The following is a 144,179-nucleotide window of genomic DNA, read 5'->3' as shown; positions in this document are numbered from 1 at the left end:
AACACATTACCCATCTTTTGGGAGGCCTTACCTGGCGCACCATTTTGTTAATCGTAAAATTTGTGTCTATTTTCATTAACAAACATAATCCCATAGGTATATTCGAGGACGGGGACAATTTTTCCTTTGGAGGTCTTTTAACCTCCCAATAGGCCCTTCCCCATGAGTCTATGTGTTAAATTTTTATGTTTAGTTTGATTTAAATATATGATTGTAAGTACAATCAAACAAACTATTGAGATGTATTAAGTAAGAGAAGATGTTATTGAAAGGAAAAAGTAATATTGAAATAAGAAGGGGATGGGAAGAAGATGTGCAATAAAGGTATAAATGAAACCAAATAAAATTACTGCATGAAAAAAGTAAAAATGATAGTCGAAAATATTGTCTTAACCTGTCAATCTGTGAGTGTTGCGTGAACTTATGAACATCGTGTAAATTTAAGATGATATGAGAGTGTTACATGTTATAACCCTTATTACAATGGTATAAATTAGTAGTTATTGACAATAATTTATAATTACTCATAAGTTTCCAAATAACTTTTAGTCATCATCAATAACTTTTGTCTTTGATCTTCATCCTTGTTGACTTGTATCTTCAATCTTCACTATTGATGTCTTCTACCATCTTAATGCTTTTCAAATCTTCATTTCTTTGATCATCGTACAATTAGACAAAGACTATATTTTGACACTTAGTCAAAATAGTAAATTAAAATATTATTTTTCAATACTTTATCAAAGACCATTTTTCCACAATTGAAAAATGATGATGTTAACAACTTTACAATAAATGATATGAATTAAGAAGATAAATTAATTCTCTCTTATAAGGATTGGAGAACAAGACTAACACACATTTATTGATTAGGTAGAAAGATATTAAATGGAAAGAAAAAGACGATGAGTCACAATAATTTGAAGGATAATTTTTGAAAAATAATACAAATTAGTAAAAAATTTAATATTATTAACTAAATTATGTATTTTCTTAAAGGGTCTAAATCAGGTAAAAGAGTCTTTATATTTAGGAAGAAAGATAGTAATTAAAATTTATTTTTTCTGAACATGTAGTATATTTTAAATTTATGAATTAAGTAGGTTTTAAATTCGGGTGACCAAATACATACAATATCATTAAATATTAGATAATTATCACTTTATAAATTCATAATTCTGAAGATAATTTAATATGTAGGGTCACATGGGGCAATTTTATATGTAAGATTAGTATAGAAAAATAAAATTTAAAATTTTGTAGAAGCTTACGCATATTTACATATTGGAGTAGATTTATTTAATTTAGATGAGTAATTCTGATTGACTAATATTAACACAATTACAAAAAATGTTTGCAAGCCATACTACAATATACGTACTTGTAAAAAAAGTTATTACCTCATAGGCCAAGAAATTTCAAGCATAAAATTCATATTTGAAGTAAAAAAATTATGTATTGTTGTTCTCATTTAATTTTTCGCTTGATATATATTTGTTTATGTTATTATTATTCTATTGTAATTCTTTTCTTATAAAAGACATTTCTTATATGTTGGGGAAGATTTATTCAATAAAATTATAACATCCTTATGAATTTTGATAAAATCATTCATCCTCGTGAATTTTAATAATCCTAGTAAAATAATGTAGCATACACCAAGTGAAGTTGCACCAACAACTTACAATTATGCATGATTCATGTTAAAAACATATCATATTCTAGAATGAAGCCCAATTTAGACATGATAAATGGCCCGATATCCATTAGCCCACGGAATAATCTAGATACATATGACATTCTAATTAAAAAAATGCTATATAGGTTTGTTGTAGGCATTAAGAAATTTTTGTAAAGAATGATTTAAAAAAACAATGACCTTATATGATAAAAGTAATTTGGATTCTAACTCTTTTGAAGGATTATGAGGGTTGTATTTGAAGGTGTTAACTCGTTCGCAAGTGTATCAAATTTGTCACAAGTAGTAAAGTACTCGGAAGTTCGAATGTCAAATCCACAGGGACTTTGATAAAGAAAGATAAATTCAGAATGTGATAATGTTGGGACCTAACCTGCCTTATTTGCCTAAAATGTATTATTTTAGATTTTTCTCTATCAATTTGATGAATTTTTTCCTATCCACATCTGTTAGAATATTTGTCCCTGATATCTCACGATGACAAGCCTATTTTATCTATCTATCTCCCAAATGCCTTTGCAAAAACTCAATAGATAAAATGCATGAAGTTCTAATTCTAGATGTTTGCTTTGATGCATGGGCATAATGCAATCGCTCTATGTCTAGCAATGATTTTATTAAAATACTCCTTCCTTTTAGTTCTATTAGAAATTATCCTCTATCGAGCGACTAATCTCTAAAATTGATGCATGTAAGACCTTCCTTGTATTTCTATTAGAAATTACCCTCTATCGAACACCTAACCCCTAAAGATTATGCAAGGATGAATGATACATGAAATTAAAATAAGAAATGATAATAGGAAAGAAAATACATGTTTGCATTGATAAATATGAAGTGTACAATACATCTTTTGACTTTTTAGGTCTGCCAGACCCTAACTAAAGGTTTAACATCTCATAGCCATAAAGGGTCTTACACTTGAAAAGGGGTTTAGAAACTGATGGAAGAGAAGGGATGGAAAAATGACATATAAAGAAAGATTTCCCTTACTAGAAATACTCAGGCTTAAGATATATTCGTTAGAGAGCTTTGAGTCTCCGGGGTGGTGTCTTTTTTTCTTGGCTTGACTCCATTTTTATAGTTGTTGGAGTAGACTAGGGCCTACTGCCAAAAATCTTCCTTATTCATATTTTTTATATTTTCTGGATCTTTTTCGCTTTCAATCCCTCCTTTTCATATCTGCAAGCCATAAATAAAAAAATATCAATTCCTAATTTAAGTAAAAAATAACTGCTAAATAAATATTTTTAAAGACATTTTCAATATATTTTATTATAAAAAATAGCTCATATTTAACAGTTATCAAAATCTCCCAAATTAAAAACTTTGCTTGTCCTCAAGCAAAAACAAAAATGAGAGCAGGCTCCAAATGCTCCAACACTTTCAATAGCTACAATTTTTCAAATTCCCTTAGATGGACCTTCTTGCATTTGCCATGATCTTGCGCACAAACAAACATTGAGATAGAATTGGTTAGTATCATAAATCAATCAAGTTGGCTTGCCTCACTTTTCCTCACAAGGCTTTAGTGTTTCTCTCTGCGCACAAGTATCTTGGGTGAGTGTTTAAAATTCTATGACTTGCAATTAATGTTCCCAATTTTGCAGTTCATCTCAGTTAAAGTTATCCTGCTTACACTTGGTACTAAGGACTTTTATTGGTTTGTAATGTGGCCTGACTAATCAAAGAAATTATGTTTTTTTTTTGGGATTTCAAAAATTAGGGTTATAAGAGAGTATTTATCCTAGAAAAACTTCCACTTATTCCGCCTAGGCTTATTTATTTTTCAGCCTCAATTTATTGTTTTTTTAAGAACACTTATGACACCTATTTATTTTCTGCCTTTTAAACAATACTTATGGCACCTATTTATTTTTTGCCCTTTTTTTAAACTTTGGACTTACAAGCTTTTTGAGGGTGCCTTATTGGGTGCTGTTTTACCTTCCTGAGACAATTTTTACCTTAACCCTCCCTCAAATTAGGGGTGTATCATGACTAAAAAAGACATGATTATCATTTTTGGCTTAGGGGTTTTACAAAAGACATGATTATCATTTTTGGCTCAAATAAGGTGCAAGGGATAAATTTTTATCAAATGTTGGATTTTTGGCTGAGTGGCTAAAAATAAGAAGAAACAGAAATAAGGTCTTGATCACTTCCACCTCATGTAATTAATCTAACAGTCTAAGAATAATGCAAAATCAGGAAAATAAATATAGACGTTTTCTCACAAGTAGGTTTCACACAACTCACCAGGACAAGACAAAGTTGTTGGCTTACCGTACCATGATTTCTTCCTGATAGGCTAACCTTTTCTTTCTTTGTTGTGATTCATACTCTAGTACTTGAATTGACGCTTGCCTTCATGGAACCAACATTTTCACAAAAATGATATGCACCATTTCAAGTGTTTGAGTCCTTCAAAAAAAGCTTTGGCAATTACTTCATAAATATCATGCAATTTTTATTTAATGACTAAATTTAAACTACTGGAATTAAATTGGTAAAATTAAAATGCACAAAATCATAAATAAAGAAAAGAAATAACAAAACTATCCTAAAAAAACACAATGTAATTAACTAAAAGAGAGATAAGGTAAGAAATCCTGAGTTGCCTCCTAGTAAGCGCTTCTTTAACGTCATTAGCTTGATGGGTCAAATGCCTTCAAGGTGGCATGAAAGTCACATAAAACACATCTTCCTTGCATTTTTGCCTCTTAGCTAGAGACTCCATGAAACTCATGTATTCCGGAAACACCTTCCATATCATTGCAATAGAAGTGCTAATGATTAAGGAAGGAATGACACTTAAGGTTTTCTCATGTTCTCCATGCCTTTCTTCCTTGACAATCAGTTGGTGAGGAGGGGTATTGACTTAGACAATACTTTCTTGTTGAATTTCTACTTGTGAGCACTTCTCCCATTGTTGTGTTTTCTCCTCACTTTTTTCTTCATCCTTTTCTCTTGAATCATGCTCTTCTATAAAACTTTCCTCATGAGCTTCAACCTCTACAAAGTCTTCTTCCCTTGTGGCCACAAATTTAGCCACTTCTTTTGCTAGCTTACCAACTTGAATTTCTAGACTTTTAAATGCTTGTTGAGTAGATTCAGCTGATTCTTTGAATTGCATCAACAAATTATCCAAATTAGAAATTCTTTCTTCTTCATATTGATTGTAGGGTTGTAACTCTTGCTCCCATTGATAATTTTCTATGGAGTAGCTCTTGCCAACCTGAATTTCTTGGTTTTGCATTGAGTTTTGATTGGCTTTAGAGCTAGCATGGTATGTCATGAATTTCATAAACACACTCTCAAGATTAGGAGTTCTTTCTTCTTCATATTGATTGTAAGGGTGTAACTCATGTCCCCACCAAGAGTTTTTCATGGAGTAGAAATGACAGTTGTTATTGAAATGCTCTCCTCCACAAAAATCACAATTTATCGGTGGTGGGTGATTGGCCCTTGATCATGTGTTGTCAAGATGCTTAGTCCACCTCTTACAAAGATCTTCCATCTTTAAAATGTCTTCCATGGATCAAGTTCTTTTGAGGTTCCACCCTGCAAGCATAGACTCACAAGAAAAAAATATTTTTTTTTGAAAAAATAAAAAATAAAAAGTGAAAAGATTAAAACTGATTGCTTTAAACTAGGAATATGCAACAATCAAGTACGAAAAGATTAAAACCCTTAGAAATTACCCTCTGTTGAGCACCTAACCCCTAAAGATGATGCAAGGATGAATTATACATGAAATTAAAATAAGAAATGATAATAGGAAAGAAACACATGTTTGCATTGATAAATATGAAGTGTACAATACATGTTTTGGCTTTTTAGGCCTGTCAGGCCCTAACTAAGGGTTTAGCATCTCATAGCCATAAGGGGTCTAATGGAAGAGAAGGGATGGAAAAAGGACATGTAAAGAAAGATTTCCCCTACTAGAGATACTCAGACTTAGGATATATTCATAAGAGAACTCTGAGTCTCCGGGGTGTTGTCTTTTCTCCTTGACTTGACTCCCTTTTATAGTTGTTTGAGTGGACTTGGGCCTGATGCCAAAAATCTTCCTTATTCATGTTTTTGATATTTTCTGGATCTTTTTTTCTTTTAATCCCTCATTTTCATATCTGCAAGCCATAAATAAGAAAAATATCAATTCCTAACAATTAAGCCAAAAATAATTGCTAAATAAATTTTTTAAAGATATTTTCAATATATTTTTATTATAAAAAATAGCTCATATTTAGCAGTTATCAAAAGGATTGAGGATGGTGAAGCGAAGGTCTTCGAAAATTATTCTTGAAATATGTCCATAGATATTATTTTGAACAATGTTCAGAAATGACTAACTGCCAAAAGACTTCTAAAGACATTGAGGATCTTTTCAATTTGAAGGATGAACACATTCAAATGATACTAATTTAGGCAAAAAGATCTGAGATGTGGTCAAAATCAGCCCTAGCAGTTACTTGTTGCAAAAGGCAATCGAAATCATTGTCTGAAAACAATTATAGGAAGTTATCAATGTGAAGACCTCCAAAGACATGGGTTAAAATTGTAGATTTAGAGTTAGGAATCATCGCTAACGTATCAAAATTATATAATTCAATTGTTAGAATAGGAAATATATAAATATAGCATCATGTAGCCATTTTCATTTGGTCAAAAACACTTGCACATCTCATTATACCATCAAGCCTCACACGAAATGGCCACTAGTTCCCTGATAAAAGTGTATGTTTTTACCCCACTTTCATAATAATGCAATTGTTTTTTCATCTTTGATTCTACTTTCGATAACTCTTGTTTTTGTCTATGTATTTCTTCTATCTATAACTTGTTCATCTTTCCTTGACTTATTCTTCTTTCGACAACTCTTTCTTTAATTTACTATTTTACTAAATGTATTTCTGAATGTGCTTAATTTAACATGCTTTTGAAAATTATATGTTTTGCATGTGTTGCCTTCTTTTCATTTCTCTTAGCTTTTGTTCCATGGGTTTGGTTTGGTCCCCCCTTATGTTCTTTATTTTATTTATTTGGAATAATATAGTGGTGTAATGTATAGGATTGATAGGTGGAGGGGTGCCAACATAGTTGGGATGTCTCTATTTTGTCATGATGAGACCTTATCACCACAATTCATAAAAAAATCTCATATTTATCAAAAGAAGCAAGGTTATTATCAAAGTGAATATAATAACACAGAAAAGAGGTCTAATTGCGTTTTCAAAAACTTAAGCTCCATTGAAATAGATTTGGTTATTCTGAAATAGTTTAGAAAAAGTTTGCTCAAAATGAATATTTGTTCTAACCTTAGAATGAAAACTTATCAATTTCTATTTGCTCAGAATAAAACTTCAAGCCTTTTGTTCAGTTAAAGTAATTTACTTTAAGTCTCTGTGTTTAGGTTCCTTAATATTGTTTTGTCAAAGTTTCTCTTATTAAAACAAGTTGTAAGTTTAGGAAACACAAACAATTAAGAGGAAGGAAAGAAAAAGAATGAACACAACAAATTTATATTCTAGTTCCACCCAATACCTAGGGCTACATCTAGTTCTCACTCTTTTAGTGAGATTTTCACTAAACAAAACCACTAACAACACCATTGGTTTAAAAACAACCATCTCCATAGGTTTACCACTACACAAGCTTCACCCAAGCTCTTATAGCAACACAATAGTTCCTTAACCAGTGTACTCACATTCACCCAAAAATCAGGGCTATGTCTAGTCCTCACTCTTTCAATGAGATTTTCACTAAACACAACCACAACCACCACCACTAGTTTACAAACAATAATCTCAACAGGTTTATCATTACACAAAGCTTCACCCAAGCTCTTGTAGTAACACAATGGATCCTTAATCAATGTACACTACCTTAAGGTCACAACACACTTGCTCCCTCACAACAACACCACATCTTGGTCTTGGCTTGGAGACTTAACAATACAACAAAGATTTTTTGTGAATCACTGCACAAAACACAGATTCTCCCTAACAAAGGTTTCCACTCAGGAAATACAACTTCACACTTCTCACTTTTTACAATAATGAATAGCCTAAATGAGTATTACAAAAGTGGGTCACTCTCAATAGAGAGACTCGAAGTTGAAAGGTGAATCCTCAACATAGGTGATATGCTCGTGTTTTTTTCTCTCATTAGCTTGCTTCAAGATGTCCTTCAAAAGCTTCCTTCTAGCTCCTTTAAACTTCCCTAAGAAACTAATCGTTGGAAACGAAGTCCTTAGTTTTGCAAAAGACTTCACAAAGAATTTTAAAATATACCAGTTGTAAATGCCTTGACACATTTGAAATTGTTCTAAGGAAACCATTCCATTGTTAAAATATGAGCAGCGTCTGAAGGTACATGAGAAAAATATCTTCATGTTTGCTGAAGAGGAACTTATTCTAATGTAAGTTCCTTATGATGAAGACTTCAAAATATGACTTTTTAGATAGATCCTCATCCACTTCATCATGCTTGACAAAAGGTCATTCTAAAGTAGTTTTCTTACGTATGTGACGATGTCTAAGGTGCGAAAGTGAAACTACTTTCGCACCCTACGAAAGTTTGACATAAAACAAATTAAGCAATGCAAACCGTCTGATTAGTGAAAACCAAATCTAACGGTCCTTATTTTTTCCTTGCTACCGGTAGTAAATGGATGCCTCGACTTGTGTGTCTGCTACCCCCCTCGCGCAATTGAAGTTGCAAAGCATCCCTTGACTACTGTTCTGCTTTCCCCGACATACACTACCATAGCTATGTGTCTGTGAAAGGATTTTTCAAAAGCAAAGGAAACAATCTTTTGAAAAACCACAGCCGGCGATTTAGCGATTAATGCAATACCGTAGCAGAAATCGCGATTCGAGCAGAGCGTTGTCTTCATCATGGTAAAAAAATCAAAGCAAGCGTTTTGTTCATTGAGGACGACTAAAACAGAGGACGAAAGAAAGCCCAGGTTGGTGGAGCTTTGGGGGCAGATCCGCAACCTCCCTTTCCTCCTACGTGAATAACCTGAAGAAGGGTATGCCTTAGTCGATTGTAGTTTTCCTTTTGCATGTGTTTTTTCGGACTAGGTTCGCGATGGTATCGTTGCTGACCTCGGTCGGTATTCATTATTATGGTTTTAGTTCGGTTGAGTTGTCCTTTATATTGAACTGGTTGTTATTATGGTTTTGTGAATGATGTCCGTTTTGCAAATTGAGTTGGCCGAATGTTGTAATGTGTTGTGTGTTGTTAAGTGTTGTAGTTTTTCACATGCATGTTGTGTGGTTTGCGAAATATATTTTAGTTTGAACATGCATGGTGTCTTGTATGACCAGTAGTTTTGCAAATTGCAAAATGTGTTAGTTAGTTTTGCAAATGTGAAATTTGGATGGAGAGTAGACAGTATTTAGTGAAAGTAGAATCATGTTTAGAATGACGACGATGTCTAGAAGGCTTAAGTGGTGAAGTACAATTGTCACTGAATAGCAGGCCTAATAAGAAAGACAATCGTTCGTTTGTTGTGGAAATAAGAAAGTTCACCCTTTGAAGGTGATGAAGAAAGAAAAATAGCAGTGGTTTGGTATTTTGTTTTTGTGTTTGTGATGCAAAAAAATTGATCTGCAAATATTAGACAAATAAAGATAAAGGTCATAACAGAAGATGTATGTGATTATAGCAACGGTTTTAGTTTGGTTGAGTAGTCCGTTTTGTTGTTTGGTTGTTATTGTGGTCTTTTGATTCATGTTTCTTTTGCAGTTTGGGTTGCTTGAATGTTGTACCATGTTGATTTTTGTTGTTATATTATGTGTTGTAGTTTTGAAGATGCATGTTGTTTGTTTTGGACAATTTAGAAGGAAAAATTGGTTAAAGTTGTTAGATGTGAATATTTTCATGGGATGAAGAGTTATCTGTCAATTTAGTGTAGTTGTCAGCGTGTCTGCGTAGTGGTGCCATGGAAAGGAGTTCGTCATCGTACACCTCTGAGGCTCGAAGTCGTGTGTTTTGTATGTGTAACATAGAGGCTCCACTAGTGACATCGTGGATTGAGGAAAATTCAGGGAGGCGTTTTTATGGTTGTGGTCTATACAAGGTAAGGAATATTAATTTGGTGCATATGAAAAAAAAATGAATTTGGTAGGGATTGATTTATGTGTTAATTGTTGATTGTTATTGGTTATATTGGGCATGTAGGATACAGGTAGGAAAAGGGTGTAATTTTTTTCAGTGGCATGATCCAGTTGGCAACAATCGTCAAAAGAAGATCATTGTAGCCTTGATGAAGGAGGTTGATGAATTGAAGTTGAGGGAAAAGGGTTTGCAAAGCAGGATCAGTGACATGAAGATGAAGGAAAAATGTATATGGATTGTATTTTTTATTTGTTGGGTCTGTATTTGCTTCTTATTGTGTTTATTATGTAGCAGAGGAGTGTAATTTGATAATGTAGGAGGGGGGAATGTAATTAGGCAAATGATTTTTTGGTTTTTTGTAATGTGCACTGTAATTGTGGAATTGTTGAATTGGTTTGTTAATGGGTGTTAAAATTTGTTAATGTTGTGAATGGAATATTTATTGGGCAGATTGTCATAGTAATGATGGTATATTGGTTAATGATGTTATATTCAATTGTGATGGTATGGGTGAGGGTCATTTCATGAAACATAGGCATTTTTTGTTTCGGTTGATAAAAAGTTAGGGGGAGGAGAGGAGGCTGGCCTATTCGAAGGAGAAGGCATGTGTAGCTTAAGCATTTTATGAAAACCACTTGAGGCATGTACAACTGAAGTTGTCCATTTGGCATAATACAGACCAAGTAACTAATATTTGTACATAGTAATGAATAAAATTTAGTTTTTAATAAAAACATATTTTCTTAAATTAGAATTTTTATACATAGTAAAATTGTTTACTTATACCATGAATGAATAAGAAATCATGATAATTGTGACATTTTTGTATATAATTATTATAAAAAGCTTATATGGTATTTAGATAGTGAGGTAGCATTAAAAAATTTATGGGTTGTTAATTTGTAGAATTGCGAAAGTTGGTAAGAATGGGAAGTTCAAAAAAGTTTAATAAGATGGCTGATATAACAAAATTCGAACTGCTGAGTAGGGCTCAAGAATGCAAAGAAAGGCAATGGGCCCAATGAATGAAAAGAAACCCAATGTGCAAATAGCAAAGTGCTGACTACGGCCCAACGAATGCAAAGAAAGCCAATGGGCCCAATACGTGAAAAGAAACCGAAGTTGCAAATAGAAATATTCATAATATATGTAGTGTTCAACATCAAATATGGAAATTGTTCAGCAAATTAAAAAAGATAGACAAGTTAAAAGTACATAAAAAGAATTTAATGATCCCAATTTATTTTGTGGCAGATCACAATTTCCCATATTTTGTCGTAGATCCTGCAATAGAAAGAGACCTCATCACTGTGTGAGAAATCAGTATCCCCGAGGAATTGATACCATGGTTGTATAACATATATGTTCATTCCATGAAGGACCTCAACATTCCACTGTAATGGAGGTTCAACTCTTCTGAGGATGGTCATGTGTTGACTGCATGCATTTACATGTGGCATGGCACAATTTGGAAGTCTCTGCATGGCAGAAAAAACACTGTCATATATAAGCAGCAATTTGTATAAGGAACTTGGAAGAGGTTCTTATGGTTACCAGTGGTCCCGGTGCACCAAGCATTGACTGTGTAATTTGAATTGTCCAAACATACTCTCTTGAGAACAAGAGTGGCCTCCCGCAGCTCTGGTGCTATAGATCGGGGGTGAAATAAATGTCAAAAGTGGATTTGTTTTCCAATGCCAGGAATGTAGTGGTCACAAATTCATAAATTGCCAAATCTTTTTTGAAGTGGTTTAGTCCATCGGCAAAGTAGACTTTGTTGTGATGCTATCTTAGTCTGATATAAAACGTTGTTCCATGATATCTCAAGTAGACAAAGTGAGGGTATAGTTGCCATTGTTGGTGGTAAAAAGAAGGCACTTCTATGGTGTCCTACAAAAACCATCGTCAGAAAAACAAAATCAGAATATGGCAATGAAAATGAAAGAAAAAAAAAAGCCAAAAAAATGGGTAAATAAGATAACTGTATCATTGTGGAATGATGCTGTGAACTGCAAGATTAAGGGTTGTGAGTTAACTGGATATTGAATCTGCAGTGACATACAGTGCAATAATTAAATCAAAATATGTGGACAATGAAAATAAAAGAATAAAATTAATGAGCCTATCATGCAATGAGTAAAAGCAAATACGTGTTCAGTTAATAAATTTAGATTTTGATGGACACACGATACTGCGACAATGACATTCGAGTGGAATTCAGACTGAAGAATAAGAACAGAAAAGTGCAGGTAAATGAAAGTCATATTTCGTGTATATTCAAATAAAGTTTAGTTAATTTACATATAACCTATATGAGTCGTTCAATCTGGGTCAACCAAAAATTATAAAAAAATAGAATGCTATCTGAATTTCATGATAGGGATCCTAGCAGGAGTGCGTTACATTTAATCAACATGCATGAGTGGAATATTGTGATTTTAATATCAACGAACACAACAAACACCGCAAAAACAACAATTTTATTGTGGTGTGTGGCAGTGAAAGGATAAGAAATCGAAGAAAATAGTTGACACTCATAGTTTTCGTGGTTCATAGACAGAACAAATCAGTAGAAGATGAAGAAAACGTAAGCATGTACCGAAAAAAGCCACAAGGTAACTCAGTTACTCATTTTACACTTGCCTTGGTTGTAACAGATGAGTCTGAAGTCGTGGTTGTGTCGGTTAAGTGGGATGGTGAGTCTGAACTCATGGTTGTCTCGGTCTCGGTTAAGTAGGACGATGAGTGTCAACTGTTGTTGGTTAGCGGTTCAGTGTTTTTTCCCGTAAAGAATGGGTAACGAATGGGGCGTGGATGTAAAAGAATAAATATGGTCAAGAGAAGTGCGGGAGTCACATACGAATTTCGCGAAAAGATGTATTGTATGATGAATCGGGGAATGCGAAAGAACTGGGAATTATGGAGGTGGTAGTAGTAGTAGTAGTAGTAATAATAATAATAATAATAATAATAATAATAATAATAATAATAATAATAATAATAATAATAATAATAATGACCATGCATTTATTTTGTACGTCAGTAAAAAATTAATAAATTATAATATGAATTGTTTTTGCATGTACATGTTTTAAATAGTTGTAAATATTATTTGGGTTGTGCTTGAAATAACTAGAGGTTGGTAAAAAATAAAATTTATTTTTATACATTTAATATGGAGTGAAGCAATTAATTGTAAACGAATTGAAAAGATGTACTTTATGAGTATTACGGGAAAATAGCAGCGAACCATCCAAAAAAACCACTTAAAAGCCTTTGACATGGAATATTAAAGTAACATATATTAAATGATTGGTCATGGTGTTCAGCACGAAAAAATTGTAAAAAAAATATACCGCTCGTGACGCAAAAGTATTACGAAAAATATATGTATTGTGACTGTGTAAGCAATTGATTTATGCACTACCAGTCGAAAATAGAAGCAATTGTTCGTACGACACGATGGTTACGGTCGCAGGTGCAGTCAACATTTCTGACGTTGATTGTCAAAAAAACATACCCATGGTGAACAAATAATGAAAAAAAAAACAAAAGTGAACGGATCCTCAGTGTTTTGCATGGATACAGTCATGCCAATTGCGCTTTGTATTTCTAATCAAGTCTCCCTTGTACTGGTTGTGTGTCCCTAACAGCAGGATCATTGCCACCTTCATTCTGACGGCCCTTTCTTCTAGCTGCAGTTATATGTCATAAAGTAGGACATTTACATTATGGACTACATCAAAAGAAATATGGACATGCCGCATATGAAATAAAATTAAAATTAAGAAATTCGAATAATATTTGCAATATTCTTACCACTCCATACAAGAGACTGACAAATGACTTCTCCATTTGCATCCATTCTAGGACCCATAATGCTGATTTCTCACTACAATTAACGAATAAACATTTTTTGTGTTTCATTATTTGTCAAAAATAACACTAATTTGTAGTCAATGTCTTATGTATTTAAAAGTCACCTGGATCCACAATTTGGGATTCCTCTGGCTTCCACAATATCCCAAGAATCCATTCCATCAAAGCCAATAACAAATTCTTGTGTTGGAAACACAATTTCTAGAACACTGAGCATGACATTGGCCTGTTTATATAATTATTGTTACTCAATGATTATATAACAATATGTGATGGATCTGACACAAAAAAAATTTAAAAATATATAAACAAATCATGATTTTAATGGTATCTTTGCATTCATATGCGGTTTGACTTGTGAGATCACAATCCAGATGATAAATTTTTCTGTCATGAATGTCTATGACCATGAGATACCAATGATCTGAATTTTGAACAATAGGAATGTAAATCTGAAAAATTAAATCAAAACATAAATTGAAATAAATTAAATGTTGACCCTGTAACTATTTGTAGCCAATTATTTAAATTTTGTGTAGGTTAATCATGATATTTGTTTTTCGTTGCAAACATTACTTACCAGGTTCAAGTTGGAAAATGGAGGCATACAATCCTTTCCATAATGTTGAATCAGAGTTTCCACTGGACTTCCATTAATGACATCCACCTGTAATGATATTCAAATGGCAATTTTTGGAATGAATTACAAGAATTATAAAAGGTTAATTCATTTTTGTATTCTATTCAATAACCATATAAAGTATGGTATACCGCAAAGGCTGGTGGCATACACCAAACACTCCTTGTGCGGTAGAGTTGGCTGTAAGCAACCTTCAAAGCCATGAATAGTATTATCTGCAATGCATTGAATAACAAATTTAACAAGTTTGAATGTTGTCACTATTTTGTAGCATGTATACAATAACATAGTTTTGGATGATCCATATACCTCCTCCCTTACTAGCTTATTGGGACACAACGACTGAAAGGTTTGTCGTGTGCCCAAGTTGTTTCCTACCCTATATAAAATTTCGTTCCCACTATTACAAGAATTAAAATAAAAAAAACAAACATTTCGATGTCAGTCGAATTCCAAGTAAAGAGTACCCATCAATATATATGAACGAAAACTTATCTATAAGTATACTATACTGCCAGCTATGTACCTCGGGTCCACATTAGGGTTGAACACATATGCACAAACCTGTGTCTCCTCAAATGTAAGATTCATGTCCACAGTTGGCTTGAAGCAGCAGGGCATGTCCTGTACATGTAAAACATATTAATATTATGCAAGAGTATAGTTAAACAAATAGAAATGGTATGAATTGCAACACCTTAGGAATTGTATGTGTGTATCCCCTACTGGAATTGGTCCGAGGCCTATGAAAGATCCGGCTTGGCTTGTTGTTGCTGATGTTTCCAGACGAACTGGCCCTACTTTGTTGCATTTTTTTAGCATTCGAAGGTTGTGAATGTTGCTCAATTTTTGGCTTCTTTGAATTCCAATAACTGTCTTGGGGGAAACTCAACTTCCTAGCGCCATTAAGGTTTCTTTCTTGTTCTTGCCCTGGATTACATGCACGTCAGAAAATGATCCGAACCAAATTTTAGTATGTAAGTTTTTCTCAATACGGATTAATAAATATGTTTGACCTTTGCTGTCAGTCCAGTAACGTAGTTGCTCATGAATGGTTTGGGTGGGAACGAGTCATCTGTCGTGTTCACCTTGTTCGGTCCTGAAAGGTTTACTGTTTTCGGAGATGAGTAGGTCGTTTTAGTTTCCCGAGTCACAAATTTTCCCTTCATTCCCATTGGCAACAGCTTGATAAATTCATCATCGTCGTCCCCTGGTATGAATATGGTTTCAATATTGTTCAAAGTTGCCTTCGATTTGGAATATGCTTCGTTTTTCATCGACCTTAGTGTCGGGGTGGACACCGGCTTGTTAGGGTTTTGACACCAAAGTGTTTCATCATTCAAACAAGTATTTTGAGTTCCACTCATTGCTACATCGTCCATAGCATCTTTGGTTGACTAATTCTGGTCTTGGTTCACGAAGTTGCAGATGGCCTTCAACATTGTGTAGTTAGTGTTTTCGATTGCATCCAGTCTTATTCTGTTATGCTTGTCCATGTTTTCCATCCTTTGACTCAAATGTTTCATGCGAACGTGAAATATGTGTAAATCCTCGTAATGTAACATTCATTTACGATTTAGTACATATTTGGTTTTATTTTTTTGTCATGAAATTAAGTTCATATTAAAACATAAAACAAGTGTTAAAGTGAAGGACAATGTTGCACCTTTATTGCACCGACAACATCATCCAAGGTTGCAGCAGCAGAGGTATGACGAAGGACCCCTTTATCCTTTTCCACAGCCGATGTAGCCATATTGGTTGCGAATGGTTCCTAAGGGAAGTTGAAAGCAACAACGGGTCATAATGAAAAGTGGCGGCATATGATGAATGTTGTGCACCTGCAAATACAAAACACCCGTTGAAAGCAACATGATGTATCTGCAAAGAATGTTGTGTCCCAACTTCGTCCTCCGTCCGAACCAATGTTTGCGCCTCTTTGTGTGCATTCCTTGTAGACATGGAGCAACGTTGACTAATATCAGACAAACAACCAACAAAGGTAGTAGAAGGACCTGAGTATTTGTGATATTTAACGACGACACTCACTGGGTATCATGTCTCCCCAGCCTATCGTAGTCCATGAATATGAAGTTCAGAAGGTTGATGAGGGTTGCGAAAGAGAGTTTGTCGGGTTGTGGTTGTCGTAGAACGATATTGTAACTGACGGTGGTGGGTTCAATGATTTTGCAAAGGCACGATATTGCTAAAGTATTGTGAAATAATAATAAGTATATATATGTATGTATATATATATATATATATATATATATATATATATATATATATATATATATATATAATATTTTCAGTGAAAGCTTAAGGAAGTGGTTAGTAAAACATTGTGTCTATGTGAGGGTAACAATTGAAGGAGCAAAAGCCAATTTGAAGGCAGCCAAAATCCAATTACGAAGCAACCAATGGTAGGAGATGGACACTGATATCAGCCTTTAGGTTTTCGAAGAAAGCAAATATTTTTGTAAATTTTGTTTCATATTATTTGTTATTATCATTATTTGGTAATTGGCTAATACAGAAAAATTGCATTTCTGTTAATTTTTTTTTGTAAATATAATTAAAGTTAAATATTAAATTAAAAAATAAATTTAATACATTTTGAAGATATTTATTTGATATTTAAAATAAATTCATTACATTTTTTCTACATATATTATTTTCATATTTAAAATTGTTACTAATTCACATTCTAGTAGTCAATATTATTAAGATATTTATGGCATAAAAAAATGAGTTTGTCATAAATATTTTATTTTATTAGTCTATTTATTTTCAATTACAATTGACAACATTAAATTTTAAAGCAATTATGAGATAATAAGTAATTAAAAAATTAATCATCATTCAAAATTTTAAGCAAAAACAACATTTGAAGATATAACCTCTTAGTATAAGATAATACAAATACTAAAAATAAAAAAAAATATAAATGAAATATATAAATAATAACAAATAAGTAAAACAATATAATGATGCAAATATAAATAATAACATAAAAATAAGAAAACATAAATACCATCATATAAATAATAAAAAATATAATGATTTGAATATAAATAATAAAATGTAATTAATGAAATGTTATTTATGTTGTAAATGTAATTTTTAAAATTATTTACTAGTGATGAATACAAATCTCTATCAATGGGTAGAATGTTCATTATGTTGAGATTTGAGATAAGTAGTTAAATATACTTATTATATGCAAAAAAGTTAAAATAATAAAATATTTCAATTACATATTGGTTATCACATAATTTATTCAAACTTCATCCATTTCGATTTTGTACGTAATAATTAATTATTACTAACTGTTGAACTTTTAAATTTTTGCTATAAAATTGCTTTAAATAATTTATTATGTTTGAAATTATTTATTTGAGTTTTAAAACACATGTATATTAATTTTTTTTACCTTAAAATATTATTAGAATAAAATATTATATATTCATTGTAATGACAGTTCTATATTATATTAGGATGTCAGGAGATGACTAACAACAAATTTTGTATGGTTAACTTTAAAAATATACACCACTAAAATATAAGTAGAGTAGAATCATAACCACCTAATTTTTTTCTTTTTTTTCTTTACTAAGCACCTTGTAGTGGTGGATTTGAGGGTACTTAAAATATTAACTACCTTTTAATATTAGTATATTAAATAAAAAATTTCATCTATTATTTTTATGAAACTAAAAATATAAATTAAAATTTTAAATTCAATTGTATTATTTAGAGTAAATGACAAGAAAGGGTTGTGTATAATCCTCATCATAACAATTATTATAGCAAACAACAAACGTAATATATGACTAAAAAAATATTAAAAGTCAGTAATAATAAATTTCGGTGTACAAAAATTAAAATAAATACATAAAATAGTAGTTTTTATCTTTCCTAATTTTTGTCATATCTTTTATCTTTATCTCTTTTGCTTTATTAATAACTATTATTTTATCATTTGTATATATTTGTTTTCATTTTATATTAATTATTATTACTCATTATTTAATTGGTTGAATGTCGATGATATATACCTACTCATTTTTATATACATACTTTTTCCACACTATACATGAAGCTTTGGAAAATGTGGGTGATATATACCTACTAACTCAACTGCTCATGTTAGTAATACGAATTCCTTTATTGAATATTTTGTTTTAGACTTATTATGTGGTCATTTTTCTAAAACCAAAATTTTAATTTTTAATGTTTTATATTTTATCTGATTTATTTTTTAATATTTATTTGAAGGATTGAAACGTACCAAGATACTACCTAATGTAGTTTTGGGATTGAAACTTATGAACACACTATTTTTTATTGTGATGTCGAGACTTTAATATTATAGGTTTTGTACTTGTCTTCATTACTTTTATGACAATGTAAATATTGTATTAATGTATTTGATTTACGTATTTTTTGATACTATTGTTTTAGTTTATCATTCAATATGTAATGACTTTGTTGTTATGTTTTAATGTAAACTTTGATTTATTTCATTTATTTACTTTTATTTCAATGATAATTATTTTAGCATTTAAAAATAATTTTCAATGCATAGTTGATATATTTAAAAAATATATCAATATAAGAAATTAACATTTTATTTTTAATTAGTAATAAAAATCATACTAATTATAATTAGTAACTAGTTGTGACGAAAAATTGACACTAACAATAACATTTTATAATTAATCACTTTTGTCATTATAAACTGTTATATACATTTGTGACGATTATATCAAAATATTAGTGATGATATTTGTTTTCATAATAAAATAGTATTTTTGTGACAACAAAAAATATCGTCACGGTTACAACAGCGACTCACATATTAGTGACGACGGGTGACAAATCAAAATATTGTCAGCAAATATTTCTAGTGACGAATATTTAAGTCTTTAGTCACAACTTTTTTCTTCACAAAAGATATATTTTCTTGTAGTTACTATTGTTAACAATCGATTTTCAACCAAACATTTGTTTGCAATCTATTTTCAATTGCTTACCCTAAAGTTCAATTGAAAGTCATTTTGAGTGTATGTTAATTTCTTAGTTGAGATGTACTAAAATAAAATCATTTTAGCATTATTTTATATCAATAAATATATCACTACTTTAATAAACGGTTGGTTTACTTGTTTACCATTATGAATAAATTTACTTACAAAATTGACTTAAAAACTTAATTAATAACTTTCTTTAGTTCGTTGCCTTATTAGAATGCATGCTGACACAAACATAAAATATGATACATAACCTACATTAGAAATTTTATGGTTATTTACCAACATGTTAATACTATAAAAAAGCACTCTGAAACCTAACTTTAAGAAGTTGTGAAAGTATTATACATAGTATTATACTTTATTTTAAGTACTTTGCAAGTGTTCCTGCATTGCTATTGGGATTCATTTCACTTATGAAAGGGTAATTTAGTTTGATCTTGAATTGTATGTTACATTAAATGAATACATTCAGCATTAAACACATTTATAAAAGGAAATAATATTAAGGTGATTAAAGGAGTTAGAGGTTTTTTGGTCATACTAGACAAGTCAAACTTATGTACTTGAAAATATATTCTATTATGCATGAAAAGTCTCATAAGGAAATTTCACATGAATGAACTTGTGGATGAGTTGCTTCATAGATATAACATGGTGAAAATATAGTAGTAATGTAACTATATGTTAAGCTGTGAATTTGATATGAAATTGAAATCTTGAATTTTATAATATAACAAATAATAACAATTAAAAAATTGTTATTCCATTAAATAACATGACCTATATACATCACATCATATTAATTGGCTCAGTTGAAAACCAATTATTATTTTATAAATAAATTATAATATTGATAATTATAATTAATTACACAATAAAAGCTAAGATTGTGTAACTAAAATTTGGTTCTTTTAATTTTACAATTGTTGGAATTATAATTAATTATATGATAAAACATAACTGTAACCAAAACTATTCATTTTAGTGATAACATAATATAAATATTAAAAATATCAATTTTAAACATATATGGAGACAAGTGTAATTACAATGATATTAAATTTCAAATAGCAGTAACTGTTATATTGAAAAAATATTGAAAATATTTTTAAAAATATTAATTGAAAAAAGGTTTAAATTAAAATATATTGAAAATTTCTTTAGAAAATATATAAGTAGGAGTTTTTTTTTGGTTAAGTGATAAGGACATGGTGGAGGGGTAAAAAATTGATGAATGTAAAAGTTATCAAATAATTTAAAAATATTCTTAAGTGCAATTATGGTAGGCTAATTATTTACTCATAATATAACATTAATTATTATTATTTTTTAAAATTGTCACACATAAATGAGTAAATATCAACGAAATTAAATGTATTTGTAATGTTAAAAAAAATACACACAATATATTTTCCCCTACAAATAAATCTAATGTATTCGTAAGTCTGAAACAGTAATACATAAGTAACCAATACATTAACGAAATTAATTGACAATATTATAAGCGTCACAAAAACATTCAAAATGTTTGTTGTACGTCTGTTTTTCATTTTTGGATGAGGATAAGAAGCTTCCGATCGTCGATGTTAATCTTGTTACATCTGAAAGTATGGACCGTTGATGTTAATGTTGTCAGCTGTCAAACGAGGGTCCATTACGGTTGACACTACAAATGTTTCGGATTTTATATTTTGAAACCAAGTAATGTGTAAAAATGGAATCGATGGCTATTATATCATGTCCGACAGATTTGGCTAAATCTTTTCGTCATGTTTCGTCCCGTTGCATTAATTGCAAAATGCATTGAAAACCCTAGGAGCACGCGTCTGTAATTAATACTCGTCCACTTGAAGATGGGCGAAATCAAACAACATGGCTTTTCAGATTCCAAAACATCAAATCCTTAGTTCGAAATGGTGCCTCTTCAGTTCCGTCACTGTTGGTTGATTTGAAAGTGCAAATGCAGTCACGTTAATGTTACACGTAGGCACGCTATTTCAAAACGCCATTAATGCTTAATAATCATCACTTCTCATTCAGTCACTGAAACAACCACATGTAAACGACACGCATTCCAAATGGAAGGCATGAATATCAGTTTTTGATCGCCCTTTTTCGTTTTGCCACGGCAGAATACCTCAACGGAACATATGACACTTGTAAGTAATTAACATCGATGTCCTAAAGGGAACCTTAGCATCCACCATCGTTACCCTTGACCGTCGTTACCGTCCACCTTGGCGTCCACCGTCGTAAACATATCATTTACAAATTTCCTTACACATTTTTTGCAACACATCAAAGCTCCACTTCTAACCCACTACGTTTTTATATAAAATGTTGATCAAATACAATCAACGTAACAATTTTTTTATTCACACTTAAACAATGTTACAAATTTAAAACACTACCATATACAAACAATGTGCCTCACATTCTGCGTCTCTATTTTCCTCTATGTTACATTATGTGACCAATTGTAATTATAAGATATATGAAAATATTGAAAAAAAAATATAACGCATATTATAGCAAAAATGAAAAAAAAATTACGCCTAAAAGCCTTATTATGAATTGAAAATACGAAAAACTAAAAACAGTGACCAAGAACCTAAAACACACAATTGCTGAATGAATACACTTTTCCTTCATGTGTGTGTACAAAGACCAAAATAGCCCTCGTCCTAACGTCGTACTGATGCAAGTTGTTGATGGGTCATTCATTCATTTTTGTATGCTGGTCACGTGACCCTACGGTGACCCCTACGTTTAGCTTACTAAGGGCATTTATTGTGACGTTCAAGTCAATAATCGATTTTCGAATTTTCCTTCTTTGTGCATTTTGCCTTTTCAACTTCCCCCCTTCCATGTGCATCCAGTGCCGAACTTCAAGTCTCAGCCATTTCATCTTCCTCCCCATCGCAAATTCCATAACATCATTACAGCTTCCTGTTCGTCACAAGGTTTTGAGGACCTTCATATCGGGTCAATAAAACATAATTATCTTTTGTCTTTATCTCATATGTTGCTTATTTGTTGGTTCGTCATGATTTTATGCACGTTGTTTTGCCTGGTCATAGTGGTTTGCGTTTTGACCTTACTTTCTCCGACCATGAAATGTATGCTTGCATGTGTTTGTCGGTTCCAATACCGTTGCAGTTCTGCATTATTGTTTACAAATGTGTATTATTCGAAATTAGGGTTCACTTGTTGCTTCCTGTTTCTGTTCTGCACCTTTTGCCACGTCAGCTTTGCAACCCTTAATGAAACATTTGTTTTGTGTTTATGTTGTAATTTTTATTGTCGTTTTCTTCTTTGTGTTTTGACATTACTTTGTCGACGCATAATATGTATAGTTGGATGTTTTTGTGCCACACACAACCTTTAACCTTTGTTTTCTTTTAACTACTGTTGCCTAGAACCAGACGCCACCCTTAACATATCATGAGGAGCGACGCCTCCACCGCGTCCTGTCCCATAAGTCCTTCCATCATTTGAAACACACCATTTGGGGCAGTTACTAATTAGGCCAACTTTTGGATTTCAGTCCCCTCCCAGTTTCTCGCCATGCACAGTCGTATACTCCTTTGAGGCAGTATTCCATGTTGATAGGGTAACTATGTCAAACATTTTCTAAAAACAACAGAGCAAATTTTATCCATCTTACTAAATGATCCAACTTACAATTGTGAAATGAAATGTAACATTGCAGAACTACATTGAGGTCCCCAGAGCTTATCATAAGCAATGAGCTCCATATTACCCTGCTTATGTGTAGATAGAATACAATGGAGCGTCGCACTTCATAAAGCTTAGGAAAAATGGTCAACAATACTACCTGGCTGATGGACTGAAAGACTTCAGAAGAAACTTCAACATACATGAAGGTGTATTGGTCCATTTTGTTTCACCCGACAATTATTTCACTTTTTATTTGGATTTTATGCCACCGCTGCATAGGCAATCATGTGGAAGGCCTCCCACAACCACTAGGAAATATGTGTTTACTGTCAATAAAATCGACAGTATTATCTCCAAACCTACAACATTGGTCAAACCTTATGCATATGATGAAGTAGTCGTAGTTTGTTGTTAACAATAGTATGACATGTGACTTCCTTTGTTGTCCTGTAGTTGTTGCCTACCGAGGCTGTCGATTTTGTTGATGCTTCAAGGCCATGTATAACCGTGCAACATAGGAGTGGCGTTTGTCACATATGGACCATCTCCATGCATAATGGTGTACAATATGTGGATGACCCTTGGCACAGATTCTTAACGGACAATGACTTGATGGGTGGAGATGAGGTCGTCTTCTATTACCGGCCTAACGAACATGTATGGGAGATCATCTTCAGGAAGGAACCCATATGGGATGAACATGACGAGTCCACTTGAATGTTGCAGTCCACAGTCAATAGTCGAATATGTTTTGCTTATTTTATTTTGTGAAGCTTTCAATCATGTTGCTTTAATTTTGTGGGTAGTCATGGTACTCACTTACCTTCGGGTAGAAGACAATGTTGGAGGACTTATTTGCTTTAATTTTGTCATCATTAACGGAAAGATGTGTATGGTTTATGCTTAATTTATAATTTTATATGTTCATTGGTTGTATTGTTATAATGACTTGCAGGTTCAAAGCTGCCAACATCGCAACAATGCCCATGTCGTAATGCCGGTAAATATAAAAATTAACTTGAACACATATCATTGAAATTCTTGCGGATTAAGCAACAATGCCCATCCATTTAATGAGTAGACTGTCAAAGGTTACCTTCAATGGACAACTACTTCATTGTAGCCGTAGTTTTTCGAGGTAATCATCAGTATTGAGTAGCAGACTGACGTTGACGAAACTCTTCATTGCTGCACACATTGAAAATAACATAATGTGGGTATAGTATAATAAATATTATTATTAATATTATTACAAAACACAATTTATTTTAATTGAACACAACATTTTGCTATAAATAAACAATTTATTATACATACTAAAATTAATATGACATTCCCATGTAATTACAAATGTGAAATTAATGACTATTAACTAACACATAATTATTTAAAATTATTCGTGATCGGAAGTGTAGCAGCCATTAGTTTATTATTTAATTTTCGATTACTATTGGAATACGAACCGTTTTGAATACCGGTGCCGCATAAGTCCACGGAAGTTACATGTGCACGGGTTATAAAAAGGAATTTCGATTTACAAAATTGTGTTTTTTTGCTGTCACCCTCTGGAAACAAAAATGAACGACAACATTCCTTCCACGAATCAGAATGGCTTCCGCTTCATCGTCATCCTCCTTTTTTTGTAAGTTTTCACTACCTTTCCATTATCCATGCTTTGGTTATATGTGTATCTTCGTTATTATTTCCTGAGTGTTATTTAAACGTCTGATGTTGTGTTGTTCGTCTGACTAACACTATTCATCATCCTCTTCCCATTTTATGACTTGTGTTATGTAAACCCTGCTTTCCGTAGTGTTTCTGTTAAGTATGTGTTCTTTTCTTTTCTACTTTCGACATTCATCTCCTTTGAAATACATAACTTTGTTTCTGTTTTCTTAACATTTTGTCGGTTGCGTTATGTCAACCGTCGTTTCTGTAGTGGTTGTGTGAACGATGCAATTTTTTTCTACTATCCACATTCATATACATAGCGTTACATAATTTTGTTTCATTTTTTCTTCCGATATTCTCACTTGCGTTATGTAAACCCTGCTTTCTGTAGTGGTTCTGTAAACTGTGTTATATTCCTCTACTTTGCACATTCATGTCGTTTCAATTACATAACTTTGTCTCACTTTGTCTTCCAATTTTCTGACGTGCGATATGTAAACCATCGTTTATGTAGTGTTTTCGTTAAGTGTGTGTTCTGTTCTACTTTCAACATTCATGGCCTTTCAATTTCGTAGGCATGTTTTTTTCTTTTAAACTTTCCAGTTTGTCTTCCATTCAATGTTATAAGTTGCTTTGTGTTTTCCTTATTTGTATGTCTTGCACAAACATTTTCGACTTTTGACAAGTTCCATATTTATGTTAAATTGTTATAACTTTGCTGCCATTCAATACATCAATTATTGTCATATAGGGGCACAACAATTTTATGGGATGTACCAAAGTCGATCGATTTGAGGCAACATTGGATGTTGACAAAGTTAGTATTCTCGTACCCTAACATTTTTGTGTTTATGTTGGTTCAAAAATGTCTTATTTTATTAACTTGTTTTGTTGCAGAATTACATTGACATTCCATTAAATTACCACATCAATTGGTATCCCAAATACCCAACTTATGTGGTGTTTGATGTTAACGGAGAGAACACTTTTTTATCAAAGTTCGAAGATATGAAAACAAAATATATTATGTCGATGACATCAAAGAATTCAGTATGAAAACGTGGTCATCAGGTTTGTTGCCCCCAACAAAAATACTACTTTCCATGTCTTCTTGAGAACTCCTCGCTATAGACAACCATCCACAAGGTCAACCGCAACAACCAGACGGCATGTTTTTACCGTCGATGTTAATGAAGATATGATGCAACACAAAAATCCATTGGTAAGTGCTGCCAGTCGAGGCTTAATATAATAATACACCTTTCTTTTATTTTCATTTCACTTTCACAACATTAACCACTGTCTTCGTTGTAATCTAGGTGCTGCCACCGGAGGCTTTCAAATATTTAATTGCAAAAAATAAATATAAACGATACATGAATGTGCAACACAGTTGTCGCAGGCGTTGCCTATGGAAGATTAACGTGCAAAATGGTGTCCTTTTTGTTGCTGACCCATGGTACCACAACTTATCGGACAATGATTTAATGTCCGGAGATGAGGTGGTCTTCTACTACACAAACATGGATGGGACGTCCTGTTCAGGAAGCAGTTGATATGGGATGACGTGCAGTTCGACTGAAGTTCATTATAATACTTTACTTTATCTTAATTTAGTTATTATATGACTATTCTAATTTAATAGCCTTCGGCTAACAAACAATTTCTCTTCTCGTTTTTTTTTTGTTACTATTATTATATTAATTGTGGATTTATTCCTGCATTATGTTGGGTTATTTAAGTACCCTCTTATAATATTACTCTTCTTGTTGGTACTTTTTTTATTCTTCAATTGATAATCATTATCTTACTTAATATTACAGTTATTTAAAAATTCAGCAAATATTGGCTTTACTCTTAAAATGTAAGATCTTATTATGTTCCTAAAAAAACATTTTACTGTTTTATTTGTAAACACATAAACTATATTTAATTATCAACTTCGACATTTATCAATTTTCCAGTGTCCGAAGTTTATAATTTATTACACGTACATCTACCGACGTCTTCAATTGGTAATATATGTGTTGTGGCCTTAAGTTCAGGTCAGCAATAATAATAGAAAATAAATGCTGGTATTGTATGTCTTGTACCCTGAAATTTACGTCAGCAAAAATATTCCTAAAATTACTTGTAATATATGTGTTGTATCCTTCAAATGACTTCCTCAATAATAAACTTCAGACTTTGGTATACAAAGCAAAAACTATAAACGAAATATATCATAAACATAATTTGGTATACGCTCATTTAATAAATGAAATTATAATCCACACTTCGTTCACCAAATTTGGTGTATAATAAACACCAACCACCAACTATAACGTGGTCTTTCACTAAAAAATGGATTACATATAGCGTCATGCGGTATCAACATTAAGGGGGGTGTATTGGATTGGGATTTTGAGAGAATATTTTGACAAAAACAATCTTGAAGATTTTAAAAGATTATGTGGGATTGTATTGATTTTGTGGGATTTTAAAAGATTTTTTTTAAAAGACTTTTTACAATCAGGATTCTTAACCCAAGATTTTAATGGATTTCTAACACAGATTTTTAAGATTTCAAAGTACTTTATGGATTTTTAAGATTTTGAAAGATTAATACATTTTAAACAAAAAAATAACGGAAGTTACAAAAGTGAATGAAAAAGATGATAAATAAATTATAATGTTTGAATAAAGAATATAAAAACGATAGAAATTTTAAACCTTTTAATAACAAAGTCATTATTGCCTAGAAAAATAATAACAAAGTGATTCTCACTTCATGTTCGCCTAATTATTAGCATTTCTCCACATATCTGAACCTATATTAGTCCTCCATATATTAGCATCTTCTCGTTCCTGCTCTTGTGTTTGAACAATGGGTTCATGATCATTGTCTTCGTAATTTTGCATTGAGTTGAGGAAGTATTATTCGTTCTACATTTTGTTTGCCAAGTGACCCATTGGCATCACGCAATCCCCTATTCATAGCATCCACCAAGAGGTGCAACAACTCATTGGTATCCTCCATAGTCCAAGATACATAATTATCTTTGTCTCTACTCTTTCCTTTGTTATTTTCTTGTGAATCCCCCATTTGATCGCTAATATATATATAAGAAACTAGTTATTTGACAAAAATAGTTATTGTTTCCTAATTGTCAAAAGTATAGTGACTATATCCCGAATAATATACAATTCAATAGAAAAACCAATAAAAAACTACCTAATAATAAAATAAGGGTCATGCTAACATGCGCACTTAGGGCACATGTTAAGGATACTTCCAATAGTAACTATGTCTTAAAAACAACAATTTTTAACTTTTAAAAAAGTAAATTGCACAACTTTCAATACAAAATTTCTATACATAATACACTAACAAGTGTCTTAAGGGCACATGTTAGCATTTTCCATAAAAATAATACTCATATATCATAAAATCATTTAAAAAAAAACTATTAACAAAATAACAATAATAATAACACAATAACAATTAAAAAATTATTAACACAATAATAATAATAATAACACGCTGTCAAAAAAATAATAATAACACATTAATAATTAACATTTTAATAATAACACAAGAAAATAATAATAATAATAATAATGGACGTTGTAAAAAAACAAGTTGAAGAAACAGAAAAAAAAAGAGTTTTTTATTTTGATTTGCATATACAGTACTAAAAAAAAAGCAATATGAAATCTTGATGCATATCAATTGCCATTCTTTTGATGCATATTCATTGCCTGGACGTTGAAAACAATATGAATACGAAATCTTGAAGCATATACAACACCCTTTTCTTTTGATTTGCGTAATATACATATAGTATGAACAATATTGACTATCGATTGCCATTAAAAAAATAGGTAAAATTGATTGAAAAGTTGTAAGAGAATGAACCTGGTAGTGGTTTGTGTCTTGTTCGGCAGGAGAAGAAAAAGTCTTTGGAAGATTATGAAAAGTCTTAAGGGTTTGGGTGAGATTGTTGGAGGAGTATTTTATGTGTATTTCTAACTAAAAAGTCTCTCAAAATCCATTCCACAAAAGAATCCATCAAAATCTATTTACTTTTGAATACCAAAAGACATTTTAAAAGTGGCAAGAAATCTCAATTGAATACCAACAGATTTTGTTGCCCTGAAAAAAAAATCTTTATTGTCTTAATTGAATACCACAAGATTTGTTTATATTTTATAAAAGTCTTGATTGAATACCACAAGACTTTTTAATCATAAAAAAGTCTTTTAAAATCCTTTGAAATCTTAATCCAATACACCCCCCTTATATAATTGCTTAATGGTTGCAGAAGTTACAATCTTTGTCAATAATCCTGCAAAACAAAATTCACAGCCATGTATTACAACAACAATGTTAGACCATTTTTATGACAATACTACATACAATATACAATTATGAACTCATGCAAACATCAACTCATTACCGATCCACTTCTGCAACACAACAAAAATATAATTACGGACCAACACGACTACTACCAACAACAAATGTCTGTGTCTACGGCTGCAGCATTTTGTCAAACATTAAGAAAAAATAAATTGTAATCATTAACTGCATAACATCAAAATTAACCAAATTGTGGCAAACAACAACTTCATTACCACTTCAGAGTTATTTTCATGTGTAGCTTGCAACATACTGTTACTTTGTTCGTGGATGAAATACAACCATTTCCATTTCGAGGACGGTTGGTGCAAGAACGCTTGTTGTGGCCAATTCCACTACATTGGCCACACTTTTGGATTCTCCTTTGTCTGTCACATTCATCCATTCCGACCTGTCCGCATCCTTTACTTCGAACCACAACAGGGTCTAAAATACCATCAAAATCATCACCATCTTGTTGTTGCGACTAATTATCATCAACACAATGTTCGGTGTTTTGCTTCGACTTCAACCTTCTAGCCTCATTGGATAGGAAATGCAACATTTTGTCATACTCCTCTTCATCACGGTATGCGGCTACACAAACTTGTCTAGAAACTTCAACCAAAGTGGCATACCTGGCCATCAATTGGGAATCCCAATACATTGCAAAATTCGGATATTTGTCTTTCATTTGTTTTGTGGCAAGTTTGGACCACCTATTCAAAATCAAACTACTTGGCAACTCCATAAAATTTAAAGAAACCAACACAACCAATATGTGATCGCATGGAAGACCAATGGATTGCATTCTCATACAAGTACATGTAAAGTCAACCGTTGATGGGCAATACGACACACGCCAAACACTTCCACTACAATACTTCACAACCGTGTAAACTGAAAACGTCACCATCTCTTTGCAATCAACGACTCTTAGCTTAATAGTCCTACATAGATACGACTAAAAAAGTTTAAACATCTCCTTTGTAAACAAATCATCACCAGACCGCTCAAGAGATCGAAGATTTGTTTGCAAAACTTCATTCCCGTATGTTGACGAATAATTTGCCACAACCACTCTATATCGAAAATATGTCAGACACCTTTGAAATTATTCTACAAAATCGGTTAAATTAGTGCGTGAATGAACATATTTTGCAACATGTGCATGGAAGGCTTCACAACGAGATGTTGTCCGTATGCCCGCAAAAAAACAACCCCTCAAATGGGCAGTAGACCACTTCATCCATTTTTCATACAGTTCAGCAATCCAAGTATTGTCTTCCAATTCAAACGTAGCAACCATCTCTTTCCATTTTTCTTTGAATTTGACCACTTCAAAATCACCAAGCATTAGCTTCTTCAACCATTTCAAAACATGTTTGTCTCGAACATGGCTCAATGCATTACGCAATAAGTGCCACGCACACAATTTGTGAAAAACACTTGACATGACTCTTGTTATAGCATTCCTCATAGCCAGACCGCCATCAGTTATTATTGAACAGGGAGCTTTTCCTTTCATTGCTACCAACAACTGTTCTAACAACCAAACATATGTTTCTTCCGTCTCATTAGTGACAATAGCAGCAGCAAAAACTATTGTCTGATTATGGTGGTTCACACCAGAGAAAATAACAAAAGGGCACAAATACTTATTTTTCTTGTAAGTGGCATCAAATGCCAGAACGTCAGCAAATACCTCATAAAGCAATTGGCTCTCAGTATCGCACCAAAACAACCATTGTAGTCTTGACTCTCCATCTGCGGTGTACGAAACATACATCATTGGATCTTTCTTGCGTAAATCATATAAATACTTCAATGCACCCCTTGCATCTGAACTATGTTGCTTCCTCATGCGCCCTTCTTCATTGTAAATATCTTTCCTGATAAACCTGACCTTGTCATATCCACCACATTGATTGGCAAATGTTGTGTACATGTGCGGAGGTCTAATGCCAACTTTTCTATAATTTTCAACTTGCATAATATCAGATGCGGACATTTTCCTTATGTCCTGACAATAAGCATGACAATTTTAGGTCCAATAATAAATGGTTGTGGTCAAAATTCCAACATGTCACATACCATCGACCCGTCCAAAAATGCACATGAACACGAAACATTGCTTCACAACCACACATGTTTCTTTTTTTTTCTCATCGTATCCTTGTATCGGATGTTGAAAATCTCCTATAACCAGCACATGAACAAACAAATGTTTGTTGCAGTGTTTCCATACATGTGTTTCTAACAATATGACTATTCCTTACAGAAAAACCACTGATTTTAGCATACCAACAATAGAACTGATACGCTAACTCCAAATCACCAAAATCCAACCTGCCGACAACTTCATCGCTAATTTCTTTCATGTCAAACTGTCTAATATCTACCATGCTATCAATACTGATACATTCCTCTTTCGACAAACCTGGAATCCAAAAATCATCATAATCTCCATCATCGTCATTTTGTAACTCTGAATCCACCTCCTCCTCATCTTCTACTCGGACATCATGTTGGTCATCATCATCATTTTCATACACTTCAGTAACATCATTGTCACCATCACCATTCACGAAGCTACGAAAATTATCAGTACTTTCCAACTCTGACATTATATCGTCCAAATCCTACACCCCAACACATTTTAAAATATATCAAATACATACATCACCTACTTCATGCATTTCAAACACTGTAATTTGTCCATCATTAACACGTCTTCATTCAACTACACTACATAATGCACTTAACATCACATTGACTGGACTACCAACCTGGAACACAAATTTACAGTAACCAAACATGTATTTTCTTATTCTATGCCTATAATCACATAGATCCTCTGTTATGACCTTTATCTTTAATATTTTCCACATCATTTTTAGGAATACAAAACACCAAAAATAACATTGTCGAACCTTACAAATCTTCTACCAAACATAATATCAAAGCAATGCTATTTTTCTTTCTTCATTACCTTTAAAGGGGCCAACTTTCTTATTAGACAACCAACGAAAGATTCTTTTTCTTATTACGCATGCTATTCGACTACTCTATATAAATTTCTCACAGTCAATTTAATATTTCAATTTTCTTATGGTTGTACTTATACTTCACCACTTTAGCCTTCTTCTTTGGATGTCATCCTAAACATAATTCTACTTTCAGCAAATACCTAATTTACTCTTTTAACGTCTCATTTACTGTCACTATACTCTCCATCCAAATCTCACATTTACCACAATCCGGACCTTGCAAACTACCACATATACTGCAATACTACTGGTCATACAAAAACAATGCATGTTCAAAAGTACAACACTTAACAACAACACACAACACATCACAACATTCAGGCAACACAATTTGCAAAACAAACATCAATCAAAAAACCATAATAACAACCAGTTCAATATAAGGGACAACTCAACCGAATAAAAACCGTAATAACAAAAATCGACTGACGTCTGCAACGATACCATCGTCAACCAAGTCCGAACAAACAAAAACTAACATACCCTTATCGAGATTATTCACCTACGACGATAGGGACAACGTTCATTGCGGATTTGCCCCGGAAGCTCCACAAACCTCGCCTTTCTTTAGTCCTCTGTTCCAATCGTGCTCAACGCTCTGCTTCGATGGTTTTACCACGACGAAGACAATGCTCTACTGCTCTACTCAATATTACTGAATGAAAACAACATCTGCTTCAATCCCCACCTCTGCCAGGGTATGCTAGGCTAACCTTCAATGGTGAAACAGGGAAACCTCACACACAACTCCGCGCCTCCTGAGCTTGAATCGCTAAATCGCGAGCTATGGTACTGTATGCTGGAAAAACCAGACACATAGCTATGGTAGTGTATGTCGGGGAAAGCAGAACAGTAGTCGAGGGATGCTTTGCAACTTCAATCGCGAGTGGGGGGATAGCAGACACACAAGTTGAGGCATCCATTTACTACCGGTAGCAAGGAAAAAATAAGGACCGTTATATTTGGTTTTCACTAATCGGACGGTTCACATTGCTTAATTTTTTTTATGTCAAACTTTTCATAGGGTGTGAAAGTGAAACAATTATTATATGTCCTTTTTGTGGTGAGTTATATGTCCTTGGTGCATTTGAAAAGTTTTTAAAACAATTATTATAAATAATAACAATTTTTTTTATTTATATGACCATTTATATTTTTATAATTGTAAAAAAAATATATTTTTTTTATAATATAATTGGAGAAAAAAATAAAAAAAATAAAATAAATTGAAACTATTTTATTCAAATAATGAATTCAAAATATAAGTAATTCAAGTTATTTTATCCAAACAAAAAATTTGAAATTCAAGTGACTTTAAAAATCCAAGAATTTTAATTTTTCTGAATTGGAAGTTTCCTAAAATTTTAAAATGTCCCATCCTAACAGTCTCTCTGAATTTCAGGTTTATATATAACTCGTATAAAGTAGGGGTAGACTAGAGAAGCAAAGCCCTGCAGTGCCGCCAAAGCAAGCCTGCCCTAAAAATTGAACAGGGCAGAGAGCAAGGGCAAGCGAGTGAACATGGGAACCTCTGCGAACGCTGTCGCAGGTGGTCGTGGCGGCGCCCCTGTCCCCAAAGACGTCGACTACGCTAATTACTTCTGCACCTATGCTTTCCTCTACCACCAGAAGGAGATGCTCTCCGACCGCGTTCGCATGGACGCTTACTTCGACGCCATTTTTCAAAACAAACGCCACTTCGCTGGCAAGGTACTCACCCCTCTTCTTCTATTTTATTACCGTTTTACCCCTCTAACCTTCTACTAACATGTAAGTTCCATTAAGTATGTGCCATCTTCTATGAACCTTTAGTACTATTTTCCTGTAAAAACTGGAAATTAAATCAACCTTGGATCATGGAGGTTTGAAAATACCCAATTTTTTAGCAGAGATTGGTGCTGCATCTATGCTTTGTTTTATAAAATTAATAAAAAAGGGTTTCATGATATGATTTTTTTTTTGTGAAAAAAAACTAATGTACCCTAGTGCCCGGAGGCTGCTTGCTATGCAAAGGTATGGGGAGGTAAAATATCTTGAAATTAGATTGCTGAGCCCAACTTCGATGCTAAAATGGAAATTATAGAGTTGTAGAAATGGATTTAACTTGACTGAGTTGGTTAGGGTTGTTTGTTACTTGTGGTTATCTTGTTTTGTGTGTGGAAGAGATGATTTTGAGCTGACTTGTGAGTTGATTTTGGGAGAAGACTGTTTTGGATGTGGGGACTGGAAGTGGCATTCTTGCTATATGGTCGGCACAAGCGGGTGCGAGGAAGGTGTATGCAGTGGAAGCAACCAAGATGTCAGAACATGCGCGTGCACTTGTCAAAGCGAATAATCTCCAGGATGTAGTTGAGGTCATTGAGGGATCGATGGAGGAAATTACCTTGCCAGAGAAAGGTTAGAACTATTAGGACCTGTTAAGTTTGTTTGATAGAACATTTTTTTGTCTCCGGTTCTTGTGTCCATTAATGATTTCAAAAATGACATTTGTTTTACATTGTTGTTTTTTAAGGATTTGTTGGGGAAGAAACAACAGTTTTGGTGTTTTCATGATTTTCTTTACAAATCTTTGAAAACAATAAAGTAAAAAAGAAGATGATTTTTTTTTTGTAACTATTGGTTAAAATAGGAAACGGAAAATGATTTCTTAAACTAAACAAGCACCTTGCTTTCTGTGTTTTGTGACTAATTTAAAATTGTTTGATTTTTTCCCTCTCTATCTAAATTATGCTTTGTCAAATATCATTGTGATTGATTGGCTTAAATGTTGTTGACTTGTTGTATAACTTTTGCAGTTGATGTGATCATCTCTGAATGGATGGGTTATTTTCTTCTGCGTGAATCTATGTTTGATTCAGTTATAAATGCTCGTGACCGCTGGCTCAAACCAACAGGAGTGATGTATGTTTTGGTGTAACAAAGCAGAGAAAAAAATAGTATTATGATGTATCTACCTGATTTGATGTTTTGTGGCTTCTTGATACGCACATTACTCCTTACCTATTCTTCCATTTGTGGTCTTATCTTGTGTTAAATAGATATTATGTAGTTCATTCCTCATGTAGCAGCATTTCCTTCTTTCTTTGGGATTTTGTTGAGATCTACTAGAGTAATTTTGGTCACTAAATATTTGATTTTTTTTTCTATATTGTATTGCATATGCAAAATGTTACCAGCAGCAGTTAATTTTTGAAGTTTAATCATTAATAAAAAAAATGTTAAACACCTCAATTTTTGTTTCCATGTTTATAACCAGAGCTACACACAAGACACAGTTTTGTTCTGTGCAGCATATTCTATAGTTTTCAACAGAATTGGGCTAGTTTCAAAATCTAGTCATTAGCCAATGAATGTAGTGCCAAACCTAAGAAAGTGACTTAAATATAAAACTTTTCTATAACTTGAGGCAAAGGAGTCAGGAATGCATTTGCTCTGGTCCTATACTTGTATCTATTTTTAAGTTGACTCATTGTCTTGGCATGTTGTGCTTAACATGCTCTTTTCATTACATTACCAATGGTGAATTGGTGATAACTTAAATATATAAATGATTTGGTTATTGCCTCTGAAGGTAACTGTTTGTCACGAAAGTGGTATGGTTATGATTATGAATTGCAATTGTTATGAAAATCTTTAGTGCATATGAGTATTTCTTTGGTTGCTTTAGGTGTTACCTATTGGTTATTTAAGCGGCTCTATTTTGGCAGGTATCCTAGTCATGCTCGCATGTGGATGGCACCTATCCGGACTGGGATAGTAGATCACAAATTGGGCGATTACGAGTCGACTATGGATGATTGGCACCACTTTGTTGATGAAACAAAAACCTACTATGGTGTTGATATGAGCACTTTAACGAGGCCTTTTTCGGAGGAGCAGAGAAAATACTATCTACAGGTAAGTTGTATACTTTGGTGCACCTTAAGTGTAATGATATTTATTTTGTGAAATAAAATTTTGATCATGGTTGGGATGTCTGTCAGTTCTTATAATTAAGTTGGCATTGGTCTCTCTTTATCTGTTTTAAATTAGTGAATCAGTTGTAACTTGTGAAAGTTATATTTGGTATTGCTGTCATGATTGTTGAAGTTGGATGATGGTTTGTACAAACACAATTCTATGTGTTTTACTAGATTGAATGATCCTAATCACTACTTGGAACTCATTTTTGCTGGGATTGTGAGAGGATTGCATGCTGGAGTGTAAAAGGGGAGTGGAGGGATTGTGTGTTTCTAGGATCCTTCATGAACATGAACAATGAATAGTGGGCTAAGCCTCTTGCAGAAAATCCTTGATCCAAAAATTACTTTACCCACCAAAACGTAAACCGAATTCTAGAAATCCTATTGAGGCCTTTTCATTGTCTGAAAATGAACCCTCTTTGATTCAGAAGTCCTTGCTGCCATGAAGTTGTGGGCACCATGTTTGCTGTGTCAGTTTGCAAGTGTGTGAGTGATAGGGATTTAGGTCCACAACAAGACTAGGTGCTGGATTTGGACGTAAAGAGGCCCTATATTTGGAAGGTTTATGTCCATGAGCAAGTGTGCGTTGGGCTTCTGTGCAAGTAAGTGGCTGGATGCTGTGTCTCTGTGCTTGTGTTTGTGCACTGCATCATTGTGTGGGAGCTAGGCTTGTGTTTCTGTGCTACTTCTGTGACTGTTTGCCTCTGAAGTGTTCTGCTTCTATGTGATTGTGTGATTTGTTCATGAGCCCCTTTGATTTTTTAGGGTTGACTGAGACAATGAGACTGCTATTTTGATGGTCTGCCATTCATTCCCTTGTTTTTGTCTAGATTTCTTATGTTGAAAATGCCATCTGCTACTGGTCAAGCCTTTGAGTTTTATTGTTTTAGTTGTAACTCTATAACATTTGTTTATTAATAAGTCTTTTATCTTGGTATGAGTTCACAAATCACATCCATTATGCTTTGAACCATAATTTACTGTTTTGTGTTACTTTATGTGTGCATGCATGTATGGTTGGTGGGTATTCTTGAATATAACATTATATGTTAGGAGGCATCTTACATTTTACGTTACAATCCCATGTTTATGTGTCTACTTCCTTTGTCAGATCCTTGGTTGGATCTACAAATTTGACAACATTGGTGGTTATTTCACCTTATGCAATTGCATAATATTGAAATATATGGTGATAAAATTAACTTGAACCGTTTCTTTTTTATTTTTGTGGGGTATTCTTAGATGTATAAATGTAGCACGTTGAAACTCGCTTCTATTGGGCTAAGTCGATGGAAGAATATAAGGTTTTTTTTATTTTTTCGTAAATACACTTTCTCTTAATTTCCAATATACACTACTTGAGACTTTCTCTCTCCTCTTTGTTTTTTTTTAATTTAAAATATTATAAAATATAAATATTATAAAATATAAATATTATATTATATGATTTTTTTAATTGGTTTTAAAATTACTTATTTATTAAATTAAATTTTATAATTTTGTTTTTTTATTTTTTTTAAAAATATGCAGATAAAGAAAAATAAAAAAAATTGAATAAAATTAGAGTACAATTTTTAGTTACTTTATATGTACTGTTGTAGTTAAATTTATGTGCTGTTGATATTTTGTTTGTTATGTTCGTTAATTAAAAAAATAAAAAAATTAGTTAGTAGTATTAAAATAAACTAAAAAGCACAGTAAAAAAATAATTGATACATCTATCTTATACAATAGACATAAAATTTCAAAGAGTAGTAACTGCTATATTGAAAATATCTTTAAAAATATTTATTGAAAATATCTTTAAATAAAAATATATTAAAAATATCTTTAAAAATATTTATTTAGTAGTTATTTTTTGCTTAAGTAACGAGAATTGATATTTTTATTATTTATGGCTTGCAGATATGAAAAGAAAAAAAAAATTAAAATATGATACTGATAACGGCTAAAATGAGTTATTTTTTATAATAAAAAATATATTGAAAATATCTTTAAAAATACTTAATTAGCAATTATTTTTTGCTGCCACCCGAGCAAGAATATGAACGTGATGATCATTACAGAAATAATTGTCCTATCATATGTCCATAAGTTTTTCCTTAGTCAAGTGCAATTGTTTAAGTATTTTATTGACAATGCAATATAATGTTCTTCTATAAATAAGTTGTTAAACAAAAAGTCTTCTCATAGTTAAATCTAATGACATAAACAAACTAATTATATTTAGTAATATAATTATATTAAAAATAATTATATTAGAAAATTCAGATTTTAAATAAAAATATTCACTTAAAAAATATGTTAAGTAAATTAAATAATAGAATAAAAATAATTATATTTAATAATATCATTTTCTTTAAAAAAATTAAAAAACAAAATTATAAAATTTAATTTAATAAATAAGTAATTTTAAAACCAATTAAAAAAATTATATAATATAATATCTATATTTTATAATATTTTAAATTAAAAAAAACAAAAAGAAGAGAGAAAGGCTCAAGTAGTGTACATTGAAAATTAAATTGCAAAACAGTGTAGATTGAAAAAAAGCAGGAGAGAGAAGGTGTATTTACGGAAAAAACCAAGAATATAATATATAGAAAGATAAATCATTTGATGACATTGAAAATTTTATTACACATGAAACTAATTTATGCTTGCTGTGATTTCCTTAGACATCATTGTGGAACAACCTTCATCCACATCAAGTCGTAGGAACTGCTGGTATAATAAAGGAAATTGATTGTTTAACTGCCACGGTGGCTGACATAGAGAAAGTCAGATCAGATTTTTCAATGTCAATAACCGTGGATAACACAAAGTTATGTGGATTTGGAGGGTGGTTTGATGTACATTTTCGGGTAAGTTACTCTGACCTTTTTAACAGAATTGTATATATCAATATCATAAATCCCAATGTTCCCTGTTTTTATCCACCAGGGAAGAAGTGAGGATCCAGCTGAACAAGAGATTGAGTTAACCACAGCTCCCAGTGTAAATTATGGTACACACTGGGGCCAACAGGTTTGTGCTGCATCACAACTTCTTGGTGGTTGATTTATCCATGAAATAATTTGTCATTATCATTTTCTCTAATATAGGTTCATTGCTTTTGATAACAATTGAACACTGTTGAAGGAATAGATGGTTCCTTGTTTTAACTTCCTTAGGGTTATGCTTGGTTTGCTAAAGTATTAAGGGCTGGACAACACAAACACGTTCCATATTTGACTTCATAAATTGTCATAGGACAGGATAAAACAAAGAGAAAGCACAGGACAGAAGTTTTAAATACTTGATGCTTTCTTCTTCTCCTCAGTAGTTTTCTTGTGACTTCTCTTCCTCAACCCTCCTCCTCCTTTCTTTCTTCTCCTTCTCTCTCATAACTACTTGTACCATGCATGAATCTCCCAACAGCTAACAGATCAAAACGTCGTGTTTAGTTATGGCACAACTACTTGTAGTGTGCTGTTCTGCTTGTGTAGTTCTTCAATTTGCTTCAAACACACCCTTAAAGTGCTTGTTCTATTGTTGAAATACAATTTTGTAGAGAAAGGGAGATAGGCAAAGGCTTAACTTTCAAACGTTATGATTGATGGGGCATTTCCTCTCTGTAGCATTTATTTGTTTGAGCCATAACCTATGGCTTGACTTTTATCCTGCTTTATGATAATGTTTGTTTCATAATATGTTTAATCATTTGACAGGTTTTCCTCTTGCATCCTCCCATGCATCTGAGTGAAGGTGATGATTTAAGGGTTTCTTTTCTAATGAGTCGCTCAAAGGAAAACCATCGTTTGATGGAGGTTGAACTTGGATGTGAGATTCATCAGCATTCTGGCAAGCTACTTGCACCTTTCAAAAATAAGTACTACATTGAATAACAATCGGGATTTCAAATTCTGGGGGCTGCAAGATACAAGGTATATATAATTACATAATGATATTATATAATTACATCATATACCTGTTGCCTTGGTTGATCGTTTCCTTTTGGTGGAATCTACTTTAACAGTCTTCTTTTCCACCCAGAACTATTAATATTTTGAAGGGAAATCATTCTTATTACTGAAGATAATTAAGGACCTTAACTATAAAACTTATGAATCAAGCTCTTGGACTTCACTTTGATAACCAATTGAATACATCAACTTCAATAGATATTTTGATTATATTATCAAATGAAAAGGATGGTCACATCTTTTTCCAATGTTATAAATCATTTACACATGTCGAATTGGGTAATTTTGTTTTTTCCACATTATTTATTTATTAATTAAAAAATCAATAAAGATGAGGTCCTTAATAAATAATTGTCTAATACCTTAATTAGTTTGTTATAGAAAGGTCTTCAAATAATTAAATAGCTACTTTTAAATAATGAAGCAGTTGGTTTAGGTTATTTTTGCGAAATAATCAAAATTGTTTTTATGTTTGACTAGCTTTTGAAGCAAAAAAAAGGAAATATTTCTCCAAAATTAATTGTTACCATTTTTTCTTTCATCAGGAACGGCTCACATGGTTTGTGATCATATGGAATTGTATGGTTCTTAATTACGTAGTAATAGGAAAAAAGTAGTTGCCGCCACTTGCAACATTCAGGTTCTTCCAATCATTTTGGTTGTTTATGATTTGCAACTCAAGTACGTTTAGCATGTCTCAGTTATGATGGTTGGGTAACCGTCGTGCTGGTTATCTATACCTGAGTTTTAGGGGAAGCTTGTGGCCCTTTTTGTTTTAGAATATGTTATGCTGAAGTTTGTAATAGTTGGTTGATTATAAGATTCCTGATATTTTTATTTTATTTTATTTTGGCGTTCCATTTTACAAGACTTTTCTTTTTCAATTGGCGTTTATAATTATACGACGAGACAATAGAGATGTTGTGATCTGTTGGATATATTTGGAAAACAAGGAGTGTTTATTCATAAACAACTTACCTAAATCAATCAAGAAAAATTGAGTCGGATTCGAATTAAGGTTTGATGAGATCAAAACTGAACCATAGACTCGATATATTAACCGATGAACACGATCTTCCTTTTATGTTGATAATGTGTTGTAACATCCATGAGGTATACAATGCCTCTGAATTTTGTACCGTTTGACACCCTATAAGTAATATAAAATCTATATGGTTTATTACTTGGTATTTGATTAATATAAAATCAAGAATTTGGCTTAATGTAGACGTGTAGTAATTTTTTTCAAGGTTCAAGATAGATATTAGTCCCTTCAAAGAAAAATGATAAAGATAAGTAATGCATACGCGTAGAGTACAATGCTACTGACCATATAATTCAATATAGTCCTCTCCTAATATAGTACTTTAGATAGATGTCATAGTAGGGTAGTCAGACTAGGCTTAATGTGCCGGTTAGTTTATTAATTTATTTTAAAAGTGATTCTAAAATAAGTATTTTTTTTTAAAGTGATATTTCAAAGCAGACAAATTGGCTTCTTAAAAAAAGCAAAATATTATTTTAAAAAAATTAGATAAACACATAAAAAGTAGAAAACTATTTGTTTTACTAAAATAAGTGTTTTTTTTAAAGTTTAAATATACAAATCTGATATCTACCTATTACATCCACTTTGAAATTTTCAACTTTTTTTTTAACAACATAAATGGCACATAATTAGTTAGACCTTTATTACAACACATTCATGCATCCATAGTCATGCTAAAATGAGAATCAAATATAATTTTCTTCCTTTCCCATTTTCTTGTCCAGGTCGAGATCACCACTAACAAGCAAGGAATAGTCTATTCAAACTTTCTTATGCATATAACACATGAATATGCTTATTCAACTTAATAACAACATTAATAAAGATCATCCACTCATACCAACCTCAATCTTAAAGTTTCTAACGACAAAGCACTATTCACATCAACTCCAAAATTTAGAGAATCACAACCATATACATAGACCCATAAAAAATCAGGATTCAAGGAGAGATTAAGGAATATCTCTCACTCTTAATCCATTGTTATGACTCAAAAAGAAAAGGATTTGGCCTCCTCTCCCTTACCTAAGGAAGCCGTGAGATAGAGAAAGAAAAGGGAAGAAGGCTGAGCTACTAGCTTGTTCCTTAAGATGAAAATGGATTTGGAGTGTATAACAGAACTTGAGAGAACTTAGGTGATTATGAGAGAAAGAAGAACACATAAAGATAGAGGGGAAGTGGGGTGTGAGTGAAATAAAAGGAACACACTAAAAGGGGAAGGGGATTGAGTAGCGTGTTTGTGTAAACTCAAACCTTTTCCTCAAAGATAGAACCTTTTTCAAAAACAGATTTAAAGAACAACTTTGAAAACAAGTTTGCAAGAAGATTGTCCAACAATGTGTTAAAAACAGTTTTCACAAAACCACCACTGAGCAAGAAACATGTGCGTCCAAAGGTGTGTTTGACAGAAAATAAATTAGGACACAAGAACAAAAGCATAAACACTTGTTTTATACCTACTCACTCAAATCATGATAGAAGAGTTCCACAAATCAAAACAGATTATAAAACAAGTATTTTTTTTTTCTTGTCGTTCTTGACTTATATCAAGTATTTTCTGTCACTTTTGACACACCCTCAGTCTCATTTTGAAATAAAATATACCCAAGTAATCTTTGATCACTAAGCCACTTTTAGCTTTCCAAACAACAATTTAAATGATTACAAATCAAATAACTCTCAAAGAGAAGATATGCAATGAAAATTGATTACAAAAACTTTACTAAGCAAAGAATTATACACTAAGCACTTAATATATGATCGTCCAATATGAGACTTGTATTCTATGAAGCATCGACACCGACACGGACACCGGACACGAACGGACACGGACATGTGGACACCTGAAATGTTGAAAATGTAGGACACGGACACGACTATATATATATAATTAAATAAAATAAAATTACATAAAATTAAATATGAGCGATATGTATAAAAGATCTAAATTGAAAATCAAGATTTATATATTCATCATCATCTCAAAAGAACTTTTCCTATGATAATGAGTCACAAAAAATACTAAGAGACCTCATTATACAATTTGTACGCTTTGTTTTTTTACAAAAAAAAAAATTATAAAGCAAGATGATGAATTAGCAACTTCAAGTCTTCAAGAATTCCACAAACTAGCAATCATAATTGAAAAAGACACCTTCTAACTCTGGTTCATCTAAAGACAAACTAGCAATTTCAAGAATACCACAATCATCAAGTGACCCAAAATCATCTCCAGCTACATCCCACATTTTAGTTTCCTCTTGATGATATTGTGGAGTATTCCTTGAGAGAAGTCGTAGGTTGCTATGAACAAATACTAAATCTTCAGCTTTATGTGGTGTCATCTTATTTCTCTTTAAAGAATGGATAAATGAATATGTACTCCAATTCCTTTCACAACAAGAAGATGAACAAGGTTGCGCAAGTAGCTTAAGGGCAATCTTTTGAAGTATTGGAGCATTAATGCCATGAACTAGCCACCAAGCTTTTGGATCCATTTGACCTCTATCATTTAAAGAATCAAGATCATCAAAACCTTCTCTTCCATCCAAGAAGTTGGCAAACTCAATATTCACTTTCCTCCTTACATCCACATCAAGAAAGAACCTCTTGAAGCATTTTTATCTTTCACGAGTGAGTTCCATGTCTTGATGTGGAGGAACTCGATTAGAATCTTCACTTAACCATTCATGACTATAATATCTACAATTAAAAAGAAATATATACATGATTAAAATTTAGGCAATTCTAAAAAAAAATGTAAGTAAAAAAGTATAGAGTTAATTACCTAGGATTTAAAGAATGAGCTAAACAATGGAGAGGAGTGCTACTCTTAGTCCAACGGTCAATTAATATGGAGTGCACTACCTCATAAAAGTTTGATCCTTCACTCTCCTCCTTTCTCTCATATTGATATATGGCATTCTTCACCTTTTCAATCATTGAATCCCACATCTCATATACTAGATGGAGAGATGAAGCTTCTGTATCCGTTCTTCTAAGAACATCATAGATAGGGCTAGTGAAAGAAAGAATATAATCAACCTTATCCCACCATTTATCATCCAACAAAGTATCTTTCACAAATTTAGCCTTTGCAACATCATCTTCTTTATAAGAAGACCATTGGTCTCTAATGACCATCTCTTGGAGTCCTTTCTTCAATTGCTTGAATCTCCTGAGCATTACAATAGTGGAGACAAATCTTGTTGGAGCAATGGATAAAAATTTCAATGAATTGAATGAATTGAAAATTGATAGTCTCATAGAGTGACTCATGACAAAGTTTTTCACAAACATTGCATCATCCGCAATTTGGGTGATCCAGGAACATTCTTCATAAGCAACATTATTTTTTTTATGTATTCTTGGCTGCACATATGTTCTTCAAAGCAAGATTTAATGTATGGACAACACATGGAGTCCAATAAATGGAAGGAAACTCAGCCTCAATTATTAAACCTGCTGCTTTACAAACGACTGCATTATCCGTCACAATTTGCACAACATTTGAGTGCCCAACCTCCATAATTACCTCCCTCATATGTTTGGTAATGAAATCCTTGTCTTTGATCTCATTTGAACAATCAATGGCCTTTAAAAACATAGGTCCACTCTCTGTGACAACCATGAAATTAATAAGAGATCTTCTTTGTGGGTCACTCCATCCATCGCTAACAATGCTCACACCCTTCTGGCTCCATGCATTTTTAATTGGTTGTAACAAATTCTCCACATGTCTTCTCTCGTTTTGAAGTAATGTTGTCCTTAATTTATTATAACCTGGAGGTTGGTAACCACTGATCTGATTGTTGGCAGCATAGACAAATGCCTTCCTATAATGAGGATTTCTTGCTAAATGAAAAGGCAGCCCCGAAGAGTAAAACATCCTAGCAATTTAATGATCAAGTGTCTCTCTAGCTTGCAAATTAAAGGCATTTTCTACAGATGATATCTTTCTCTTTTTTGGATCAACACCAAGAGTGTTTGTATCCATTTGGTGTTGAGTAAAAACCGGAGGCAATGACACAGATTTTGTTTTTGACCTCTCCACCCTTAATGTAGCCTCATTGTCTATCTTCTTCAAATCTATAAGTTTGGCAACTGTTACCTTTTGACAAACTCTAACTCCCTTTCCTGTCATCTTCAACAAGTGTGCCCTCACTCTAGTGTAAGACCCATTAAAGGTAAAATCACAAATATTGCATTTTATCTCATAATTTCCACCACCAGCTACACTTTTTATCTTTGTAACATAGGTCCATAAAGGTTTTGTATCATCATCTTGTTCTTTAGCTTGACTAGGACTAGAAGCACTCATCTCTACAACAATTTAAAAAAATAAAAAGTTAATGTAAACAATTTCTAAATAAAAAACAAACAACGAAAAGCAATTTGTAATCAATGTTGACCGGGAATGTGAAAATAAATACGTTCCAAAAACATGTACATGACAAATACATAACAAATTTATCTCCAGCTTAACTAAAAAGAATAATAAAGATTTAGAAGCTCCTTGTGCTGCATAGTTCATGTATGGTTTGTTTGAAATTTGAAATAAGATGGATAAATAATTAAATAGTGAAGTTGACTATTTCACAGCAAAAAAGGTAAATGCATTTAGAAGCTCCTCGATGTTGGCGTATGTAGCAGTGGTCATATTCTAATGAATAAGTCTTTGTAAAGTGGCATGTGTGTGTGAGAGAGACAAAACAACCTTTACAATAAAATAAAGTGGGATACTTTAAAGGCCTACGTGCTTTTTACAATGAGAAGTTGCTTTTTACAATAAAATAAAGGTAAATGCATTTAGAAGGGAAAAGTGGTATGTGTGTGTGTGAGAGAGAGAAAACAACCTTTACAATAAAATAAAGTGGGATACTTTAAAGGCCTACGTGCTTTTTACAATGAGAAGTTGCTTTTTACAATAAAATAAAAAATGGAGAAACATGTAATACCCAGTAGATAACTGCCAAAGAGAGAGAGAGTGTGTAAATGTTTAAAGAATAAAGTGGAACACCACAGTCCACACTAAACGAAGGAAAACCAGAGGCATCAGGCAGCAAGAAAAGAAAAACCAAAGGCAACAAGAAAAGAAAAACCAGAGAAGAAATAGGAAGCAAAGCTTACCTGCGTGGGGAAGGAAACAAATGCGGCAATGGAGGCGCTTGCGGGAACAAGAAGGAGAAGACACAGAACGACAGAAGAGGTATTTTTTTGGTAAGCATTTTAAAATAAATAATAAAAAAACCTAAGGCTCTTAATGGGCCGCGACGCGCGTGTCTACGTGGTGGGCCGCGTCCAACCAGAGGTGTCTTCCTGTTCAACCGCGTCCGGTGACGGCGGAGGCGACGGACACCGCGTCGCACCGGAGTCGTACGCTCATGCGTGTCCGGTGCGAGTTCGACGCGGGACACGCCGGTGATGAGCCGCGTCCGTTCTTCATAGCTTGTATTAGAGTAAAAATAGCAGCACTTCAAGTATCAGAATACAAGAGTTATGTGTTAGAATTAATGTCTCATGTGAGAGGCATATGACTTAGTAGGGACTAATAAATAAATAATTAACGATTAAGGGCTAAATTATAATTGGGCTTAATAGGAGAAGTTTCTAGGTTAACTGCTACTTGATGGGAGTAGTGGTTATAAAAGGGGCTTAATACCCACTAACGTGAAATAAGGTCCCCTTCCTGACCAGAAAGTGCTCTTTTCTCACCCATAGCCATCACAAATGGAGAGAGACAGAAAAGAAAGGCCAAAGGAAGTGAAATCCTATTTCTCTCATTTTCAAGGAAATCAAAGTACACCAGAGAGAAGTTCCTATGGAGAAAGGTACACATCATTATCTATTATTCTTTATTGATTGTTTGTGAGAATCATAAATTTCAAGATCCTGTTGGTTTTCTATAATTGATAGTCTAGGAAACCCTTAAGAATTTTTACATGTGGTATCAGAGCATGTGTTATGAAATTTATGATTCTCCAAGAATGATTTAATTTCTCCCAATTATGCATAAACCCTAATTATGAAATTTAGGGATTTTTAATTTATGTTACATGTATTTTCAATTACATGTTTTGATAACGTGCCTTTCGTGTTAATTATATTTTCCGCTGCAAAGTATGAAATTCTAGATATATAAAATTTCAGGAGAAGGAAAGCCATGAAAGCTATAGAATTTTTGGAAATTACATTTTGGAGAAAGGGAATGAAAAGCAAAAAAAAAAAAAAAATTTCCGCCATCGCGAATTGTTTTATTTTGAAAAGCTGTGTGGCTGTAACAATAGGTTATCTTTAATTCCTATATTTTTTTAGAAGCTGCGCAGCGTAGCGTACATTTGATTGCTTTTAATTATAATGCTTTCAAAAAGGAAAACGTACGCGTACCAAATATCTTGCAGGATGAATGAATATTATGAAAATTGCTATTTGCAATCTTTGTTTGTTATTTGCAATCCCACCTGCTTTCTTTTTCTTTCGAATGTTATTGTTGAACATTATTGAAGGATTGAAAGTTTATGTCTTATAATTAATGTGAATGTTTTGAAATTATTGGTAACAGTAAGTATGTATATGTTACATATTCCTTTGAATGTGTTTGAATGCAAAATACAAATAAATGTGAAAATTATTTTATGGCCTAGAATGGAATTAATGGAATGACTATGAATTGTTAATAGCAACAAGTATGTGCAGGCCATATATATTTGGTTGGAATTAAATGTATGTTAAATTTGTTGGTCACCAAAGTGGCCAAATTTGTAAGGTTATTTAATTCTAAATTAATGATTATTTCAATTACTCATAGAATAATGGATGTTAAATTATATGACTGTTGGCTTATGGGTAATTGAAATTCATTGTTATAAGGAATTTATGGATCGCCCAAAGGTTGATTAGTTGTTCTTATAATTAATGAATATTATTGTAGGCGATTTGTGTGTATCATTAGTTTTATTTATATACCCAAAGGAAATAGATACTACTAATTGGTGCATATTTAATTGTCAAATAATGTTAAAATTTTATTAGCATCATCATGTTTGTATGTTGTGTGTTGGTGTGTCACCCAAAGGAGAACATCAATATACATTGATTGTTATCTGAGTAAATTATATGTATGACTTGTGTTTCATGTACCAAAATGCTTATGTGAAGTTTTATTATGCAGTACCTGTTCCCAACTCATTGAATTCTCATGTATCATCTGTACCAATTTTTAATGGGCTTAACTTCTCTGACTGGAATGAGCAAGTCCAATTTCATCTCGGTGTTTTGGATCTTGACCTTGCTATATTGGAAGAGAAGCCTGCTACTATTACTGATGCTAGTAGCAATGAACAGAAAGCTCATTATAAAGCTTGGGAAAGATCTAACAGACTCAGCCTAATGTTCATGAGAATGACTGTTGCAGACATTATTAAGACAACTCTCCCTAAAACCGATAGTGCTAAAGAGTTTATGGGGTTAGTGGGAGAGCGCTCTCAAACAGCTGACAAGTCTCTTGCTGGGACATTAATGAGTACACTAACCACCATGAAGTTTGATGGTTCGCGTACTATGCATGAACATGTCGTTGAGATGACAAACATTGCAGCAAGACTTAAGACCTTGGGAATGGCTGTGAATGAGAACTTCCTTGTTCAGTTTATTCTAAACTCATTACCGTCTGAGTATGGCCCGTTTCAAATGAGCTATAATACCATGAAAGATAAATGGAATGTGCATGAATTGCACAGTATGTTAGTTCAGGAAGAAACGAGGCTTAAGAATCAAGGAAGTCACTCAATCCATTATGTAAGCCACCGAGGGAATCAAGGAGTTGGAAAAAAATTTGTAAAGAAACATGATAAAGGCAAAGGACCATTAAAGATCAAGGACGGTCCTGTGCAAATCCAGAATAAAGCATCAAAGAACAATAATTTTCATTTTTGTGGAAAATCTGGACACTTCTAGAAAGATTGCCCAAAGCGTAAGTCTTGGTTCGAAAAGAAAGGTGAGCTCAATGCTCTTGTATGTTTTGAATCAAACTTAACTGAAGTTCCCCATAATACATGGTGGATTGATTCTGGATGTACAACTCATGTTTCTAATACTATGCAGGGATTCCTTACAATCCAGACCATAAGCCCAAATGAGAAGTTTGTTTTCATGGGGAATAGAGTGAAAGCTCCAGTGGAAGAGGTCGGGACTTATCGTTTAAAACTTGACACTGGACATCATTTAGATTTACTGGAAACTCTTTATGTACCTAGTTTATCTAGGAATTTGGTTTCATTATCTAAACTTGATATTATTGGATACTTTTTTAATTTTGGTAATGGATGTTTCAGTTTATTTAAGTATAATCATCTCATTGGTACTGGTGTTCTTTGTGATGGTTTATATAAATTGAAATTGGATGGTTTGTATGTTGAAATTGTTTTAACTCTGCATCATAATGTTGGCACTGAACGTAGTTTAGTGAATGAACGATCTGCTTTCTTGTGGCATAAACGTTTAGGTCACATTTCTAGAGAAAGGATAGAAAGATTAATAAAGAATGAAATTCTTCCTGATCTAGATTTTACGGATCTAAACATTTGAGTGGATTGTATCAAGGGAAAACAAACAAAACACACAAAGAAAGGAGCCACAAGAAGCACTAAACTTCTTGAAATTATGCATACATATATTTGTGGACCTTTTGATGTTAGTTCTTTCGGAAGGGAAAGATACTTTATCACCTTTATTGATGATTATTCACGTTATGGTTATGTCTACTTACTGCACGAGAAATCTCAGGCAGTGAATGCTTTGGAAATTTACTTGAATGAAGTAGAAAGACAATTAGACAGAAAGGTGAAAATTATTAGATCTGATAGAGGTGGTGAGTATTACGGAAGATATGATGAAACTGGGCAACACCCAGGTCCATTTGCTAAGCTCCTTCAGAAACGAGGCATTTGTGCGCAATACACAATGCCTGGTACGCCACAACAAAATGGTGTATCAGAAAGGCGTAACAGAACTTTAATGGATATGGTTAGGAGTATGTTAATCAATTCAACCTTGCCCGTATCTTTGTGGATGTATGCTTTGAAAATTGCCATGTATTTGTTAAATAGGGTTCCTAGTAAGGCAGTTCCAAAGACACCTTTTGAACTGTGGACAAATAGGACACCTAGTATGAGGCACCTGCACGTTTGGGGTTGCCAGGCAGAAATAAGAATTTACAATCTGCAAGAAAGAAAATTGGATGCAAGAACAATCAGTGGAAATTTCATTGGTTAACCAAAAAAGTCAAAGGTGTATATGTTTTATTGTCCTAATCATAGTACGAGAATTGTCGAAACTGGAAATGCAAGGTTCATTGAAAACGGTGAGATCAGTGGGAGTACAGTTCCACGAGAAGTGGAAATTAAAGAAGTTAGAGTGCAAGTCCCTTTAGCTTTTGCCTCTAGCAGTAAGGTGATAACTACTTCAGTTATTGCTACAAACAATACTGAAGAAGTACAACACAATGATGAGCCCATGATACATAATGAACCCATTGTGGAAGAACCACAAGAAGTAGCATTAATGAAGTCTCAAAGAGAAAGAAGACCAACTATTTCGAATGATTATGTGGTATACTTACATGAAACAGAAACAAACTTAAGCATTAATGATAATGATCCAGTTTCATTTTCACAAGCTGTAAGTTGTGATAATTCTGAGAAGTGGTTAAATGCCATGAAAGAAGAGATAGATTCCATGGAACATAATGGTGTTTGGGACCTTGTAGAATTACCAAAGGGTTATAAGAGAGTTAGTTGTAAGTGGGTCTTCAAGACTAAACGTGACTCTCATGGCAACCTTGAACGTTACAAGGCTAGACTTGTTGCTAAGGGATTTACTCAGAAAGATGGCATTGATTATAAAGAGACATTTTCACCAGTCTCACGAAAGGATTCTTTCAGGATTATCATGGAATTAGTAGCCCATTATGACTTGGAGCTACATCAGATGGATGTGAAAACTGCCTTTTTGAATGGAGATTTAGAGGAGGATGTTTATATGGACCAACCAATGGGATTCTCAGTTGAAGGGAAGGAACACATGGTGTGAAAATTAAAGAAATCAATATACGGTATTAAGCAAGCTTCCCACCAATGGTATTTGAAATTTAATGATACCATTGTTTCCTTTGGATTTAAGGAAAACACTGTTGATCGGTGTGTATATCTGAAGGTTAGTGGGAGTAAGGTTATGTTTCTAATCCTGTATGTTGATGATATATTGCTTGCAACTAATGATCTTGGTCTTCTTCATGAGACTAAGAAGTTTCTTTCTAGTAACTTTTAAATGAAGGATATGGGTGAGGCAAGCTATGTGATAGGGATAGAAATATTCCGAAATAGATCAAAAGGATTGTTAGGCTTGTCTCAGAAAGCATATATCAATAAAGTACTGGAGAGATTTAGGATGGAAAAGTGCTCAGCATCTCCCGTTCCAATTCAGAAAGGAGACAAATTTAGTCTCGCACAATGTCCTAAAAATGATCTGGAACAGAAGCAAATGGAAGAAATTCCGTATGCATCAGTTGTTGGGAGTATTATGTATGCTCAGACCTGCACTCGACCAGATATAAGCTTTGCAACTGGAACGTTGGGAAGATATCAAAGTAATCCAGGAATGGAACATTGGAAAGCTGCAAAGAAAGTTCTGAGATACTTACAGGGAACAAAAGACCACATGCTTACATATAAGAGGTCTGATCACCTAGAGGTGATTGGATATTCAGACTCAGACTTTGCTGGATGTGTGGATACAAGAAAATCCACTCTTGGCTTTGTATTTCTCTTAGCCGGAGGAGCAATATCGTGGAAGAGTGCAAAACAATCCGTTGTTGCTGCATCCACCATGGAAGCTGAATTTGTAGCATGTTTTGAGACTACAATTCAGGCTAATTGGCTGCGGAACTTTATTTCAGGGCTTGGAATTGTCGACAGTATTGCTAGGCCGCTGAAAATGTATTGTGATAACTCCGCAACAGTATTCTTTTCTAAGAACAACAAGTACTCTACGGGTGCCAAGCATATGGAATTGAAGTACTTTGCCATGAAAGAAGAAGTTCATAAACAAAGAGTGTCAATAGAACATATTAGCACAAAGCTTATGATAGCTGACCCTTTGACAAAGGGATTACCGCCCAAGACATTTATAGAACATGTTGAAAGTATGGGCATTATTGTTATTGATGATAATTAAGTGTAATTTACCTTATGTAATTTTGCTGACACTCTGAGCTCAATTATGATATGTTTCTGATTACCTGTTCTCTATGTTTGCATGCATGTTTGTGTTAGAGTAATGTTAACAGGCTTTGTCTTGAATGAAGACATTATGTTGGACCAATTATGTACTCCTAACTAATGGTCATATTAAGGAGAAGACTAATTTGTAATACATGGAAGGGACTATGTCGATTAGATGATGTACAACCGCCATGACTCGAATTGGTTCCTATTCTTAATCATGAAATTATGATGTACCCAATGTATAGAACAATTTAGCCAATTTTTAATGCGCATTATGTTAGTTAATCTATTTATTTATTTAGTCCATAATGTTTATTAATGTCACATGAGCCAAGTGGGAGAATGTTAGAATTAATGTCTCATGTGAGAGGCATATGACTTAGTAGGGACTAATAAATAAATAATTAACGATTAAGGGCTAAATTGTAATTGGGCTTAATAGGAGAAGTTTCTAGGTTAACTGCTACTTGATGAGAGTAGTGGTTATAAAAGGGGCTTAATACCCACTAACGTGAAATAAGGTCCCCTTCCTGACCAGAAAGTGCTCTTTTCTCACCCATAGCCATCACGAACGGAGAGAGACAGAAAAGAAAGGCCAAAGGAAGTGAAATCCTATTTCTCTCATTTTCAAGGAAATCAAAGTGCACTAGAGAGAAGTTCCTATGGAGAAAGGTACACATCATTATCTATTATTCTTTATTGATTGTTTGTGAGAATCATAAATTTAAAGATCCTGTTGGTTTTCTATAATTGATAGTCTAGGAAACCCTTAAGAATTTTTACATTATGTGAAGCTGTGCTTGCTCCTTGATTTATAGACTTCATGAATGTGACCGTTGTAGGGATCAAAGCCTTATGAAAAAATATTTGTTCTCTCACAAAGCTTGTCCTATTGCAACATGACAACTTGGGGTGGAGATAGAAATAGAGAATAATACTATCCTTTCTGAGCAACACTTATTCTGTCTCCACTACTTGTATGAAAATGTGTTTTTGCTGAGAATATGTTTCTTTTTTATCCTACCTTAGCACACACTTGAAATTCAAATGATAAGGTAAATTAAAACGATGATGAAACATAAAGTACATGAACTTTTTAAGCATAATCATCATCGTTCAGAGTATAGAGATTGGGTGAAACAAAACTTCGATAGAAATAATTGTGTAAGTTTCTTATCACCAATTTGGATGTTCAAAAGACTCTACACATTGGATGCTAGTTTTCAAAAGAGCACTTAGACGCTTGTTAATTTATAGCAAGTTGGATGTTAGATAGTTCTTTTATGAAAACATGTGTAAGAGTTCTTAATTAAAAAATAATCTGATGCATAAGATATATGATAAAAGCATAATCAAGGTTAGGAAATCAAATGCCAAAAGTGTTTTGAACGATAATGTTCTTGAAATACTCAATCAAGTTCATCAGTCTATCAAATTTTAATATATTTGTTATCATTAAAATTATAAGAATTTTGAGGAATTAGACATAATCAAATGTCTTTGATTCTATCAGTCGACCGTCAGTTTTAGGGGGGGAGAGGAAAAAATAGATTTTCCTACTCTTTGGTGCGGTTATTTTTTTATAACCATAGTAATTTAATGTAATTTAATTTAATTTATAACAATATAAGTAATGAGACTTATTTACAAGCAATGACAAGTAACTAACCCAGTTATCCTATAGTTCCCACAGTTTCATGGAGAGGAAGAAGTTTCATATGTTGTTATTAATTAAACTTATTATGTACTTAAGTTTTAAACAGTAATTCTAGAGTTTTCTATTTTTCTAATTTTTCAATTCATTTTAATACTATACATATTTATATAACTCTGAATTTTCTTACAATTTTTTGCATTCATTTAATTAGAGGTGTATTGAATTAAGATTTAAAAAAACTTCTTTTCACTAAAATAAGCAATGGTATTCAATTAAAACTTTTAAATGATATTACCTTCGATTTTTATTATAAGGTTTAAATTAAAAGTGTGACTTAGTCCTTTTTATAAGGTCCAATCTAAGTTGTCTCCTGCATTAATTAATTTTTTTACAAAAATATCCTGAATTAAAGTTAGTTCTAGAATGGTATAATAATGGAAGAAATATCACTCATTAATGTTTGTTAGCTTTATTCATGGAGATAGTTTTAGAAAAAATATTAATTTAAGATAAATTTAATGTTTTCAACTAAATTAATTAATTTTCTTAATCTTGATGAATTAGTTAATTGAATCTTATAATAAGGATCAAAGATAGTATACAAAGTATTATGATATTCAATTAAGATTGTTAAGATTTTTTTTAAAAGAACAATGAAAATTCTGTAATATATTTAATTATGATTTTTTATAAATTATAAAAAATTCTCTAATATCAAATAGTATACAAATTTAATTTGATGAATTGTTGTGACTTTTTTTATTAGTAATACTGCAAAAATGGTGGGAACAGTTTCAAAATCATGATATATGGATTCCAAACATACGTACGTGTAGGTTATGGATGCTTGATTGCACGGTTCTTGATCTCACCATCCACGTTATCGGTTCTAGTGTGGACCACCAGATAATTAAAAGGGCGTTGCTTTGGGCACCTAGCAATTTTGCTGGGGCACCAACAACATTGGTGAAAGGACTAAAATGCCATTCACAATTTTGTTATAAAAGATTAAAGTGACTCATCCTTACGAGTTATTATTCACTAGCGAGAAGCCCGTGCTGATGCACGAGCTCATACTCTAATTTTGGCTATCATTATTGAAGAAACAACAAAAATATTGATATATGCATTGAACATAATAAGTTGATACCCATTAATTGTGCAGTAGAAAATTAAAGAAATTGTTTAATACCCTAAGGTATTGGATTAACAACATTAATCAAAATATAAATAAAACTAAAACAAAAAAGTCATCAACTTTAGGCATGGTCTTTCAAATTGGGAGGTCTTCATCCCACATAACTTGTTTCCTAAATATGACCTCCCATACATATTCGTCAAACCTAAAGAAGAACATAACTGCATCTCCTGCCATTAAATTATTTTCAGAGAGGTATTGAAATCATGGATCTGCAACAGATGGCAGACCGTTGTGCACGGTGCTCTGCCATTGGTTACGTCTGCCACTTGGACGCTGAACAGGAACATATTTTTTTGATCCAAACAAAAAATTTAAAGCTGTTGCTGGAAGAACCTGCATTGAAACCAAAACAGTGATTATACGACCATTCAAAGTGATTAACAGTCAATGTAATTTGAAAATGTTATTTGAACTAAGAGAAGATGGGAACCAAAAAATAAAAACATCATTGAGTGGGTAACAAACTCCTACCAAAGGGTTGGTATGTTCGATCATGTCTTGCGTGACATCAGCGGTAAAGATGTGCCTTCTGGTTGTAACAACCGACCTTCGACATGTCTGTCTAAGGATAGGTCCCATGATGTCAACTTCAAAAGAAGTATCTTTTGAGGCTGCAAAAAACCGGATAATGACACTGTCATTAATGCCGTGGGTTCTTCTAAACTCTTTCAGCCCATCAGCAAAAAAGCATCGTGTGCCATATTTGCACACCTTAACAAAATGCTTGGTTCCATTGTAGTCAAATAAAACATAAGTTGGGTAATATGGCCTCCATTGTCTATGGTAAGTCAATAGAACTTCAATGATGTTCTGCAGGGAAACATGAAAACATTAGGCAATCACTATTTTTTTTATTTGGAATAAGAGAAAAGGAAAAGTGGTTGGGATTGTTAATGTTGACCTTGTGAACACGAAATGCTGCTGTAAATCGTGTTCTTGCCATCGAATTTGATGGGGCCTATAGCACAACATTGAATGTAATTAGTTATAGAACAAAATAAGAAAGCAACATATACGAAAGCTCAAAAATCGATTCCAAAATGCAAACAACCTATAATGAAGTTATACATAAATATAGATAAAGATAGATAAAAAAACATAACATAAACCATGGAAAATAATGATGAAAAACGTGAAAACTGTCCATATTAGGCATACAATCATGAAGTCAATAACCAATTTATAAGGAACAAACACATATAAGAAGCAACACACAAATGACATACAATATACAAAAATAGGCATGATAACATGGTGAATATCCTAGTCGATAGAATTACAAACATCACCGTGAATATGTAGTCTATAATCAGCATAAACATATAATATAGATATAATAACCATAAAATGAAGAATAAACTGTAAAATAGAGTATCATCATTGTAAGAATGTGTGATGAAACAAATGTCAGAAGTTAAACATAAATAAGAAAGAAAAGAGGAAGGATTAGAATGTTAAAGACATAATGAAAACGTGTTACAAACATCACTGTGAATATGTAGTCTATAATCAGCATAAACATATAATATAGATATAATAACCATGAAATGAAGAACGGAGTGTAAAATAGAGTATCATCATTGTAAGGATGTGTGATGAAACAAATGTCATAAGTTAAACATAAATAAGAAAGAAAAGAGGAATAATTAGAATGTTAAAGACATAATGAAAACGTGTTACAAACATGACGGCGAATATGTAGTCTATAATCAGCATAAACATATAATATAGATATAATAACCATGAAATGAAGAACAAAGTGTAAAATAAAGTATCATCATTGTAAGGATGTCTGATGAAACAAATGTTAGAAGTTAAACATAAATAAGAAAGAAAAGAGGAAGGATTAAAATGTTAAAGAACTTACCACATTAGAGAAGATTGATGATTGTGTACTCATACTGTTAAGGGTTAAGGGATGTTGTTGGAGAAATGAGAAAAGAAATGAGGACAACTGTTGGTTATGATTTGATATACCTGAGATTTTGTAATTTGTATTGAATGAGCTTTAGTAAATACACAACGTAGTTGTGGAATACGTTATTACACATTGTAAACCACTTTTAGTTACGTCTCTTCGTATACATTATATCTCTTCCTATACATTGGAAACCACTTTTAATTTGGGAGTCTTTTACAATTTCCGTACCCGTTTTTTGAATTTTGAAAATCCTAATTAATAATTAAAAGGCTTTAACAATTCCCGTACTCGGTTTCTTTGATAATGGTGAAAATATATTAATTAATTAGGAGGCTTTAACAATTCCCGTACTGGTTTTCCTTCATAATGGTGAAAACAATTATTACCATTGATAATGGTGAATATATATATATATATATATAAATTAATTGGGAGGCTTTAACAATTCCCGTATTGGTGCAACCTTCATAATGGTGAAAACAATTATTACCTTTCTGACTTGTGAATGACGTGTAGAACTTTGTAGAGACGGCTAGAACATATACTATATGATGGAGTGGAGTGTACAGGTATAGACACGAATTCCAATAGGATCTATTGTGGGGATATTGAACATTTTACATGGTGTCATACCCTAATTTCGTCCGGGGATTATAATTTGATGATATACAACCATTGATTGGCCGCTTCGAGATGTTTGGCACCCTTTGTTGCACAATATGTGAAGTCCCGAGACGTGCCGAAAATCAAAAGGAAGCAGGCTTACGCGATCCGTGAAAATTCTGTGATGTGACGGAAATCGAAAGGAGGTATTTTTCGCAATCCGTGAGTTTTCGTAACTTCTTCGAAAGCTAAAAAAGAGTAAAAACATAATCCGTAAGGACTCGTAACCTTGCGGAAGGAAAATAAGTATCGTTACAAAATTCGTAAATTTTTGTAACGTTACGAAAAAAGAATTACCAAAAAAGGTAGAGGGGGGTGCATTTAGTAAAAAAAGGGGGTACAAATAGCAATCAGGCCCACTTGGGCCTTCTAGATTCTTCCTCCAGAAGACTGTTGCTTCTGGAGGAAGCAACCTTGCTCGCCTGGGCGAGCTGGGTGGCAAGCTCCTCCCCTATTTTGCTATAAATAGGGGGAGGAGTGAAGGGAGAAGGGGTTCAGCCTTCTTGGCACTTCTCATTCTCTCGAAATTACTGAAGAAAATTATTTCCATGAAGAAAATCCAAGCCGAGGCGCTTCCGTAACGTTTCCGTAACGTTTCCGTGAGTAATTACGCGAAGATTCTCGACCGTTCTTCAACATTCATCGTTCGTTCTTCGTTTTCTTCAGTCTTCAACGGGTAAGTACCTCAAACCGAGCTTTTCAATTCATTCTATGTACCCGTGGTGGTCCACATTTTGTTTCATGTATTTTTATTCTCGTTTTCATTTGCTTTTTATACCCCCTTTTGACGTGCTTAAGTCATTTATTTAAGTCATTTCTCGCCTAATCTAAAAATAAAACAAATTTCCACCGATTGTTTGAATTGTATCATCCGTTAATTTCGGTTAAAATGAATTCCGACCGTTCGGTCGTGCTGTAACCACGTTGGAAATAAAAAAAGAGGTGAAATAATAATATAATAATAAAAAAATACCTTTTTAGTAAAATAAAGTGAAAAATCAATCGGACGTTTTCTCTTTGAGATTTCTCATTCTTAATTGAATCGACTAATAACTAAAGTGAAACTAAGGCTAAAATCAACTCGCCTAGTCAAGCTCGTCCACAAAAAATAGGATTTGAAAGTTTTATCTGAGCTTTTCTTACCAAGTTAAATGGATCATTTTTAAAGGCCCAACACCTTTAAGTGATCACCTTTCAAGTAAAAAGAATCACTTGATTCATGCTTAAGGAAGAACTACGTAGGTCTGATTTCCTCTTCGATGGAGGGTACGTAGGAGCAAGAGCCCCGCTTTTGTCGACCTCAAAAAATAAAAAGAAATAAAAGTTAAGATAACACAATTCCACAATTCTAAAAAATAGGCTATTGTCCTTTGAGACAAACGTGAGAGGTGCTAATACCTTCCTCAAACGTAAATACAACTCCCGAACTTAGAACTTTCATTTTGACCGGTTTCCTTCGGTTTTTCCGACGTTTTCCACAAATAAACGTTGGTGGCGACTCCGCGCATCTTTCCTCCTTTGGAAAGCGCACCCGTGAGCCTTGCCCTCGCTCGCCCGCAAAGGGCACGCTGCGACAGTTGGCGACTCCACTGGGGACTATTTTTGTGAGTTAGGCCTATTTTAAGGAATTGTGGATTTGTGAAACTTTGTGTGGGCATTTGTTGAACTGTGTAAAATGTAAATAACTGTTGTCTATTTTGCATTCTTTACACTGCATTCTAAGCACCCACGGGTTTGAGTAAAAAGGGGCCCTATACCCGGGTTCATGGGAATTTAAGGAGTGGAGGTGAATCTATTATCATGCTAGGTCTCCAACTTGCTTGATAATAGTGAAACCTCGTCTAGAGCTTTCTCTCTTTATAATGTGTTGTCGCTGGTATTCCATACCGCCACAATATTATTATCTTGAGTGATGATACCTCTAGAAAACAGCCGTGTGAGTTATGAATTGTTGGGGAGTAGTTATTAGAGACCCCTAGATATTGTCCTATAGGTTCCCGAATAGGGGCAAAGAGCAAACACGCTCCGTGCCATTCGTTCTCATGCATTTTTTTGGTAAATAGCACTAGTTTACAATTTTGCTAGTGATGTTTGGTTTCTTTAGAGTAATACGTAACCTTTTTAATACTACGTTGAGGCGCCATCATGCCCAAAACGTAGCATTAAAGTTGGATCTCTGCAGTCTCGTATGTGTGAATTACCCCTTTGTGTTGTTTTCTTTCCGTTTCATGCATGCGCATCTGCATCATACCGTCACACATGCGTTGTATGTGGGTCTCATCTTTTGTCATGGGAAGCCGGAAGATCCATATCGTCTTCTTAACTGCACACATGGGGCACTGCGCCCCCAAATGCACAATAAGGAGAGATAATTTTCCGGGCTCTTGTGTCCGTAAATGCATTCATATCATGCACCGCATAAACATCTCTTCAGCATCATAATGAACATATCGTTCCTGCATTTGTCCGTTATCACATTCCCATTTTGCATGAGTCATTGCATCATCATGCATATGCGTTCAACATACTTTTTGTTCTACATGTTTGCTCATACATGATCCTTGTATTTTCCTCTACAAAACAAAAACAAAAAAAAAGGGGAAGCATGAAAATTCATGATGCATTCTTAGTTGCATGTGTTAGGTACCATGAGCCAACCATGTTGGGATCATAAACCCATTTCTAAAATTAAAAAAAAGGAAAAAAAACACAAACAACATAACAAAATGATTGAGCATGGTACCTAATGCGTGGTTAATTAAGAAAGGATGTCTCTTCGGGCATCTCAATCTCATAATTACATTTTCCATGCATAGCATGCGTATTCTCGAGTCTTTCATCCCTATGAAATGTTGTTGAAGTATTGGCGATCAAAATTTCCATTCTCTGGGTTATGGGGTTGAACCAAGCTCGTGCTTTTACGAAAAGGTTCATCGAGTCAAGTTGAAGTATGGAAGTAACCATCTTGCAAAAATTGGGGCAAAAGATGGATCGTGTTACATCGCTCCTTCGTCTACTGCCAAACACATTTAGGGCTGTCGATGTCCCTGTTACTTCCAGTTTCACCTTGACAGAGATGTCATGGACCATGTTGAAAATCTAAATTGATTCAACCCCATATCCTGTGTAAAAATTCGCAATACTTCAATTGTGCATCATTCGCATACATCCATGTTGTTCATTGGTTGCATTGCTCATTGCATTCTTCCCTTGAAATGAAAAAGAGAACCTAATCATTGTTATAAAAAAGAAAAAAAAACATGCTTTACGGTGCCCTCACCGAACCTGTGCTAGAGCTAGAGTAATGGGTAAAGCGGAGGAGGTATAAGAGTAGATGGAGGCCGACATGGAGGCCATGAAAGAGCAAATGGCCGCAATGATGGAGGCCATGATGAGCGTGAAGAAGATAATGGAAGCCAATGCGGTTGCAATTGCCGCTACCAGCGTTGTTGCTAAGGTGAACCCGACGTCCCCATCCGGCATCAACCAAATGAATCATCCAACCTCAGATATGGTAGGCAGAGATTTGGGAAGTACGGACGACCCCCATGATTTGCAAATTCAAAACGAGCACGCCTTCCCGCCATATGGCTTGCCTCTCAACTATACACCACCCAATGTAGCGTACACTCCCAGTGAGAATGTCAATAACTCCACTCCTATACTCATTGAGAGTCGACAACCCCAAACTGATCATGCACATGTCTCTCAACCCATGGGGGAGACACATGAAATACCCCATCACAATCTAGCCGACTTCAAGCCTTGGCTCGGATATGCCACTAAAGGGCAAGCAGTTGTTGGTATACCCCTTGAAAACACTTCGGAAGGCCCTCAGTATCACCCCCGGCTACACCTCTTGCATTCCACAACAAGTAAAAACCCTCATGCTATGGTAGAAATGGGAAAGTTGGACCATCTAGAGGAAAGGCTCAGGGCCATTGAAGGAGGTGAAGATTATGCCTTTGCTAACCTAGAATAATTATTCCTAGTACCCAATATCATCACCCTTCCTAAGTTCAAGGTGTCAGACTTTGACGAGTACAAGGGGACTACTTGCCCCAAGAACCATCTAAAGATGTATTGTCGGAAGATGGGGGCATACGCAAAAGATGAGGAATTGCTGATACATTCCTTCCAAGAAAGTCTTACTAGGGTAGCTATTACCTGGTACACTACCTTGGAACCTTCCCGAGTCCATTCTTGGAAGGACCTAGTGGTTGCCTTTGTTAGGCAGTGTCAATATAATGGCTTCGGATAGGATGCAACTACAGAACATGTGCAAAAAGAGGGCACGGATCTTTCAAAGGATACGCCCAAAGGTGGAGAGACTTGGCAGCTCAAGTAGCACCTCAATGACAGAGAAAAACAATGATGATAATAATAGTAGACGCATTACCAGTATTCTACTATGAAAAGATGGTGGGCTACACACCTTCAAGCTTTGATGATATGGTCTTCACCGACGAAAGGATCAAAGTGGGTCTGAAAAGAGGCAAATATGATCATCTTGCTTTGATAAATGCAAAAAAAAAAAGCTGGGGCAAATAAAGAGGGTGAGGATGAAGGAGAAGCCCGTGCTGTGACTGCCATTCCTATACAACCAAGTTTCCCACCAACCCAACAATGTCATTACTAAGCCAATAACCAACCTTCTCCTTACCCACCGCCCAGTTATCCACAAAGGCCATCCCTAAAACAACCACAAAGTCTGTCTTCCGCACTTCCAATGACGAACATCACCTTTAGCACAAACCAAGAGCACCAACCAAGAAATGAATTTTGCAACGAGAAAGCCTGTAGAATTCACCCCAATTCCAGTGTCCTATGCTGACTTGCTCCCATATCTACTTGATAATTCAATGGTAGCCATAACCCCAACCAAGGTTCATCAACCTCCATTTCTCCGAGAATAAGACTCGAACGCAACGTGTGCTTGTCACGGAGAAGCCCCGGGGCATTCCATTGAGCATTGTAGGGCTCTAAAGCGTAAGGTGCAAGGTCTAATTGATGCGGGCTGGCTGAAATTTGAGGAGAATCACGTGTAAATCCTGACATTGACAAGAGATGCCGCACATGGGGCAATTTTGAAAGCTGTTGTTAGATGTCTCTAATGACTCATCAGGATTTTCAAGTTTGTACCATTATTGTAAACCATAGTTACAATGTTAAATGAAATGGATGAAGTTGATATCTTTGTCCCTCATCCTCTCACAAACGCATCTTTGCTTATTCAACTTTCACCGGAATATGGGTGCATGCCATTGGTCTGTTTGCTCAAGCGACCTGTGCTCCTGAGTTTGGACTTCCAAGACCGTTCAATCAGAGATTACTCATCTTGCACGTTGTTGGGGGCGCCATAAAACAACGAGTAAAGTTCAAAACAAATAAATTTCAAAATAAAAATAAAAAAAGTGGTCAAAAAGAAAAAAAGCATTTGATTGACTGTGTTTTCAAGACGTTCATGTGACCTCATTTTATCATCCTGGAAAGTTTGTCGTTTTAGAGAGAAGTGAGTTATCAAGAATAGGATGTTGGACAAATGGCCTCAGTTAACTTAAGAAAAATGGGGGTTGAATTAAGATACAAAGACTATTCCCCAATTAAACTTTCGCTCTCTCTTTTTGGATTAACAATGCACCCTTAACATGAATTACTCAAAAGACAATTCAAAATAAACTTCTTTAAAGCAAAAGATAAATGGCAATAAATAAAAGAAGTTTAAGGGAAGAGAGGAATGCAAACTTGATTTATACTGGTTCGGCCACTTCCCGTGCCTACGTCCAGTCCTCAAGCAACCCACTTGAGATTTTCCACTCTCTTTGTAAAACTCCTTTTACAAAGTCTGAACCACACAGGGACAACCCTTCCCTTGTGTTCAAGAATCCTCTACAACAAGAGACCCACGGTCTCTTAATCCATTTTCAGAAATAAGAAGAAGAGAAGAAGAGATCTCTCTTAAAAGAGATAGATTGTACAATGAAGATCAATCAAAATTCCTTATTGAATATGCAAGTGGTTGACCAAGGAATCTTTTTGAGAGGATAAAATATTTCAGTTCAGAAAAACTCTTAATCTTTTAAGAGGATAAAACTTTTTGGGCAATGAAAACTCCCTTTAAGTTCGTGTTTCCAAGTCACCTTTGATGGTCATTCATAAAAAATATGAATAGGTGTGACTCTTGACAATTATTTTCTGAAAATCCCCTCTGGTAATCAATTACACATTATAAATTTTGAATTCAAATTTCTAGTGATTGTGATAAACATTTTCAACTGCCGGTAATCGATTACCATAGAGAAAATCTCAATTTGAAATGATAGAATTCTTTGGTCAAACCTTTTGTATTTTCAATTTGGAAACTTCTTCCTAAAGATTCTAGAGATCAACTTGATCATATATCTTGATTTTCTTGGATTCTTGTCTTGAGTAAAACTTAGAAGCACTTGATCCTTTAGCATCATCAAGACATCAAAACATCTTGCTTCTACATAGGAGTCATTTGACTTAATCCATCAACTGAAAGATCCTTCAACTATTTCTCGTCCTTGGAAAATTCTTTTTGCAAGAATCAACTGCATCTTTCATTCTTCCTCACTGCGAGGTTGTGAAAACAAGACAACAATTGGTACCTCTAAGCCCTACACTGGGGCAATGAAAGGCCCCATTCATAAACCTCAAATGAACCTAGGGGCAGATTAGAAGTTCTCACCCAATAGGTTCCTTGCTACAAGGTCATGACGAAAGACAACGATTGTACCTCAAAGCCCTACACTGGGGCAATGAAAGGCACCTCAAAGCCCAGCTACAAGGTCATGACAAAAGATAACAATTGGTACCTCAAAGCCTTACACCGGGGCAATGAGGGGCATCGTGCATGAGCCTCAAGTGAACATAGGGGCAGATCAAAAGTTTTCACCCGTCGATGTTTTTAAACAAGAAAAAAAAGGGAGACAAGCCTTGGAATTTCAATAGATTGATTAAACGTCAAACGGATCCATTGTCGTCACTCCAAAATGGTCAAGTGACTAAATCAAACAGAATATACACTCTAAGGGAGTTACCGGAGAGATTTGCAAAAGATAGGATAAGGTTGCATGAATTATCACCTTTTTCAAAAGGACAGTCAATTTGTGTTTTTCAAAAAAAAATTAAATCAAAATCAAAATCACGAAATAGGGAAAGAATGTCATGAACATTGTACAACTTTCCATTGCATTGCATTGTTTCATGTGCGGTCAGCATTACCAAATTTCAGAACAAAGGTTGCATGCGTCTGCATCCCTAAAAATCATGTTAACTGCATAGAGTTCCTACATCTCGTGTCCAATCTTTTTGGATGACCTGCCTTCTTGATGAGTCGATCTCTTGCTTTCTCATAAAGGTGGACCCTTGGGTACTAGTACCTATCACCTTTAGAGGACTATATGTCCTCGCCTACAGAGGGCTACACGCCCTCGCCTTTATAGGGCTACGCGTCCTCATTTTTAGTGTGCTCCATATCCACACCTTAAGAGAATATAAGGTCCTTTGCCCTTAGATGCTTAACCGAGACTTGCGCTCCCGGTTAAGGGGCCAGTAGTTTCCTTTTATCAGTTCCTGGGCCACCCCCTGATATTAGAGGGCGACCAACTGTGCGAGCACATCTAGAGAGGGAGGCTATCACGCATCTACTATGCATACCGGGGCAAGATTTCACCTGTGCCGCTGCAAAAAGACGAGTGTGGATCATGCGCACCAACATGACCACTTTTACATGGATATGGATGACGTTGATATTTAGTAACATTCTGCCTGGCGACCACAATGCCAATCTCCCCCTGCAGATGTATCGGTTGGTCTGTGCCGTCATGACATAGGTAAGTATGCACATGGTTCAATTGATTTCTGATGTCATCTATTGTTTGCAGGGATCGCGCCCACAAGACGCCCAGTGGGCCCGAAGAAGTCCAACAGGGCCCTGGGGTTTCCAGCTCTGGTTACGGGCCTCTGTCAGTCCTACAGGGTGCCCGTTCCCCCAGCGAGGTCATGCCATCGTGACATAGGTAAGTATACAGATGGTTCAACTGATTTCTGATACCATCAACTGATTTTTTCCTATCTTTGTTGGACCCAGTGTTTCCTCTAAATGGTCGTTTAGAAATGAAATGCTAACATCCAAAATCTCATTTACGTTTATGAGAAAATTTCATCAGCATACTCTCCTTCCCCGATAGACACATTGTTTTTCATCCAAAAAGCATATGTTGCTCTGATCAGTTGGAAGTTTTGTCTCTTTACTAAAGCATGTTCGTATTTTGGTGAAGAAAACACCGAGACTATTTTTATTCTCACAGTTGTCAAGAACTACGTAGGTCTGAGTTCCTCATCACAAATTGAGGATACGTAGGAGCAAAAGCCCTGCTTTTGTCGACCACCCCACTTTTTGTTACCGTGTCCCAAGAGACCGGTGGCATGCGGAGCCACATGACCGTGGGATCCCCAGATTCATGTTCTTTTATGTTTCATCCTTTATCATTTACATGACTTGAGGGACTAACGTTTGTTTTTTGATGTCGCGATTGTCATTTGTTTTGTGCATATATTTTGTTTGGACTATTGCGTTAGTGCTTACTTTGTTGTTGTCAATAGTGTTTGTTGAAATTCCAGAACCGTGTAGAGTTTTTCATTTAGGAACGTCGTCCTAAAAATAAAATGAACCAAAATCATGATAAAAAAGGAAAGAAGTGTTGTGAATAAAATGTCTACATATATAAAGGAAAAAAATGTTTTTGTATATATACATGTATGTAAAAGGAAAATGTGTATAGAAGGTTTTTGTGTGTGTAAGTGATGCATGGAGAGAAATTCTTGTGTGTGTGAGCAACGAATGTATATAAAGAAACTTTTGTATGAGCCATAGGTGTGCTGGAGAAAAACGAAAAAGATCTTTGAATGTAAATAGGGTTTGATCATGTGACGTAAAGAGAGAGAGTTCCAATGCGTATACAAAAAAGTTTGTCATGTATAAGAGTGTAGATATACAAAAGAAAATTTCTTCATAAAGGACCACAGGTGTATAATTTTGTGAATATATAAAGATGAAACAAAAAGGAAAAAGAAAGAAAGACCGCGAAGGTCAACATGTTATAGTTAAGAAGTATAAATCATTCGTAAAGAGCAAACGTATCTTCTGGAAACAAGGGACTGATGCTAAGAGTTTATTTTCCGGAATAACCGAGATAAGGATGGATGAATTCATTTAACTGATAAAAGAACATAATTGGGAAACGTTGGGTCTGTTTGTGTAAATTCCCAACCGTAGTATCACAATGCCTTAAACGGGATGCTTGAGTGCCCACCTGGCTGTAGCCATGACTAATTTTGCACGTTGTTTTCAAATCATCATTGTCACGCGTGCCTTGTGGAGTAATATGGGAGTTTAGCCCGAGACCGACACCTTGACACCCAAATTTGTTTTGCCCCAGATATCAAGATTGGGTTCCCACGATAAAAGACCCCATTGAAACACAACCTTAGACTTTTTTTTGAACCTTGGCCTATCAAAAGAATCCTCATCCTTTCCCCCGAAGCAAAGGACAACAGAATCTCCTCAAGGGAGACAAATAGAATGCTGAAACCCGATTTCCCAAAGAAACGAAAGGAGGAAGTGGAAAGAAAAGGAAGAAATGAAAAGAAAAGAAAGAAAAAGAACAGTAAAAAAGAAAGAAAAAGAAGGATTCTCGATCGAAGATCGAAAGGAAGTGAAAATGGAAGAGATCGGAGGAAAACAGAGTAATTCTCGATCAATGAAAGAAAGGGAATGGAAAATCTTCAGGCCAGATAAATTTTCGGCAAAAATAAGTGACTGTCGGCAAAGGAAAACCCATTTTTGGTGTCTCTTCCTTTCGAATTGCCATTCAAAGTCATTCTCGACTGGCGATATCCCACCCCACATGAACAAAGAGGAAAAGACCGAAACACCCAGCTTTCTCTCCAAAAAACACTACCCTCGAGAAAATCCTATTGGTCCGTGATCGTACGTTTGATCTTTGATTCGATAGGAAGTCGTGTGCAAAATAGAGTCATGGTGCAGTTATGGTTTGGGAATAGGATAAAACACTTGCCTTGTGAGTTTTATACACTATGAGTGATTTATTTTCAGCTTAGCCCGATGTTTCCCCTGCATGTTCATTTAAAAGCTAAAAGTTGACGTCCTGCCCTTCATTCTCGGTTACAAGGAAGATTATCCTTGGCACAAGTATATTGTTTCTCTAAGATATGGTGCTCTCGCGAATGATTTATTTTTCTTTACAAAAAGCATGTTTGCCTTTCAGGTGGAAAAACCCGGTGGACCGTTCGGTCCCGCCAACAACTTTTTTCGGAGCCCCATGAATGTTATTGCCTAGCGCTATTCATGTGTCCTCCACCTTCGAGTTTGGAGCTATGTTTCATGATTGCCTAAGTGCGGACCCTCAAGGCAATCCTCCATTCTCCCCCTTTTTCGGAGCCCCATGAATGTTATTGCCTAGTGCTGTTCATGTGTCCTCCACCTTCGAGTTTGGAGCTATGTTTCATGATTGCCTAAGTGCGGACCCTCAAGGCAATCCTCCATTCTCCCCCTTTTTCGGAGCCCCATGAATGTTATTGCCTAGCGCTGTTCATGTGTCCTCCATCTTCGAGTTTGGAGCTATGTTTCATGATTGCCTAAGTGCGGACCCTCAAGGCAATCCTCCATTCTCCCCCTTTTTCGGAGCCCCATGAATGTTATTGCCTAGCATTGTTCATGTGTCCTCCACCTTCGAGTTTGGATCTGTGTTTCATGATTGCCTAAGTGCGGATCCTCAAGGCAATCCTCCATTCTCCCCCTTTTTTCGGAGCCCCATGAATGTTATTGCCTAGCGCTGTTCATGTGTCCTCCACCTTCGAGTTTGGAGCTGTGTTTCATGATTGCCTAAGTGCGGACCCTCAAGGCAATCCTCCATTCTCCCCCTTTTTCGGAGCCCCATGAATGTTATTGCCTAGCGCTATTCATGTGTCCTCCACCTTCGAGTTTTGAGTTGTGTTTCATGATTGCCTAAGTGCGGACCCTCAAGGCAATCCTCCATTCTCCCCCTTTTTCGGAGCCCCATGAATGTTATTGCCTAGCGCTGTTCATGTGTCCTCCACCTTCGAGTTTGGAGTTGTGTTTCATGATTGCCTAAGTGCAGACCCTCAAGGCAATCCTCCATTCTCCCCTTTTTTCGGAGCCCCATGAATGTTATTGCCTAGCGCTGATCATGTGTCCTCCACCTTCGAGTTTGGAGCTGTGTTTCATGGTTGCCTAAGTGTGGACCCTCAAGGAAATCCTCCATTCTCCTCCTTTTTCGGAGCCCCATGAATGTTATTGCCTAGCGCTGTTCATGTGTCCTCCACCTTCGAGTTTGGAGTTGTGTTTCATGATTGCCTAAGTGCGGACCCTCAAGGAAATCCTCCATTCTCCCCCTTTTTCGGAGCCCCATGAATGTTATTGCCTAGCGCTATTCATGTGTCCTCCACCTTCGAGTTTGGAGCTGTGTTTCACGATTGCCTAAGTTCGGACCCTCAAGGCAATCCTCCATTCTCCCCCTTTTTCAGAGCCCCATGAATGTTATTGCCTAGCGCTGTTCATGTGTCCTCCACCTTCGAGTTTGGAGCTGTGTTTCATGATTGCCTAAGTGCGGACCCTCAAGGCAATCCTCCATTCTCCCCTTTTTTCGGAGCCCCATGAATGTTATTGCCTAGCGCTGTTCATGTGTCCTCCACCTTCGAGTTTGGAGCTATGTTTCATGATTGCCTAAGTGCGGATCCTCAAGGCAATCCTCCATTCTCCCCCTTTTTCGGAGCCCCATGAATGTTATTGCCTAGCGCTGTTCATGTGTCCTCCACCTTCGAGTTTGGAGCTATGTTTCATGATTGCCTAAGTGCAGACCCTCAAGGCAATCCTCCATTCTCCACCTTTTTCGAAGCCCCATGAATGTCATTGCCTAGCGCTGTTCATGTGTCCTCCATTATCAAGCACGGAGCCTCTGGTGACTGGGAAATATGTTTTTCTGTTGTTTTCCGGATCGGTTCCTTCGCCAAACATGTGTATATCTGTATATGTATATTATATTCGTTGTTCTTGTTGTTGTTTGTATTTTGTTTTGTGTTGTACAACAAAAAAAGAAGGAGTAGAGACGAGAATCGTCATCACGGAAAGGGCAGGATGGACTAAATCAGTGTCTTATCTTTGCTTTCCTCTTATCTCCGATGAGAGGTAAGTAAAGAGGGGCAACTGTCATACCTTAATTTCGTTCGGGGATTATAATTTGATGATATACAACCATTGATTAGTCGCTTCGAGATGTTTGGCACCCTTTGTTGCACAATATGTGAAGTCCCGAGACGTGCCGAAAATCAAAAGGAAGCAGGCTTACGCGATCCGTGAAAATTCCGTGATGTGACGGAAATCGAAAGGAGGTATTTTTCGCAATCTGTGAGTTTTCGTAACTTCTTCGAAAGCTAAAAAAGAGTAAATACATAATCCGTAAGGACTCGTAACCTTGCGGAAGGAAAATAAGTATCGTTACGAAATTCGTAAATTTTCGTAACGTTACGGAAAAAGAATTACCAAAAAAGGTAGAGGGGGGTGCATTTAGTAAAAATGGGGGTACAAATAGCAATCAGGCCCACTTGGGCCTTCCAGATTCTTCCTCCAGAAGGCTGTTGCTTCTGGAGGAAGCAACCTTGCTCGCCTGGGCGAGCTGGGTGGCAAGCTCCTCCCCTATTTTGCTATAAATAGGGGGAGGAGTGAAGGGAGAAGGGGTTCAGCCTTCTTGGCACTTCTCATTCTCTCGAAATTACTGAGGAAAATTATTTCCGTGAAGAAAATCCAAGCCGAGGCGCTTCCGTAACGTTTCCGTGAGTAATTACGCGAAGATTCTCGACCGTTCTTCAACATTCATCGTTCGTTCTTCGTTTTCTTCAGTCTTCAACGGGTAAGTACCTCAAACCGAGCTTTTCAATTCATTCTATGTACCCGTGGTGGTCCACATTTTGTTTCATGTATTTTTATTCTCGTTTTCATTCGCTTTTTATACCCCCTTTTGACGTGCTTAAGTCATTTCTCGCCTAATCTAAAAATAAAACAAATTTCCACCGATTGTTTGAATTGTATCATCCATTAATTTCGGTTAAAATGAATTCCGACCGTTCGGTCGTGCCATAACCACGTTGGAAATAAAAAAAGAGGTGAAATAATAATATAATAATAAAAAAATACCTTTTTAGTAAAATAAAGCAAAAAATCAATCGGACGTTTTCTCTTTGGGATTTCTCATTCTTAATTGAATTGACTAATAACTAAAGTGAAACTAAGGCTAAAATAAACTCGCCTAGTCAAGCTCGTCCACAAAAAATAGGATTTGAAAGTTTTATCTCAGCTTTTCTTACCAAGTTAAATGGATCATTTTTAAAGGCCCAACATCTTTAAGTTATCACCTTTCAAGTAAAAAGAATTGCTTGATTCACGCTTAAGGAAGAACTACGTAGGTCTGATTTCCTCTTCGATGGAGGGTACGTAGGAGCAAGAGCCCCGCTTTTGTCGACCTCAAAAAATAAAAAGAAATAAAAGTTAAGATAACACAATTCCACAATTCTAAAAAATAGGCTGTTGTCCTTTGAGACAAACGTGAGAGGTGCTAATACCTTCCTCAAACGTAAATACAACTCCCGAACATAGAATTTTCATTTTGACCAGTTTCCTTCGGTTTTTCCGACGTTTTCCACAAATAAACGTTGGTGGCGACTCCGCGCATCTTTCCTCCTTTGGAAAGCGCACCCGTGAGCCTCGCCCTCGCTCGCCCGCAAAGGGCACGTTGCGACACGTGGTACCTTGAAAACTAAGTCAACATTGATATGAAGCTTTAAATTGGACGTGACTGTACTACTTCCCAACCTGCAAGCACATCAAAGTATGACCTTCCATATTCAAAAAAGTTATTAAAATAATAGTTAATGACTGTTTTTGAAAATAAAACACATAAATGTTGTGACGAAATTGAATTATAATCAAAAAATTGAATGATAATACAATAAAATGAAAATGAATTTAATAGTAATTACAAATAAAAAGTATGATAGCAAAGTCGTCAGGTATAAGAGCAAAATTGAAAATGAAAATGCAAGAAATATAGGTATAAGAAATGACAAAGTAATGCAAGATATGAGTCTTTGCAAGATATGAGGATTTCTTTGCAAGATACGAGTACAAATTAATGCACACGTGGCATTAAGATGAAGAACTGATATGAACACTAACATGGACCGCAAAATTTAAGCAAAAATATAACTGAGACTTCAAATAATAATTTAACCAAATCGATCATTGACAATAAAAATGTAAGCCTATGTGAGTGGCAAATCAGAAGACCAAAAAAAGGATAAAATAAGGATAAAATACGCTAAGGTCTAAGGTTGTGTGATAAAATGTAAGCTTGTGTCTTGCGATACATCAGAAAACTAAGATGGAATACAATTGAAACCGTTTGACTTGTAATACATGAAAACATGAAAAAAGGTAACAATTTGCTAAAACATGAAGAAAACAATAATGTGGCCACAATATAACAATAAAAAAAATGAACAAAACATGTTGGGAAACTTGCAGAACGGACATCAACAAAGCATGGTGAAGGCCTTCTTTCTAGGACATCTTTGCAGAACAAACATGAACATTTAAGCAATTAAAAGAGAATTCAAAAACAAACCTGTAGTTAGGTTTGTGGGACAGCATTAACGGCCATTATTGTGCTTCACTTATCGTTTTTGCCTTCTTTGTTGTTCTCGACCAACATGCAACCAAATAAAAACGTGTATGTAATGAGTTGCTAAGAAGGTTGTTCATGATGCAGATGCAACATGAAAAGGTAAATTAACGAAAACTCATATACCCTAACAAAAATGCATACACCGATATACATCGGAAAACGAAATTAACCCTTTCAAACTGGAAAATGGAATTTATAAAGGATTCACATACAGCGGGAAAAATGGGTGACAAACAAAATTAACCCACCAAAAATCGAAAAGCAAGGTATAGGAAAAGATAAACTAATGATAAAATGAACAAAGGTCCAACCTTTTGTCTTGTTGGCCTGCGAAAACTCATATACCATAACAAAAACACATACACCGATATTCAAACCTCATGATACAAGCCAAACCAAGCTGAAAACGAATTCCAGGCTTAATGAAAAGCGTGAGAGCAAATCGAAACGGGAGAAAATTCAAAACCCACAATCCAAAAGGCACAACGGAAATGGAAAATGGAAAACTGGAAAGGCGTGTAGCAATGGAAAGCGTGAAACATCGAAAAGAGTGAAAAATTAGAAAATGCGCATTGGTAACTGAAGGGGTACGCAGAAAACGACGAAAACAATTAATGGCAAGTGAAAAGACATTTCTTCTTGGCTTGCAAAAAGACAAATACCATAACAAAAAATGGTTTCATTGACACAGATCTGAACAAAGAAAACATGGTTGGCTAGTAAATGATAAAAAAATAAACAACCCTTTAAGTTTTGTTGTTCAGATAACTGAGAAAACCACAAAAAAGTAGTAAATGATGCAGATGCGAAACGAAGAACAAATAACGTTTGTGAACAAAAAGGTCAAACCACATTGGCATTGTGAGGGCCTTGTTTGTAGCATGATAGATGAAGATGATAGATGATAGATGATAGATGATGATATATAAATATATAAACATATATAACCAAATGAAACACATGAAACCAATGGACATCATGGAAATGAAAAATAAGTTATGTACATGGTTTTTCTCGCAACTCATTCAGAAGAAAAACATTGAAAACCACGCAAGATCAAAACACAACAAAAGCCCACAAAAATTGATCATGACAACAATCCAAAGAGAAAGATAGAAAAGCTAGGTATACGAAAATATACCGTTCATTGCTGTTCTTTGTAAGCATCTTTGTCGGCTTCTTTGTCATTCTCGGCCAACATGCAACATAATAGAAAACATGAAGAGGGTGTATGAAAGATAGGATTCCAAAAAAAAAAAAAAAACAAATCAGGGTGCAAAGCAAGATTGACAATGAGGTTGACTAATGTATCGAGTCAAGCAGATAGAAAACAATGACCAACATGGAAATGAAAAAACGGATTGTTCGAGCAAAATGATACATAACAACAAACCCCCTAAGAAAAATCCATTAGCTTCGTATACAAAACGATAAAGTCATTGTAGAACAAAAAAAGGTCGAACCTTTTGTACTAATCATAAAAAATGAACAAAGGTCGAAGCTTTCTTACTAATCATAAAAAATGAACAAAGGTCGAAGCTTCCTTACTAATCATAAAAAATGAACAAAGGTCTAAACTTTCTTGTTGCTATGAATCAAAAAACCACAGAAAGGTGGTAAATGATGCACATGCAACATCAAAACCCAACAAAAAAAGGTCGAACCTTTCGTACTAATCATAAAAAATGAACAAAGGTCTAAACTTTGTTGTTTCTATGAATAAAAAAACCACAAAATGGTAGTAAATAATGCACATGCAACATCAAAACCCAACAAACCCCAAGCAAAATGGTACATAACAACAAACCACCCAAGAAAAATCGAAAATCGTACACAAAACATCATACCTGCAAACGAAGCCGAAAACGAACAACAAACAACGTTTATGATTTATGAACAAATAGGTCGAACCTTTGTGGCTTGAAATACCATCACACCTGCAAATCAAGCCGAAAAAGAAGAACAAACAACGTTTATGAACAAAAAGATCGAAGCTTTTGGTTTGTTTTTGTGCGAAAAAAGTAAAAAACCATCATAGAACCCGAACCAAGCCGAAAATGAAGAACAAACAACGTTTATGAACAAAAAGGTCGAAGCTTTTGGTTTGTTTTTGTGCGAAAAAACAAAAAAACCATCATACATCCCGAACCAAGCCAAAAATGAACAACAAACAACGTTTGTGAAAAAAAAGCTCGAAGCTTTTGCTTTGTTTTTGTGCGAAAAAAGTCAAAAACCATCATACATCCCGAACCAAGCCGAAAACGAACAACAAACAACTTTTATGAGCAAAAAGCTCGAACCTTTTAGTTTTTTTGTGTATAAAAAGTAAAAAACCATCATACATGCCGAACCAAGCTGAAAACGAAAAACAAAAATGAGGAAGAAAAATGAAAGTGCAAACGATTGCTGACAGAAAAGACCAAAGCGGATAATGGATGTGGAAGAAAAATGGAAGTGCAAACGATTGTTGATAGAAAAGACCAAAGAGGATAATGGAAACCATGGAGAGCAAATCCAAAGGGGAGAGAATTGAAAGGCACAATCGAAATCGGAAAAATGAAAATGGCTTCAACAGTGCAGACCCAAGCGGAACTGGAAGAGGCCAAACAATAAGTTCAGCGTGCCTCGAGACCACAAAAAAATGCATGGGTAACTGAACCGGCAGCAGAAAAGGACAAAACAATAAATGCACAGTGAAAAGACATTTTTGGGCGGCAAAGTGGGTTGCTGGTAGCGCGACACGTAAGCCCTGGCAATGCCACGTAGGCATTGTCAGGGCCTTGTTTGTATCATGATAGATGATTTTTCTTCCACGCCGCTTTCTTCTTCTTCTACCTTGGTTCTTCGTCTTCCTCTTTTTTCTGGCACCGCTTGTTCATCTTCGTCTTTCCTCTAGTGTTGCTTCATCTTCCTCTTTCCTCCATATATTCGTTACTGCTACTGCATTGTTTGTGGTAATTGGTTACTGCTACTGCATTGCTGTTGGTGGTCCTTTCGTTTTGTCTTCTTAGTGGGTCATGGTCCGTTGTTGGTGGTTGTTCTTCCTTTCATTTCTTTCGTTGCCGTCGAGGTTAATATTCTCCTTCTCCATATGTTTGTGCACTGTAATGTTGTGTGTTGGTTTCTATTGTGGCTGCTTCGATTTGCTGTTGTTTGAAGTGCATCAATGGTGGAAATATTTTTTTTTTCAAAATAAAAACCCATATAGATGATCCGTATGGTTTTTTTTTTAAATTGAAAATAAAAGTTTGTAAATTTTTTTATCTTGTTTTGTAGTGTTGTTATGTTTTGTAATATTTAGTGAAATTTGATAATATATTGATTTTTTATTATGTATATTCTTATTTGGTCAATGTTATTTTTTATATAATGTTTTTTTATTATGCTGTGTGGGGTTATTTTTATTATGCTGTATGGATTAGTTTTGTGATTTATTTGTTATGTATATTAATATAATATTAGAGTAGATTAGATTTTCAAAACCAAGACTAAGATTAGATTCGATTAGATTACATTAGATTTCGAAAACTAAGACTAAGATTAGATTAGATTTCCAAAAGTAAGATTAGATTAGTCTATCCAAAATATTAAATTAAAATATTGTAATATTATATTTGTTTAACGTTAAAAAAATTGAATCAAATAATTAAATTCGCTAGTTATGAAAAATATTGAAATGATAAAAAATATTTAAAATAATATAAATTTGTTAGTTATAAAAATAATCAAAACAAATATAAAATTCGCTAGTTATAAAATTTGAAATTATTTTAACTTGTTATACAGACTATTGAAACAAATATTTGAAATGTATAACAAAGTTGTAAGTTATAAAAAATGATTGAAATAAAATTTTAAAATATATTAAATTTGTTAGTTATAAATAATATTTTCACAAAAATTTAAAAGATTTTAAAATTATTACTTAGTTTTAAAAATTGATTGAAACGAAAATGTATACGAAAATTTTGATGAAACAAAAATTTAAATTTTAAAATATGATTGAAATAAAATTTTAGAATATATTAAACTTATTAGTTATAAAAAATATTGAAACCAAAATTTAAAATTTTTGTAAATATTATAATTTAATTTTGTTAGTTTGATAAAATTTTTGAGCAAACATTGAAAATAATTTAATTTTGTTAGTTTTACAAAAACTTGAAACAAATATTTAAAATAATAAAAAATTGTTAGTTAGTTTAAAACAATCGTTGAAATAAATATTTAAAATAATTTAAAAATGTTAGTTAGTTTAAAAGAATTATTGAAACAAATATTTAAAATAATTTAATATTGTTAGTTAGTTTAAAACAATTGTTGAAACAAATATTTAAAATAATTAAAAATTGTTAGTTAGTTTAAAATGATTGTTGAAACAAAAATACACAACAATTTCAATAATATTGTGCAGATAATGGTTAGAACTAGAGGTCTTGGTCGTGCTTTAGGCCAAGCAATAGGAAAAGCCCTAGGGAGGAGACAAGCAAGTGATGATGATAATGATGCCCCCAACGGCGAAGACCTACCGCATCTGCTCGCAGGCAGCAACAACAAGAGCATGTTGTTGAGGATCCTCCTATGGCTGTAGAGGAATTGCACGAAGAGCAGCAAAAAGCACCTGTTGAGGATCCTCCTACTGATGTTGAGGGTTTTCTAGGTGGACCCCATGACACATCAGTTCTGAGTGATTATGAAAATCACAATGCTTTCAAAATCTGGAATGGAGAGGTTTGTATTTTTTAAAAAAACAAAAAACACGTAATTTGCAACTTAATAATATTTTTACATGGTCAATATTATTATTTGCAGGAACGTCCTGAGTTGAAGTTATCTTCCCTTGGAAGGAAGATGACTAAGTTTGGGAGTCTGGCACTAGTGATTGAAGGCCTTGTGGGTGCTAGTGAACTAAGTTCTCTGATCTCATGTTCCCTGGATACAGGCGATCGATGACCAATGTCTGCTTTTGTGGAACGCTAGCATAAGGAAACTAGTAGTTTCCATTTGCCCGTCGGAGAGGTGACTATCACCTTGGATGACATGGCATCGTTGCTACATTTGCCTATCGTAGGAGCGTTCCACAACTTCGAGCAACTTCATGTTGACGATGCTGTCGAGATGTTGGTTGAATTACTCTAGGTTAGCATTGTAGAGGCAAGAGCTGAGACGATTCAGTGTCATGGCTCTTATATTTGACTATAGTGGCTGCGAGACATGTATCAGATGAAGATCAATGCATGTCATTGGATTGTAGCAGCGCGAGCGTATTTGTTGCATCTGCTTGGATGCACACTCTTTGCTAACAAGAGTGTCACACACGTGCATGTGGTATTCTTGGATGCACTACGTGACTTGACGCAAAGTGTGACTTATGCTTGGGGCGCTGCTGCACTTGTGCACATGTATGATAATTTAAATGAGGTGTTGAAAAGCACGGTGAGGTAACTTGCAGGATATATCACTCTGTTACAGGTTAGTTAACATGTTACGAAAAATATTTTTCATTAGCATTGATTATTATATTTTATCACATATTTTAATGAATATGTTTGAAAAATATATTTAGTGTTGGATCTATGAGCATTTTTCGTCTATTGGCTCCGCCTTAGCTGCCGAGGATTATGATGGGAGGAGACCACGCACATGCTAGTGGACCTTTGGCAAGGCACTGCCCGTGTCGACGTATCACAGGTATTTGGAAAGACTGACCCCTAACATAGTGTGCTGGATTCCATATGGTGACCATCGTTCATTTAGAGAATTTGAGGTCATCACGTTGTTTTCCGGCCATCTCAGATGGGGTCCCTTAATGGTCATTCACCGACCAGAGAGGGTGGTACGACAGTTTGGATACATCCAGACTATTTCGTCACATCCTGCTACGACTTCGGTTTCTTTTGAAGAAATGGACGATAGATGGATGCAGTTCAGTGACTACATTGCACCTGTAGGACAAATCTGTGTAGTGCCTGGCCAGTGTTCACCAAATTACATGGATTGGTTATGCATGATATCACACCCATTCATGAGTCCAGCACAACTAGGGGATCCTCCTAGAGTTCTGTCGGTTCAGCAATATGACACATTTGTTGAACCAGATGTGCATCAGCAACAGGTGGCGGCAACGACACTTGATGAGGCAGATGCTGATGTGCATCATGTTGGACATGCAATGGTAATTTATTGTTTTGGTATTTTGTGTTTGTTGTTTTCTTTTCTTTTCTTTTTTTTTTACTAACAATTGTTATGTTTGTTTTTTTCACTTGCTAGGATGCTTTTGCGGCAATTATTGATAAGTTGGAGAGGCTACTGAACCTGAGAATCCTGACCGAAGGAATAGAAGCCTATATTGTTGTTGAAGAGTGTGTGGGCATCACAAGAAGATTCACTAGCCAACCAGCTGTAGGTCACAGATCGAGGCGTAGGAGGCGGACGGACGGTCATTGAAGTTGTTTTTTTTATTTGCGTTATACATGTTATTTGTTATTTTTTGGATAATATTTTTTTTATACATTTACGTATGGACAGTAACATTTGGTAGGTTTATAATTTTGGTACCTTACTTACGGACACGTTTTTTATTATGCGATAAAATTTTTTGTCATCCGTTTATCATGCATTTAGCCATCAATATTGATTTGAGGTTAAATTAATTTGTTGATAACCAATTACGAATGTATGTTATTTGTTACATTGAACCATCATAAATCGTTCTTAAAGTTGACAATACACTGTCAATTGCATACTCATGCTTTAAAAAATGAATACTACACGTATGTACAGACATAGAAATGACTACTCACTTGTTTTAGTTCTAATAGTAACAATGCATGTCTGAAGCAAAATTAAAGCATGACGCAACATTGTTGCAGTTGACAACACATACAAAGTGACACGTCTATTTTTTTTTTTAAAATAATACAAGCAGTCTTAGTGAACATCATCTATATATACCACACCAACACTCACACATTCTCGGTCACTTTAGAAACGAAATTTATAAGAAACTATGACATTTTTGAGAGAAACAAGCAGTCAGACCATTTTCAACTCCAAATTAACTTTTATTTTTCCCAATGGATCGATGATTCACAACGAATCTAGTATTTATTTCCAAAGTTCCAATCCGATACCCATTTGAGTACCAAACAATTGTGGTTTTCAAACGTTCAAAACCAGAATTCACAATACTCTTCAACTAACCAACGATCAATATTTGGATGAAATTTACTACCGGCAATCATTCGTAGATGCAGGTAACCAATTTGGCTTTCAAACTATGCAATAGAAAATGATGATGATGTTAAGACAATCTTAACGTGTAATGATTAATAGTCTTGTGTTGGCCCGATTGAGTTATTATGTACCATTGGTAGAACACCTGATGGTATATTTAACTTACTTCAAGCCACTATGACCCCTACTCATGATGTCTTGCTATATTACAACGAGAGGTGGAACATGCCACGCCAACACGACTTTGTGGGTTACTCGTTCACAGGAAAAAATCCAAAAATATTTGACATTCCTTCAAGGTGGACCATCGATTGACTGAAGGATGTGATCAAACAAGTTGCACCTCAAGGGATTCCCCCTTATGGTATTCATGAATCACAAATGGTAAGGTGATTGTTTTTTCAATAACTAGATCATTTTGAGTATTCAGATAAAGTTATCAAATTTGAAATTATTGAGTTGAAAACTGATGATGACGTGCTCAAGTTTTTAGTACAGTCTAACTATTGGAAACAATTTGACCAAATAGAAATTTTAGCTGTTTTTAGTAAACCGGTAATCAAAATGGAAGACGACATGTGTCGGTCGCAACATGATTCAATGCAAAATTAGTAGTAGTTAATTGTATTTTTTGATGCATCTTCTGTTTGTTTCAACTATGTTAAAGTAATGTAATGTTTAAATTTGTGACTATTAGCTAATGAAACCGTATCTTTATTATTTTTGAAGTACTTTATTATTTCCTAAATTTGTAAAATAATGACTGACAATAAATTATTATTTACATAAATGTCAAGAAAATAATTATTTACACAAAACATAAGTGAAAATAACACATGTTATGTTCAATCTTCACCTAAATCAAGAAATTTGGTTTTCAACCTAGACAAATTTGTGTAACGCTGCATTCTACCTATGTATGAGGTGGGCCACTGCTTTGCCTGATAACACCAATGGTGGTAAAGGACAATGGTCTCGTAAAAATACCTGTTACATAACAACAAACAGATTCAATGTAAGATAACCAACTACATTGTGAGCAATTATACTAACATCATAATTATGCAATTACCTGTACAAAATGATTTCCATACACATGACTAATGCATATTACACGATGCACAAAAGAATCTAGTTGCGGCTGACTTCTAAGAGGACAAAATGTCATGCTTTGTTGTCATGAAAGAGAAACAACTATCATGTTGTATCGTGAAGCAATGACATATCCTATATCCGTAATATTTATCCACTTGTCCATGGTAACCTACATGTAACAAACAACAAATAACGGTTACATAATTGTTATTTTAAGAAAAATTGACACAATAATAAATTTATGTACCATAGATAATCCGTCAACAAGTAGAGAACGCTTTAATTCCTCAAATCTCTCTATGCCACTAAGCAAGTTGATATTCTCTTCCGACCAGCTTATCAGTTCTTTATGCAGATGGTTGCGCACCAATGACCATGATTCTTCACCCATACCCAATAAGGCAGCTATTTCCTGATAGCCATAATTACCATCCGCTTTGACATCAATAATGTTTTCAATAGAATCCTGGATGCATGGATGAAATTGATCCAACATTGGAATATTCTGTCTCTGTATTGGTTGCTCAGATGATGATGCACTATGTTTCACTGAAGAATTACTATTTTGCACAGAGTGTAATGCATCAACATACTCCCAATAAGACGGATCACGTTTTGTCGACCTTTGTTGTTTGGTCATTGGTTTTTTAGGAGCACCCTTGGTCTTCACCTTTTCTGGAGGAGGACACATAAAGTTCAGATCAGGATAAACAATTTCTCGCAGCTTTGTCTTCAAATGTACTTTGCCACAAATATCGAGCTGCTCAAATTGTTTTGATATGGTTTCCATCTCCTCAGTTATGGTTACCTTTGCATCACATAACCCTTGATCTGAAAAACTAAGTCCCCGCCAGAAAATGTGGATTATCTCCAGTGGTATTGAGCCAAAAACATATTTAGACAACTCACATGCACATGGAAGACTGTGGGTACTCCTTATGACACATCCACAACGTGTAGGGTTTTTTCCTGCATAAGGTACATGCTCATACTCAGTAGCAATTTCATTTAAAGCGTACCTTGATATCATGCAAAATAGTTTTTTGTACAAGGTCACTTTAAACACATGCCCAACCACATGCGTGCTTGTCTCAAAAGATGCTTTAATCTGGGTGTGTTGAAGTGTCATCATGTTATTCATTGCTTCCCAAACATTGCATATGTCACCAAGGGAGTTTTCTAAGAGTCTCTTTAATGACCAATGAGCACTCTCAACCCTACAAATGAAATATACAACAACGTATAAACAACCACAAGATTTTCATTTAAGTCAACAATTAAATAAATCAACACAAACATAAAACCATATTCATACCTGTTAGCGGTTGTGTTTCCTAGATGCATTACTTTGTTAGTCCATGCTTTCACAAATTTTTCTTTGTGCGGAATCACCCATGTTTGACACACATAGTCCACAAACATAGGCCACAGAGAGCAATCCATTTTAATGTTTTTAACTCATCAAAAGAATTCTCACATGGACAGTTAACCAAACTCCCCCAAGCCTCCATCACATAATCCCATGCTTTCTTTTGAGCAACCAGGGTTTTGCACTTTGTCTTCACATTCTTGTCAATGTGAAACTGACACAGCAAGTTCGTAGCATCTGGAAATGCAGTTTTAATTGCATTAATCAAAGACAAATCTTTGTCGGTCACAATAACCTCGGGGAGTGCATTAACTCTCATGAAAAGACCCTGAAACCGTTGTAGAACCCAAGCAACGTTATTAACACGTTTTCCTTCCAAGTAAGCAAAAGCAACGAAGAATGTCATTCCTGTTGGTGTAACACCAACAATATCAAGCAACAATTGCTTGTACCTATTTGTTTTGTAGGTACTGTCAATCAAGAAAACCAAATTACAAGAATTGGTTAATTTTACTACATCAGGATGACTCCAAAATAAGTCGCGTACAACATTATCATCCTTCATCCTTTGCCAGTGAATATATTGATCTCGATCAAGCATCATCATGAGTTGTTGCATTTCGGTGTTATTCCCTCTTATGGAAGAACGACAAGCATGCCTGACATTGTAAATTTGTTTGATTGTTGTATAACTGTTGACATTGTGCTCCTTCAACATCAACAGAATATTTCTTGGCTTCACCATCGACTTTGTCATATCAACAACAACAATCTTCTCTTCCTTTGTTAGTCGACCTGCATATGGATGACCAACTAATGACTTTGCCATTTCATGATTGTGAATCCCACAAATTAACTTCACCATCCATCCTTTTCCTCCCAAAACTGGCTTCATGCAACTTGAACGGACATCCACATTTTCTACTGCCAGTGCATGTTCTTACCAAATCATTCTTCTTGGGCCTATATTCACCACTTCTTTCACAAGCTATTAATAGAAATGAGGTCCTTCCTTGAACACCAGTATTGGTGTCTGACCTCATTATCACGACAACAAATCCAATGTCATGAGCCACCGATCGAGCCCAATGTAAAACTTCATCACGACTAGCAAATAACTATAACATAATTCAAAAACATCTAACATCAATAAACACATGTAATATAATTACTGTACCAACAACAACAAATTACACAAATACCTGAGAAGTATTAAAGGCATCAAAGCAATCGACATGCTCTACTTTCACGCTAGCATCTTCCTCATTTTCAACATTCATATCAACTTCTTCAGACATGATACTATCATATATCCACTGTTCTTCGTCCATCTTAATAAAACATTTAACAAATTCAATGACCAAAAAACACAACTTTCAAAAATTATTCAATCACCTCATTTGTTATCGACACAAATATAGTTGTGTAGAAAAATAAAATAAAAAAATGTATTGTACATCATATAACCACATACTACATTTTTACTACACATATTCATTAAAATGTCATATAAATCTAAAAAATACATAATTTTAATAAACATTAAAATACATAATTCTGTTAAACATGTAAATACATAATCATTGTCATATAAATATGTTTAATTATCAATCATTAGTAAATTAATTTATAAGCAATCTAATGTTAGTTTTAGCAATTTTTAAAAGTTTATACATATTATCATTTTTTTACCATTCTAATTACAAAATACATTTTTCTATACAACTATTAAATAATATCACCAAATCAAAATTTCTACAATTACTAAAAATATTACAAAAAAAATTACACTACAAAACAAATTAAATATATAATTCAAAATATTTATATTTAAATTGCAATTTAAATAAAAAATTAAATATAAGTGAAATCCATATGAACATACGGATCAACAATCCGTATGGTTCATATGGATTAGCAATCTGTATGACTATACAGATTGCTGATCCGTATGTTCCTAAGTTTTTTTCGTGTACCTCTTATTCTTCTTCTTCTCTGGCAATGAATAACGACCCAACTTCACCGTATACTCCTAACGATGCACGTACACCACTGAAGACCAAATACGCTTTGAAAATGACCCTAACGGAAGCAACTTAAACTAATGCAGTGAGATTTCGTGGAAACAAAAAAGCGCTGCAGAAATGAAAAATCGGTTCTGCTATTTATAATTGAAAATACCCACAAGGGTATAGGGTATTTTTGGCATTTTTGAAATCTGCTGGGTGCCCCAAGCAATGACCTAATTAGAAAAGTAGATGCCCAAATTAGTGGATTCAGCCCATCAGTATATTCTAGAATAAGTTTGTTAGAAAGTTATTGTTTTGTGATTGTTGTTATGCATTTCCTTCATTATGCTATTATATATTGATGCCGATGTATTACAAAAAAAAGGAAAAGAGTTAATGGAAATTAAATTTCTATTTCACTTCCTTTCTCTAAATCTATGTGGAGCTTTAGTTTGCTAAAAAAAGGGTTCACATCATTTGGTGCTCTCATTGAGAGTTTCTCTTCCCATTGCAGGTTCTAAGCCACCAAATTGTTGGAATTAGACATAATGATCAATCCATTTTATACTATATTTGTATTTTAATTTTGGTTTATATTTTTGTACATGAGGTATTTTCAGAATATTATAATTTTGAAATTTTATATTATTTTTGGTATGTTTTATTACAGGTTGTTATTGTAACGAAAGATGTTACAAGACATGCCAATTACTATGTTATTATTTTTTATAGTGTAATATTCATTGAACAATGAAACACTCTTCTCAAAGTATCATTGTAAAACCCTTTTACCCCAAGACAAATATACTTGTAATGTTTTCTAAATATGTTCGCTTCAGAATTTAAATAAAAGGATGTATCAACTTTTTAAAAAAAAAAACTTATTTCACGGTAAGAGTATTACATGACAAATATTTTTAAACTTAAAGAAAACAAATCAATAAACAACACATGTTAAACAAATCTTGGCACTCCAAAGTCCATACAAACCATATTAAATAAAATATGGTGAAAAACTACTCATTAATTTAATCCTTAGATAAATGAATAAAACATTTGTCTCAATATTACATTGTTTCAGAGCATCCAAAACCCTAAAATTATTAGTAATATAAAGTGGAGATCTAAGCCTCTCATGTAGCATTATCATCATAACTTTATAGAGACTCACCTGCAAGGATGACATTCAGCCCAAACACAAACAAGACAAACAAATGGGCAGTGAGATACATCTCACAATATATTTAAAACATTAAAGAAGACATAAAGATATAAGATACATTAATAAACAATTAGGTTCCACCACATAAGCATGCCTCATCCAAATCAAACATTCCAGACATAAGTCACACACGAAATGCAATGCACATTAGACTCGTAGACTCGTATGCATTTGGTACCATTTTGGAAAACACCATGAATGTAGCCCAGGAGTCCATGTAGTTGACAAATTGCCACACAATGGGCAACTCAACATTATCACTCTCATCGATATGACACCATTGGTGGCGTGTTAGGGTGTTTTGGCCTTGCAAAGATACTCCAACACATGTGATCAACATGAGCTTAAAGGAGATTCCAAACTGTTGCACCCGCAAGGTCTGAGTCATATGTCAACTCATTCATGACCTCCCGATTAGGTTCATAAGCGTCATTCACTTCAAAACACATATGCACAACATGATGCATGGTTCATAGACAATATGCACATGATTTATTTTCGAATTCCCTTGGAGATTCCTATCCCACGAGGATTGGGTTCTCCTAACATTTTTCACAACACATACTCATATCATGACATATTACTTTCACATATACTTGTGGGCATCATGCATTCAATCACAATATAAATCATGGGCACATTCACTCATTTACACAACAATATCATCACATCACTTCATTCATCCAATCATAAGTATAAATGTCATGCATCGTACTACCACTCATTATGATATCAATATTACACACTCATTTTTTTCTCATACGTTACTATGACTTTCATAGAGTATAATAATCATGTATGGAGTTGTAATAATCCTATTAAGTTGGTTCTTATCTCGTTAGAAAGATAAGACAATTATGTACAATTTATATGTTGACCTCAAAATCCTATTCAATAGTTTAGAAACCTAAAATTAGGAAATATACAAACTGACCACATAATTCTAACAGCTTAACCTTTACTCACTAAAATTGCAATATCTAGAGTTATATACATCCTTTTTTGAGTTAAATCAAATCCTTTAGCTAGATAACAGCCAGGGCTACAACTATATTGAAGAACACAAAGTCTAACTATATCATTTAGGTACGCGTTTTGGTGTTCTAAGATAATATTTTCTATCAGAAAGTCAACATGTACGTTCAACATCAATTATCAAATTCAATTTCAAGAATATCAAAATGGCAAAACATGAAAACATACAACAATCAAATTCACCCGAATTATAACAAAACAAAGTTCTTTAAGGTATTCACAACCCATCCAAGAAAATAAACTTGTTATAATCATAAACCTAAGGTCATACAATCTACCTGTGGCTCATTACCACTCATATAACAAAAGAAAAAAAAGAGAACCCACTCCCCTAACCTCAAATGAAACAATTCCTCAACAAGGAAAATGAAGACGATCTCGCGACCACTCCCAAGAACAAATTGACCCAATGACTTTATCCCCCACGATCTCCACAACAACTCTTACTATGAAAAAAAATTTGGTTGTGATTTAAAACATAATCTCAAGCCATTTAAATTCCCCAAGTTGGAAAACTCAAAGGGAAATATAAAATATTGACTAGGAGGGGCTCCACACTTACCGCTATGCTCACTTAATTCTTTGGTGCATATAAGGCTTATAGGTCTCCTCTATATATAAAGGAAGAAAAGGGTTGATGGGATTATTTTGCCTAATGTGGGACTTAAAGTGCTTTTCATGATCAAGTGATTTACTTTGGAGCTGATTTTCTCTAAGATGAAAGCTGATTTTGGTTTCTAAGTTGTATGAATGAATTGGTCTTTTTAGGATTGTCATCATAAAACTAACACTAGACTTAGACAACTTTTCAAGCATTTTAACTATAAGAAGTTAATCTAATACCTTTCTAACACTAAATATAATATAACACCAACTACAAAAACAACAATAATACACATAAAATACACACGTGTATAGGAACCCCCCCCCCCCCACACACACACACTATCACATCACAAGTACATGCTTAGGACAAAACCAATAATATACAAATAATAATAACAAATATTTACAGAAAATATAACAAAAGGATCCTAATAAGAGTTTTCCTTATGGTATATTCCTAGTACTCAAAACTTGGGGTGTTTCAATCATGGTCAAGTAATATTGTTGTCTAAGGTGACAATAATGCATTGAGGTTATTGTCTCGGTAGACTAATGAACACGTCTCATATGTCATGGATATGAGATATCAAGTCGACATCCAGGTATAAATATTAGGAGTAATATTTATATTGGATAAACCCACTATGAGAAGGCTTCATAATAGTTATGTAAGTGTCATAATTGATTCTCATGGCAACCATATAAAGTGATAGTGGTTCTTCGAATTGAAGTCACTACGATTCCTACATGTAGGAGTTGTAGGCTTTAATGCTATCAAACATCATTCATAACAGAGTGATCATAAAGGTAGTATTTGGGCTTGCAATAAATCATGTTAAGGGAAGTGAGTGATGTAGATAGGATTCGTCCCTTCTACATAGCATAATAGCAAGACTTATGTCTATGGGCCTCTCGATAGAGTGGGATGCGCTATATGCGTGACCATGCGAAAACGAGTCAATATGAGATATTTGACCTATTTTTGTTTAGCGTTCACTTGTATATCGAGAAATCGATGATCGAACTTAATGAAAATGAAATTCTTATGCCTCATGTTCAATCAAGACATTTGGACAAAAGGAGAAAGGCTACACAGTGGAAATGGTTGCAGTAAGGTTGAAATTGAATCATCAATTTTTATCATGGACTAGGTGGCAACGATGCATTGTTAGATGTCAATCACTGTCCATAATATTACAAGATAATATTATTGTCAATCTAGTGGGAGCTTATAGGATTACACACATAGAGTAATCAATTAGAGTAGATGAATAAATTAAATATGATTAATTTAGTCCATAGTTAATTAATAAATTAAGATTTAATTTATTAACAATATATTTAAGTAATTAAGACAAAATCTGATGGGATAATTAATTAGATGTGATTTAATAATTATCTATAGATTTAAATCAAATAAGATTTGATTAGATAATTATTTGTATCAAATAAGATTTGATGAAGATAAGATTTAATTGGAATTTGGATAAAATCACTATCCTATATACTATTTTCATTCCTATATATGAAAGACCCTAATTATAAGAAACATATGACGACTTTATTGCTAAATTTCCTTTTTACACCTAATGATTACTATCTTTTTCCCATGAAAGTGGGTGAATTTATTGAACTATTAACGAAACAAGACACATTCATCGATTGAAAAATTATCTTTTAAAAGAATAATCATATCTTAAATCATTTAATGTCATGGGTAATCTTGAAATAAAATTAAAATTTACGATAAATTAAGTAATCTAACTACTTTTTCTAGTTTTGATAAATTAGATAATTGTTTCTTATATATAGGACCAAAGGTAGTATATGAGAGAGGTGAAATTGACGCATTACATGACATTCATTATTCACTATTGAGGGAAACAGTGTGCCATACCAAATCCCTACACGTCTACCATTGCTAGCATTGAGACCCCACTCTAAATGTTGCTCGCAAGGATTGAGTAAAGGTGTCGTACTTTTGGCACTTGGTGATAAAGAAAAACACATTATTCGATAACACACTACAAAGGTACATTCTAATCCCTTAGTGATTCATATGTAATACGTGGTCTATGGGATGAGGTTTACTTTCCAACATAAATCCCTTAGCTCATAAACTTGATGAGATCGTGCATCAGCTGGCACAACTTCAAGCCACCTGACAATGAAACTTGATGATATGGCCCCCAATCTGTACTTATACTCCCTCTTTGGCGTTTGGTGCATCTCCACTGAGACACTTTTTGAAACTTGACATACCTAGATTTGATGGCACATAAGAATTAGGGTGGATTTTCAAAATCACCCAATTCTTTGAATATCATTAGACTCTAGAGGAAGAACATATTACCATTTCTTCTTTCTACATGGATGATGCGGCCCTAGCATGGTATCAATGGATGTACCGCAATGGGTAGACCCATTTTGCTCCTTACACATTCGATGACCTTCACGGTAGGTTATTCAATTTGGTCATGACCTCTTTTGCTGTTGATTACCTTATTGAGTTGAATCCCTTGTCAATTGCATTTTAACATTACCCATTCCATTTCTTTTGAGTTACTTTGTATCTGGACTCAAATGCAACATTAAGTGTGACATACTCATGCAACAACCCTCCTCATTGCCCCATGCTTCCAGGTTAGTGCGATTGTACGAGGAAAACCTATAGGATCTCTATTTCATCGTTAATTTGCACCACTGCCGCTTTAGTGGCAATTTCCACTAGACAACTACTGTCCAACATCGCTCCCTCCGCCAGCTTCTCCCACATATATTGTAGCTCAGTGAACAAAACAAATCCTCTTCTGTTGTTGATTACCTTATTGAGTTGAATCCCTTGTCAATCGCATTTTAAGGTTACCCACTCCATTTCTTTTGAGTTACTTTGTATCTGGACTCAAATGCGACATTAAGTGTGACATACTCATGCAACAACCCTCCTCACTACCCAATGCTTCCAGGTTAATGCGATTGCACGAGGAAAACCTATAGGATCTCTATTTCATCGTTAGTTTGCACCACTGCCGCTTTAGTGGCAATTCCCACTCGACAACTACTCTCGAACGTCGCCCCCTCCGCCAGCTTCTCCCATGTATGTTGTAGCTCAGTGAACAAATCCTGAGTGCTTCTCATTGACAACTCTTCCTCCACTACTCACGTCTCCATTGGCCATCGCCAAAGCATTGTTACAAGCACATCCCCAACGCATAAAATTGCAAAATGACATGAAAATGGGCTCTATTTCTACTGTGACCAAAAATACTCCTACACCCATAAGTGTCGTGGTTGTTTTTTCTTGATAGTTGTTGAGGAAGATAATGACCTCGTGGGCCACTTATTATTGAATCTAGACCCACATGGAGGGCAACCCACTTGAAGTCAAGGTTGGTTTTGATGGGGGAAGTATTGATGTGGGCCAACAAACAATAAAAAATGTAGAAGCCCAAATTAGAATAAGTTTGTTAGAGAGTTAGTGTTTTGTGATTGTTGTTGTTATGTGTTTCCTTCATTATGCTATTACATATAGACATTAATGTATTATAGAAAAAGGGAGAAGAGTTAATGCAAAATTAGTTTTTATTTTAAAGGGTTAACTACGTTTTTAGTCCCTAAATTTTTTTGAAATTTGGTTTTAGTCCCTAAGCAATAGTTTGATTGGTCAATGTCCCTCAATGTTTTTCCATCAAGGTTTTTAGTCCTTGAACAAAATTTTGATTGGTCAAGGTCCCTAAACTTTTAGAAATTTCAATTTTTAGTTCATGAACAAAAGTTTGGACCCATTATTTTATTTATTTAATGGGATTTCAGGAACTAAAAATTGAATTTTCAAAAGTTTAGAGACTAAAAAATTTAATGCAAAAAGTTGAGGGTTCTTGACCAATCAAAATTTTGTTTAGGAACTAAAAATCTTAAGAAAAAAAAAGTTGAACTTCAAGAATTTTAAGAGAGAGGTGGGGGTATCAAGTTACTTTAAGAGTAACTTTTTTAGTGTTACTTCTCATCTTCACTATTTAGTTTCTTGGAATCTAATGGTCAATATTAGTTAATAATAAGAATCATTAGATTTTAAGAAAATGAATAATAATGATGGACAACAACTCTAAAAAAGTCACTCTTGCAGTGACTTGATCTCTTCTTATATATATATATATATATATATATATATATATATATATATATATATATATATAGGTGATCCAACAACCAATGTCATCACCAATTGGAAAATCAAAGATGGTGAGTTAATCCAATTGGAATTACCTCCCACAACACAATACCAACTGCCAAAGGTCAAAGACAGTAACGACAAACCTGTCATGGTCGTTTCGTTTAAATTAAAAGATGTTAATGAAGATATAATTTCCAAAGACATCAAAAGCCTAATGGAACAAGCTAATTACACTAATAAATATCTTCAAGTTTTAGGGGAATTCATTAAAATAAAGGCAACCCCTAAACAGAAAAGTCATGAAGAATCTCCATCAAATGTCCCTATAGAGAAATCTTTATTCAAACCTTTTAAGGTCAGTGAAAAGGCAAAACAAAAAATTAGGGAATTAAGAAGAAACAAATCCCTTATAGTAGGAGTAGGTGACAATAATAGTGAATTATTAAACAAGCTTGATAGTTTACTTAGGGTCATCCTTGAAACTCCCCAACCTTCTGAAGAAACATAAAAAATGAAAACAAGAAGCACCTCCAAATTAAATAATATTATTAATGAAGATAGTGACCAAAATTCAGAAAACACAACTGAAATAGGTTCAGTATCGGAGAAAGACATTAACCAATAAATTCCAAACATTGGAAAACACCCTCCAAACTTTATTACCAACGACTAACCGCCCCTGACCTCCTGTTACAAGAAAGAGACGAAAATAATTTTAAAAGCTTTAGTGCAAACAACATCTATGAATGGAATATAGATGTCCAAATAGAGTATAATATTATGAATACACTCCAACACATGACCATGGTAGCCACGACTTACCAAACATCCCATGAGTGTTCAGAGGAAACAATCATTGATATCTTAGTGGCAGGATTTTCTGGCCAATTAAAAGGATGGTGGGATAATTATCTCACTAATGATGAAAAGTAAAAAATTTACGGCTCAGTCAAAACGGATCGCAATGGAAAAGTTATTACTAATGATGATAATAAGGAGATTCCTGACGCTGTTAATACACTTATTTTTACAATAGCCTAACACTTTATTGGTGACTCATCCCTTTGGAAAGATAGGTCCGCAAAATTATTATCAAATCTTAAGTGTAGAACTTTAGCAGATTTTAGGTGGTATAGAGATACCTTCCTAACTAGAGTCTACACCAGAGAAGATAGCCAACAACCTTTTTGGAAAGAAAAATTTCTAGCCGGTCTTCCAAGATCATTAGGAGATAAGGTTAGAGACAAAATTCGTAGCCAATCTGTCAATGGAGATATTCCATATGAGAGTTTAAGTTATTGCCAATTAATTTCATATGTCCAGAAAGTAGCTTTAAAAATATGTCAAGATGACAAAGTTCAAAGAGAACTAGCCAAAGAAAAGGCCCAAACAAAGAGAGATTTAGGATCTTTCTGTGAACAATTTGGACTACCAGTCTGTCGAAAACAAAAGAAGAAACAAAACCTTAGGAAAGAATCCCATGAAAATAAAACTTTCAACAAAAAGAGATTTCCAAGAAGGAGATACTCGCATAAACCCATGACCAGTAAGGAATCTGACACTCCTAAACCGAAAATAAAACCCAAAATAACATGTTACAATTGTGGAAAACAAGGCCACATTAGCAAATATTGTAGGTTAAAGAGAAAATTGAGAAATCTTAACCTAGAACCAACCATTGAAGAGCAGATTAATAATCTGCTTATTGAAACCTTAGAGGAAGAAACAAAAACTTCATCTTCCACATTCTCTGAGGAGAACCTCAACATAATCAAACAAGATGACCAGCCATCATCTACGGACGATGATAAACGAGAAATCAATACTCTAACAAGAGAACAAGATCTCTTGTTTGAGGCAAACAATTCCATACCAGATCCCCAGGAAAAGAAGGTTTTTCTGGAAAAATTAAAGAAAACTCTGGAAACCAAACCCAGACCAAAAGATTTTATTACAAATAATAAATTCGATGTTAGTAATATATTCAAGAGATTAGAAAACACTTCAGCAAAATCAACCACAATTCAAGATCTCCAAATAGAGATCAATAATTTTAAAAAGGAAGTAAAGGAACGTCGTCAACAACAAGAAATTCATCAGATCATCCTATCTCAACTTGAAGAAAACAGTGATTCTGAGAGTATAGAAAAGAATGTAGAAAATGAAAATCTGGAAGACAAAATGTTTATGGGATTAATCAACAAGATTAAGATCCAAAAATTTTACATAAACATTAGAATAATTATTAATGATTTTGTCTTGGATACAATGGCCCTATTTGATACAGGGACTGATTCAAACTGCATTTTGGAAGGATTAGTTCCTACAAAATTCTTTGAGAAAACTTCAGAAAAATTGACCACAACAAATGGCTTAAAATTAAAGATTAACTATAAGTTATCTAGTGCAATTATTGAAAATCAAGGTCTTAGGATTAATACAAACTTTCTTTTGGTAAAAAACCTAAAGAACGAAGTAATCATAGGTACTCCCTTCATTAGAGCACTGTTTCCCCTTCATATATCTAAGGAAGGAATAACTACCATTCGTTTAGGAAGAAAAATTACATTTAATTTTTCTACTAAACCAATTTTGAGAAACATAAATTTCATAGAAAAGAAAATCAACCAAATCAACTTCTTAAAAGAAGAAGTAGCTTTTAATAATATTCAGCTACAACTAGAGAAACCCCAATTAAAAGAGAAAATCCAATCTTTTTTACAACATATTCAATCAATCATTTGTTCAGACTTGCCGCATGCATTCTGGAATAGAAGAAAACATATTGTCGATCTCCCCTATGAGAAAGACTTTAGGTAAAAAGAAATTCCCACAAAAGCTAGACCAATTCAGATGAATGAAGAACTTCTTCAATACTGCCAAAAGGAAATCCAAGATTTACATGATAAAGGCTTAATTAGAAAAAGCAAAAGTCCATGGTCTTGCGCTGCTTTCTATGTTAACAAATAGGCATAACTTGAACGGGGTACACCTTGTTTAGTTATAAATTACAAACCGCTAAACCAAGCCTTACAATGGATCAGGTACCCTATTCCGAACAAAAAAGATTTATTCAACAGATTAAATTCTGCAAAATTATTTTCTAAATTTGACATGAAATCTGGATTTTGGCAAATTCAGATTCAAGAATCTGATAGGTACAAAACTACCTTCACAGTACCTTTTCGGGCAATATGAATGGAATGTTATGCCATTCGGTCTAAAGAACACCCCTTCAGAATTTCAAAAAATTATGAATGATATTTTCAATCCTTATTCAAAATTCGACATTGTCTACATAGATGATGTCTTAATCTTTTCTCAAAACATTGAACAACGTTTCAAATATTTGCACACCTTCATCCATATTATCAAACAAAATGGTCTGACAATTTCCAAATCAAAAATTAATCTTTTTCAAACACGAATTAGGTTCCTTGGTCACAATATACATCAAGGCACAATCATTCCAATTGACAGGTCAATAGAATTTTCCAGCAAATTCCCCAACCAAATTTTAGACAAAACGCAATTACAATGATTCCTTGGTTGTCTAAATTATGTGGGAGAATTTATCCCATACTTAAACAATATTGTCAAACTGTTGCATGATAGGTTGAAGAAAATTCCACCTCCTTGGTCTGACATACATACTCAAGTAGTCAAAGATATCAAATTCAAAATCCAATCTATCAAATGTCTGTATCTCCCAATTCCGCAGGCATTCAAAATTATTGAAACTGATGTATCTGACATAGGTTATGGTGGTATCCTCAAACAAAGAGTCCATGACCAAGAGCATGTCATTGCATACACATCAAAGCATTGGAATTCTGCACAATTAAAATATTCAGCTGTTAAAAAAGAAGTTTTAGCAATTGTTTTGTACATTTCCAAATTCCAATTTGATTTACTAAATCAAAATTTTTTAATACGAGTTGATTGTAAATCGGCTAAAGATATTTTACAAAAAGATGTCAAAAATCTTGCTTCTAAACCAATTTTTTCTAGATGGCAAGCAATCCTAAGTGTTTTTTATTTTGACATAGAATACATATAGGGCACCTCAAATTCTCTACCTGACTATCTCACCTGTGAATTCTTATAGAAAAATGGTCATGCCACCTAAGGCAACGGGAACCTCCCTAAGAGGAGGCAGAAGCACAGGTAAAAGTTTCAAGTTGGCTCTACCAAAGGCAACCATCAAAAAGAGTTCCACAACATCTTTTGGGTCACCAACCCAGGCTAGGTCATCTACCCAGAAATCTAAAAATGAAAGGTCACTGACCCAAATAGTTACAATCAAGCCTGAGTCATCCACTCAGGAAACCCTAAAACCTGCAATCGCAAAACAAACCAAGGCCGACTATGCTTGGTCAGTACAAATGTAGAAGCAAAGCTTCATGATGAATCAAGAGTGATTCAAAGATGTTTTGATGATAAAAAAAGAATATGACAAAGGTGATGACAAAAAGCTCAAAGGTCAATCAAAGAATGAGTTCAAGATAGAATCAAGAACACTTCAAGATTCAAGAGGAAAGTTGATTTCAAGAATCAAGATTCAAGAGATCAAGATTTCAAGAATCAAGATTCAAGAGATCAAGATTCAAGACTCAAGAATCAAGAGAAAGCTTAATCAAGATAAGTATGAAAAGGTTTTCTCAAAATTTGAGTAGCACATGGTTTTTCTCAAAACATGTTTACCGAAGAGTTTTTACTCTCTGGTAATCGATTACCAGTAGCAAAATGGATTTGAAAAAGTTTTCAAACTGAATTTACAACGTTCCAATTAATTTCAAAAAGCTGTAATCGATTACAATGTTTTGGTAATCGATTACCAGTGCCTTTGAATGTTGAAATTCAAATTCAAATGTGAAGAGTCACATCCTTTCACATAAAAGCCTTGTGTAATCGATTACATTGATTTGGTAATCGATTACCAGTGATTGTTTCTGAATAAATCAAAAGATGTAACTCTTCAAATGGTTTTTGACTTTTTCAAATTGGTTTTAAGTTTTTTCTAAAAGTTATAACTCTTCTAAATGGTCCTCTTGGCTAGACATGAAGAGTCTATAAAAGCAAGGCTTTGATTTACTTTTCAATATACTTTTCCAATCAATCTTATACAATCCTTTACAAGCCTTGAATCTCTTTGAACTTCTTCTTTTTCTTTGGGCCAAAAGTTTTCCAAAGTTTTCTGGTTTTCTAAACCTTGAAAACTTGTGCTATTCATTTTTTTCATCTCTTCTCCCTTTGCCAAAAAGAATTCGCCAAGGACTAACCACCTGAATTCTTTTTGTGTCTCTCTTCTCCCTTTTCCAAAAGAACAAAGGACTAACCGCCTGAATTCTTTTGTGTCTCCCTTCTCCCTTGTCAAAGAATTCAAAAATGACACAGTCTAAGAATTCTTTTGATTCTTCTCTTTGCCTTATACAAAAGTGTTCAAAGGACTAACCTCCTGAGAATTCTTTTGTATCCCCATTCACAAAGTATCAAAGGTTTAACCGCCTGAGATCTTTGTATTAATACATTGGAGGGTACATCCTTTGTGGTACAAGTAGAGGGTACATCTACTTGGGTTGTTGACTGAGAACAATAGAGAGTACATCTCTTGTGGATCAGTTCTAGTGGAGGGTACATCCACTATGTTCAAAGAGAACAAGAGAGGATACATCCCTTGTGGATCTTTGCTTGTAAAAGGATTTTTACAAGGTTGAAAAGAAATCTCAAGGACTGTAGGTCGCTTGGGGACTGGATGTAGGCATAGGTTGTTGCCGAACTAGTATAAAAACTCTTGTGTGTTTGTCTCCTTCTTCCCTACTCTTTTAATTTCCGCTATGCATTTTAATTTCCGCTTTTACTTTTGGTTAAGTTTCTCTTCTACTCCTTATTCTCTTAACAACATAAGTAAAAGCCTTAGAAGAGTAAATTTTTAATTAGTAAAGGTTTAGGAATAATTAATTCAACCCCCCTTCTTAATTATTCTGAGGCCACTCGATCCAACAAGTGGTATCAAAGCAGGTTTCTTGTAGAAAGTTTAACCACTTCAAGATTAATGGCCTCTTTAGATTCTTTGTTTTTTTTTTAAAAAGTATTTTCAGGAATAGGTTATTCCAAGATCATGATGAAGACCAAGTCAACTTGTGTCTCATGACAAAATCTCATGAGAACAACAAAGAGGATTCTGTAAGGAAGAAGTGGTACATCGACAGTGGATGTTCCAAAATATGACAGGAGATGTATCCAAATTTACAACCATTTCCCCCAAGAAAAGTGGATATGTTACATACGGCGACAACAATATCAGTAAAATCTCAAAAGAGGTAACATCTAAATCATCTCTATGAATTAAGGTATGATTAGTATTTTTAGTTAAGTTATTTTTTGTGGCAAAAAGAAAATAATTGTTGAAATTGTTTGATTGTGTTCACAATGTTTAAATAACTATATTTATTTTTAATTTTGAATATGTATGATTAATTGAATTCTGTTTTGAATTGATTCATGCTTGAATTGCTTATGTTTTGTTTCTAAGACAATTAGATTCTGTTAAAAAAAAATTAAAAAAACTGTTTAGACATGTTAAGATAATTGAATTAAGTAAATAATTACCATGATATGAGTTGATGATTGTTATTTGATTATGTTAAAATTTATATTTAGTTTAAATAATTTCAATATACATGATTGATTTTTTTTGTCTTTGGTAATTGTGTCCAATTTTTTAGAAGTTTGAAAATTAAAATCTGGAAGTTATTGTAAGTTGAAAGTTGAAAATAGAAGTTGGAAGTTGAAAATGGAAGTTACTAGAAGTTGAAAGTTGAAAATGGAAGTTGAAAGTTGGAAGTTATTGGAAGTTGGAAGTTGAAATTTAAAATTTAAAATTTAATATTTGAAATTTAAAAAAATTGAAAATTGATTTTTTTTAAAGTATGGTGCATAGTTAGTTGATTGTTAATTAAATTTAATTAATTTGAAATGTTAGATGATTGATTGTGCTTGAAAGTTATTATGATTTTTTATATTTAAAAGTTATGTTGATATATGCATGATTTTTTATGAGATATGTGATTAGTCATTTATGAATGGTTATGTATGGTTTTATATCTCTTGTATGATTCTTGCATAATTTTTAATATGACATGTGAATTATTTGCTTAAGGTTCATTCATAAAGTTTTTCAAAATCCATTATGTTATATTTATTTATTTTTATATAATAATTTTCATATATAAAGCATCTTTTTTATTCTAAAAAACGTGTTATCAAGCATGAGCATGATAAAGATATTGCGCATGTAGGTTTCAGAGAAAATAATGATTACATGATTGATTGAGTTCTTTGAACTTTCTAAGTTTTTAAATTATCTTTAACAAATATGAATGTTTGATAATGCCTGTGATCTATATCCTTCAATCCTTGTATAATTCTTGTTTGATATGTTTGAATTACTTGATTGATTGTTCAAAATATTTTTTATGATTTTCAAAATTATTATATTGTATTTTAAATAAAATTATTTTGATATGATAAAACCTTCTATGATAATAAAAACTCATCTTGGTAAGTGTTGATAGTCAATTAGCACTTAGTCTTAGGAAAAAGGTGATTGTGTTGTAAAAAATTTATAGATACTAAAAACCAACTTGCAGACATCTTTACAAAACCACTAACCAAAGACTCTTTCTACACCATTAGAAGAGAATTAGGACTTCTAGATGCAAGTAACTTAGACAAATGATTTATGTTTTGATGACTTATGACTTATTTGTTATTTATGAACATATGCTTCTTTTATAATGTGAGGATAATTTATTATCTTGTTTGATTTCAATAAGCTTCTCTCTTTTCTTGTTTAATTATTATATTTTGTTTTTAAGTCTTGTATTTTGCTATGTTTTTATTGCATTTGAACACTTAGTATTTCTTTTTAATATTTGTTGAGTATGACTGAACATGATAATTATATTTACTTGCTTTTGGTTGTTTATGGTTATGAATTTTAAACTTAATTATTTTGATAATATATGATCAGTGGTATGTTTGAACAAATATTAATTATGTTATTTGATAATGTGGTTTTTTTTATATATTTGATCTATTTATGGTTCTTGCTATGATTTGGTTTATATTTTTCCATGAATGATTGTATGGATGCTTAAGTTATATTTGTATGTTTTTAATTTGTTACGCACTTTGGCATTTTGTTGATGCCAAAGGGGGAGAGAAATATGGATTAAATCAAGAACTCACACGAGTAATCAACTTAATTTTTAGAGAAGCATAAATTCAAAAACAAAGGGGGAGAATGGAAATTTATGTGAGTCGACTAGGAAAAAGTGTGTGTGTGTTTCTTGATTTCAGAAGTTGTCATCATCAAAAAGGGGGAGATTGTAGAAGCAAAGTTTCATGATGAATCAAGAGTGATTCAAAGATGTTTTGATGATAACAAAGATGATAACAAAAGATGATGACAAAGGTGATGACAAAAAGCTCAAAGGTCAATCAAAGAATGAGTTCAAGATATTCAAGATAGAATCAAGAACACTTCAAGATTCAAGAGGAAAGTTGATTTCAAGAATCAAGATTCAAGATTCAAGAGATCAAGATTTCAAGAATCAAGATTCAAGAGATCAAGATTCAAGACTCAAGAATCAAGAGAAAGCTTAATCAAGATAAGTATGAAAAGGTTTTCTCAAAATTTGAGTAGCACATGGTTTTTCTCAAAACATGTTTACCGAAGAGTTTTTACTCCCTGGTAATCGATTACCAGATTATTGTAATCGATTACCAGTAGCAAAATGGATTTGAAAAAGTTTTCAAACTGAATTTACAACGTTCCAATTAATTTCAAAAAGCTGTAATCGATTACAATATTTTGGTAATCGATTACCAGTAGTAAATTTTTAATTAGTAAAGGTTTAGGAATAATTAATTCAACCCCCCTTCTTAATTATTCTGAGGCCACTCGATCCAACAACAAACACTCCAGGCCCTTCAAGAAATGGGTCTAGCCAAAATTCCAAAACTAGCCAAAATGACTTGGGCAGACATTGCCTCAGAATTTGATGATGATTCTGAAATAGATTTACAAAATATGATCCAAAATTCCAAACAATCCAAAATACTTATTAATCCAAAAGGGAAACAAACATTATCCCAACAAAACCCACCACCACCAAAACCTGCTAACAGTTATATTTACAAAAATAAATTTTCGACTATTTTGTAGATGAAGCCGGAATTTTGGGACAAAAATCCCTTCAAGGCCACGACTAAGGCGTTTCCACCAGGCTTCCATTTCAAACCGACCACTACAAATAAAACAAGAATTTTTTATAAATTCTGTTGGATTGAGTGGCCTCATAATAATTAAGAAGGGGAGTTGAATTAATTATGAACGTGTCTTGACTAATTAAAATTTATCCTTCTTAATATTACTAGATTCAATTAGGCTTTACTACCAAGTTATTAAAAAGTAAAGAACAGAAACAATAACATAGACAAAAGTAAAGCGGAAATAAAAAGTACACAACGAAAATTCAAGAGTGTAGGGAAAAAGAAGACAAACACAAGATTTATACTGGTTCGGCAACAACCCATGCCTACATCCAGTCCCCAAGCAACCACCGATTCTTAAGATTTCCAATAACCTTGTAAAATCCTTTACAAGCAAAGATCCACAAGGGATGTACCCTCCCTTGTTCTCTTTGAACAACCAAGTGGATGTACCCTCCACTTGAACTGATCCACAAGAGATGTACCCTCTCTTGTTCTCAGTATTACAACCCAAGTAGATGTACGCTCTACTTGTACCACAAAGGATGTACCTTCCAATGTGTTAAGACAAAGAATTCTTAGGCGGTTAGTCCCTTGAATCTTTGTAAGGGGAAACAAAAGATATCTCAGGCGATTAGTCCTTTGAAATCTTTTGTTTAAAGGGAAGAGGAAGAATCAAAAGAATTCTCAGGCGGTTAGTCCTTTGAATCTTTTGTCAAGAGGGGGAAGGGAGAATCAAAATAATTCTCAGGCGGTAAGTCCTTTGAATCTTTTGGCAAGAGGAAGAGGGAATGAAGAAAAAGAATAGCACAAGTTTTTGGCCAATTAACTTTTCTTTAATAAAGAAAGTATTGAACAAAAACTCTTAGAAGAATGTTTTGAATGAATGAAAGAAATTTGAAAGTTCTCCCTTTAAAATTCGTGCCATGGTCACATATTTATAGCCATTTGATGGCTCTTGCAAAACAAGTTAAAAGTTGTGACTCTTGGCAATTTCTTCAAAACTAGTCACTTTTTAAAAGTTATGACTCTTTTGAAAACTAGTCACTTTAAAAGTTGTGACTCTTTTGAAAACTAGTCACTTAAAGGTTGTGACTTTTGAAAAAATCTTCAAAAACAAGTCACTTTAAGAATTGTGACTTTTGGTAATTTATTTTTCAAAATAAGTCACTGGTAATCGATTACCATCATAGTGTAATCGATTACACATCAACAGATGTGACTCTTCATGTTTAAATTTAAAAATAAAAACGTTTAGAAACACTGGCAATCTCGATTACACAAGTTTGAAATGATTTGAAAATGTTTTATCACAAGTTGTGACTCTTGAAATTTGAAACCTAACGTTTTAAAACATTGGTAATCGATTACAGCTTTGTAAATCAGTTTGAAAAGAAAGTTGGCTACTGGTAATCTATTACTGCCTTGTGGTAATCGATTACCAAAGAGTTTTTGATAAAAGATTTTTCTTTTTGAAAAATTCTCTTGATCAAAATTGTGCTATTCAATATTTTGAAAAAATCTTTTTATACTTATCGTAATGGTTCTTGAAGTTCTTGCATATCTTGAGTCTTCTTTTAAATCTTCACTTTATTCTTGATTCTTGAAACTTGCTTTGATTGAACGACTCTTTGATTCTTGAAACTTGCTTGACTCATGATTCTTGATTTGAGCCTTTGACATCATCAAAATAAACTTGAAAAACATTGCTTCCACAAATTCATACTCATAGACACAAACTCAGTGTCTATTAAACACTTCACAGACACCGATGACCCAAATTTGAATACTTATTCAACCATCCAGATTTTAAATGTCTTACAACCTAGACAATTTGGAACAAATTTGAATCAACCCAAGAAATTATTTGCACCATTTGATCCTATAGGTTACACCTATTGGGATTATGTAGATGCCTGGATGAATGTATTTTGGCTTCAAAACAACAAATTTAAGCATTCTTGGTTAATTTATTTCCAAATTGGTTCCTCCAATGGGGGGATTTCTTTGGACCAAATTCAGAGATCTATCCAGAGCAAGTCCAACAAGGGTTTGACCAATTTAAAAGAATGTTCAATTCTCAGGAATCAAGAATCCCTGCAGATTTGATGTGTTTTTCTAGCTTTGCATTATTGTGGATATTCTCATGGCAGTACAGATATGGGAAAACAGAAAGCAACAAGCAATTTCCATCACTGCAAAGACACACATTTATCAAGTGGTGGAATCAATTTGATACATCCAAAGCAACACCAGATCAAGTAAAAATCTGGTTTCAAGCGCATCCGGAATTCCTGAAAGTTGCGGATCAAGAGACTTCCTTATTCCTCAATCAGAAGTCTCAATTAGCTGCTTTCCTAGCCAACTCAAAATCAAAAGAAAGTCTGGCTCAAAATTTGAAGGAAGTCCTACAGATTCTTCAACAAGAAGAGGAAGAAGGTTCTTCCTCGAAGAAGGAAGATAACAATTCCTCAGAAGAAGAGGAAGACCCGTTCTACCAAAAAATGAAGATGATTGTTTTGGGATTTCTCTTCAGGATGATTAATTACAATTTACATGTACTGTTTAAATAGTTTTGGTCACATAACCAACACTGTAGCTACAGGAATTTTTATGGCTATTTAAGGAGTCCTCGACCTTATTGTGAGGCACCCTTTGAGATAGTTAGATAGAAGTTTTAGAAAGAGAAGCTTTGCGAGGAAAAAATCTTTATAAGCTTATCTTTTGAATTCAATAAACTGAAAGTTTTCCTCTACATCTCTTCTCCCTCTTGACCGATCCTGTGCGGCTTTGCTGCCGCTCCTGTTTCTTTTATGTTTTTGTTGCTATCATTTCATTTTCACTTACGTTACTATTGACATTGTTTTGATCTCACATACTACATTCTTACTTCCTTTCCGTCCGTTTTTGATTTACTTTCGCTGATCCCTCTCTCTCTCTCTCTCTCTCTCTCTCTATCTATCTATCTATCTATCTATCTATATATATATATATAGGAGTAACCACCCTAAAAATCATATATGAAGCAAATAGGGAGAATCGACCAACAAGTAATGGACCCTTTTGAAGGTTAAGATCCATAAGAAGTAGTTATAAGTTTGTAAACACAAGTTGTTTTTATTTTGGTTAAGTTTCTCATCAAAACTTTATTTTATATGTATTCCTAAAAATAATTAAAATAAACATTGAATTTTCATTTTTTCACATTTTTAATTTCATTTAAAAGACATTTGAATTTATTTTCCTCAAAAATTTTGTGTGCACTTAATCTTTTGATTTTACATTCTTTAATTGGTTAACTTAAATATTTTAGTCATTTAAATTAATTGTCAATCAAGTATGAGAGATTGCTTTGGGAACTTCTAAGAGATCAAAAATATTTTGGTTGGGTAAGATAAAGATTGAAGAGGATGTCATAAATGCGATTGCAACAAAGGGAAGGAGAAAAGGAGGGGCAAGAGATGATGAAGTGGTTTAGTAGAGTAATCTAAGAAAAAATTAAAAAGAAAAATAGAAAGAAGGTAATCTTAGTAAATAAAGTAGGAATATTCAATAATCTTCTTCAATTTTTTGAGTTGTTTGAGTAGAATCTAACTCAACTCAATCAAAATTGTAGTTTTCGTATTAGGTAACAAGTTTTATTGTTGAACTTGTGAACCTAACCTAACCTATTGATGAGACATTTTAATTTTTTAGTTTATTACTTATGCATTTTCTCAGATAATATTTGAAATATAAACTAAAAAAATGAGAAAACAAACAACATGCATGACGAGCCTACAATTTAAGTCTTTCATTGTCATCAAATTTCTCATATTCCTACTATATTGATTTGATTGATATTTTAATTACTATATTGGGAACGAGTGTTCTTCCTCTCTAGACCTCTTATTCGAACAGTTATCCAAACAACTGATTTCACACCATGATCTTCCCATCTACCCTGCTTGACACCAGTGATAATGTTGACTTATAAATTATCACACTCAAAACTCTTCATAAGAAGTAGAAGGAGAAACAATGTACCTTCCCATTACAAGATTGAAATCAAATGGAGACAAAGTGAAGGCATTAGAGAGTTTCATCTATCATCGTAGCTCTTCCTAGGATTTTGAAGGTGGATCAAGTTACTAAGAAAGATAATGAACTTATCATGTACGAGGCAGAAATAAGAAGAACACCAAACAATAAGCAACAAAAAAAATACTAAAGAGAAGTGACTAAGTTTCTCTTCAATAAATTTCTTTTGCGTATCGCTTATGGCCTGCTTATTTCCACCCTGTCAATTATGAGCTCATTCAAAAAACTAGATGAAGCTTTAGAAAATGAGAAAGAGTTAACAAGAAAAATGAAAACAACACTGTAACACGCGAAAGATCCCAAATGTCATTCAATATCTAAAAAAAATCAATTGTAGCTCTACAAGTTTCAAAAATCAATTTTTTTCCTATCATGTTCAACATGCTCACAGTAAGCCATTTAGCCAAACAAGTTGGCATTGGTGTAAGTTTCAAGGACGATGTGAATAGAATCAAAGATAACAACTCATTAAGTTACACAAATTGGTGTTAGTGACAATTAAAGATTGGGAAGAATCCAACGTTTGGTCAAAGTGAATACATCCATACCACTTTTCATGTCACCAACATCATTTCTATCACTTAATCACTTATCCATGTTAAATATTTAAATCCTCCTTAATATTTAAAGCAAGACCAACTTGTGATGTCTAAGTGTCATACAATGAACACGTAGAACATGACAAACAAAAAAAATGCTTTTGGACTCTTATAGAGATACAATGGTTTCTTAGGTGTTGTATGCCATTTAGGGCTTTACTCACATTATAATGTTCTTTTCAAGTATCCTCATAGCTCTTTCTAGGTTTTGAAGCTTGATCTAGTTTATTGAATGAGATCATCATTGACAATGTGAAAATAAGCTAGCCATAAACGATATGCAACAAAAAAATTAATCATTTTTCCTTAGTAAATTTCTTTTGTTGCATGTCATTTAGCACCTTCCTTATTTCCACCTCTTACATGATAGGTTCATTCTCTTTTTTAATTACAGTCCCAGAGGCAAGACCAAAAAAAAAACCTTACACCACAATTTTCAACATCACATAAGATAAAAAAAAAAAAGAAGCAAATAATCTAGGCATTATACAAAAAAGGCACTTCTAAGCATCAAAACTCATGAAAACACACCTAAATCACATTATACTTTACCAACTTAAAATTTACAGGGCAATCACTAAGCTGAGCCATTGGTGTTTCAAGGTCTATAATTTTAAAATTTTCTTATGACATTGAGCGAAATAACCCCATCCCATGGACCACTTATATCTCATGAATCACTAATGGTTTAGAAGTTAACTTTGTAGTGTGCTTTCAATTCACAAGTTGCCTATGTTCACTGAGTGCTGAAGGATACGACACCTTTACTCAGTCCCACTCATATAGTGTGTCTCACTTTATCGAGAAACCCATAGATATAACTTCTTCTATGCAGAAGGGACAAATCCTATCTACATCACTAACATCCCAAAACATGATTCATTGCATGCCAAAGTTCTAACTTTATGATCACCATGTTACAAATGACGTTTGATAGCATTAAAGTCTACCACTCTTACATGGAAGAATTGCAATGACTTCTTGTTGAAGGACTACTATCACCTTATGGTTTTCATGAGAAGCGCTTATGACACTTACATAACTATTATGAAGCATTCTCATAATGAGTCTATCTAGTATAAATATCACTCCTAATATTCATACTCGTGTGCTAGCTTGATATCCTATATCTGTGACTTGTGAGATGCGGTCATCACACAATAGTCTTAAATCATCAATGTCATCCTGGTTGACAATGATACTTCGACTACAAACACTTTAAGAATTTTGTTATATTATTCGATGAATCTCACATCATTGAATAACACGCCTATTCTAAGGACGTTACTAATATTATAAAACAAATAACATAATAACTTAAATGTCTCATAGATAAAAGTATATAAATCAAAGTCATAATACAAGCATAACCTAAAATAGATTGACCACTAGGGCTAACTCCAACATGAGCTTTTAAGCAATATAACATTCCTAAGTTGAAATCAACCCAAACTACCTCCAAGCATTAAACAATAAAGGTTTTTAATTCAAAAAACATTTCATTAAAGTGCAACAAACCACATATTAACATTAAAATTAAGTCTTAAAATAGACATAACATAGACATTGCCAACAAAAAAATAGATCCAATCACACGAAATAGATCCAATCACAATGAAATCAAGGCCTAAGGAGTAGGTTAAAAAAATCACTTACTATAAGAATTGAGCACAATGAGCAACACAAAACACCAACTTCGGTACGTGGTCGCAAAGTCATTGATAAATAGAGAGACAATAAGATAAAGATAAGGGAGAATGAAAAAGGAAGGAGAATGAAAAAGATGGGAGGGTGAGAAGGAACTTAGTAGTACGGTGGAGGTGGAGGTTTGAAGGTGGTGGCGATGAGGTCATGCTTGTAGTCACAAAGAGTGTTAGAGCAATGAATAGAGGCAAGGTGGTCATATGGTCGATTCATGGTGGCAACGAGGGTCATGGTGGAGGTTAGGTGGTGGAAGGGGGGTTGAGTTCGTGGGGGCATCAGGGTTGTTGTGGTGGTATTAGTAGCGTGTTTGAAGGTAGTGGTATTAGTAGTGGGGGTAAAAAAATTATAATATTTTCATAGAAGAAAACTATTACAAACTTTCACAAAACACAATGTGTAGGCAAAAAAGAAAATCTAAAATACCTATGTTTTTACAAATTATAATTGCTTTTTACACATTTTCATATTTTAAAATATTGTATGATTTTTTCATTATCAATATATACTATAGAAAATTGGAAAGATAAAATGAAAAAGTTAATACCAAGTTATTGTCTCTTATAACTTCTTACATTCATTTAAAGAATAAATATTTTATGGGGGCAAAAAATAAATGTTATTAAATATATCCATATTAAAAAAATTCTTGTGAGGGCAATTGCTCCCACCCCCAACAATGTGGATCTGCCATTGGTGGCATAGGTTCGTGGTGTGGAGGTGAGGTGGTGGTGGGGTTTTGGGGAGGTGGCAACGAGATTGAGAGAGAAGCTAGGGTTTGTAAAAAAAAACATGAATAGAAGGCGAGAGCGAGAGGGAATTCAAATTAGTACAAGAAAGTTAATCATACAACATCCATTACTAGAAAAAGGGTATTCTACATCGGTTAAAACAGACTTTTTACGATGATTATTAGTCGTCATCGTAGGCAACGTCATAGAAAGTCTTCACTTTCTACGACGGTTACATAAAAAATTGCCTTTGAAAAATGTATCTTTCTAAGACGGTTCTTAGCTCAAAACCATCTTAGAATGATATCTTTCTAAGACGGTTCTTAGTCAAAAACTGTCTTAGAAGGGTAGACTTTCTAAGATGGTTTTTCAGATATCCGTTTTAGAATGTATTTTTTTAAAAATATATATATATAAAAAATATTGTGGATTCTAAGACATTTTTTTGACATTCTAAGACGGTTTTTTAGAGAACTGTCTTAGAATGTATTTTTTTTAAAAAAAAGTAAAATATTTTGAGGATTCTAAGATGATTTTCGCAAAAAATCATCTTAAAATGTAAACATTCTAAGACGATTTTTTAGAGAACCGTCTTAGAATGAAAAATTTAAAAATTTGATATACATTTCTTGCAATCAATCTCTTAAGGTCCTACAAATAAAGCTTAAGGTAAAGACACTACCTTCTTATAAAAAATTCTAAATGTCCATCTCTACAAGTCCCGTGAGAAAAAAATCAATATAATAATGAAAAAATGGATATATATTTTTAATAAATTGTTTAGAAAGAGTTTTTATTTTGTCCTTTAATTCAATTAATATACATGTGTGTGTGAAACTAAAATTTATATTTGATTAGACAAAACTCATTAGACAAGACTTAAATTTATTAACATACTAATTACTAGTAGACGAGAAAGAAAAAGAAGTATATGACTTACCAAATCAGAAACATATTGGAAACTCCTAGTCTGCTTCCCATCCCCATAAATGGTCAAAGGCTCCTTCCTTAGTGGTTGCATTAATGCCACCAGACTAAGAAAGCCACCATATGCATTACAAACTTGAAAACTTAATTACCTGAGCGACAAAGTTACTAACGACACAACCATCATCTAAGCACATTTGTGGCCCGTAGGTGTTGAAAATCCTAGCTATTCTCACCTAAAAAAATAAAAAAACAAAGAAATATTTGTAATTATTTTTTGTTTGCTAGAAAAATGAAAGTAATTAGCAAAGAAAATAGAACAATTAAGAGGTAGATATGTTAGGCAGATTGAAAATTACCTCGACTCCAACTCTTCTGTGGTAATCCATGGTCAATGTCTCAGCAGTGTGCTTTCCCTCGTCATATGTGAATCTCACACCTATCAATATTTGGTGTGCCATTTTAATACTAAAGAAAATGAATGAGAGGATGAATTAATTTTTAATAAAGGAAAAAAATAATCTGGAGTCAAATTTTTGGCAAGCCTTCAATTTCTAATCCTTCTACTTTGGAAACTAAAGATGAAACGACAAGTATTTTCATGATATATTTTACATATACTTTTTTTTATTCACATACATTTCTATTCTTATAAAATTAAAAATGTATTTATTAAATAATATCAAATAAAAAAACTTAATACTACCAAAAAAATAAAAACTTTATTAATCTCATTAAAGTAAATCATGATTCTAATCATTCTATAGACCTTTTATCGATGATTGCCGGGTAGTGTATTATTCCTTTCATTTTTGCTTAACCACACCAAACATTGTATAGTTTGTACTCTTGTAAGTTAGTCGTTATAGTACTGAAAATCCCAAGTATTCCCTTTTCAGTTCAATGGAATCTAATTCATTTAATTAAACATGGTATTAAGTTTTTACAATTTTTTTAAAACTTTCTTTGATTCATGCAGATAAAACAAATCAGCCCTTTTCAGTTTTCACCTTTCATGATAAGGATTTTTATTGTGCAATATAGTGTGAGTGTGATCATTGCAATTCACATTATGATTGTAGAGAGAACAACAAAGATTTGAACCCCTGAATTAAAAATTTTGAAAAAAAAAACTTCAAGTCACCTAAAAAAGGTACTCTTGTTTGAAAAGGAAAACACACAGGAACAAACAGTGGTGTGTTGTAGCAACACCATGGTTCTCACTTCTCACGCGACACATTAGTCTTCTAAATCTAAACTAACTTGCATTTCATTATATTATAGGACAGGGTCCAATGAAATTTCATAAGCAACAATTGTACCTGCCACTAACTTTGTTCCAGGTGCAACTTTTCAGAATTGGCCATTTCAGGCGCAACTATCAGATATTATATATATATAAAAGCTAATCCAAACAGGTATGTCAATAAAATCAAACACAATAGACCAACATGAATAGCATTGTTTCTAACCTCATTTGCATCTTTGCAATTGTCTGACCACGATTTTCTAGGCCACTTGACTCGTCAACATCTGCAACCACCCAAGAGAGAAAGGTTAAGGAAAATGTGAAACAAGCATGAAAAAGGAAAACAATCGTCATATATACAAAAGGGTTTGACCCAAGAAATTAAAACTTATTAATGAGCAAGTCTAAGATATAATCTGCAAGCCTTGGATAAGTAAAATCACCTATAGGTTGCACAATTTAAGAAAAAGGAAGTCAATATAATGATATCAAAGAAGTAACCGTTCAACATAGACAATTTTTGTCCATAAATCCCACTAGGAATCATTCTATATGACAATTGCAAGAAACTTGTTTGAAATACAACCAAAAACTTCATCAAACTTAGTTTATCTACATGTTAATTGTTAGGTTTATTTGAATCAGCTGATACTTGGCCAGTTCATCAGTTTTCTAATCCAATTAATGGGTCCAATAGTAGCTGAAAAGGAAGCACTCATCTCTAAGTGGTCTTAAGAACTAATTATCCATGAACCTTACTAACCAATAGTAGCTTGAGGGCTCTAGAGAAGGTCTCTTCTGCATCATTTGAAAATTGCATGTATATGGACATAATTCCATGATAAAGAGCCAACCTCTGCTTAATTCTTGCTCTGCAAATAGAGAAATCATAAAGTTGTGGGTGCAATGGAACATTAACTTAAGCACCTATACTTAACACCCTTCAAAAATTGGAAAGCAGAAAAAACAAAAAAAATCACATGTATGCCATCATTGTCCTTCAATTTGCAATAAGAGATAAAACTAAAGGGCTATGAGTAAGACAAAATAAAATTAAAGGAATATTTTTGTACAATTCTTTATAACTTACCATTTTTTTTGCCTCTTGCCTTTATTTTTAAGCTTATATGCCAACTAATCATGAAGATGATATTTCTTTATAACTTTTACTTTCACACAGGCCCTAAAAAAAGTAATACTCTATTAAATATGTTATGATAATCATCTCCCCACTTAGTACATATTATTGTTGCTTTGGCCTATCTTATATTTCTACATTTACATTGATTTTCTGTAGAAGGTAGAATTTCTTCCTATGCCTAAGGATAAGATTTTTATGTGTTGATTTTTTTTTTCTGGATTCAAATTTGTAATCAGACTTCTTTTTTCTCCTTTCCATATTTTACCAATATGTTTGTTTAGAGTGGTCTCTCATTTCCTTTATTTGACTCAAACAATCTGACTCAACCAATTTGTTTTAAACTTTCAATGCATGGAAATGTATCCAACAAGTCACACAAAATAACTTCCATTCAAAATTCCAGAGAGACATTTCATGATCACTTCATAGAATCAAAATATTACATATACACAAGGGATGATGTCTGCTAACTGCCAAGCCATGCATACAAACCCTAGAACTAAACTGATACTACTACACAATTAACATCATATAAGTTAGATAACATTAACGAGTTTATAGAGTACGAAAAAAAGAATTGTGGGTTAAATCTTAAAACTAATAGAAATACAACATTAGAAGAAAATTTAGTAGGCAGTTAAATGATTCAACAATGAACCTAAAATAGAATTTGGGGCATAATGAACCCTATACTACAAAATGGGATTGAGTTTAAAAACAAGATAAAAGAATTACATTAAGAGAAAATCTGCTTACACTAACCCTTGCTTTGTCAGGTTATCTATTCTTTATTCAACCATGCAATGCTAGAGATCCCTTTCCCTAATTTCACAAGTCTAGGAACTTGAAAAGAGAAATTGATAGCAAGATGCTCAAACTCCTTATAATTAAATAACTGGATTCAATGCAAGTCTAACTTAATGTGCTGAAGTTGTTGACAATCAACAAATTGGGGTTGAAAATTTGATAATTCTCTTACTACCATGTCAATTTTCAAGTAACAGAACAAACTTCCAATACAAGCATTCCCACGTCAATAAACAGCAATAACAACAAATCATAACAATAAGAAAAATCAAAATAACACTCAACAATAATCAAAACGGTGTTTTTCCTATGATATAAGAGAACGACGAGGTAGACGCAATTGGATCCCTGACCACAACAAAAAAGAAAATCCCCAAAAGGAACCCTAGGTGCCAGAAGTTGAAGTAACATTGAAATAGTAATACTATAAATAAAGTCAATAATCATCATCAATCAAACATCGATTGAGAAAAAAAGGTGATAGAAATATATCATTCCTAAGACAAAGAAGAAGACACAAAGTTGACATTTATATTTGAGGGATGGATGGATTAACCGACTTATTTGCAAGGTTGAAATCTTAATCGCGATTCTTCAAGCGTTCGAGACGTTGGTTCAAGTTCTCGATTCTGATGACGAGGTTGGTGACGGAGTAGAGGAGCAAGTAGAAAGGAGCGCGTCGTGCAGCATTGCAGACGTGCTGCTTGGCGTCATCGAGGTTGTCGACAATGACTAGGAGGAGGGCGTTGATGCATGTCCATCGCGGCGGTGGAATTTTAGGGGTTTTAGTTTAGGGCTCTCTGTCTCTTATCTCTATACATTGTTGTGAGTGTAAGTGAGACGCGAGCCTTTTTAATTGCTTGAACATATCTTTTTAAGACAATTTTTATAAAACTGTCATCGTTGAAGTTGTTTATATTACAAAATTTCCACTGCCATTGAATTTAAGACGGTTCTTGAGGAACCGTCTTTGTTTTGGTGTTGTAGAAAAATGTTTTTTTTTAATAGTGATCAATTCTAATTTGAACCGATGTTAGAATTAATACAATTTTAGCATCAATTCAAATTTGAAGCAATATTAAAATACTAGTTCAATATCGGTGCAAATAAGAATTGATGTAGAAAGATGTTTTCTACATTGATTTATAAGTAACCAATATTGTAAAGTTACATTTAATTACAAAAATTTTACCGCACCATTTACTACATAATTTTTAAACAACCAATATAATAATGATGACGTAAAATATGTTTTGGGTAAGAGTGAAATTGAACCTAAACTGACATGTCAATACCTATATTTTATACAATAACCAAAACTTTCCACCTTAATACGTACACTTCCAGTTACAACATAGTATAATTCACAAACTAAGGTTAGGGTTAAGTTGTCAAAGTAATGGAAGCTGTTGCACAAATCACAAAGCTGACTAAATTGAATAAATAATGTCATAATAAAAAGTAACTTAGGAACCCAACGGCTATGGGTTTTAGAATCTTACCTGTCTACCAATTACTCCCCAAATTCAATAAACTTTGTTACCATGCATTAAAATAAAGGGGAATTATGAGACATCTTTATGGGAAAGTGAACTATAGTGAAGTACAAAAGAGTTCAACAATTTGGTTACTTATTTTCTTTGGTCTTAAATTTAAATATAAGAAGAAAAAAACACTCTAACTATATAAGAAAGTTAATTAATCATATTACATTAATTTTAATTAAAAAATAATTTTTTTCAACTTATCTTTTATTGGAATTTGGTATCAAGAATAAAAAAGTAATTAAAACTAGTATTTCAATTAAATAAAACATATTTTAAAGATAATAGCATTAATAAGAAAAAAATAGTTGGAATTTTCTTATATTTGATCAAGAATTTTTTTCTCCTTATATTTGATATACAATTGTTAAGCTCTTAAAACATCTTTAGTAGAAGAATCCATTTTGACTTCTTTGATCACTTTTTGTGAGTATCACATAAGATGTAAGAATTTTTGTTATTTTTTGCTCTAGTAGTAGAATTCAATTTGAATTCTTGAATTTTACTTGAAAAAACAATAACAAAGAGCCTCTTTTCCTTCACTTACATTCAAAAACAATAATTTTTGAGAAAAAAGAGTTCTTAAGAGTTTTTTCTCTCCTAAAATCCAATCCTTGGCATGAAAAATTCTTGAATAAAAATAATAATAGATATGATAAATAAGGGTTATTGAGCTCAAGAACCCATTAAAAGATACTCTTATGAATTTTTTTCTAATACTCGGTTACCACATTTGTGGATATCGTAAACGTGCAGAGAGATTCAAAAACTAATTAATATTCTTCATCCAGGAGGATGAAATTGTGAGTAAAATTTTTCTCAGTGCTTCTGCTTTGGAGGACAACCAATAATAAAAGATTTGAGATGTTAAAAAAATAATAATAAAAGATTTGAGGGACTTACACTACTAGAAAAATGGCTTTTTAAGACACGTGATTTACGACGGTTATTTGAGGAACTACTTTAGAAAGTGGTGCGGTGGCATTTTTGTAATTATTGTGTAACAAATTTCATTTTACGACGCACTTTCTAAGGGGGTTATTGAAAACCGCCTTAGAATGTTATGTTTTTTTAAATTTATGCCGGTTTTTAGAAAAAAACCGTTGTAATCCTAAAAACAAAAAAGGGAAAACTGCAGCCTCCTCGCGGCTGCTGTGTACGTTTCTGCTAGCTAGCTTTCGAGATTGCTTTGAACCCTAGATTGCTTGCTCCTTACTCCTTCGTTTGAACCCTCCCTTTCTGCTTGCTCCTTCGTTTGAACCCTCCCTTTCTTTGACATTGAAGCCCTACCCCTTCTTCCATTGAAGCTCCTTCACCTGTTCTTCCATTGAAGCTCCTACCCCTTCTTCCATTGAAGCTCCTTCACCTCTTCGACTTCATCGCTCCAACTTCTCGGCTCCAAGTTTCGTGAAGATAGAGATTGGTTAGTCAATTACTAAATTTGCTAGGTTAAGCTTATTTTAACCTTGTTTTAGGTTAACTGGTTCGTGTACTGTTGAAGAAAGGTCGCGGGTTCCATGTAATTTCTTTTAATGGTGATGTTTGGTAATTGTCGTTGCAGGGAAGACACGCACATGTCATGGATGACTTGTTGATGAAGAAGTTGATGCATTTTTGAGTGGGCTGCAAACGGGTCAGTGGCTATTTGTTATTGAAGCTTTCCTATGGTGTTTTATTAGTAAACTATATTTTGTCATTAGCTAAATTCTCAGCAAGTCCATCTAAGATATAAAAGTTTTTCATTTGATAAAGAAATGATCACTGAATCCTAATATGTTAGGAAAAAAGCACACACCTTGAACCTTGTAGTGTTCCCTTCATTTCATTTGGTAGCAATTTCAAAGATATCACTGTTTGAAAATGAGGGTCCTTTGTTTTTTCACTTTTTCCTGGTATTGAAGAAGACTAGCTTCACTTTCAGCCTGTAATTTGATTTGGGCTTCCTTCAAGGCTTGAACTTCAGCTTCAGCTTTAGCATCAAATCATCAGTAGAATTAGCCCAAGACAATCAGTAGAATTAGCAGCTAATAAGATAAAAATTCTTTAGTTGAAGTGAAATAGAACATAACAATGATATATTTAATTAGTAGAATTAGCAGCTTCAGCTTTAGCTTCAACTTCAGTATGATTAATCAGTAGAATTAGCAACTTCACCCTGTGAAAACAACTTAACTGAGTCAGTATATATTTAAAGAAAATATAATATCAAACAAAACAACATAGGGCATATAAACATCTCATATATGACTTACATTTGAATTTGTATCACCAGTACAACCCACAACAAGATTTTTGGGCTCAACCTGTAAAAATAAACTCAGCCTAGTAAGCATTTAACAATGTTTTTGTAGACATGAAATAGAGAATACAAATATATCAGTTAGGATTTCTCACAAAAAGCTTCCTTGAACCAGCCAATGAGGAATCCAAATCCTTTAACACAATAGTTGGCATTTGATCGATATCCCAACCTACAACTTTGCAGATGACTTGTGCATAGGCCCTGTGAGCTCGCTTCCTTCTTGTCCTTAGTATGGCAGTGGAGTGTTGAATTAGTCCAATACAATCCTTAAACCTCTTCCATACCTTGTTCCCAATACCCCCACAAACCAAACAATAAAAATCTCTTTCCTTATGATTGTTCTCATAATATCTCCTAAGGTCACCATCTTCTGCAAACACTTTTTCAAAGAACTTATACTCCTCAGATTCTTTAGAATCATTATCTAGCAGCTCATCATCCTCTGCCTCCTCATCATCTTCGTCACTATCAGAACCAGCATCCCCAACTAAGAACTTTTGGCAAGCTTCTAATGCTCTGTGCTGCAATTGCAGCACTGCCACAGTTGCTTTCTCTTCTGCTGATAGAGAATAAGTGAGAGAAGATGATTTGATGTCATCAAAGGAAGGCCATCCTGAAGCTGTAGAAGAAAAACCAGCCTTGGGGCTTTCACTTTCCCACTCAGCACCAGAAACCAGAGATTCATGAGATTCCTACATTCAATTTTCATTAGTAACAACCAACAAGAAGTAAACATATATGGGAGTTGGGATTTGCTAGCAGCCAATATTAGTATTCCTTTGCTATTCTGATTTTCACAAATTTGAAGAAAGTGTAGCCTACCACATCTAGCGATGTTAGCCAATAATTAGGTATAACTTCCATCTTTTATATTTAAAATGCCATCCCTTAAAAGCTAGCTCTTTGTATTTGATCTAGTAATGTGTTTAATGTGCAAGTTCAAGACAATTTCACATTATAGCAGTGAATGGTGAAATAAACCTCAGCTTTTGAAGGAGCACCAAAAATTACATTTTGGTAGCTTTGCCACAGGGTACCATCCACACCCGTGAATCTTGGTAACTTTCTCTACTATTACATAAAAGCTTTTGTAATTTCAACCAGAAGAATAAAAAGCTTTACATAGATTAGCTCATTATCATTTATCAAAAATTTATCCTCAATACATAAATTTTCTCCAAATTTTCCCCAAATAACATTCTAACCCTGAATATATAACCTAGAAAGATATGCATAGGAGGAATGGAGAAAAACAAAAAGAGGAAAGGTCCATGCTTTTATTCAGCATTCATAATTTGAGATAGACCATAGTTGTCTCACCTTAACTATTTTTGGATAGCATTTATTGGAACGGTACGTGGAGACAGTTTTAAATGTTTCTCAATATGATAGTAGACATTAACATACTCATCATATTTGTCCTTCTCTCTCTTTCTATTTGAGTGGGTAATATAATCTTAAAAATACAATAAAATATACAAATAAAACAGAGGACAGACCGGGCCAAATACTGAGCCTTAGCTAGCTAGCCAGCACACCACATGCAGTGAGAGGCACCAAATTTTGTGGACTCTAAGTAATAAAAACAAATTAAATTAGAGGATGGCTAGATTCCCCATTTTATTTCTTCTATATATTTATGTGCTAATTGTTGTTTTCTTACATGAACACACATAATTCCTAGGATCAGAAAGCTACAACTACTTGGCAACTTAGTATAATGGAAACCCATCTCACAAATTGGCTGTCTATGTATTCATAATTGCTCTACTACATGACTAGGATTGCTGTAGTGACACTCTCTCAAACTTCTTGTGTTTGCGGAATGAATAAGACTCGCTAAAATTAGCTTGTTTGCCATGGACACAAGTAAGATTAAATTTAATATTGATTTAATTTAAACTATATACAAATTTCAATCTGAATTAGCTAATTTAATATAAGATGAATATATATATATATATATATATATATATATATATATATATATATATATATATATATATATATCCTTTCTTATGAAAATCAATTGAAAATCACATGACAACATATATTTATGACCTTTCTGTCTAGACTCACACTTTCTTTCTCAAAACCCTGCAGAAAGAGAGTTAGCATAACTGCATAAGAGCCATGATAAAATAATTTAACCTACTCACATCAGTATGCACCCATAATTTCTTTCATGCTTCTTTTTCTCTACCTTAAAAAGGTGGACCTGATACATAAAAATAATTAACCTTGCTAAATGCTAACATTCTTATTAAACCCTATTACAGGCTCCCCAGGATCAACAAGTTTATAAACATCTTTTATTAAAAGTAAAAACGACAGAAAACCAAATTTTGCAGAAAGCAATAAAAAATATGCAACAAATACACTTTGTTTGAACTCAAAAGCATTAAGCAGGACATTTGGGTTCAACCTGTAAACATAAACTCAGCCTAGTAAGTATACACTCAATAAAAAATATAGATATATCAATTAGGATTGCTCACCAAAAGCTTCCTTGAACCTATCAAGGAGGAATCCAAACCCTTTAATACAATAGCTGGCAATTGATCAATGTCCCAACCAACAACTTTGCAGATGACCTGTGCATAGGCCCTGTGAGCTCTCTTCCTTTTTGTCCTTAGTATGGCAGTGGAGTGATGAATTAGTGTCTTACAATTCTTAAACCTTATCCATACTTTCTTCCCTATACCTCCACAAACCAAACAATGAAAATCCCCTTCCTTTTGATTGCTCTCATAATATCTCCTCAAGTCACCATCTTCTGCAAACACTTTTTCAAAGAACTTGTACTCCTCACATTCTTTAGAATGATAATCATCTACCAATTCATCTTCATCCTCATCATCTTTGATGCAATTTTACTCTGTGTGACCATGGTTTCAAAGGACCCAGATATGAACTGTATCAGTGTATTCATTGATATGATTGTCACTGAGTTCCTTCCCAATGTTTGGATTAGTTTCTCAATGATTTTAATAAAAAAAAGTTGCTTTATGACATTAAATCTTTTGGATATATACTTTTAGTCAAAATCAATATAGTTTCTCCCTCCATTCCTATAAATATATATTTTATGAACATGCCTGAATCATAGACAATAGAAATTGCCATTGCACTTACCAAGTATGCAGTTGGCTTGATATTTGAATTTTCAGTCTGTGTATTTTCTAATTTTGCCCCATTTACTAGTTTCAGACCATGTTTACAAAGCTTCACGAGAACATGGTATTATAATTTTATTTTCAATCACATGAGTTACAAATGTATCTGCGTGCAAAAAAGATTGAATGTTCCTTGAAGATACTAAATAATACAATTTTATCAAGCAGAACCAAGTTTTTGTGATTTTCTTCAATCATCATTGTTAAGTTTCCTGGTTTCTTGATCATTCTTTGTTTGTTGAAAACCTACTGTTAAATCTATGTACTATGATGATTGTCTTCCTCTCTTTCTGATAAATTAACCTTCTTATACCTTTCTCAATTGCCTGTTCCTGACTTATTTTTGTGTATTATTTAAGTGTTTTGGATGAATTTGCAGAATCTATCATTATTGACTGCTGCTGAAAGCAAACTTTCAGAGGCTAAAAAGAAATATGATCAAATGGTAGAGAATAAACAGTTAGAACTATCAAGGCATTTGAAAGAAATATCTCAGAGAAATGATCAGGTCTTATATATAACTGGTTACCTACTATAGGTGCTTGATGTGTAGTGCCCTAACTTTGCATGAAAACTTCATTATCTGAATAGGCTATTAATCATATTAAGAGGAAGTATGAGTTGGAGAATATGGAAATTGTGAACAAGGAAAAAGAAAAGGTTCGATATGATTTCCTGGTATTTGTAGAATGTAATTTCCATCAAAATGTTTCTAATCAATTTAAACCTTTATAGGCTGACAAAGCCATTGCAGAAATTGAGGCAAAGTGTGGCCAAAAAATTGAAGAATGCAAAGAAGAACAAAGGCAGCAGTTGATGCGCATTCAAGATGAACACACGTTGCTCGTAAGCATAGAAAAAGTCTTGAATTTGAAATTATTGGTTGCTTAGAAATATTCTATCATTGCATTCTATTACATGGGATTATAAGTGTTCTGATTTGTCTTTGGTTATATTTTTAATTACTTAATGTTCTAATTAATTGGAAAACCCATTTTTTAAATAAACTTGCTTTCTGATTAGTATTTGTTAGAGATGCAATATAAAGTCATTCATGTATCGTTACCTAGCAGCTTGAGCTTTTTGGATAGTTTGTTAATGACATGGTACGAAATTCTCTATGACTATGTGGTCTAGAGTTCAATCCTTTCTACTCTTATTCTTCTAATAAAACGTTAAATTTCAGCCAAGGTAGATCATATGTGGACTTGTGCATTATCCACACTTAATGTCCAAAAGGCTCTTGCATGAGAGGCATGTTAAAGATGTAAAATAAAATCATTCATGTATCTTTACCTATGAACTTAAGCTTTTTGGATAATTTGTTCATGATAGTAATAATTAGTAACATCAAATCTGTTATTTAAATGTATCAAAATTTACATGTGAAAATTTAAATTGGTCTAAGTTCATTATAGTTTGTCTTTGACTATTATAGTCCTCTATACCTTTCTTTAAATGGGTATGTACTGAGTTGTGGGGATGTTATCGCATCATCACTTTCCTTTTTTATGAAATTTCATTAACATTAAGTTTAAAAACTTCCAGGCACTAGGTCACTTGATTTTTTCTGCTCAATTTATAGGTTACTCAAATGAAGCAGGAGCATGACAAGAGGCAAGCAAGCCTCATAGCTGAACACAACGAACAGCTAAAGCGTACCCAACTGCAAGCTGAAAATGAATTCAAAGAGGTGCCACACACGTATGTTTGTCAAAGCCAAAATTTGTATAGAAATTTATTCACCTGTTCATATCTTAATTGTATGTAGAAAACAATGTTTATGAGGAATGATCATGAAGCTCAGATCAAAGCATTGAGGTGTGAACTTGAAGATGAGTGTCGGAAGCTGGAAGAGGAGTTGCATCTTCAAAAATCCAAAGTATGGAATACCATGATATGATAAATTAATTTCTTGTCATAATTTTTATTATTATATTTATTCTTTGGAATATATTGCAGGAAGACAGGCAAAGGGCTTTGTTGCAGTTGCAGTGGAAAGTGATGAGTGACAAGTCCAAAGAGGACCAAGAAGTGAATTCAAAACAGGTTGACTTGTGTTTCAATCTATTTGTCTGTGTCTGTCTTCAAATGGATGTCATATTTGCTAATTTTCATGTTGGGATACCTTTGGTAGTTTGGTTTGACATATTACATTTATCATTTGGTAGGCACAGTTGGGGAAATGAGAAGACATTTCTTGTATACCTAAATGTGCTTCTTTAATATTCTTTCAACACAAGCCTGAGAATTGTGAACTTAAATACATAGAAGGGTGATGCAAATAAAGACCCACTGGTTCACATATGCATTGTCTTCATGCTAAAATTGTCACTTATGAAGCATGCATAATCTTGTTACTGAAGGCATAACTATTTACTAGCATGATATTAGATAAATTTGATTGGTACCACTTCTCATATCATAGTTGTTTCAAAATTTAAGTTGAAAAGATTTTTATTGATGATTTTTGCACATCATAGAGGGAAGGGTGAAGACAGTGCCCTGAAGGCTTCATGTCATAGCAGCAGAAATTGTGTGTGTGTGTGTGTCTTTAACTGATAGACATTGGTTTGGTTGTGATTTGGTATCTGTTACTTTAATCATGCTTCTTTTCAAGCTCTTTACTATCTTAAAGATGAACACTATAGAAAGTAACTACACTTACTATTTAGTGGTTTCATGAGTGTAAGGATATTCCAATTGCAATTTGTTTTTTTATTCTGATATCATGTATGCTTAAAAGTTCTGCTGAAAAGATGGGTTATGAGTGATTAAGATATCTAACCAATTTTTATTCGTGGCAAATGTGATGAGCATATGAATTTGATGATGATTTGGTATCTAAGTGTTAGAATACATTAGACAGGGTTCAGTGAGTGCAAATTTAATCAACCTTTGTAATGAATTTCAATTGAATTTGAAAATTAGCATAATGATTTTCATATGATAGGATTACTCCATTTCTAATTTATTAATTTCTATATGAAAATAGTTAATTATAATAGAAAAGAAGTATTCATGTACATTAAAATTCATTTTGGTAATTACATATTATTCAAAAACAATTTTGATTCAAAGTATCCAAACAAGTAAAAATCATTTTCCTGATATATGTTTTCGTTATCCAAATTAAAAATCAAGTTACATTGAACTCAATTTTAACCATTATCAATTTTACAAAAGTAGGTTGATCCAAAATCAATTTTTTCGAACACAAATCCATACACACACTTAATCTTCATTGTTACACCATTCTGATGATACTAGAAATGATAGTGCTAGTAGATAATATGATGTTATTAGTTTAAGGTTTTTTATATTTAATTGGTTATGATTTTTTAGTTTTCATCCTTTTCCATGTTGATTATCTAATGTTGAAGCTATTTATCTTTTCTCAGTAAATTGAAAGATTTTTAATTAGTTCTATAAGAATCTATGTTTCTCTAGGTCCACTTGTTTTGCCACAATATTTATTGAGTTATATCATCTAATGCTCTACTGATATGGTATAATTAAAAGCAAAAGGACGAAGGGTTTATGCTGAAAGTTTCTCTTTCCCCTTTTGTTTCTAAAGGAACATAGGATAAGCTGATGCTATATTAATCTTTGTCCATACTTTTGTTAATGGTGACATATAAGTGTTTTTGCATATGCTATGTTGTTTTCTGGTGTGCTGTAGTAATACTCTATATGATTTTTCTTTTTTGCACATCACTGATGCAGAGCATCAAAGGAGGAGGCCATCCTCATCCTTCAAAAGGGTCTCTTAATCCATATGCAGAGGATCCCTATGCATTTGATTAGAGGTATTTACAATCAGATACTGAGTTATTGTAATCCTAATTTTATTTCCTTTGAAATGTGATGATTCCTCCTACTAAAAGCCATGAGTAAAGTACTGAAGCCATTTCAGAGCTTCCTAATTTTGTCTGGTGATGGTGTGTTTTTACAAATGCTAAAATTAAGATAGACTCCATGCTATTACTTACTAGTAACTGTTCCCTGGAATTCTATAATTTGTTGTCTCAGACTCTCAGCCATAACCTCTGCTAGGGAATAAATACCTTGAATTCAAATGTCAAATCAGACACTGCTTTCAAAGACGGTTATTACATAATAACCGTCTTTGAATGTCGAGGAGATGTAACAATCAAAGGCGATTATTATGTAATAACCGTCTTTGAATGTCGAGGATATGTAACAATCAAAGGCGGTTGTTAGGTAATAATCATCTTTGAATGTCGACCTAGATGTAACATTCAAAGACGGTTATTACATAATAAAATGTTGAACCAGACACTGCATTCAAAGACGGTTATTATGTAATAACCGTCTTTGAATGTTGAACCAGACACTACATTCAAAGACGGTTATTACGTAATAACCGTCTTTGAATTGTTCTAACTTTCAAAGACGGTTATTATAATAACCGTCGTAAAAAGCAGTTGCGTTTCAACGATGTTATATACAACGACGATTTACAACCGTCGTTACAAGTACTTAATAACCGTCGTAAAAAACCATTTTTCTAGTAGTTTAGACGTTAGTGGCGTAGTTTAGAATTTCTGTTTCCAATGTTCTTCATCTGCTTCCATATATACTTCTTGCACCCTTTAGGTTGCCTCTTAGGGTTATTCCCTTGTCCATATCATGTTATGTATTGCCGAAAAATAAAAATAAAAAACAAATACTTTTGGAATTTATTTTAAAAATCAGTTTTTTTTAAACTAAACTCATGCGAGTATTCTTATATTTTCTTAACCATGTTTATAATGCTTTATAAAATAGATATTAAATAAAAGAACATATGCATCTCCAATATCTTGAAAAAATATATAAATATCCTAGGTTACTATTGGTCGTAAATCATCACTCTACTACTTGTGATTATTACCATTTAACAAGGATGATCATCATGTATGTATTACCTGGCATTGAATTAATTATTCTTCTTACATATTGACAAATCATACCCATAGAGATTAGAGAGACAAAACAAGGAAGGAGAATGAGTTTTAATAATAGAAAATGACAGTCAATTGGTTACAGTATCAATAAAGACAATCAAGGGTGAAATATGCATTACCAAAATACAAATGCACATAGAAATCAAGGAATATTGAGACAAGATAGTTGCTGTCTAGGTAAATGTTAACTATCTATTCAGTATTTGATATCGTGTGAAGCCAATCTCATCTCAAAGTCCAAATAACATTACCGTGTGAGAAGTAATATTTTTTTTATCAATAAATATTAATCATTAATTATTAATTATTTTTTTTGGTTAGGGGAAGAAATTCAACCTTCGACTTTTCTTTGTCTTTCTTCTTTAACTTTTCAATGAACGTGAGTTTGGTGGCGGCTTAATAATTTTCCACTGTTGAAGGTAACATGTTTCATAGTTAGCTCTTGGGGCTCATACAAGATCTTTGGTCAAAAACATGTAGCTGTTCAAATCACAAACTATCTATCTATCACAAACCCATGAACTTAAATACTGACCAACAAAATTTGTATGAGGCACGTGTGATATCACATTGTACTAAAAAAACGCACAATTTTTCTGAAATTTATCAGACTCATCTCAACAATAGTTGAAACAAACAGAACTGGAACTTTTTCTTATTGAAAAAAACTAAGGAACTCACATAAAAAAAAGGAAAAGATGCAAGAGTTAATCTTTGGGAAACGTTTTTTTTTCTCTCGATACAATTAGGAAAATATCTAAAACATAGATATTTATAATGAAAAAAAAAAATAATATTTCCAAAACTGCTTGAGACGAAGACAAAGTCAAAAGATCAAGTCAAAATGAATTATCCATTTTTTATAAATACTAAATTAATTTTAAAATAATTAACCAGAAATAATAACCTTTCTGAAATATTCATTGAAATAAAACCGTACTTTTTGATACATTCAATGAAACACAACCGAACCTAAGCATAACCATTGTTTATGCTCAAACTAGTACTCCCTCCGATATTTTCTATACGAAACAAATAATTAATTTATCAATATCAATAAAAATAGATAACTTATTTAATTTAATTAGTAGAAAATAGTGATAATATTTAATGACATTTCACATAATTTATGTGCTAGTATTGTTAATAGATCAATAAACACATCCACTTACATGAAGAGTTATGAACATCTTTCACTATAAAATAAATTTAACAAATAATAATCTTAAAATGAGTTTATATTTTTTATAATTAGGGTCAAAATAATAGACTAATTTATTTATTTTTTTATAAAAGGATCGAATGAAATATTATTCTTTGGGCGGGCACTAAAAATTTATAAACAGTCTAAATAAATTTTATAACAAAAGAAGGTGACAATACTAAATTAATTTGCCACACATCTATGAATCTATCCAATTAAGTTCTTATATTATATTTATAACAAAGTTTTAAATTGCAGTGCATAGTTAAAATATTAAAATTTAGAAGAATTATGACCGCATTGTGATTGCAAGTGAAGCAAGGTTATCAATTGCAAAAGCCAAACTTTAATTTTTAAATATAAATGTGAGGGGAAGTCTCATCATAAATCTCAATCTTAAGATTTTACATTAAAATATTGTATTAAATTCAATTATGTGTTTGCTTTGATATCAATTATGCAATCGAGAAAGGTAAAAATAGGAGAAATTATATCAATGGTGATTTGACTTAAACCTGCAACGTAAAATCAAGAATGTAAAAATTGATCTAAAATTTATTTTAAAATCTATAATCATTTCTTCAACATGAAACCAAACTCATACTAGCAAAGTGGGGGGAAAAAGTCACGTTAGCATGATGGCTTTTTAGTAGTTATTTAACACATTGAGTTGAAGACACATAAAAACCATGTATGCCTATAACTTTTGGCAATCTTATAAACTTTTAAAAAACTCATGCAAACTCTCGATATAAAACCTAATACATACATACTACTATGTTTTCCTTAAACTCTCAAGGCAAAGCCAAGAGCGGGATTCCGATCCCTTAACCCAAGCCAATATACACTTAATCTACATAAACACGCAAGCATAATAATCAGTAACAATTCACAGTGGGTGCGGGTATTGGTTGGAAACGGATTGGTGCACCATATTGAGGGTAGAGCAGCATGAGAACCGTTGGCGCGTGTTGATAAGTCGGCGCCAGCCTGAAGTTGAAACCTCGAACCATGACGGCGAGGGTGAGTTTGGTCTGGAGAAGTGCGAGGTTCTGGCCGATGCAGGTGCGGGCGCCGAGGCCGAAGGGGATGAAGGCGAAAGGGAGGCGCGCGGCGCGGGACACGCCGTTCGAGAAGCGACCCGGGTTGAACTCGGTCGCGTTGCTGCCCCACGTGGCCTGGTCGTGGTGCACGGCCAGGATGGGGATCAGGAGCTCCGTCCCGCACGGGATCTTGTACGGCCCTAGCTCCACGTCGGCTTTTGTTCTTCTAATGGTCGCGATTGTGGGAGGGTAGAGCCTCAGAGACTCGTTCACGATCATGCTCAGCTACAATGCAATGAAAACCAGATGATACAGACCATCACAGAATGGAAAATGGAACTATATATACTAACAATTACAGTGCAATATAATCTAGGTGTTATTGTTCAAGATTAATGTATATATATCCATCCCATGATCAATTAGAATTCAAATACTGAATCATTTGAGCTGTGATTGCTATCATTTATGCTAACTATTGTTAGTATATCCAGTGGTATCTCATGTATTATGCACATTACATAAAAAATGAATTAATGCAAGACCTTAGACATACATCATAAGCAATTATATATATTTTTATTCTAATAAAAAAAAATTCAGAATCGAAGTAATAACTCTTTGCTGCATGCCTCAATGTTGTAGTCAATATATACAATTATAAATCAAATATAAACTTAAGAATATTTTAAAAAAATATTCATTTTTTTTTTGGTTTACAATGATGGTCTTGAGGTTAGAAATTGTAACTCATACATATTAACCAAAACCTCAACTACTAGATCGGCGTTAATGGATTACATATTAATTTCATTGGTATGCTTAAGTATTTTAAAATTTTAGGTTTAAAAGACATTTAAAATTATGTTTTTATTAATGAAGAATTTTTAATAATAATTTAGAAATATTTCACTATATTTAATGTAAATAAGAAAATTTTGAATATTAATAATGATTTAGAAAAAAAAACAGATGATTAATTTAATACAGAATTTGAAGAGTAGGAATTAGACATTATTAATATTGTCTCTATTCTCTCCTTTGAGGTGCATTTCACACTCTACCTTGCAATAAGTAAAAAAATAAAAATCTCAAACTATCTTGATTTTCCGATCCTAATGGTCTATTACTTTTAATTATAATCTTCTATCTATGTTCTTAAATTGAATTTCAATGATTTTTTAAAAAAAACTAGTTATAAATAAGTAACCTTATATCATAATTTAAATTTAAATTTGTATTATAAATTCAAATATGATTCATATATTAAGTAAATTTATTTATTATAAACTTTATTTAAAAAATAAACATTTATTTTGTATAGTGTAAGTTAAAATACTAGTTTGATATAGAAACTTGTAAGTCATGAAAAAAAAATGATAGTAGGAAAAAGGAATATGTACTAAAGAAACGGCAATTCTAAAGCATTTTTTCGTCTCTCATTTTATTATAGAAAGTATTTAAATATATGTATAAGATACGACAATTTTATGACCCGGAAAAGATTCGACAATTTTAAAGCATCTTTTTGTCTCTCATTTAATTATAAATAGTATTCAAATAGTTGATATAAGAATCGACAATTCTATGACCCAAAAAAGATTCGACAATTTTGAAGCAATTTTTGTTACTTCTGCAACAAACGTTTGTTAAACGAGAACAAAATTTGTATGACGGAAGCGATAACACTGCCCCTACATGCTTCCTTGAGATAAGAAACAGAAAAGCGAAAAGGGCCGCAATTGGGTTTCCTTGTGTGAGGAAAGCAACACAGAAAACAAGGGCCGAAGAGACTAAACATGATTTTTGTCCGAATCCAGAAAAACCCACTCAAAACAAAGAGAGAAGAGAAGAGATGGGTTGCTTAAAAGATTATTTTATTATGCACAGTAGTTGCTTTAACAGAAGGGTCAAGAGTCAAATTAAATTTGGTGTAACTAAATAAGGTCTTAAATTTAAGCCTCTTAAATCCATAACTAGTTAATTCGAGTGATAACTAAGTTTGATCTCTTAGGTAAGATCTTACTTTGAGTCTGTAAAAATAATATAATAATTTTTTTTTACTAAAAATGATTAATTAGATTTATGATGAAGATTAATTTTTAATAAAATTAGAAAATATTTTACACCAATATCAAAATGACAAAAAAAATTAAATATTTTTTAAAAATATGCATGATCATCAGTCATAAGTAAATTCTTTATCCAATGATAAGATTAAAAGGAAAAAAGTTGCTTACTGTCTTAAGCTTGGCAAGATCCTCCTTGGTGGGGATGTGACGTGCACCGCACACACTCACGAGCTCCTCACGTGCCCGTATCTGCCACTGCGGATGCATCGCGAGCAGGATCGTGGTCCACGTTAGCAAATTCGAAGTGGTGTGTTTGCCTGCGAAGAAAAAGGTTTTGCACTCTTCCACTATGTCATCCACCGTTACGTTCACATTGGAGGTGGTGTTGTTGTTGTTGTTGGAAGCCCAAATCATGAGCCCCAGCAAATCCGTTGGCCTTTTTGTTTCTTCTTTCCCACACGCATTCTCTTTTCTTCGTCGTTCGATGATCTTCACCAACGATTTCTTGATTTCCTTGTCCAGTTTCCAAGAATTTATATTCCTCCTCGTGGGGAAGAATCTAAAGTTAGCCGGAAAAAAAAAAAAAAAGCCTGAATTAGTGTAACATTGTTATTAATTAGACATCCAACATTGTTATTAGTATAAGAAAATAAGAAAGATGTCAATGACATTTTCTCTTCCACACCTTATGTCTAATTATATTCTCTTTATGATTCACTTATTGAAAATTATCAATATGTTTTACAAGTGTTAGTGTTAGGAAGAGATTCATTAGTATTTTTCAAAAAATAATTAATACACCAACTAGTACATGGCACGGCACTAAATTTGATATCCTTAAACAATATCTTAAAAGTATAAATTTTGAATTTTATAAATAAGAAAAATATATTTAGAATAAAAAATTTCACTAAGAATTTTCTATTAGATTTTTTCAATAAAAGAAATTAGTTATCAACAAAAGTCAAAGTGAATAAAAATTTTGTACTGGTAAAATAACAACTGAAAAGAGAATAATTAATAAGAAATTATTATAATAGAATAATACATCTTTAATCTAATTAATTAAACATATAGATGATTAATTAATTACCTATAACCTGGAATGAACACTTTCTGGAAGGCATCAGCTGCTAGGACCATTTGTTGGGCTTGTAACCGAAAAACGGCTTTGCCATCTTCGTAGCTGCTCCCAAACGCTGTCCTAGTAATGACATCTTCTGTTAAGGTTTGAAAACACTCCGAAACTTCGATTTCCACCTCACCCTTCTCCTCTGCCATTGCCTTCCACTTCTCCAACATCTCAACCACGCTTGTTGCCATAATCGGTATCAACATCTAGAAAGTTATACACACAATTGGGCACACTATTTTATTAACACCATTATAATAAAAAAATGGGTACATGATAATTTAATATAATGTATAGTATATTCGTATAAAAAGAATGACTTTAGGAATAATATACTATCTGTAGGGTAGTTAATTACTTTGAGGTTTTCCATATGAAAGGTGGGAGAGATGATTTTTCTGTGGTGAGCCCATTTTTCTCCTTTGAGGCTAAGGAGTCCATCACCTTCAAGCTGCTTCACAAGTGGGGGAGATTCGTTTTTCTCATATAATTCTGACTTGGAGGTGAAGATTTCCCGGATGAGGTCTGGATCAGAGATGGTGACTCGAACAGTGGGTCCAAACCATACAAGGAATGTTGCACCTTTATGAAATATAATGAAATTTCAATTAATTTAATTAGATGATTATGTAATTTTGCAATTGATTTGTAAATTTGAAAATAAACAAGTAACTGATTAATGGGGTCTAATTCAATGGGTCGAAAATAGTGAATGAAATATTATAAATTTTTTAGTATTTCTTTGATTTCACGGATAAAAAAAACTAGTAATTTTAACTTTGAGAATTTTTATTTTTTATATACTAAGAAAAAATTGGGACATTTTCATTTCTTCAATGTAGGAAGTGAGAAGTTTGTAAAATGATGAAAGGAGACGGGAAACATGACAACCATTGGTTTCAGAGGATGCAAAGGACGGTGTAGACCCTACAGCACAGAGACACATACAGAGAGGTGGCAAAAAGCAGGAGGAGGGAATTGAAGAAGACAAGTCAATTTAAAAACGGTTACCAAACATATACAACTACATTGTCACAATTCAATTCCCCATATAACAACACAAGAAAAATAAGACATGGGAAAGAGCGCAAAATCAGATGACAACTTCACATTCAACAAATTGAACTTATGTATCATAAACTCTATGACTGTATGAGTGAGAAGGGTTCACTAATTAACCAGGTATTTTTTTTATAAGAAAATAAAACTAAGAACAATGGCTTGTTTAATTTTGTGTTACTGACATTATACTGCACAGGGGTCTCAGTACGTAATAAATATATGATTCACATAAAAAAAATAATTGAGTCTTACTAAAAGGTTTTAAATTGCAATGGCTGTCATTGTGACAATCCCTCACATTACAGGAAATTGTGGACAAATTAACAAATATGGCTAATGTGATCGCAATTGCAATTCTGTGTTGTCCCCGAAAACAATAAACTTATGGTTAAATTTTTTAAAACTGAGCCTTATTGAGTAAATAAGAAAATGGAAAAGAAAGGTAAGAAGGAAAACAGAGAGAAATACAGAGAAAAAATGGAAAAGAAGAAAAGAAAAAGTTGATAGAGAAACGAGGGGGTGCAACAAACAGCAACCCCTGGAAAGGAAAAGCTAGGAAGGGTTTTAATAAGAAGCACCCTATCTACGGAAATGAGGCCTTGAAAAGTCTCAATATTCTGGGAGAAGAACCACAAAACTAGCAAAAGAAAAAATCATCGTTTCAAAAGCATCACTACAGCTCAAAAGGGCCTGAAATTTTTTCATGAAAACCAAATGCATTTTTGCTCATTTTGGAATTCCTAGTAGTGGCAACAACCATGCCAAGATTGAAGACAATGTATCAGGATATTGTGATTGTGTGTGTGTGAGAGAGAGAAAATTAAGAAGAGAAATGAGAATGATGATAAAAAAAAAGTACCGTAAATTTTCTTCCAGTGGTGGTAGAAAGAAAGCACTCTTGGGAGAATGTTGTGAGAGAAAGGCATGGGTTTTTCGGAAGCTTTCATCATCATTCCCACGAGTTCTTTCACATTCCCAATGAAGAAACGATAAGGGGGTCCTCTGATTCCTTGGTTGGAGAAATGGCCCTCAATTTTCCTTGGTCTCCACCAGAGCGAGATTGTGACCTTGAGCACAAGTAGCAAAGTCATGAGAAAGACAAAAAGAATCTTAAACTCTTCCATCATCATGTGTTGGAGGCCTTGAAAAAAATTCACTATATTTATATATGTGTGTGTGTGATGTCTTTGGAGTTCAGAGCAGCCTTTGGCTTAATTTGCTTCATATCAGGCTTTGGTTGTTGGTTAGTATCTTCTTGCCTTTATAACATTGCAAAGAAGGACACAGACAGAGGGATGAAAGAAGATAGGAGGCAGAGAAAAGGTAACCAGGGCCATTGGCGTAGGGGCCGCCATTGGAATTCTAAGGTCAACGAATTAGAGGTTTTTATTTATTTATTATTATTATATTATATGATATTGTTTTGATACAACGTTACCTTTCTCTTTTATGTATAAATCAAGCAACTCGAGGTATAAATAGTTTTAAGTTCAACTCATTTATTCATTCGACTCAATGAAAAAATGTTGACTGAAAAAATAGTTTCATTATTCTTTAATTATATGCAACGAATATATTAGTATTCTTCCATAAATATATTACTATTCCTTAATTATGTATCATAAATAAAATGTTATTTTTTTTTGGTTAAAGATCACATAGGGTTTCCCAACCTAATGAGTGAGAGACTAATGTTGCTTGTAGTTTGTGATAAAATTTTACACACAATGAGAATCGAATATAAATTTTTTTGTTAAATAGATTGTTATCATTCATATAAATGTAATAAAATCTTATACTCTTATGTCAACCCTTTGGGTTAAAACTTTATTAATTTCATCATAGAAAAGATTTAGAATCATTATTGTCTTCTTTTGATTTTATTTTGTATACTAATGAAAAATGAAAAGAGTAGCAATGTTACCTAAGAGCATTTTATTGGAAATTGTTTATGAAATTCTTAAATTAATAATTAATTCTAATGTAGTTTTATGGTAAGAGCAAATGATATGAATATTCTTACAATTTTTTTGGTACATTATAAGAAAAATAGAGTAATTAACTAAGTTAGAGTAGTTTCACAAATTTAAAGCGTGTTTGGTTATTTGGTCAAAAAAGTTTTTTGGGATGCTAAACGTATTTTTGGAGAATAAACTTAGTTTGATGATATGTTTAGCTACCCTTAAAAGTATATTTGTACATTAAATTTTTGTCTAAAAACTGAATTTTGTAGAAATAAGACTTGATTTGCTTTTGTAAATTCAATATGCAAACTCCAATTTAACCCAAACAATAACTCAATTTGGGTTAACAATGGTGAAGCCGAATGTAAGGGTGTATTTGGTTTGCATTTTCATTTTCTGTTTTCATCTTCTGTTTTCATTTTCTGAAAACTGTTTTCATTTTTAAAAGATTAGAATTCTGAAAACATATTTGGTTTGATTTCTTATTTTTTTTTCATGAAATAAAAATACTGAAAAATTATGATATATTGACTTCTTGTCTTTTTGTATTTTTATATTTGCTTAAAATTACATTCATTGTCACCACAATTTCATTTTATCCGAAATGAGTTTTCTGTTCTCAACTGAAAACACTGAAAACAAGAATTTATTGTTTTCATTTTCTGGTTGTTTCCTGTTTTCATTTTCACTGAAAATGTTTTCAGAAATCCAACCAAACACATTTTCATCACTGTTTTCTGTTTTCAGTGAAAATGAAACAGAAAACAACCAAACCAAACACCCCATAAGTTTGCTAATGGATCAGACCTTTTCTTTTATGTTCTTTTTCTGTTGGATTTATCTTGGAATTTGTGTGACCACAATTTGAACTGAGAAACAAACATGCATTAATACTTGAGTTGCTTTTGGAAACTTTATTTGCAAACTTAATTTAACCGAAACTTAAGTTTGTTAACTTTATTCCAAACATCCACTAAATCAATTACTCTCACGATTTATTTTAAATGGTGTTTAAGGTTTTGACACAAGTATTAATTAAGAAATACAATTAATATTTTGAATTCCATAAAAATATTATATATTATTCTAATATATCCTTTATCTCCCTATTAAATTAGACTTTTTTTCTCATTTATTACATAATAATAACTACTTTCACTAAGGGTATTTTGTTGAAACAATATAATGCTTCATTGATTTTTTAAAATGACAACTAATTTAAAATATTTTTTGATTAAAATGATGCAATCCTACCCCGTAAGGGCATTAGATAGAAGACTTCAAGAAGATTGAGCCAAAGATGCAAGAGAAGACCCTAGGGTTCTCATGAGCCTTAGGGTAGATTTCGGACCCATGAACTAAGTATGAGCTCGCTTATCTTTGTACATATTATATTAGGGTTTCATTATTTTTGGGCCTTGTATTTAGGACTCCATAACATAGGTAAGGTACCCTAGAAATGTAGGATTTTTCAGCCCTTGTATTTTAGGGCACCTAGACTAGTTTTTGTATTAGAGGTAGTTTTGTAATTTCACATGCATTAAGTGAATTGGGAGAAGCCCAATCCAATTAAATTTTAGAGGGGGAGGTGAACATTTGCTTGCTATACTCCATTGCCACATCATATATTCATACTTTGTGCATGTCCTTCGTGCTTTACATGCCTCATGACACCTAAGCATACTTAGTGGAGAATCTTGGACTTGATCTTGGATTAGTGGGCTGAACCATAGCTAAAATTCACTAATCATAATTAGTAAAATTTTGGCTCCACAAATTCAATTTCAAATTCAAGTGAAATTTGAATAGAAATTCAAATTTCCCTCCAATTTTGTGTGACACTTAGGCTATAAATAGAGGTCATGTGTGTGTATTTTTCAACTTTGATCATTTGAGAATTACACTTCAAAGTTCAGACCTCATTTGAGGCACAAAATTTCGTGCCCCTTCTCTCCCTCTCCCTCCACTCATCTTCTTCTACCTTTAAGCTCTTATCCATGACTTCCTATGGTGGTGAGCTTCTTCTTGACTCATATTCTCCTTGAAGTGGTGTCTCCAATCATTTTTCTTCCTTCTCCATTCCGCTGCCATTAAAATTCAAGAAACAAAGGACTCCATTGATGAAGAAGATCAAAGGCCTACAAGCTCCACATAGGAGTAACGTCATAAAACCTCATATAAAATGGAAAGGTGTTAATTAATGAATTTTATGCTTTGGTGATTAATTGGTCTTTAATGAAGAGATCAAAATCTAATTATATCTAAGAAACTTTTTAACCACTAGTCAAATATTATTTAATTCTTAATAAATATTTGACTAATTACTTTCAATATTTATAATTAATTTGTCTTTAATGAAAATATCTAATGTCTTAGAAATACTTTAAGCACTGGTCAAATGTTAATTAGTTTTTAATAAATCTTTGACTAATTACTTCCAATAATTATAATTCATTGATCTCTATTGAAAATACCTAATTGTGTCTTAGAAATACTATAACCACTGGTCAAATGTTAGTTAATCTCAATAAATATTTCACTAATTACTTCCAATATATAATTAATTGGTCTTTATTGGAAATATTTAGTTATGTCTTAGAAATACTTTAACCATTGGTTGGATGTTAATTAATTATTAATAAATATTTGACTCATTTCATACAATATTTATAATTTATTGGTCTTTATTGAAAATATCTAATTATGTTGTAAAAATTCTTTAACCATTGGTCAAAAGTTAATTAATTATTAATAAATCTTTGACTAATTGCTTCCAATATGTATAATATATTGGTCTTTATTGGAGATATCTAATTATGTCCTAGAAATTATTTAAACATTGGTCAAATGTTAATTAATTCTTAATAAATCTTTGACTAATTACTTTCAATATTTGTAAAAATTTTAATATTATCAATCTAAGAATTCTAACAACTTAAGATCTATGGTATTATTTAATTGTTTCAAAGTTTAAAACAAAATATTTGGTTCAAGAAGTACTTCAAGCATACACTTATACATTTACATAGTCCCGTTTGGGGTGATTTTAGTTGTAAGTTTTAAAAAAAATTAAAAACAACAACAACAACCAATTTTAAGTTTTTAAAATTTAGCTTAATTTTTTTCTCTAATTTTTAGTTTTAAAATAATCTCATTTTGAAAGTTTCATATCCAGTTAATTTTAGTGTAAGGGTGTGTTTGTGTGGTGGTGACAACAACGATAACAACAATGACAATGTCTGTGATGATGACAACAATATCGGTGCCAATACCGATGGGGGTTGGTGATGGTGTTGATGTCGATGGTAGCAATATCGGTGGTAATGGTGGCAACGTCAATGGTGGTGGTTTGTGGTGGTGTCAGTGTCGATGTTGGTGGTGTGGTCATTATCAAATGTTGGGAGAATATGTTTTTTTAAAACAAAAAACAAAATTCATAAACTTTTTTTTTGTTTTGAAAATTAATGTAAAAGGTTTTGAAAATGAGTTAGAAACTAGTGGTGTTTTGTTGGATCGAGTGGCCTCAGAATAATTAAGAAGGAGGGGTTGAATTAATTATTCCTAAACCTTTACTAATTAAAAATTTACTCTTCTAAGGCTTTTACTATGTTGTTAAGAGAATAAGGAGTAGAAGAGAAACTTAACCAAAAGTAAAAGCGGAAATTAAAATGCACAGCGAAAAGTAAAAGAGTAGGGAAGAAGGAGACAAACACACAAGAGTTTTTATACTGGTTTGGCAACAACCCGTGCCTACATCCAGTCCTTAAGCGACCTGCGGTCCTTGAGATTTCTTTTCCAACCTTGTAAAAATCCTTTTACAAGCAAAGATCCACAAGGGATGTACCCTCCCTTGTTCTCTTTGAAAACCTAGTAGATGTATCCTCCACTAGAACTGATCCACAAGAGATGTACCCTCTCTTGTTCTCAGTCAAACCCAAGTAGATGTACCCTCTACTTGTATCACAAAGGATGTACCCTCCAATGTGTTAAGACAAAGATCTCAGGCGGTTAAACCTTTGATACTTTGTGAATGGGGATACAAAAAATTGTCAGACGGTTAGTCCTTTGAAAACTTTGTATAAGGGAAAGGGAATAATCAAAAGAATTCTCAGACTGTGTCGTTTTGAATTCTTTGACAAGGGAGAAGGGAGACACCAAAGAATTCAGGCGGTTAGTCCTTTGTTCTTTTGGAAAAGGGAGAAGAGAGACACAAAAAGAATTCAGGCGGTTAGTCCTTGGCGTATTCTTTTTGGCAAAGGGAGAAGGGAATGAAAAAGATGAATAACACACTTTTCAAGGTTTGGAAAACCAGAAAACTTTGAAATGCTTTTGGCAAAAGGAAGAAGAAGAAGTTCAAAGAGACTCAGAAATCAATTGGCAAAATTTTGTTGTCTAAAGAATGAATTGGAAAGATGCATTGAAAAACAAATCAAAGCCTTGCTTTTATAGACTCTTCATGTCTGGTCAAGAGGACCATTTAGAAGAGTTATAACTTTTAGAAAAACTTAAAACCAATTTGAAAAAATCAAAAACCATTTGAAGAGTTACATCTTTTGATTTATTCAGAAACGATCACTGGTAATCGATTACCAAATCAGTGTAATCGATTACACAAAGCTTTTATGTGAAAGGATGTGACTCTTCACATTTGAATTTGAATTTCAACGTTCAAAGGCACTGGTAATCGATTACCAAAACATTGTAATCGATTACAGCTTTTTTGAAATCAATTGGAACGTATTAAGTAATCGATTACAACAATTTGGTAATTGGTTACCAGCGAGTAAAAACTCTTTGGTAAACATGTTTTGAGAAAAATCCATGTGCTACTTATTTTTTGAAAAAACCTTTTCATACTTATCTTGATTAAGCCTTCTCTTGATTCTTGAAATCAACTTTTCTCTTGAATCTTGAAGTGTTATTCAACTTTCCTCTTGAATCTTGAAGTGTTCTTGATTCTATCTTGAACATCTTAAACTCATTCTTTGATTGACCTTTGAGTTTTTTGTCATCACTTTTGTCATCAACTTTGTTATCATCAAAACATCTTTGAATCAATCTTGATTCACCATGAAGCTTTGTTTCTACATGGTCAATTCACTAATTTGAATTGAACTAAATTGGAAGTAAATTGAAATTTAATTATATAAAACCCAAATTGAACTATTTGCTATGTTTAGTTTTATAAATTGAACTGTATACAAAACAATTTAGTTTACACCATGTTGAACTATTTTGAGCTTTTGAAATGAAAAAAAGGAAAATGATGCAACTAGTTGGGTTCCAAATTTTCAAGTTTTGGAGTCTCTTAGTCTTTCTTGACAGTTAGCAAAATCCATTTTGACTTTGCACTCGATTGAGTCTTCACTCTTCCATTCATCACTCTTAAAGTTCAAACCGGATCCCTAAATCCTAATTCATGGAGCCACACTGCAACAGTTGCATTCCCCCTGCCTATGTTCATTCCACACACAAAATGGCTTGCGTTGTTTATCTTGCAGGTAAATTTAACACTATGTATCTTTGAGTTGATGAATTTTAAGTTGTTTGTATGCTATCAGGGATATGCAAGTTTGATTTGAAGGGATAAATTTTTAAATTTGAGATTGTTAAGTTTCCATATATTTGCCTAGGATATGGATTGGCTAGGCCTTTTTTTTTGTTGGGGTTTAAAATCTAATCAATTTTTACTTTGTTAAAATTGCATTGACTGCCTATATATTAGTATTGATTGCAAAGAGATATGTGAGATAAAATTGATTTTATCTTAAACAACTGGTGATTATGTAGACAAAAGGAAAAGTGAAGTAATTGTAAATTATTATGAAAATATTATATGATACAAAAGAGAGTGTTTTTTTTTTTTTTTGTCTAGTTGCCCTAATTACAATACATTCAAATGCAGCCATTGTTTTGAAAACGTTTGGGTGAAACTAAAACTGTAGAGTTGTAATTGTTTGGTGTAGACTTAAAACACTATTGTTGGAGAGTGGTTACATCTCTTACTGTAGTCCTGTTTTGTTTCCCTCTAGACAAATTAATCTACTTTGAACATTTTATTTTTATGCCTGTATCTTTTTCCCTTTTTTCATCACATTCTTCACAATGGGCAATTTTTGGACATTGTTTGAGGTCACTACTCAACATAGTCCATTGAATGTTATTCTGTATGCCTTTTCTATTTACATGCAATATAATAATTTGATTTTGGTGTTTGACTAAATTGCTTAGTGGATCTGATTAAGTGAACAATGCATATGATAAATTTGGTAAGCAATTATGAGTATGGAAAAGTATTATTTTCCATAGTTTCACTTAAAAAATGTTTCCAAGAAACTATATTGTGTATCTTTGCTTTGTTCTTCCTCCTATAACAATTTGAAGATGCATCTAGAATTAATTGTCACTTTCACAAAATTTTAGGTGACCTTGTTTGTACACTATACGAGATGCTTTAACTATCTCATTGCATAAAGGTACCCAAATATAGCTTACATGTTATTAAACTTGGGTTTAACATCATATAAACATCTTATATGTACTCTCACACTTCTGATTTTTTTTTTATTATGTTATTGCTCAAATTGTTGAAACTATCAACATGTGCATCAATTTGTTAATTTTAAAGCTTAGCGAATTGTTGAACTATCAACCTAGGCATTAATTATTATATTGAAAAAACTTGAACTTAGGGAAAAAAAGGGAAACTATTTCCATAATTCTTTATGTTGAAATTTGTCCGTATTAATTTTTTTAACCACATTCACAATCCTTGTCTAACTAATTATGCATATTTTGTAGGTCATCTTAGGGACACATCCCATAACCATTTGTGCTAAGTTGAAGAAGGCATCAAATAAGCTAGGAGTGTTTGTGGTATGGTTTGATTCAATTTTTGCATAAAAAGTCATCCCGAACCAAACATTAAAATTATGCGTGGTTCAATTTAGTTCAATTTGAATTTGATATTAAATCCGAAGGGAACCAATCTTTTGTAGTTTGGTTTGGAACCATTTTTGTGGTTTCTAATTAAATAATTATTCTTTTAAATTTTCTCTACTTTCTTTTCATCTTTTAAACCAAGTTATATTAAAAAAACCTATTAATAAGAATTTATAAAACCTATTAATATGTTGAATATTAAAATACATTTATGTCTTAAAGATGAATTAAGACTCCTAATTATTTTGATTAGATGCAAACAAATACAAATGGTAAAAGTTTGTGTCTGATGCTCTATCAGATCATGATCTATATCTCTACGTTTGTATTTTCAGATGATACATTCATAAGACAATTTTACATAAAACTTAAGAAGTACATTTAAGACCTTCATTTAATACTCTGTGTTTGAGATTCTTTCATGCAGAAAACATCCTCCTAGGATTTGTCAAAGTCCTATGAAGAATAAATGGATTCCACATTTTGGGAGACGTTGATCCTCATCAAAATATGTGCTTCGTTATTGCAAATTTGTTATGATGAAAGAAGTGACTTTCGTATTGAAGTACAAGACACACCAGCCTATCAACATGGTTTTTGCATGAAGAAGGGACATGCATTTGATGCAAGCATTAAATGTTCCGACGGGCTCAAGACTTCAGATGAAGAACAAAATGAAGAATTCAACCATTGCGAGACACTAGATACTTTAAGATGAAGACTATAAAAAGAAGAAGCTTTAAAGAAAGGAGATACGAATCATCTATGCAAACATATTCTTTCATTCTTTCTTGTAAAACTTTCTGTATATCTTTGTATGGATACTAAACTCTCAAAACACTTTGTATACCTTGAGAGAAAAGACTAAAACTGTAGAGTGATTTATCTGTCTATATGACGATCACAACTTAGTCAATATGCAAACTTCCAACAAATCTTTTTTATTCGTTTAGAGCCAACAGTTACTTGATAGGACAAAAAATATTGGGTTAAAGTCAAACTTGAGGTATAGCTTGCATGTGTAAGAGCCATAAGTGGCAGTAAAAAATACTTGTAACTTTGATAAGTTAGTGGAAATTTGATAGGTTGCCAAGAACTGGACATAGTTTCGAGTTTGAGACAAACCAATATATTTGTCTGCATACTTCCTTCTTTTGCTTTAACTGACAAAGGGTTTGAATTTGTTTTTAAATCTTATATCTTATCTTGTTTTACCGAGAAAACTGTTTTTATCATCATCTGATAAAGTTTGTATCAAGACCTTCTTTATCTATTTTTAGGTTTATCTGCATCAGACGATAAATGTGTTTTTAGTCTTAGAAAAAGTTTTAAATTTCTAAAAACATAATTCAACCGACATTCTTGTGTTATTTGCTTCTACAAAAATTGTATCAACATTCTATCCATTTAAGTACCCAATAGCCAAAATTGGATCTAGGCATTATATTATATATTATATGTAATTAATAAATATTATAACAAAGAAATCAAAAGTTTATCAATATCATGCTTGGTATTTTTCTAGTACTCATTGTTAATTAGAGTTAACTAATCAATATTTATTTAATTTGTACAATTTTTTTGTCTTTCTTTTTTCTAATAATTATAAAAGTATCACTAAATTTAGACATTTGTCACTTATGATCTAGCATTTTTTTTCTAACAAACATTAAAAGAACTTGAGTTATTAATTAACATATAATGTATTGATAAATATATTTCTAGTTACTATTGTCATTCTAGTTCTAAAAAAATTAAAAAAATAATATAAATACTATATATTATTATATGTAACTATGAATATTTTAAGAATTATGGTTTAGTTCAATTTTTTAGACACAAACCATAAATCAAACTACGCGGTATGACCATAAATCAATCCAATTTAATCCAAAAAAATATTGTTTTGGTCCTTTTTTTAGTGGTTTTCGATTTTTAATTTGGATCGATTTGGATTTGAAAACCCCTAGAAGAAGCAACTTGTAAGCATCATTTAAATACTCAATTTTGATATAATGCTCATGGAAGAAAAGTGTATATACTAATGGTTGACGCAAGACTACATTGTGAGGTTTCAAATGTAAGTAGAATAACTTATTATCCACGTAAAAATTTGGATGCTTTGAGAATTAAAATTGAGGTCTAGGCTTTCATCAGTCTAAAATATTTACATTAATTTGATATATCCTCTTTAGAATTCTCAATAGGTGTTACTATATGTTTCTATAGTAGAATATTGTACATTTGTTACTAAACTATCTAACAATCCAGTTTTACTTTCCTTTAAGTTTGAAGGAAACTTTACAATTCAAGTTATGTGTGATGCATTTATGCATTTCATTCACAAGATTAGTGTAGAAAATTATTTTTGAGAGTGTAGGGTGTATCTGGTTCAATCATACAAAGATGCATGATTGAGAATTTGTGGCGAGGAATTTTTGTAAATAATCATTACTTTGTCGTGTTCAAGAAGGTATAGGATCATTTTCATTATGTGAAATGTTGAGTGTTACACTTTTATTTATACATTAGGAGAAACAAGTTGTATAAGAACTTTAATATTGACAAAGATTTCGTAGAAGTGTAGAATTGATGTTGCATTTTCAAAGATATTAAATCAAACAGTCCAGTCCAATTTTTAAATTAAAATTATTAACTGAACTATTATTAATAACTGAGTTGAAATATTTTTCTTTGATTAAAATACTAGTTTATTTATTAAGAACTATTTTTAAAGTTTAGAAGAAAAAACTGGTCTGAACTATGACCACTCCTATTAGAAACCATTTTAGCTCCATTTTTTCAAACATGTTCAATTTTAAAAATTGTATTTAAAAATATAAAAAACAAAAAAAAACAAAATCTCGCAACCACCACTAGCAGTTCCTTACATACTTATGAATTTATATTGCTGAATGAATCACCTCTAATCTCACCATGTCACGTTCATCATAGTAATAATATTAAATTTAGTAATTTTATTTTTAAAATAAAATTCATATTTCTTTGTATACATAACTCAAATTTTACTCATTTGCTTTAAGAACAAAGTTGAATGAATCAATTATTACATTGAGCATCAAACTATTTTTGAGTTGATTGAGTTTATTATTGTTCTAATTGTATCATTGATATCAATATTAAAATCCTCAATATAATAAATATGGAAAATTAATGTTGCAATTGTTGTAATACAAATATAAAAATACTTGTATAAATATTATGTAAGTAGTTGTATAAATATAAAAAATGCAAATAATTGTTTAGAAAAAGAGAAACGAAAAATCGATTAAAATTGGGAGGAGTGCTCAAACAATTCCAAAAACATTACCACGGGATCTAGAGACCCCGAAAACCTAAAAATTGACTAAAATTTACAAAAATTATACTCCAAAATTTAAATAAAAACTGAGCAAGGTCTTAGATCAAAATTCAAATTGATGTAGTTTCATTCTTTTGCAACATAGAACTAAAGTCCAATGATATTTCATGATTCCAAGCACCCACAACATTAAAAAATAGAACAAGAATCCATGATTTATGAGGTTTAAATGAAATATTTCTATACTTTGAGAGTTTAAGAGAAGATATGAAGAGAAAATATGGAAGAAAAAGGGTCAAAAGTCCCTCGGAGAACAAAAACTCCCTCTCCCTCTCCCTCAAAGCTTCAATGACCTTCCTTTCACTTGGAGAACAAAAACTCCCTCTCCCTCTAGGAATTTATAGTTGGTTGAACACTGTTAGGGTTCGGGTTTTATGTTGTGTTTTTATAAGGCTCCCAATGCTAGGGACCTATGTGCAATTATCTTTTTATGTCATTTTGCTACCAAAATTTTCATAAATTGCAAAATAGTAATTTTTTAATTAATGACCTAAATTTTAGGCAATTACTTCACTTAAGCATTTAAATTATAAACACACTCCCCGCCCCACACACTCTCAATTTAAACACATATATACTCATTTTAAAAAAACTTACTTTAGTGTAATTTGACTTTAATTAAATTTCCAAGTCACTAATTATCTTAGAACATTTAGTTTCATTGATTAAAGTTATTACAAACTTATTATCAATCTAAATGTGTCATTAAAAATCTAATTTTATTTTAGACAAAAATTGCAAATATTTATCACACTGTCATTAATAAGTTGACCAAAACTCTTACCTTTGACTATTTGACCAAGATAGTCTATCTTTAACTTTTCAAATTTGAACTTCCCTCCACAAATTTTAGTATCTCTACTTAGTCAATCTTGAGTAATACTTATTTTAATCACTTTCCATTATTTTCCATAATTACCTAATCAATACTTAATTATTCAAAACACATATTCTATTGTTTTAAAAAGATCTCAATTTAAATCATAATTAAATTACATAACACATAAGATTGGTTGATCACTAGAATGAGGTTGTGTAGTGACACTCACACTAACAATGGACTTTTCCACCCAAACAATTTCCACTTTTGATATTTATTTTCTCAAGTTTATGATTGGAAATCAGAAGTTGTTTGGAGCAAGATAATCTCCTTGAATACTTGGATATAATAATAATAATAATATTGGTTTTAATGAATAAAATTGTTTGGAAAAATCTTCATGCTCAAATGTATGTAACACATAAGATTGGTTGATGTAGATGCTTAGAAAGATGTTGATGTAGATGGTGTGTGGCAGGTCAAAGGGCAGATTCTGTGGGAAACCTTCATGCTCAAATGTATGTAAGAGATCAAGCCACTACATACCCTCCTAGTCTGCACATCTCAAGGGCTACTTATGTCAAAATAGTTATTGACAAGGTGTGTCCATGATAACTATTTGGGATGCTGCTAAAA

General features: G+C 33.2%; 5 protein-coding genes and 1 long non-coding RNA gene across 6 annotated transcripts; 3 read left to right on the top strand and 3 right to left on the bottom strand.

Moving 5' to 3' along the window:
• Window positions 1–33,590: 33,590 nt before the first annotated feature.
• Window positions 33,591–40,959, top strand: LOC114416705 (protein arginine N-methyltransferase PRMT10-like). Its single transcript, XM_028381680.1, has 8 exons — window positions 33,591–33,874; window positions 34,369–34,561; window positions 34,960–35,065; window positions 35,872–36,061; window positions 38,805–38,990; window positions 39,070–39,153; window positions 39,837–40,052; window positions 40,637–40,959. The coding sequence occupies exons 1-7, from the start codon at window positions 33,686–33,688 to the stop codon at window positions 40,011–40,013; spliced, it is 1,125 nt and encodes a 374-aa protein (XP_028237481.1). The 5' UTR covers window positions 33,591–33,685; the 3' UTR covers window positions 40,014–40,052; window positions 40,637–40,959.
• Window positions 40,960–81,083: 40,124 nt separating this feature from the next.
• LOC114416008 lies at window positions 81,084–109,194 on the bottom strand. The gene is made up of 7 exons (XM_028380888.1): window positions 109,093–109,194; window positions 108,886–108,969; window positions 83,573–83,701; window positions 83,409–83,488; window positions 82,394–82,840; window positions 81,249–82,218; window positions 81,084–81,170 (listed from the first exon to the last, which is right to left on the bottom strand). The coding sequence occupies exons 1-7, from the start codon at window positions 109,192–109,194 to the stop codon at window positions 81,084–81,086; spliced, it is 1,899 nt and encodes a 632-aa protein (XP_028236689.1).
• Window positions 109,195–115,602: 6,408 nt separating this feature from the next.
• On the bottom strand, window positions 115,603–118,902 carry LOC114416007. The gene is made up of 5 exons (XM_028380887.1): window positions 118,875–118,902; window positions 118,275–118,636; window positions 115,869–116,468; window positions 115,727–115,777; window positions 115,603–115,629 (listed from the first exon to the last, which is right to left on the bottom strand). The coding sequence occupies exons 1-5, from the start codon at window positions 118,900–118,902 to the stop codon at window positions 115,603–115,605; spliced, it is 1,068 nt and encodes a 355-aa protein (XP_028236688.1).
• Window positions 118,646–120,686, top strand: LOC114416005 (synaptonemal complex protein 1-like). The gene is made up of 5 exons (XM_028380885.1): window positions 118,646–119,460; window positions 119,544–119,612; window positions 119,688–119,798; window positions 120,538–120,645; window positions 120,672–120,686. The coding sequence occupies exons 1-5, from the start codon at window positions 119,320–119,322 to the stop codon at window positions 120,684–120,686; spliced, it is 444 nt and encodes a 147-aa protein (XP_028236686.1). The 5' UTR covers window positions 118,646–119,319.
• Window positions 120,687–120,691: 5 nt separating this feature from the next.
• On the top strand, window positions 120,692–120,974 carry LOC114414297. The gene is made up of 2 exons (XR_003667177.1): window positions 120,692–120,834; window positions 120,915–120,974. It is a non-coding gene; the product is annotated as an uncharacterized LOC114414297 (long non-coding RNA).
• A 4,788-nt stretch (window positions 120,975–125,762) lies between these two features.
• LOC114416704 (cytochrome P450 734A1-like) lies at window positions 125,763–131,794 on the bottom strand. The gene is made up of 5 exons (XM_028381679.1): window positions 131,295–131,794; window positions 129,732–129,955; window positions 129,335–129,579; window positions 128,410–128,800; window positions 125,763–126,454 (listed from the first exon to the last, which is right to left on the bottom strand). Exons 1-5 carry the CDS (start codon window positions 131,563–131,565, stop codon window positions 126,005–126,007), a joined length of 1,581 nt encoding a protein of 526 aa, XP_028237480.1. The 5' UTR covers window positions 131,566–131,794; the 3' UTR covers window positions 125,763–126,004.
• Window positions 131,795–144,179: the final 12,385 nt, after the last annotated feature.

Source organism: Glycine soja, chromosome 6, assembly GCF_004193775.1.
Source record: "Glycine soja cultivar W05 chromosome 6, ASM419377v2, whole genome shotgun sequence".
Lineage (NCBI taxonomy): Eukaryota > Viridiplantae > Streptophyta > Magnoliopsida > Fabales > Fabaceae > Glycine > Glycine soja.
Note: the sequence above shows the minus strand (reverse complement) of the source record. Positions and strands in the feature narration are given on the sequence as shown.

Excerpts from the sequence above, each read along its gene's own strand:
- LOC114416704 (XM_028381679.1), bottom strand. The coding sequence starts at position 131,565 with ATGATGATGGAAGAGTTTAAGATTCTTTTTGTCTTTCTCATGACTTTG. Across the intron at positions 128,801-129,334 it reads GTGTTCATTCCAGGTTATAG|ATTCTTCCCCACGAGGAGGA; the intron begins GTAATTAATTAA and ends GGCTAACTTTAG. Across the intron at positions 126,455-128,409 it reads ATCTTGCCAAGCTTAAGACA|CTGAGCATGATCGTGAACGA; the intron begins GTAAGCAACTTT and ends ATTGCATTGTAG.
- LOC114416008 (XM_028380888.1), bottom strand. The coding sequence starts at position 109,194 with ATGGCACACCAAATATTGATAGGTGTGAGATTCACATATGACGAGGGA. Across the intron at positions 83,489-83,572 it reads ATGCCTTTAATACTTCTCAG|TTATTTGCTAGTCGTGATGA; the intron begins GTATTTGTGTAA and ends ATTATGTTATAG. Across the intron at positions 82,841-83,408 it reads TTTGTTGTCGTGATAATGAG|TACCTACAAAACAAATAGGT; the intron begins GTCAGACACCAA and ends CTTGATTGACAG.
- LOC114416007 (XM_028380887.1), bottom strand. The coding sequence starts at position 118,902 with ATGGCAATTTCTATTGTCTATGATTCAG. Across the intron at positions 118,637-118,874 it reads TTCTATTGTCTATGATTCAG|ATGATGAGGATGAAGATGAA; the intron begins GCATGTTCATAA and ends ATTGCATCAAAG. Across the intron at positions 116,469-118,274 it reads TAGGTTCAAGGAAGCTTTTG|GAATCTCATGAATCTCTGGT; the intron begins GTGAGCAATCCT and ends AATTGAATGTAG.
- LOC114416705 (XM_028381680.1), top strand. The coding sequence starts at position 33,686 with ATGGGAACCTCTGCGAACGCTGTCGCAGGTGGTCGTGGCGGCGCCCCT. Across the intron at positions 33,875-34,368 it reads AACGCCACTTCGCTGGCAAG|ACTGTTTTGGATGTGGGGAC; the intron begins GTACTCACCCCT and ends TTTTGGGAGAAG. Across the intron at positions 34,562-34,959 it reads AATTACCTTGCCAGAGAAAG|TTGATGTGATCATCTCTGAA; the intron begins GTTAGAACTATT and ends TAACTTTTGCAG.
- LOC114416005 (XM_028380885.1), top strand. The coding sequence starts at position 119,320 with ATGAATTTGCAGAATCTATCATTATTGACTGCTGCTGAAAGCAAACTT. Across the intron at positions 119,613-119,687 it reads TGAACAAGGAAAAAGAAAAG|GCTGACAAAGCCATTGCAGA; the intron begins GTTCGATATGAT and ends AAACCTTTATAG. Across the intron at positions 119,799-120,537 it reads AAGATGAACACACGTTGCTC|GTTACTCAAATGAAGCAGGA; the intron begins GTAAGCATAGAA and ends CTCAATTTATAG.